The following is a 144,179-nucleotide window of genomic DNA, read 5'->3' as shown; positions in this document are numbered from 1 at the left end:
ACCAAACCCTACATCCCTCATTGTTACTCTCTCACGCACAGCCCCACCCCCAGCTTTCTATTACTCTTTCTTGTGAGATCTGTTGTTATATGTCATTAAACGGATGTGCCACATCCGTTCACGGATATGCCACATCCGTTCACGGATATGCCATATCCGTGGAGGTTCGAGACTCAGCGGACGCTGATATCCAACTCATGCGTGACCGAGCGAACTCGTTCAAAGACCTAGCGACGCCATTTGACCGCGAGCTCGAGAACTTCTTCAATTTTGCAACGCTGCTGTTCTCGGTTCTGGCCATGCGCTCTCCACCGCCGAGGGAGATCGAGTTCGTCAAGAGTCTATGCCCGAAGCTGCCGGAGATTCGACGCGCCTACTCCTCACCCGATTTCAGCAAGAGGGTTCTGGAGAAATGGAGCTCAAGGTCGCGGATTCGAATCGACCTTTCCGCGATAAAGTAGGATATTGTGTTGGCAGAGGAAGATGGGATTATGGATTTCGAGAAGAGGGGAAGGAGGTTGAGTTTCTGGGAGGAGTGGAAAAACGAAGGCGAGGGTGAATCGAAGGATTGGGAGCCAATTCGTGCATTGAAGTTCAGGCTCAAGGAGTTTGATAAGCACGATTCTTCTTTCGAGGCTTTCAAGAACAGTGAATTCTTGGAGAAAGTCAAGTCTGGCTTGGTCTGTGCTTCTTCCTCTCTTTCAACTTATTTAATTTCTACACCTTAATAAAAAAAGAAAAGACACTATTGTTCTTAGACAAAAATATAACTAAAATAAAATACTAATATTTGAACTCACACAAATTCAATCCTAGACACACATCTCTACCAACAAACCAACTTATCACATTGAAAATATAGAACATCATAAATTTAATAACCAATGATAATCTTTTTTTATTATTGGGGATCACAATCTTATACACAAGACTTCATATTTAAAGTGAAATTTATGACCAACACTATTTTGATCAAGTCAGATTTAACTACACATATATCAACAAAATCATTGTAAAAAAAATGATAAAGACTAACCTCACTAAAAAAACACAACATACAATATTAATTTTGGTCAGCATACCAAAATGTTCACTTCTCCTGTTAATTACCCTAGCTCTCCTACAAGATTGAGAATCATGCAATAGAAAAACAATAATTTCAAACGAAAATACATGTACTAATAATAGCATAAATTTAAATAAAATCTCAGGAGTGGCACACACAGGCTTTTCTCACTGTTCTTGCCTTTCTAGGACGGGCTGCATGGAAGGTGCGCCTCGCCGTTGCAAACCAAAACGACGGAGCAGTGCGACACGCGGTGAAAGAGTGGTTACAACGCCCTGTGGTGTACCAACTTGGTGTGCACTTTGATTTTCGTAGTGTGACGATGTCAAGTTCGCCCAGGTTTGACATATGTATGGGAATGAATTTGGGATGGGAAAAGCTGTTGCAGTTCTGAGCGGATATGCCAACAAATTTGATGGCAATGTGACTTCATATCCAGGATCCGAAGGAGGGGGAAGCATAGATTTGGAAGTGTCCCTTTCGCCCGATGCAATGAGCTTACTAGAATCGGATGAGGAGTTTATGGAAGCTGTTTCTGTGGCCAATTCCCTACTCTGGCGACTTTGTTGATCATGTTCAGCGGATGATCATTAAAAATTGTTAAAGTTATGTTTTTGTAACTCTGTTAATTTATTTTAGTGTTTCAATTAATTAGATAGGACTCTGCGAATAAGTTGGTTGCTGCAGTTTTTTCTATCAACGTTTTGCCGAAATCTTGATTATACGTGATTGTTTTCTATTTTATTTTAATTATTATAAATGTATTGTTGCTAGAATAAAGTAAGTTCTTTTTCTTCATTATAAAAACTACACAGAGTTCCATCTAGAGTTGAACAAAATTAACTAAATTAAAATTAACTAAATTATATTAAACTATAATTAAATATATTATCCATTCAAACATAAACATACTTTTCGTTTCAAAAAGGATGACTAAAATATATATCTAAACTAAACTTTCCATTCAAACATAACATAAGCTTACCAGCTTTCTGTGAGTTTCAAAAAGCGATAAATATATAATTATAAACTTTAAATTGTGAATTGATAAAGATATTATTTAAAATACTATTTATTTTTTATTTAAAATAATAAAGTGGTATATATAAAGATATTATTTTATATTTAAAATAATAAAATGGTATATTTAAAGATATTGTTTTATATTTAAAATAATAAAATAAATAGTATTTAAAGTAGAATATCTACTTTATTTGTCTAATCTATTCACTATCTTAATTTGGTGAATAATTAAGATTATATAAAAGAAATTAATATGAAGCACAATGGACTTTTAACATGAATTTAAACACCAACTGAGTTTGTTAAATAAATTAGCCTATAATTTAAATCCAAATTGAAATTGTAGTTTGTTGATTTTTATTAACTTGTATCCACAGGCCACATGTTTACTGATAAACTTGTATCCTCAGGTTGACAGATAACTTTGGAGACCAGGTCAGCACAGGTGATGCCGTGGGAAAAATGATGTAAATAATATCTACATTTTTAAGTTAAATGATATATATATAATTAATATAATCATTTTCAAAAATAAATAATCATAATAAATATATATATATATATATATATATATATATATATATATATATATATATATATATAAACAACTAAAAATAATTTAGAATTTTTGAAAAAGAAAACTATTACAAGTAAAAAAATGTCTATTTTGTAACATTGTTGTAAATCATGTTATACACGATAGATAAGATACAATAAATTATATTTTTACATAAACATTTGACATTAAATAAACATATCTAAATACATGCCCTTGGCATACTTGTGGTGTTTTTTAGACTTTGAGTAATTTTTTGCTCTCTCTTCTTTAAATTTTAATTGCCCATTATTATTACTGACAAAATCTCTATAACGGTGGACTACAACTTTAATACATTCATCATCCATATGAACAAATTGCTTTTATAACCTGTACATTATGGGGGTTAACAAATCTTTGAAATATTACAGTCCTACCACTACGTGAACACTCGCTTACTAACTAAACACTCACAGGGAACCACTATAGTTGATAAACAATTCAACAAACAAAATTCGGGACCATAATGTCTAAACTACAATGTAACATGCAAAATGGGGACCACAAATCATTATAAAAATTGTTACATACCAAAACAGAAACCCAATTGTCGAAGACGCACATGTTCGTAAAAGCAAAAGACATTTATGCGTTCAAACAGAAAACCAAAGACGAAACCAAATACCTTACCTTAGTTCGCGTCAACTATCGGCTGAATTCTCTTCGTCTTGTCCAAGATTGCAGTTGGTGATCGTCTTCCGCTTCGTCTCACAACAAGGAAATGAAATCCCCAATTCCAATTTCAAACCTCTAATTCTGATATCCCTAAAGTGAATAAAGAGTACTAAATAATGTCACATCAGCACTATTTATTTAATCAAAACACTCCACGTAAATCAGTAACACACATCACCACATTCTCTGTGCACCACGTAGCCTTAATTTAAGGCCGTCTGACACCACTTAACAGTTAGGGTACAATGTATTCATTTTTACAAAAGATATGATCCAATTCAAACAATTGAAAACATGAGAACTGAAACGAGATTTTCATACAAAATTTAGGACTAAGAGAGGGTTTAAGTCTAAAATGAGTTATAAAGTATAATAAAACCAAAGAAACTACCACCCTTAATTGCCGCGGGTCCCGCTCAAAATAAATGTACCAAAACCAAAATAAAAACACTTCTTCATTTTGCTATACAGAACTTGAAAACATTTTCTTTTTACAATTTAAAAACAAGATACAAAGCCACAAGGAAGGATATAACTATAAAAGTAAGGGGTTCTACTCATAAGCCACTCTCCAAGCATGAAATCATGAAACTCTCATGGCTACAACATAGCTGCTGTTATCAACCCCGACAACCCATATGCACGTAAAACAAAAAAAATTAGCATCATACAAACTTAAAAACCAACATGCAGAGTCCAGACAATAAAACAGTTATCCTAACTTCAACACAAAAGGCTCTATCTGGACCTTAAATGTTGGAACGTATAACACACTCAACACATCATAATAGGATAAAACCAGAACACAGCAAGCACCCAGAATACATATTGAAAGCAAGGAAAAATAACTAAGGTAGCTTCCCATACCTTGGCCAAAGCTACTATCTTGATCTAATTTTTCAGAGCAAAACCTACCATCTTTCACTCACGTCCTGCTACTAGCTAGAAGTTCCTCTTCTTCTTTTCAAACAGTCCATCCTCTCTCGTCTCTCAGTTCACGTAAGGTTTTTGTATTTTATGTTTTAAAAAGAAACTCACCTCTGTTGCCCTCCCTTATTCCCCTGTTCCAAAAATCTCTTTTAATCCTCTCCAACCACGAAAAATATCCTCCTATTATAATGAATCTTATTTTTTTAAAAGAAAACTGCACTTAAAACTGACTGAAAAAGAAGCCGAAAAAAATGATAAGCACGTTTCCTTTCCATTCCCTCTTATACGCTCCTTCCCAACATCCACATTGTTTTTTTTTTCTTTTTAATTCACTTAATAGTCACAACTCTCACTCATGACCAAAGCAGCAGATTAAAATAAACATCCAATATAGATACACAATCCTAAAACCTTAACCACTATGCTATTCACATTTCATTGATAAATATAAATTATACACTATACATTTTCATATACTAGTAAATTATTAAAACAATTAAACAAATAATTTACGAAGACAATATAACCCAAAAAAAGTTCTTACCAATTAGGTTATACATACTTAAACATATTGTATTTTTTTTATACAGAAAAACCACTCACTTACATCTCACCCATAAATCACAAGTATTTCTCTCGGATCTTACAATCTCGACGATAAATTTCGTTGAAAAAAAAAATATTTAATATTTCATTAATTATTCATTTTCAAACAAAAATAATATATTTTTAGAAATTATTAAAAACTAATAAAATTTAACTTACTTAATTATTTATTTTAATATTTATGTAATTATATATATATATATATATATATATATATATATATATATATATTTCTTAACATCTTGTAAAGTTTTGAATATGTTTCTAATAACTCTTAAAAATCATATCACACACAAAAATTATTTTAATTCTCGTACATTTGTTTTATTTAAGTCTAGTCTAGTCAATTTCCTGTACATTTTCTTTCTAAAAACATTTTGTTTTTATGTTAGGGTAAGTAGGTAATGGTCATAGCAAAAACAATAAAATAAACGTGGCCGAGGTATTCGCCACTGCCGTGTCCCACATTAATTGGCAACCTCTTCTATAATTTCACATCCACACATACGTTATCTTAACCTTTTATTTGAGAGAGAAAGAGTGGATCAATTTTATAAGTACATGAACTCAATTTTGACAAAAAAGAATTTATTTCAAATTTTCCAACAAATACAAGAATCATAGGAAGGTTTAAAACTTTTTTAATATATGTATTGGTGTATATTAATTTTGGGATGAGACGAAATTAATATAAATTTACCTTTACATAGTTTAATTATAAACAATAAAATATATTAAAATTGTTTTTTTAACTAAAAAGCCTGAAGCTTTAAACTCACATAAAAACAAAAAAAAATATTTTTTAGATCTTAAATTATATTGAATTTTTTTATTTCAAAAGTAGTACTCACCACCAAATTACTTAATGATTTATTGACGTAACGAATAATATTTGGTTACAAAAACTACATTTCTTAATTAATAAAATTTGAGAAAAATAAATACAATATTTCAATTTTAACAACTTACAAAACAAAACAAATTGTCTTCACATATAAATATTAACATATAAATATATAGTACTAAAACAATTATCAAAACTAAATAATCAGTAATAATAAAATATATCTAAAATAACTACAAAAACAAATAATCAAGAAGAAGACTTTGTTGTATTATCGTTTTCCAGCAAAGATGCTTCAACACTTATTTTTCTTCTTCTCACACCAATAAGAAGATCATGACAAAAGAAAAACACAAAGATACAAGAAAACACAAAAGAAAACGACAAGGTAAGCTAATGTGCAAAAATGATTTTCTAAGACAATTAAACTATATAAGATTTAAATTAAACATTTATGTAAAATAATAACTCAAACATATAGACAGTTGCCATTATACTCAATTATATAGATACATACATTTGTCATTGAGTTTGTAGTAGTATTTATACTTTACATAGTCATAAATAAATATGTTATGATCCTACTAATCACAAATTAGTCTCCTTCACGCATAAGACCAAAAGAGTCTAGTGGCTAAGACCTTTTGTCATTCTTTACCCTCAATCATTTTTCTATATATGAATTTAATTATTGGTAGTATTTCACGATACTTAATTTTTGAGCCCACATATGTTAATGCATTCACTACACATCACCACCACACATAATTTCTCCTTGAAATTCTCCCAACAACAATACCACACAGTTTTCACAAAATATCAATCACCTTAATAAATCATCATAATAACCATACACGTACATTAAATCCATTTTAAGTCTATTTCAAACTGTCAAAGAAGACAAATGAGTCACACATGCACACTAATGCTCAGAGGTGCCGCCTAGCACAGAACGTCTTGCAAAAGGTGACACTCAATGCTAGTCATGGCGTTCAACACCATTCTTTTCACAATAAATTCCGCTAACCGACACTTTCTAACATTCAATGCTCCAAAGTTAAAATGTTCTAAACTTGCAATACAAGGATGACGCTCAATGACACCCTGACACCACTAAACGCCCAACAATTTGAAAACATGGGTGCTTAGCAACAACCTCATTCCGCTAAGCACTATACCATTCAATATACCATTCTTTTTAATGAGTATTTATTACATGTGAGAATAAATTTTTCTTTATTGCTTATTAAATTAAAGGAGGACAAACATCGTGATATCCATTTAATGACTCATAAAATGTCTCAAACAAAATTGAAATTGTTAATTGAATTGAAATTATAGTGTTTCTACTTGACCTCCAAAATTACAAAAATAACCTTTAACCTTTTATTAACTTTTTTTTTTTACTTTTCTCTTCTTTCCTCACTCGCGCTGCACCTTTTTTATTCGTTAACCGGCTTTTGAACGTCAATTAAGAGTTTAATAACTTTTATTAAAGTTTTTTTTTCTTAATCGACTTTCAAAAGCCGAAAAACTCTTAACCGACTTTCGAAGATGATGAAAGAAGAAAACATTAACGTATTTCGAAATACATTCAAGAAAAAAAAATATTAAATTTAAAATAACAAAAAACAATTAAAATAAAAAATAAAAATTTTGAAAAATAAAAATAAAACAAACAAAACTAAAAAAAATTAAGAAAATTATTATTTGAAAATTCAACAAAATTTAAAATAAAAATAACAAAATAACAATTTTTTTATTGTTATTTTAAATTGTATGTTTTTGTTATTTAATTTTATGTTTTGTTTGTTTTAATAAATTTGCAATATTTAATAATTATTATTAAAATAATTTTTTTGTTTGAAATTATATTGATTTTTTTCATTTTCTTATAATTCTTTAATTAAAATTTAGTTGACTTTTTTAAATATTGCAATTATATTTGATCGTTATTTTTTATTTGAAATTTTATTAAGTTTTGTTAATTGTTTTTTTTTTCTGTTTTGTTTATTTTATTTTGATTTTTCAAAATTTATTATTTATTATTTTAAATTTAATATTTTTTTTCTTAAACATATTTCTTAAAGTCGGTTAAGAACTCACTTATTATCAAAAGGTAGTTAAGAAGAAAACATATTTTAAACCTTAACCGATTTTCTAAAGTTGTTGAAGTCATGAGCAACTTAAAGTTGAGAATAAAGAGAGAAAAGAGAAAAGTAAAAAAAGGAAATTAATTTAATAAAAAATTAAAGGTTATATTTATAATTTTGAAGGTGTAAGCAGAAGGAAAGAAGGTGCAGAAAAAAATACTTTTGAAATTGTGTTCAATCCTTAAATTAATTAATTAATTATGAGTTTAAAGTTTTATTAAATGGCATATGAAACTATTTAGATCTTATTAGAAGAATGAATGTTGTTTGTGTTTAGGTGAGTAGGTGGAATTATTGTAGACAATGAATGAGCTTTGTTTGAGTTGTTCTTTGGAGTATGGATTTTGAGTTTGATTACTAAGATGTTTTACTATTAGAGTGTTTATTTTTTTGAGTAATCTAGGAGTTTGTTTTGAGTTTCCTAAAGCATAAAGAAGGTGGAGGAAAAATAATTTAAGATTAGAAGATTAGGAAATGCAAATGAATATCACTTTCTTGAACTATGAAGAACAGAGTTAAATTTATAAGACGGAAATGGACCAACTATTAAGACAGAACTACAACTCCAAAGAGAATTTCGCAATTCGAAGCAGGAACCGTTTCTACAGAAAACCATCCTTCCCCAAAACCCACTTCAAAGTTCAAAGCAGAAATTAGACTGCATAAACAAAACTTTTAGATTGGTTCTCCAATTCAGACTTCTAAGTGTATTGGTCCTAATGTTATAAGGGTTTTGGACCTGCATATGACAAAACCAGATACATGTAGATCTGTTATATCTTCCTCTGAATTCTTAATAGCATAATTTGATACAAATGTTAAAAAGTTATTTTCATTTCATCATATTTTCTAAATTCTTTATGCAGAGTAGGAGTTGTTTCAGTCTCTCAACATGCTCTACGCCCTTCCCTTCATCCACAAGTATTGAATCTCTTGTTCTTTTCTTCCACTTGTTGAATACGTTTTATAAGCGTTCGAACATCAATTGAGAAGTAAAAGGATAGTTCTTTAGCAATCACCGTAACATTCTTTCCTCTTAATATATATAAATACAATTTAGAAGAGTCCATCAGAGTCTATCATCATTTATGTTCAACAGGATGTCCATCGAAAACCAAACCAACCAGGATCTTCACCACTGAATCAACATGTACTTTTCTATATTTACATACAATAATTGCGTGGCCAACAGATTTTGGAGCCTTTCAAGTTTGGCTAAGATGAAAATCATTTAAACATTTCCGATTCATGTGCAGAGTAAGCGAAACAGATATGATGGTGTATAAAATGTCCTGTCGAAAAACATGGATTATCTACTCTTGTACATGTTACCTTATTTTTAATGATTATCCGCTGAACATGATCAACAAAGTCGCCAGAGTAGGGAATTGGCCACTGAAACAACTTCCATAAACTCCTCATCCGATTCTAGTAAGCTCATTGCATCGGGCGAAAGGGACACTTCCAAATCTATGCTTCCCCCTCCTTCAGATCCTGGATATGAAGTCACATTCCCATCAAATTTGTTGGCATATCCGCTCAGAACTGCAACAGCTTTTCCCATCCCAAATTCATTCCCATACATGTCAAACCTGGGCGAACTTGACATCGTCACACTACGCGAATCAAAGTGCACACCAAGTTGGTACACCACAGGGCGTTGTAACCACTCTTTCACCGCGTGTCGCACTGCTCCGTCGTTTTGGTTTGCAACGGCCAGGCGCACCTTCCATGCAGCCCATCCTAGATCATTCTCCAGCAATTCCCCTACTGTTGTCCCCGCACTCACCACACTAATACAGTTTCCAAAGTATTCATGTGGCAGAGGCGGCTCCATTCTTGCTCGATTATTCATGGCCAATTTGCAGCTAGTTACCTCATCATGTGGCAGCTGACGAGCACGTGTTATGCATCTCCATACATGAGCTGATAAGGATTGGAACGAAGAGATTTTGGGGGTCTTGGACTCTGAGTTAGCCCTTGCTTTCAGTTTTGCAATTGACTCTGCTGAAAAATGGAAGATTCTCTCTCTCAGCTGGGGTGCTTCAAATCTGCTAATAAACTGGTCGTGATGTTTAAAGGGAAGATTGATTAATGGATCACAACCATCAGGAAACCACCGGTTATGAATGGGGTGGCGTGAAATGGGAACATCGTATTCATGACCTTGAGCATGAGCTTGAAAGATCTCAGACCATGTATTAAAGAAATTCCAATAAGATGTTCCATCGCCTATGGCGTGGTTCATAGAACAGCCTATGAAAACACCATCCAATAGTTCAGTGACTTTAACGGAAAACAGAGGCATCGTGTGACCATCATGGTTGACAGCTTTGTGATGATCAAAGAATGAGTGAACAACGGCTGGGACGTCAACAGGGGAGAGTATGTTAAATATTGTCAAATCCGAAGTTGCATAGATGAATCTAGCTCCATGACTGTTGTTGCAATCAACGAAAATAGTATAAGAGGAAGGGTCTTTGTTTGTGACAAGGTGGCCTGCCAATGGATAAAAATGGAAGAGGGTGAGAGAAAGAGAGTGCTTGAGCTTCTCCAACAGATTCTCTATGAAATCTTGTCGATCAACAAGTGTTGCAGGTTTCTTGAAGAGTAGACCCTTCTGGATGTAATGCATAGACAGCATGCCAATATCCCAAGGTGTTAAATTGCATATTCGATTGGACTCTTGAGCTGGGCCAAACGGCTTGATAAAACATTCTGAAACGTTTATTACGACTGTGGAATTCATCATCCAAACTCTCACCAAAATTTCGGAGTTGTTTCGCAGATATCTTAGAGATGTCTGAACTGAATCGGTGGATGTTTACGTCGTGGGAAAAAGAATGCCGGTAAAGCAGCTAGTAGTCAGTTTTCATCATCCATATTAGGAAGGGGGACCAATCAAATTCCCTTCAGCTTTATGGTCATCACGTTCATACATGATGTCTTAGACTCGTTTCTAGTAAGATCATATCACCTAACATATATTTTTTTAATAATTTTTTTTAACAACTTTTTATAAAAATATTTGTGATAGTTTGTGATGGGGGGTATAGACAAGACTTGATGTTATAAAAAATATATATATTCTTTTATTTTAAAATATATCACTTTGTTAATAATTTAATAAAATATTAAAAAGAGTATGAGCTTTATAAAACCATATAAAACATTTAAAAAATTAAATTTAAAACACGTAATAGTTATGGTGCATAACGAGTAATCCCTGAAGTAAACCAATTTAAAAAATTTAATGACTATAAGATATACTTTTAGTAAACCAATTTTAGTTGAAGTGTATAACGAGAGAGTTTTAAAGAGAGACATGACTTTGCGAGAAGACGGTGATCCCTGAAACATGAAATCCTAAATAAAAGGACATTATTTCTTTTACACAACATCGTTTGTGCTTAATAAAGAAGAGCAGAAGAGTGTAACGGTTCTGATATGGAATACATGTTATTTTAATGGCAAATCAACGAACTGGGTAGTGCAGAATATTGGGCACGGAAACAGCTTCCATGAACTCGTGATTTGATTCCAGTGCACACATTACATGAGGTGAAAGGGAGAGTTCAAAATCTATGCTTCCTCCTCCTTCACGTCCTGGATGTGCGATCACGTTTCCGTCAAATTTGTTGGCATACCCACTCAGAACTGCCACCGCTTTTCCCATTCCGAATTCATTTCCATACACATTGAACCTGGGAGAACTTGATATCATCACGCAACTGGAGTCAACGATCACACCAAGTTGGTAAATCACTGGATGCTGCAACCACTCTTTCACCATGTCTCTCACCACTCTGTCGTTATGGTTGTCAACAGCCACGAGCACCTTCCGTGCAGCCCATCCTAGATCATTCTCCAGCAATTCCCCTACCGTGCTCTCTGCGCTCACCACACCAACAGCACTTCCAAAGTACTCGGCCGGCAGAGGCGGTTCCATTCTTGACCGGTTATTTATGGCCAATTTGCAACTTGTTCTCTCACCGTGTGCCATCTGGCGTGCCCGTGTTACGCATCTCCAAACATGAGCTGATAAGGATTGGAGCGAAGAGATTTGTGTGGTTTTGGACTCTGAATTCGCCCTTGCTTTCAGTTTTGCAATAGACTCTGCTGAAAAATGGAAGATTCTCTCCCTCAGCTGGGGTGCTTCAAATCTGCTAATAAACTCGTCGTGATGTTTGAAGGGAAGGTTGATTAATGGGCCGCAACCATCTGGAAACCACCGGTTATGAATAGGATGACATGAAATCGGAACATCGTGTTCATTCCCTTCAGCTTGAGCTTGAAAGATCTCAGACCATGCATTGAAGAAATTCCAATAAGAAGTGCCATCAGCGATATTGTGGTTCATGGAACAACCTATGAAAACACCGTCCACTAGTTCAGTAACTTTAATCGACAAGAGTGGCATGGTATGACCATCATGGTTGACTGCTTTGTGGAGGTCAAAGAATGAGTGCACAATAGGAGGGACATCAACGGGGGGGAGGATGTCAGATATTGTCATATCCAAAGTTGCATGGATGAATCTAGCTCCTCTGCTGTTGCTGCAATCAACAAAAATAGTATAAGATGAAGGGTCTTCGGTTTTGTGGGTGACAAGGCGACCGGACAACGGATAGAAATGGAAGAGGGCTAGAGAAAGAGAGTGTTTGAGTTTCTCCAACAGATTCTGTATGAAATGATGCTGATCAACAAGTGTTTTTGGCTTCTGGAAGAGTAGACCCTTCTGGATGTGGTGCAAAGACAGCATAGCAATATCCCAAGGTGTTAAATTGCATATTCGATCTGATTCTTGAGCTTGGCCCGACGGCTTGACAAAACATTCTGAAACGATTCGAACGACGGGGGAATTCATCATCCAAATACACACAAAAGTTTCAGAATATTATGATTAATACAGGTAGAGCTATTCAATAATCAATAGTTTCAACATGGACCGACCAATTTCACTTGAATTTCTCAACTTGGAATTCGGTGTGAGGAAGGAGCCATCTACCCTTTAAAAAACTTGACTTTATTTTATTATTCACCTCATACTTTTTATAATTAACATTGTTCTATACAAAATGTTTATGAAATAATAAGTATTCAATCGAAAAGTTTTTGAACATTTAGAGATAAAATCAATTTATAGTATATAAGTGGATGCAAATATTATCTTACAAGCTCGATTTTGTGAGCTTGAGTTAGACTTTCATTTCTTAACATGGTGTCAGAGTCACGTTGAAACTTAATACCAACAAGACTTGTGTTGGACATATTGGTCTACCTACTATCGGATCACCAATTAATATTTAGTCTTACGTTCGAGATGTATATATCACGCATGACGAACGTGTATTGAAAGTTTCACATCAATTAGAAATAAAATCAATTTATAATACATAAGTAGGTGTAAACTTCACTTTACAAATTGATTATGTGGGATTAAATTAAATTTAAAGTATATGAGAAGAGAAAAGGAACTTGATTTTATTTTATATGTCACCTTGTACTTTTTATAATTAACATTATTCTTTCACGGGAGAATATAAAATGTTTATGAAATAATAAGTATTAAATCGAAAAGTTTTGGACACATACAGAAGTTAAAATGAATTTCCATTTATAAATGTTTCATATTGTGTATGTTATACACAAAAATAGTTGGAGATTTGCATTTTGCAGTGGTACTCGTTATGCAGATGGTCGGAGACACAACTTAGATTTGTGTTGAAGAGAGGTCGATGGGGGTAGCATTTCGTTTGTGAAGAGTGAATGAAGACACAATAACATGTATCTTTGTGTAACTAAAATGCAGTCAAACACAAGCTGCCAAAGGTTTACATTGCCGTGCACGTTCAGCCATCTTTCGTTCTCGTCAAACGAATCAAATCTAATTACTTTTCCGACATTTGGTATAAACTATTACCCATTAGAATAACGGAAAAGTCATTGAAAATAACAGGATACAAAAACAAAGCAAATATGTTTGGGTTCGGCTACTAAGCTTTGGCCCACTACACTATTGTGAAGGTCTTTGAGAATGATGACAAATAAAAAAGAAAACATTTGATTAAGCTTTTGTCTTTGTAGAAGGTCAGATTTCAAGGTTTAGTCTCTCCAAATACTGTATTTCGTGATTTTAGTGTTGCAGATCCATTAGAGTTAAAGTTAAATTTGGAGGCTCATTCCGACTTTACAAGTGGATATTATAAAGAAATCATTAGACTTAAATTTATTTTTTAGCAGGTTGTGTGAAGATGAATTAGAGTTAAATTTGGCTTCCTAAAATTTAGGTAAAGTTTAGGACTCATTGTCCTTAGTGAAGGACCAAAACCCTTAAAATACTATTTAATTACGATATTTTAAAGGTGAATTTTTAGGAGATTGTGTAATGTCAGGCCTAAAAGACAACAAACACGAACCCAGGATGAATCATTAGTTTTATTAAAAATGTTATAATAAGAAAAGTGAATAGTTGTTTAATAAAAAAAAAAGAAACATTTAAAATAGAAAGAGTAGTATTAGAGACACACAATATTGAAATGAAATAATTATAAAAAAATAATTTATTTTTAAAAAACAATACATGTAGACAAATTTATGTATGTCAAAATATTATGTTTTAAATAAAAATTAATAGGAGAGTTTTTAAAGGCGGTGGAAATCTAATAGGAAAGTGAGTGGTCTTAAATCATATTTCTCCAAAGTGAAAGACTTGCAAAATAGCAAAGTACAAATTATCTTATTTTGAGGATGACATCTTCAACACATTCAAGCACAAAACACGTAGTGAGCTGATCAAATAAAAAAAGAAAAAGAAAGAAAACAAAACATAGTGAACTAGTACAAGAGACTGGAGTGAGAAGTTGCATTGATGAACTCTTGATCCGATTCGAGCGCTCTCATATTATCTGGGGAAAGGCAAACTTCCAAATCAATGCTTCCCCCTCCTTCACGACCTGGATATGATGTCACTTTCCCATCATACTTGTTAGCATACCCACTTCTAGCGGCCACTGCTTTTCCCATTCCAAATTCATTTCCATACACGCTAAACCTGGGCGAGCTACCCATCATCACACAGTACGGGCCATAGAAACTACCAAGGTCATATATCAATGGACATTCTAACCACTTTCTCAGCAATTCCAGTACCACTCTCTCATTATGCTTTGCAACAGTCAAGTTCAACTTCCACGCTGCCCATCCTAGACCATTCTCAACCAATTCCCCTGTCGTTGTTTCTGCACTCACCACATGAATTGAGTTTCCAAAGTATTCCTCAGGCACCGCTCCCATTCTTGGTCGATTGTTTATGGCCAACTTGCAACTTGTTCTTTGCTCGTACGGTGGGGAGCGGGCTCGAGTTATGCTTCTCCAAACAAGTGCTGATAATGACTGGAATGAAGAGATTTTTGTGGTATTGCACTCTGAGTTGGCTTTTGCTTTCAGTTTCGCAATAGAGTCCGCCGAAAAGTGGAAGACTCTCTCTCTCAGAAAGGGCGCTTCAAATCTGCTGATAAACTCGTCGTGATGTTTGAAAGGAAGATTGATTGGTGGGCTGCAATCATTCGGAAACCATCTATTGTGAATGAGTTGCTGTGAAATGGAAACCTCGTATTCATGTCCTTGATCATGAGCTTGAAAGATCTGAGACCATGTCTTGAAGAAATTCCAGTAAGAAGTGCCATCACCAACAGCATGGTTCATGGAACAACCTATGAAAACACCATCCACTAGTTCAGTGACTTGGATGGACAACAATGGCATGGTGTGACCGTCATGGTTGACTGCTTTGTGGTGGTCAAAGAATGAGTGGACAATGGGTGGGACGTCAATGGGAGAGAGTATGTCAGATATGGTCATGTCCAAGGTTGCATAGATGAATTTAGCTCCGTCACTGTTTTTGCAATCAATGAAAACAGCATAAGAGGGAGGGTCTTGCGTTTTGTGGGTGACGAAACGGCCCGCTAATGGATAGAAATGGGAGAGGGTGAGAGAAAGAGAGTGTCTGAGTTTCTCCAGCAGTTTGTCTGTGAAATGATCTGGATGAACAAGTGTTGAAGGCTTCTTGAAAAGTAGACCCTTCTGGATATAGTGGCTACTCAACATTGCAATATCCCAAGGTGTTAAATGACATATTTGGTTTGACATTTGAGTGGGGCGGTGTGGCTGGACGAAGCATTCGGAAATGCGACGAAAGCCATGGGTAGCCATGATGCAGATGATAGCACTCACTCCGACTCAAACTTATATGGCATAAAGCTTAGAGATTTTTGCACATATATATTTCGTTTGCCAAATCTGACCAAGAAATAGTTGCTTCAATGAACGGTAGGGTAGTAGGTAAATGATTCATTCATACTGTGATTTTATCTACTCCAATTACATTTTTTTTATCATTATTCTTCGTATTACATCACATGATTTGTAAGTCTATCATTTTTCTTCTCTTTTTAATATATACTAAATATTAATGCACCTAATGTTCATAAATCATTACCTTTTATAATGCAGTCAACGTCAGCCTCAAATTTGTTGCCTTTGTATACAGCAATTATTCTCTGGCAAAACCTACTCAATTTATTTTCTGTAACAAGAGCTCAAGGTAAATTTAGATGCAATAGAATTAAATAAATTAAATCGATTGTTTATTTGTTTAGATGGCAAATAGTTAGTTTAGTATATTAGTTATTAAACAATAATAAATAATAATTAATTTTAATGATCAAGTTTATGACTTGGATAAAAAAACTAAATGGAAATCTTATAAGTTGTAATGTTTAGTTGACGTGTAAAATTGTAGCAAAACAACATAGGTGAGAGAAGTTTTTATTTGCTAACAAATTGATATCAAAAGCAAATAGTCTGAGTATTTGAGAAAAAAATGTTTAAAAACTAAAGAGATGACCAACCTTCTAAATAGTGTGTTCCTATCTCACCTGACAAAAAATGACAATTAGAGTTGAGTTGAGTTTGATAGTCAAAGTCGACAAGCGAAACGTTAAAATCTAAAAAGACTGAGTTGTTGAGGTCGGTCGAGGCTCGACGAGTAAGATGTTTAAGCCTAAAGAGGCTCAGTTGTTGAGACTAGACAAACAAAATGTTAAACCTGAAAGAGCTATGTTGAGACCAACGGGCGAGATGTTGAAGCCTTAAAGGGCTAAGTTGAGGTTGCACTAACAAAACGATGAAGTTGAAAGAGACTATGTTGAGATTGACGGTCGAAGCTAAACGATTAAGAGTGAACAAAGCTAATAGGTTAAGGCCAAAGGAGGTCGTGTAGTTGAGGCTGAACAAAGTCAAGAGGTTGGAGCTTGTGATTGACTCTTCCACTATACTGTTGGAAAAAGCTGACAAAATAGTATTTCCTTAGGCGTGTAGAGTCACTGTCCTTAAGGACTTATCCGCGGTGTGTTGCGCAAGTCCCCCAAGATACAACAGGAACTTCTCAGACTGTCTGAGGATCTCAGAACTAGCAAGGAACTCTAAACAGAGTATAAGAATAACCCAGAATATTTTTAGAAGAGAGAAAGAGCTAAAGAATGAAATTCAAAAAAGAGAAGAATGAGAAAGACTGAATTTGGTGTGTCTTGGAATGGAGGAGGAGCTCCCTATGATTTATATAAAACAAATTTGCACGTTGAAAGAAAATGAACGTTGCCACCCAACGTTCCAAACATTAAAGCTCACAATTTAATGTTTTTAAACCACACATTAACTTTTGCAATAATATAATATTAATATATTATAACATATACTGCTTCTCTAGTTCCTTAGGGTTACAAAGAGATGCTCGCTTGACCCCACAATGTGAATCAAAATGTTTTGGAATAGGCTGTCACAAGTCTTCACATCAATTGACCGATCTCCAACTAGTCGCTTCAAATTCCAAGTGTTGTTCATCAAAGTTCGTCGGATGGTACCTGCAAAAAGTATTTTGATGCTAGACTGAGTATAAGTGATAAAACATTAAGTTCGATAATGCATGTGTTGTGCATTGTTGGATTTATGGAGGAAGAAGTTCTACTTTCTCATTTTTATTCAACGTGAGACTTAGACTCACATTCGAAATTCTAACATGTATAGCCATGAAAGTCACACCTTAAACTTTTATTTATAGTAGCTATTGTGGACTTTTTGTTCTTTTTACTGGTCTACTTACAACTCAATCATACCTTAATTATCATTAGTAAATGAATTCGTAATTATTATTCATATTAATATGACATTCATTATTATTCAGTCAAAATGTTCGACAATCAAGAATGTCGACCAATTATTATCGATACACATATAATATACATCCATAATTGTATTACTGTTACACTAATTATTCAGCTACTATTCTTGACAATTGCTATGGTAAACTGAGTTCGAATTGCCACGCGCTAGTTTTGTTGGCTGTAGCATGTGCATGTATTTGTTTGAACGTGCCTTTTCTAAATAAACCATTAGAAGATTTTCTTTTGACTTTTGTTTCATTATTAAAATCTTAAATAACTAATACTATATATAACAATTGCCTTGTATTTATATAGTTCATCTACAAAAACATTAAAGTAATACAAATTATCCCATTTTTATTATACTAAAAAGTTTTTTTTTCAATGGAAGAGCCTATAATATATATTTTGTATTCTTCTTCCTTCTTGTTTTTTTGCTTTTAATTTTTGGTCGAAGTCATCATGCTTGTTAGAATGTTTTTCATTTTTCTTATAAAATCGTGCTTGATGGCACGTTTTTATGTTTTTTTTAGATATAAAATAGTTGTTGGAATTTTTTTAAGAACCTTGCTCTGCTCTCTCAGTGTTATTTTTCAGATGTGAAAGGTTGCATGATTCGTGGACGAAGACGAGGAGAGTGGCTGTACCTATTGGCTTTTATGATAACACAGAATTGGTAATGTTATGATGACAATGCTGAAAATGACATCACACTATCAAATTGAAACAAATGATCTTTAAATAAAAACATATATAGTTCTAATTAAAATTTTCAGTATACAAACAAATTATCTTTAAATATTATTTTGGTAGATTTTAATAACTTTCTTGGTTTTTGTACCATTGTAAGCAAAACTGAGAGATATTATGAGAATAGGAAAAAAAAATTTAATTACGAAAATAGGTAAGTCGTGGAGAGTTAAGACGACTTCTAATAAAGAAGTCGTGCCTCCTGCACGACTTTATTCTGATACAGAGTTCAGAGGTGAAGTCGTGCACCTAAAAACGACAATAGGACATGATAATCGATTACCACGAACTTGTAATAGATTACAAAGTCATTTTTCATAAAAGAATTAAAAAAAGTTGAAGTTGTATGGGGTTAACAACTTCTCTTATTGAAGTCATGCACCTCCCTGACATTTTTACTTTTTTAATATTTTTTTAATTTTTTTATTAATTAAAATCATTTATAATTTGTAAATAATATTTTTAAATGTATTTAATATAATTAAAATTATATCTAACAATTAATTAAATTTTTTAATATTATTAAATAAATAAATTTTATGATTTTAATTATTTTTGTAATTAAATTAAATTTTTTATAAAATAATTTTAATTAAATAATGGGTTAAATATGTTTTTAGTCCCTAAACTATTGGCCGTTTCTGGTTTTCGTCCCTCTTTCAAAGTAAGGTACAATTTGGTCCTCGTTCTTTTCGAAACGTTCGTTTTAGTCCTCGAAAACTAAACACTATTTAAAAATTTGGTCCTCATTTAGCAACAAATGAGGACTAAAACCAAAATTCCGAGGACTAAAACGAACGTTTCGAAAAGAATGAGGACCAAATTGTACCTTACTTTGAAAGAGGGACGAAAACCAGAAACGGCCAATAGTTTAGGGACTAAAAACATATTTAATCCTTAAATAATTTATAATTATAATTATTGTAATTATGTAATTAAAAATTGAAAAACAATTATATTTCATTATAATTTATTTTTTTGAATTTTTATTATTATAAAATATTTTTTTACAAATTATAATTAATTAATAACTTTTTTTTTCATTATAAACTATTTAATTAATAAAAATATTAAATATAAACTATTTAAATTAATGAAAAAAATAATAATTAAAATTGTAGGGTTTGACGATTTCTTGAAGTCGTGCACCCACACTTTCACTTTTTAATTTTTTTTATTATTTAAAATTATTTATAATATTTAAATAATATATTTAAATGTATATAAAATATTTCAAATTATATATTATTAATAGTTAAATTTTTTAATATTTTTAAATAAATAAATTTATGGTTTTAATTATTTTTTTAACTAAATTAATTTTTTTATAAAATAATTTTAATTAAATAATTTATAACTATAATTATTTTAATTATGTAATTAAAAATTGAAAAAAAATTATATTTCATTATAAATTTATTTTTTTAATATAATGGATTTACTTAAACAAATATTTATTGTGAAAAAAATTATTACAATTAATTTATTATAATTAATAAATTAAAATTTTTTATAATTAATAAATTTATTATAATTAATTTATTCTATTGTAATTATTTTGGATAGCTTGAAGCGAGATCCTTTTGGTAGGCAATAAACTTTTCATAAATAAAAATGCATAAATTTATTTTATTTCATTATAATAAATTTAATTTACTTAAATTTTTTACTTAAATTAAATTTATTATAATGAAATATAAGTAAATTTATTATAAGTAAATTTATTATAATGAAATATAAGTAAATTTATTTTTGTTTAATATAATAAATTTAATTAAATTAATTATAATAAAAAATAATTTATAATGAAATATATTAAGTTTATACATTTTTATTTATGTAATCACAATAATTTATGGTTAGAAATTATTTAATTGAAATACCTTTTATAAAAATTTAATTTAATTATAAAAATAATTAAAACCATAATTAAAATTTATTTATTTAATAATATTAGAAAACTTTAATTATTGATTATGTATAATTTAAAATGTTTTATATACATTTAAATATATTATTTAAAACTTATAAATTATTTTAAATAATAAAAAATTAAAAAAATAAAATTGTGAAGGGGTGCACGACTTTAAGTAAAAAAGTCGTCAACCCCCAAACTTTTTAACTTTTAAATTTTTTTATTATTTTAAATAGTTTATGATAAAAAAATTGTTATTAATTTATTATAATTCAAAAAAAAAATATAATATAATAATTAAAATTCAAAAATATAAATTATAATAAAATATAATTTTTAAATATTAATTAGATATGATTTATATTATTTTAAATATATTTAAAAATATTATTTATTAATTATAAATCATTTTAAGTAATAAAGAAATTAAAAATTAAAAAAGGTAAAAGTGTGTGGAGGTGGAGGACTTTTCATATTGAAGTGGTCAAACCCTTTACAACTTCAATAATTTTATTATTTTTTAATAAAAAAAAACGTGATAATTAATTACAGTGTTTGATAATCGATTATTACAGCATGAAGTTGTTTTTGGTGCACGACTTCAATACTAGTCAAATAAACAGTGTAAAATCGTGCAGAAAGGGTACGTCTTTCTCATTAGAAGTCGTCTGACCCTACGACTTCCCTTTGATCCAAAATCTGTCCATTTACATAATATCCAAGACAAATTTTCCTAGTTTCCTACAAAAACCAACTTTGATTTCTAATTTGTTCTTACTTTTTTTAAGATGTTTGTTAATAGATTTGTTAAAATATTAAGACCAAAATGGATAAGCAATTGGGCACAACATTCCTCGTGAAAGAGAGTTCTATCCCAAAAGGCTCCATATTTATCAGAATCCGTAATTTTCCACCCATTAAGCAGGCCCATTTTGAATATTTGTCTAAATGAACGAGATAACGACTTTTAAACATAAAGTTGTGTTTTAAAACATATCTTCTTTGTTTTAAAGTTATGTTTTTAAACAACTTATTAAAAGATATCCGTACTTTTGTTTAAATGTGTCTGTTTCTATTATTTTGTTTTGTACGTAATTACAATATTCTTCTAGATTTGTGGATCTCAATACCCTGAACTCAATTTTTGCACAATGATCTCAACTTCTCTAAAACTGCGAAGCGATGAGCTCGATTTGAATTTACTTAGAATACATTTTTACTCACTTTAAAAAATTTAATTATGTTATAGTTTAAATATTAATAAATAAATTGAGATGTATATACTTTTATAGATATAAATTTTTATATCATAATTAAACTGAAATAAATAATCTAAAACAAATATATTAAATAATATAATAAATTTTAATAATAAATAATAATTTAGAATTATATTAAATAATATAATTTAGAATTCTAAAAACTTTTAAAGAAAAAATTTAATTTTTTTATATAATTATTAGTATAAAGAAATCTTTTTATACTGTTAAAAAAAGTATTGAAAGTTTTAAAATAAAAAATCTTTCCTTTTATACTAATTATGATTATAGTGTCGATCTGTTATAAAAGGTTTGAAATAATTTATTATACTTTTAATTATAATGTTGTTCCTCAATTTTCAATAAAAAAATGGGTTAACATCTCAATAATACGAACAATACAATTTTGACATTAATTATAAAAAACAAAGATAAAGTACAAAGCATAACATGAGGAAAAAGTATCCAATAGCTGCATACATCAAAGAACCAACTTGGGCTCCTGTACACAAAATTATCAATGAAAAAGTAAGATTATAGAACATTTGGGAATGGATTATTTCAAAAAATCTTTCAGAAATTAAAAAGAAAAACAAACATTTTTCCATAATAACTTGAACATTTTCCTTCCATCTCCATCGTCCACAACTTCTTCGTTCAAATCCAAAAAGAAAAATGTCTTTCTAAAAATTTTTTTGACAATTTTTTCAGATTGGTCTGTTTCAAATATACGGACCAATAAAATAGTGACACATAATCCATTGTCAAAAAATTGTTAAAAAAGATGTTAACATATCATTATCCATCCAAAAATAAGCGTTTTCTTCCAAGACTTCTAGAAGAGGATCTACAACTTTCATTTGTTTCTTCCTTAGAGTTTAAAGAGGTTACGTTCTTTGGTGGGTCGAGTGTGGAGGAGCTGAGCTGCTATAATGCCAACGGTTCCAATGAAGTGTTGCTTTCTTGACAAGTTGTTTGGCTGGTGACATGGCAGATCTGGGCGTGGTGATTGTGGTGGCATTGCGTTTTTGCTCTCCAATGTGCTCCAGTTGATAGTTGGTGGCATTATTTACACTCATTTTTTATATTGATTATGGAAAATCACGCACTATTTACAAAATTGTTACTCCATCACATTTCACACCTCATGGTTTAAAAGCAATACATTGTCATTGTAAAAGGTGTTTTTTACGCTAATAAATTCATATGTTGTATTTTGTATTAGGAATAAATTATACAAGTCCACATTAACTTTCAACAATTAATATTTAATATTTACTTATATTGTATTTAATTCTTATTGAATGATTATTTTCTATATTTAATTAAGATAAAAATTATAATAAAATTTCAAAAAGTTTTGAAATCAAATAAGGAGTTGAGTCATCACGAGCCCATGATCATGATGAGTTGGTTAGGTTGATGAATCAAGTTAACTTTGTCTCAACTAAAGAATCAAGCCAAGTTGGTTAAGACCAAAGGTCGAGAGATGATTCAACCCAAATTAAAAATTGACACAAGTCAACCCAAGCTGAGTTGACTCAAAACCAACCAAGTTAATTCGGATTAATAGTTGAAGGTCAAACCAAGTTAGCCTAGGGTAAAGAATCAAGATGAGTTGACTCAACATGAAGGTCAAGATGAGTTCGTCCAAGTAAAAAAATCAAGATGAGTTAGCCTAGATAAAGGACAAGCCAAATTGACTTGGGATGAAACTCGAGTTGAGTCTGGCTTGGTCGAAGATTAAGCCAATTTTGGCCTTAACTAAAGGTCGAGAAGAATCTATTCCAATCGAATATCGAGGCAAGTTAGTTTGAACTAAAGATTGAGCCAAGTTACCTCGAACAAAGATCGAGTCAAATGAGTTTGGGCAAAAGAATTGAGACGAGTTGGTCTATTATGAAGGTCAATATGAGTTGGTCTAGGTCAAGGGTTGAGCTAAGCCAACCAGACTGATGGTCGAGCAATGTTGGCTGGAATTAAAGGTTAAGTCAAGTCGTCCTCAGGTGATCAAAGATTGAGCCTAGTCACATGTGGCCATAGATTGAGTCGAGTCATCCCAAATTGAAAGTCATGTCGTTGGCTTTGACCAAAAGTTGAGATGAGTCAATCCACATTGAAGATCATAACAAATTGACTCATGTCAGCTCTGATTAATTTTAAGATGGGATGCGTTAGACTTAAGTCAAACTAAGTGATCTAGACTCCAATCGGTACAAGTTGGCTTGGATTTAGGTCAACTTGAGTTGACTTAACTAATTCTAATTAACCTAATAGTCCAATATATTAAATTAATTTTATTCTATTTAATCTAATTGGATATAATCTAAATTTAATCTAATGAGAAAATTTCAAATCTATTAATTTAGATAAAATGAATTAGATTATAAATCTAATCTATTTTTTTTAATCCATATTAGATTTAGAGTGAATTTTGAATAATTTAATCCATGACCACTTTGGCGACGGTGAAAGTTAGGATGGAGATGTCACAGAAGTAAAAAGGGAGCAGAAAAACGTCTACCGAAGGAGTTCACGAGACATGATTGTTTTTTGTAAGTTGTGCTAAAAACTTCTTCTCGTGACTCTGTTGGATTCTCTGTAGAATTTGGATTTTCTTGTGTTTTGGTGCTCTTTCTCTGCTATGTCTATGTTGGTTCTGTTAATCTTTCCTATAGATATTACTTCACTACGATCTTATAGCAAGTATTGTTCTATTTACACTTTTATGTTTGGTGAAAACAAGAGATAAAGTTAACAGATGTTTCAATAATAACTTCTCTCTATTAATAAAACTGAATCGATATTACATTAATTAAAAGATGTAGCAAACTAGAACAGTAGGGGATTGAACTCAGAAACTGCATGCATGAATTCCTTGTCTGATTCCAAGGCACTCATTGTATGTGAGAAAAGGCAAACTTCCAAATCAATGCTTCCTCCTCCTTCACGCCCTGGGTATGATGACACTTTCCCATCAAATTTATTTGCATAGCCACTTCTAGCAGCCACCGCTTTCCCCATTCCAAATTCACTCCCATACATATTGAACCTCGGGGAGCTACCCATCATCACACAATATGGTTCAAAGAAACGACCCATTTGATATATCACAGGAGAATCTAACCACTCTCCGAGATACTGCAACACCACTCTATCGTCAAGGTTTTTAACAGCCACATGCAACTTCCATGCCGCCCATCCTAGATCATTCTCAAGCAATTCCCCTGTTGTCGTTTCTGCATTCACTGCATGAAGGCAGTTTCCAAAGTATTCTTCAGGCAGAGGCGGCTCCATTCTTGATCGATTGCTCGCTGCTAATCTGCAAGTTGTTTTTTGGTCAGACGGTATGGAGCGCGCACGAGTTATGGACCTCCAAACAAGTGCTGATAATGACTGGAAGGAAGATATTGTTGTGGTATTGGATTCTGAATTGGCCTTTGCTTTCAGTTTGGCAATAGACTCTGCTGAAAAGTGGAAAAATCTCTCTCTCAGGAGGAGGGGTTTTTCAGATCTCTCTATAAACTCGTCATGATGTTTGAAAGGAAGAGAGATCGGTGGTCTACAATTATTTGGAAACCAACGATTGTGAATGGGTTGGCGTGAGATGGGAACATTTTCAGATTGAGATTGTGCTAGAAAGATCTGAGACCATGAATTGAAGAAATTCCAATAAGAAGTTCCATCGCCAATAACATGGTTCATGGAACAACCTATGAAAACACCGTCCACTAGTTCAGTGACTTGGATGGACAACAGCGGCATGGAGTGACCGTCATGGTTGATTGCTTTGTGGTGGTCAAAGAATGATTGAACAATCGGTGGGACATCAAGGGGGGAGAGGATATCAGCTATGGTGATATCCAGAGTTGCATGAATGAATCTAGCTCCATCACTGTTGTTGCAATCAACAGAAACAATATAAGAGGGAGGGTTTTGGGTTTTGTGAGTGACAAGGCGACCAGACAATGGATAAAAATGGGAGAGGGTGAGAGAAAGAGAGTGCTTGAGGTTCTCCAACAGATTTTGTATGAAATCGTTTTCATGAAGCAGGGTTGCAGGCTTCTTGAAGAGTAGACCCTTCTGAATATAGTGCACAGACAACATGGCAATATCCCAAGGTGTTAAATTGCAGATTTGATCGGAGAAGTGGTTGCAGCGGTGAGGCTTCACAAAACACTCCGAAATGCGTCGTAGGGCAGGAGTACCCATTCTGCAGATACTCGCACACGGCCAAGATTGGCTTTTCAGATATCTCCAAGATCAAGTGTTTCCCACATTTTATAAAGAGAATGGGCCACATCAGAAAATAATAGGCCCAATGGCCTTTAACCCAAAACGCATCAAATAAACCCAAAACGCAGGAAGCTTTTGTTATATGCTGAAAGCTGCCTCGAGATCAGAAAGGCAGTGTGTGACAGAAGGCATCGAGTGAGGAGAGGAAGGTTCTAGGGCTTCACGGAGACTCTTCACCGGAGCAAAGCGCTACCTTCATCGGAGGCAAGGAAGAAGACCAGAAGAGTACGGGTAATCAGGTTAGTGAACTAACTCTCATCTTGATTTAGGAGAAAGGAAAAAACTGATGTTATTATTTGAAATGAGCGTGAAAAATTACAACTGTTGGTGAGAGGGAAAACTCTATTTATAGAGTTCAAGAGGGAAGGGAATACAAAACGGAAACGGAAAACAGAAAACAGAATAACTAAACCTAACAAGATTACTGTATTCAAAAACAGTAATCCACTATATCTGTAATATTTAATAGCCTCCCCTCAAGCTGGATGGTGTATAGTTGCCAGTCCAAGCTTGGGAACGATAGATCCGAACCGAACTCGGTGAGGAAACTTGGTAAAGATGTCTGCTAGTTGTTCATCTGAGCGAATGGGGAGAAGATGTAGAAGGTTAGCTTGCACCTTTTCACGAACAACATGGCAATCAAGCTCTATATGCTTGGTTCTTTCGTGAAAGCTCTGATTATGAGCTATATGTCTGGCTGATTTGTTGTCACAGTATAGAGCTGGAATTCCAGCTTCCTTAATCTGTAAGTCCTCTAATAGATAGTGAATCCATTGTAGCTCGCAAGTAGTGGCTGCCAGAGCACGATATTCAGCCTCAGTGGAGGACCTGGAGACAGTGCTCTGTTTCTTTGATTTCCAAGAGATGAGTGATGATCCAAGAAAGACACAGAAACCTGTAGTGGACCTCCTAGTATTTGGACAAGTTGCCCAATCTGAATCGCTGAAGGCCTTTAGCTGTATGGGAGAGTCAACTGGAAAGAATAATCCTTCTGAGGGTTTAGACTTTATGTACCTAAGGACATGTTGGATAGCCCTATAATGGTAGTCAGTAGGAGATTGTATAAATTGGCTTAACAAATTAATAGAAAAACATAAATCAGGTCTAGTGTTAGTGAGATAAAGCAACTTCCCTATCAATCTTCGATAAGAGGTTGGATCTTTCAAGTAGCTGTCATTTCTGTATAGAGTACTCGTGTCACTCAAAAAGGGAGTTGAACAGGGCTTGCAATTCAGCATTCCTGTCTCTTCAAGTATGTCTAAGGCATATTTTCTTTGAGACAAATGAATTCCTTTCTTGGACCTTGCCACCTCCAGCCCTAGAAAGTATTTAAGTTCTCCTAGATCCTTTACTTGGAATCTGTTATGCAAAAGGCCTTTTATGTGACTAATTTCTGTCATAGAATTTCCTGCTAATATGATATCATCAACATAAACAAGTAAGGCTGTGAAACCAGTAGGTGTGCCTTTGATAAAGAGGGAGTGATCACTTTTTGACTGTATATAGCTGACAGAGGTGAGGAAACTGGACAACTTCTCAAACCACTGCCTACTAGCCTGTTTTAGGCCATATAGTGACTTAGTTAGTCTGCAGACTTGACCTGCTTTGTGGACATTAAGACCAGGGGGTGGCTCCATGTAGACTTCCTCATTTAGGTCTCCATGAAGGAATGCATTATTCACATCTAATTGATGTAAAAACCAGTTTTTAGAGGCTGCCAGTGCAATGAGTAATCTAACGGTAGTTAGCTTGGCAACAGGAGAGAATGTGTCCAAATAATCTATCCCTTCTTGCTGGGTGTAACCCTTAGCAACTAGGCGGGCCTTGTATCTTTCTATGGTGCCATCAGCCCTGTATTTAATCTTGTAAACCCATCTGCATCCAATTGCAGTATTCCCTTGAGGAAGCTGTGTTAGAAACCATGTGTTATTGTCCTGCAAGGCTTTAATTTCCTTGCGCATTGCCTCTGCCCATTCACTCACCCCTTTGGCCTCATTATAAGAGTGGGGCTCACTGTTAGCAGTGATAGCCATGGTATATCTTGAATGTTTTTCTGTCAAAGAATCACAACATAATAAATCAGAAATGGGGTAAGGGGTTTTGAATTTATTTTTCACAGACAAGGATTGATTAACCTGATGGATATAATCATCTAGATATCCTGGAGGCTTTCTGATCCTATCAGATCTCCTGTAGCCATGATCCCCTTCACTGTTATTGACTTCATTATCAATCCTGTTCTCTTCAGCAGTATCATGCTGTATCTCTTCTTCTGCACACCTTTCATGATTATTGGAGGCAGGACTGCCTAGGGAATCATGGAAGAAAGTGATTCTGTCCGCTTCTTCATCATTCACACTTGGGTTGTTCTGCTGGTGCTTCCAAGGAAAAATGTCTTCATAGAAAACAACATTCCTGCTTATAAAAAGTTCTCTAGTGTTGATGTCAAGGACAATATAGCCCTTGACTCCACTTTTGTATCCAAGGAAAATCCCTTTCCTTGCTCTAGGGTCAAGTTTGTGCCTACCAGCTTCTAGGGTGGAAGCAAAACAGAGACATCCAAAAGTCTTTAAGTCTAAATAAGTGGGGGGAACATTATAGATACGATCATAAGGGGTTTTATTGTTAAGAATGGGAGTAGGCAATCTATTTATGAGATAGACAGCATGGCTCACAGCATAGGACCAATAGGTATTAGGTATATTTGATTGAAACATAAGACTGCGGGTTACATTTAGAATGTGTTGGTGTTTACGTTCAACAACAGAGTTTTGCTCAGGGGTCTCCACACAACTAGTTTGATGACTAATACCATGCAAGTCATATAAACTGACACAGTTGAACTCGGGTCCATTATCAGTTCTAACAGTCTTAATCATTTTACCAAACTGATTCTTAATTTTAATAATAAAATTCTGTAATAAGTCTCTAGTTTGGCCCTTGTTGTTCATCAAAAATATCCATGTGTGTCGGCTATAATCATCAACAATAGTAAGAAAATATTTATGCCCATGAACTGAAGGAACAGAAAAGGGACCCCATATATCACAGTGAATCATTTCAAAACATTCAGTAGATAAGGAATTGCTTATGGGGAAAGGCAATTTATGTTGTTTAGCATAGTGGCAAACATCACAAACAGTATCATTATTCATTTGAACATAAGGGAAATGTTCACAAATCTGTTTGACAGTCTTGTGTCCAGGATGGCCTAGTCTATAATGCCATAGATTTACATCAACATGTTTAAAAGAAAGAACAGATCCTGGAACAAGGCACTGGTTAGGATTCTGAAAAGTTTGTAGATAGTAAAGACCCTTGTATGAGTTAGCACACCCAATCATCCTCAATGTAGAGTTCTCCCTTATCTGACAAAGCTCAGAAGAAAAAATTAGGCTACAATTCAAGTCTCTTATAAGACTTTGAACAGAAATTAAATTGAAAGAAAAATCAGGGATATAGAGCACATTAAAGATAATAAAATCTTTAGAAAATTGGACAGTTCCTGCATGTTTGGCAGTAATAACAGAATTATTAGGCAATTTAACAGTAATGGGTTTAATCTTGTAGAAGGTGACAAAATTCCCTTTCTCATGGGTTACATGATCAGTGGCCCCAGTATCAATAATCCAAGAAAGAGTACTTGGTTTGTCCTCCTTGTCATTGTCATTCCTCTGCATTTGATTGATCTTATGTGTAGGCTCATCAGCTTTCTCAATCATTTTTAGAAGTTTTCCAATTTGCTCTGGGGTTAGTTTGTTAAAAACAGTGCTGGTGTCTCCCTGACGTGTATTCTCTGATCCAGAACTGCTTTGGCAGACATTAGTAGAGTTCCAGCCATTGTTTTTCTCTTGATTGCTATCATTCTTTTTATACCAAGGTGGAAAACCATGCTTGGAGTAGCACTCATCCACAGTGTGATTCATCTTGTTGCAGTAAGAACACTGTTTTCCGTAATTAGGATTCTTTCCTCTCCCTCTTCCCAGACTATGTGACTCAGCACCACGACCTTGATTTTTCCAGGTCTGGTCGGTTTTCCAACTGCTGTTCTTGTTAGTAACATTGGCTATGACTCTACTGGTTTCAGTAGAGTGATTATGGCTTGCAGTGCCAGATTCAGATCTTTCTTGTCTTTCTTGCTGCATAATGAGGGAGAAGACACGATTGATGTTTGGCAAAGGGTCCATCAACAAAATCTGGGTCCTGACAGTATTATAGGTATCATTTAACCCCTTTAAAAAACATATAACGTGCTCTACTTCTCTATATTTTAGAGAAGTTCTTGAGAGTTCACAGCTGCAAGGGATATCGCAGGTGCAGTTGGGTATGGGCCGAAGGGATTCCAGTTCTTCCCAGAGGATTTTTAAGTCAGTAAAGAATTGATTAACAGTTCTTTCCCCTTGTTTGATTGAATGAATGTCTTGGAGAAGGTCAGAGATTTTAAAATAGTCACCTTTAGAGAATCTCTCCTTTAGCTCATCCCATAATTCTTTGGCTTCTTCAACATATATTACACTTTCTGCAATTTCTGGAGAAAGTGTTTTTACAATCCATGAGAGTACCATCATGTTGCATCTTTCCCATGCATCAAACAAGGCTTCGGTTTTCTTGGGTTTCTTGATAGACCCATCAATGAATTTGATTTTATTTTTGGATAGGAGTGCTCTTCTCATGCTTCTGCTCCAAGAAGAGTAATTATTCTCACCCAGTACTTGAGAGATGAGGGTTAATCCTGGATTCTCCCCTGGGTGTAGGTAGAAAGGACTGGCAGGCTGGTCTGTAGCATCCATGGTAAAAGAAAGCAAGAAACAATGCAAGAAACTAAACAAGAATGATCAAAGAACGAAATCTGGGCAGCGGAAGTGAGTTTCTGCTCTAGATACCATAAAGAGAATGGGCCACATCAGAAAATAATAGGCCCAATGGCCTTTAACCCAAAACGCATCAAATAAACCCAAAACGCAGGAAGCTTTTGTTATATGCTGAAAGCTGCCTCGAGATCAGAAAGGCAGTGTGTGACAGAAGGCATCGAGTGAGGAGAGGAAGGTTCTAGGGCTTCACGGAGACTCTTCACCGGAGCAAAGCGCTACCTTCATCGGAGGCAAGGAAGAAGACCAGAAGAGTACGGGTAATCAGGTTAGTGAACTAACTCTCATCTTGATTTAGGAGAAAGGAAAAAACTGATGTTATTATTTGAAATGAGCGTGAAAAATTACAACTGTTGGTGAGAGGGAAAACTCTATTTATAGAGTTCAAGAGGGAAGGGAATACAAAACGGAAACGGAAAACAGAAAACAGAATAACTAAACCTAACAAGATTACTGTATTCAAAAACAGTAATCCACTATATCTGTAATATTTAATATTTTAAAATAGAAAGGGATCTTTAACACAGATAACCGTTTCACCTATTAAAAGATATTTTTGTAGTTATAAAAATGAATATAAAAACAATTTAGTAACTGTCAAAGTTTACAGGAATTTTAAAATATCATTGTCTTTCTGCATGAATGTGAAATAAATAATATATATCATGCTGCCAGCTGCCAGCTGCCTCTTGATTGTCCATCACATGCACCATTTATTTTTCTCATAAATTAACAGTTCCAGAAAAAAAATTGAGTGAGTCCTATAATATTTAGACTCTAAAAATGTTTAAGAGGATTAGATTGAGAATCATTCCCATCAATGACACGTCAGTTAGTTATTTTATTTGTAATAAGTTTTAGAAATTAAAAATGAAAAGAGAAAATATTATGTATAATTTGAATATTAATTAATTAATTGACGTTTATTGTACTTATGGCTCAAATATATTAAAATGGTGACTTTATTCGTTAGAAAATGAAGGTACAGGTACAGTTTAAATCCATAAGTTTAATTATTACTATAATTGTTATTTTTGTACTATTTATAAATGGGTTGATGTGTTAAATAAAATAATATTAAATTAAATCGATGTTTAATTAAGTGAACTTAATTTTGGATCGCTTCTGCCTTGTTTTTACTGTTCCTTTTATAGATGCTACATATATTTTTTTATTGAAGACAATTCTTTTCTTATTATATTAACTATTACAGATAATACTGACATTGATTTTAAGCCGTCGTCTAGCATAATCTTTTACTATATTCCCCCGGAAGGCATTTAAATAATTGACTTAATTTTTTTACCATAAATAATTTAAATATTAAAGTCTTGCTGTAGTCCTTAAATTTATTCTCATTATTTTAATTATTTGGATCATAATGAGTTTAAACTATTTTGATCCTTTGTAAAATAGTTTATGTGAAAAAAAAAGTCTATATTAATGAAAATGTTAAGTAAAATCAGTTGAAAATGAGTTTAAATTATTAAATAAGTAACTTTTAATAGTTGAAAAAACTAGACAAGATAGCCAACTAAAATGAAAAACTCGGTAAGACAACATAGTAGAGTGGAGAATTTGGTAAAACAGTAGTGAATAACTCGTCAACACAATCAAGTAGAGTGGATTACTCAACAATGTTACCAAGTAGCAAGAAAATCTCGGCAAAAGAGTTAAGTAGCATGGATAAATTGATTATACAACTGAGTAGCTAGAAGAAACAATGAAAGTTCTAATAATCACTATGTCGTGTTCGCTTTAAAGAGTTTACTGTTTATGAAGATGTGTGTGGATGAATTAGCGGGATTGCTTCCGTTCGCTTCCAGGTATTTGCGAAGAAATGAATGTGATGATTTGAAAATTGGTTTCTTGAATCCATTTTCACTGATAGCAAAGATTTGCAGGTATTTGTCCTCAATTATTCATTTACCCTTTTTTATAATAATAATAATAATAAATAATAATAATAATTAATTTTTATTTTTTTTCTTTATATAATAATTTTTACAATTATATATAATATTAATAATTACAATTTTATACTATTTTTACTACTAAGGGTATTTTGATAATCTTCAATTTTTATCAATTAAACAAATTTTTTATCTGTCACATCAATCAAATCTTACGCTAATTTTCACACTCTCATTTACTTCCAAATCCACTTAAATAAACAATACTTAATTCACCTCAAATTCATCCACTCATTCTTCCTCAATTCTTATCCCCTAAGTGAACACACCCTAAAACACATGGTAATCCAAAGATTTATAATACTAATATAAAATTTTAAAACTATTTACCATAATCTCAACCTAATTATAATTTTTTAAAATTGCATATAATTTTTTTAACTAATTATTTTGTAAAACTTAATCATATAATATCAATATCATTTATTATATACAGAATTAAAATTATTGTCATATTACATAGATTAAACATTTACAACAATATAACATAATTTTTAACTCTCACTAATAAAATTAAATACCAAAGATCTATCAATTACCTTATTATTTTCTACAATGTGTCATAACTTTTTTATTACACTTCATTAAATAATAATTTCACTATTTTATAACTTTTTCATATGAAAATTATGATTTTTTTCATATAACTTTTTTAAATTGAATATTTTGTAAAATCAATTAACAGCATTATACTATGATATAAATTGTAATATCAATTTCATTTATTATATTTAAAATATAAGCTATTGTCATATGACTTAAATTACCTACTTAAATATTTTATTGATAACAACTCAAACAACACAACATAATTTTTATCATATCTTTCGTTACACAATTACTTCATTACTTTATCATTTTCATATACAAAATAAAAAATTTATGAAAAAGTAAATAAAATAAAATAAATAACCCGTGGGTAGACACGGGTGGCACGGGTGGCACGGTCACATCTATAAGAGAGTAAAGTATGTCATGTTTCAGAACTCAACAAAAGAAAGAGAAACAGTGGATGATGAGTAGCCCCGCCATTCGACGCATTTCAGAATGCTTTGTGAAGCCTCGATCCTCCAACCAAATCTGCAATTTAACTCCTTGGGATATTGCTATGTTGTATACAAACTATATCAAGGAGTGTCTTCTCTTCAAGAAACCTGCGACCCTTATTGATGAACATCATTTCAAACAAAATCTGTTGGAGAAGCTCAAAAACTCTCTTTCTCTTACCCTCTCCCATTTTTATCCTTTGTCCGGTCGCCTAGTCACCCACAAAACCCAAAACCCTCCCTCTTATACTGTTTCTATTGATTGCAACAACAGTGATGGAGCTAGATTCATTCATGCAACTCTGAATATGACTATAGCTGATATCCTCTCCCCCTTTGACGTCCCACCCATTTTTCAATCGTTCTTTGACCACCCCAAAGCACTCAACCATGACCATCACACCATGCCGCTGTTGTCCATCCAAGTCACTGAACTAGTGGACGGTGTTATCATAGGTTGTTCCATGAATCACGCTGTTGCTGATGGCACTTCGTATTGGAATTTCCTCAATACGTGGTCTCAGATCTTTCAAGCACAATCTCAATCTGAAAACCATGAATACGATGTTCCCATCTCACGCCAACCCATTCACAATCGTTGGTTTCCAAATAATTGTAGACCACCGATCTCTCTTCCTTACAACCAGCATGACGAGTTTATAGAGAGATCTGAAAGACCCCTCCTGAGGTGTAGATATTTCCACTTTTCAGCAGAGTCTATTTCGAAACTGAAAGCAAAGGCCAACTCAGAATCCAATACCACAGTAATCTCTTCCCTCCAGTCATTATCAGCACTCGTTTGGAGATCCATAACTCGTGCGCGCTCCCCACCTTCTGACCAGAAAACAACTTTCAGATTAGCCGCAGACTGTCGATCAAGAATTAAGCCGCCTTTGGCAGAAGAATACTTTGGAAACTGCCTTCATGTAGCGAGTGCAGAAGCGACAACAAAGGAATTACTTGAGAATGGTATAGGATGGGCAGCATGGAAGTTGCATGTGGCTGTTACAGACCTTAACGATAGAGTGGTGCTAGAATTTCTGGAAGGGTGGTTAGATTCTCCTTTCATAATTCAAATGGGTCGTTACTTTGACCCGTACAGCTCGTTGATGGTTGGTTCGCCCAGGTTCAATATGTATGGATGTGAATTTGGAATGGGGAAAGCGGTGGCTGCTAGAAGTGGTTCTGCAAACAAACTTGATGGGAAGGTGTCGTCATACCCAGGGCGTGAAGGAGGAGGAAGCATTGATTTGGAAGTTTGCCTTTCGCCACACACAATGAGTGCTTTGGAATCAGACGAAGAGTTCATGAATGCAGTTACTGAGTTTGATTCCCTGTTGTTCTAGTTTCCTAATACGCCTATTATGTTCACCACCTTCACTTGTTGATTCAATTAGTAATCAAATAAAGACAATTGAAATAAAGTGACGGAAAATATATGTGGGATCGAGTAGGACAAATATGTTACTGGATGGGCAATTTCTTAGCTCAAACCTTATGTGACGTTCTTTTATTGTAAGAAGATGGTCTGTGTTGTCGTATTCTAAAAGTAATTGAAAATTTCTTATTTCCGTTGGATAAGATAAGAGCAATTAGAGAAGGTTTAATCCTTTACTACATTCCTATTTATGTACGAATTTTTTAATTGGGTCCTCGTTTTTTAAAGTGTATCAAAATGGTCCCTAATTTTGAAAATTGATATCAATTGAGTCCTTTCCGTTAAATTGGCTGGACGGCGTTAAAAAAATTGATGAGTGGATGCTGAGATGACAAACGAGCGCTCGTCCACCAGCGAACGAACGCTCGTCCAGCAGCGAACGAACGCTCGTCCACCAGAGAACGAACGCTCGTCGACCTCTTACTGCTGGACAACCGTTCGTTCCACACTGGACGACCGTTCGTTCGGTGGTCGACGAGCGTTCGTTCGCTGATGGACGAGCGTTCGTTCGCTGGTGGACGAGCGCTCGTTCGTCATCTCAGCATCCCACTCATCAATTTTTTTAACGCCGTCCAGCCAACTTAACGGAAAGGACTCAATTGATATCAATTTTCAAAATTAGGGACCATTTTGATACACTTTAAAAAACGAGGACCCAATTGAGAAATTCGTACATAAATAGGGATGTAGTAAAAGATTAAACCATTACAGAACAATGGCAATAAAATCTATATCAAATCTGTATTATCATCACTTGATTAAAAATAAATACAAGGTTTAAACTTTCATTTGGTCCTCGTATCAGTGTATCAATCTCAGGTGGATCATCGTTTTTTTTTCGGTCTCAATCTGTTCCATAAACTTATAAAAATGAACCAATTAAGCCTTCTCCGTTATCACTGACATCGTCTAACTGTGATGACGTGATGCACTCATATGTATACATCTTATATTACGTGGAATTTTTTATTTAATTTTCTATTAAGTCTTGTACAACTATATTATTTAATGGTTCGGATTAGGAATTTCTTCAGATTAAGATTAGGGTTCGTGTTCTGCCATGGTTGCAATGGATTGGGTCCAAACCATGGCAGAATCAAAGCCCCAATCCATTGCAATCATGGTAGAACGCGAACCCTAATCTCTTAATCTGAAGAAATTCCTAATCTGAACCATTAAATAATATAGTTGTACAAGACTTAATAACAAATTAAATAAAAAATTTCACGTAATATAAGATGTATGCATATGTATGCACCACAACATCACAGTTAGACGGTATCAGTGATAACTTAACAGAGAGGGCTTAATTGGCTCATTTTTACAAGTTTATGGATCCGATTGAGACTGAAAAATGCGATGATCCACACTTGAGATTGACATACAAATACGATGACCAAACAAGAGTTTAAACCTAAAAATAAATACAATATTCACTGTGACCAAATTTCAATCAATTAAAATGAAACACTTCTCACTACTTTTTGTTAGACCCTTAAAATTCTTATGATTAGAATGGCAAGGGGTTCAAGTATACTTTTGTCTTGTTTTTAGTGTGATAAGTAACATACATTTTTATTCTCATTTTAGGAAGAATGGATTTACTTTGGAAGAGGATCCAAATGCACAACTTCGATGCCGTTTTAAATTAAAGTGTGTTCCTTCCTTAAGAACACTATGTTTGGAATTGAACCAGGTGAAAGCAATGGAAGCAGGAAAGTTTATGAACAATAACTTGTATTGGACGTACTGTTGGAATCAAATTAAAGGAAATTTGAAAAAAGTGATGGTGGAGAAATGAGTTTAAGGGAAGTAGTTGAAGAAATGAAGTTGTTTTACTTGACAAAACAAGAAAATGCATAGTTATTGAACTTTAATTTTTGTTTGGAATTTTGTTTAGGTTATCAATATTAGTCTATATGTTTTCAATTAGTCGAGTTGTTTTTTATTATACTAGATGTTTCAGTGAATCTTGCAATATTCTTTAAATATTATGTGTATTTTTTTATATATTTACATTGTTAATGTAAATTAATGTACTTTATTTTAAATCATCAATAAAATTAATTTTAATTAATTTTTATATATTTTATTTATTTCTTATTATAAAAAAAATTAATTAAATTAAGAAATTATAAATGTAGGTGAATAATTATAAATAAAAAAGTTTTAAACTTTCACAAAATAATAATTACTAATAAAATCTCCGACATATACATCCCATACCAGATCATGAAAAACTTCCAGAAATCGATTGCAACAGCGACTCTAATTGTGAGGATTTAAAAAAAACTTCACAAAATAACAATTTTTTTATAATGACATTTAAATTATTTTTTTAATAAAAATATTTGAATAATAATATTTAAGAAATATATATAATAATAAATACTATGAATTTATATAATAAATATAAATTATTCATAAAACAATCCCACGTTAAGTTAAATAAGAGTAACAATAAAGAAAACAAACACTGAATAATTTAACTTTTTATACTCCTTAATTTTAAGACTTGTATAAAATTTAATCTTTACATTAATTATTTATATTGAACTTCCCTAATGGTATCAGAATCCATGGTTCAGATTTGGTGACCGATCTCAAACGAGTACGTCCCTCCATGATATGGTGAAGCCTTAGCAGGAGACCAGTGGCAGATAGCCAGATGTATCATGAGAGGTAGAGAGCAAAAGATGCTCAGTGTTTGACCATGGATCGTGAAAGAGAGTAGAGAGAAGTGGTGACCAAGGTGTACTCAAAGATAAGAAAAGACTTTCGCTGTAGAGGAGGTGGAGGTGAAGAACCATAGTCCTTTGTTTGAAAAGAGGATTGTTGGATACAAACAAAGTCCCACAATGAGATAAAATAAGAAATGGAGATGAGTTTATATATACATAAAATACATCCATTAATAAGAGGTCTTTTGAAGTGGTACCAAAAGCAAATATGTGAGAACATGAATCTCCCTACAAATAAAAAAACCTAAAGAAAAGTATTCCGGTGTTCCTTGATTTATCATTCATAGTTAAAATATTCTATTGCTCTTTTATAGTATTTGCTGCCAATACAGTGAAATCCTTTTATAAATATTAGGCTTAATACCCTATTTTGTCCCTAGTTTCGCCCGACAATGTCAAATTAGTCCATCCTTTAAAAAGTGCGTCAATTACGTCCTTACTTAATAAAATTTATATCAATAAAATCCCTTCCATTAAATCCGTACAAACAACGTTAATTATTTCTCTCTCTCTTCTATTAACGTTGTTTGTACGGATTTAACGGAAGATATTTTATTAATATAAATTTTATTAAGTAAGGACGTAATTGACGCACTTTTTAAAGGATGGACTAATTTGACATTATCGAACGAAATTGGAGACAAAATAGGATATTAAGCCTAAATATTAAATCTTGTTTAATTGTGCGCATAACATCAACACTTTAACTCAAATAACAACAACATAAGAATTCATAATACATATTAGGGTTAAATATGTTTTTAGTCCCTAAACTATTGGCCATTTCTGGTTTTCGTCCCTCTTCCAAAGTAAGGTACACTTTAGTCCTCATACTTTTCGAAACTTTGGTTTTAGTCCTCCAAAACTAACACCGTGAAAAATATGTTGATGTGTCTAACGTCTCTTTCCACGTGTTCTAACGTCTCTTTCCACGTGTTTAAACAGCTAAAATGCAAAGTTAATCCAACGTTCGTAAAGTTTGGTTTATTAGTTTCATTGCAAAGTGTTGTCTGAAGGATTTGGGCAAAGACAAAGTGGAAAGAAGGTTCAAGCTTGGATATCACCTTCTTGGGCGTTGGTGGAGTTGGGCACGTAAGTTCACATTTGTCTTTGTTTTGGTTTAAAATGATGGATGGATTTGGGGATGTAGGGTTTTGTTGAAGGGTTCTGGTTTCGAACTTGAGTTTCTTTGTTAATCACTTTTGAAGGGAAATGAAAGGTGATAGAGGAGGTTGCACACCAAGGAGCATAGGTTCTGGAATGTCCCAAAGTTGTGGATCATCTCACTTAGCTTCAAAAAACTGTGGTTGTGGGGAAAGATTGTTGTTGTTGAAGGCAACTACATTGAAGAACAAAGGGAGACTATTTTATAGATGTAGAAATTGGACAGTAAGTGAGAATAAAAGCTTTATTTATTGTGTTGAATATTGCATTGCTGATTTATAATTTTCATTTGCAGAGTAATTCAAGCTGTAACTTCTTTCAATGGGTTGATGAAGGAGATTTCGAAATGGAAGGAAGCTTACAAAGGAAGAGTGAAGAAGTTGAAGTGTGTATTGAAAATGTTGTGTTGGATCTAAGGAAGAAGAAGGACAAGTTGAAGAAGAAATTAGAGGAAGAGAGAAAAAATTTCAAAATGATGTTGATGTTTTTTGTATTGTCATGGGCATTAACTGCCATGTTTTGTATTCTGTTTGTGTTGAAGGTTAATTGTAATTAGATAGGTTGTGATGTGGATGTCCAAGGAAGTTTTAAATTGAATAAACTATGGAAGTTCAGTTCAATTGTGTCTTGATGGTTGTGTTATGTGCATTTGTGTTATATACTTTGGAAATATTAACAGCTGTGTTTAAAATCACCAAATTCTGCAAGTTATCAGAAAAAGTGTTTAAAATTTGGGGGTTTAAATGTCAATTTTGCAGAAACGAGTTTGGAATGTTAATGTGATGATTTTAGCAACTTTGTTTGACCAAATTTGACATGTACTAACTGCCAACAGATGTTAATATTTCTTCTCTCTTCTTCAACATACACATTGTCCATCCCAAACCCATCATCACCATTTGCCATTCTCTCCTCTTCACTGTCATCAACATTTTCCATCCCTTCGTCTTCACTCCTCAACAACATTCTCTCCTCTTCACTGTCATCAACATTGCCCTCTTCATCTTCTTCTTCATCTTGCTCTTCATCCCCCTCAACATTCCCCTCTTCCTCTTCCTCTTCCACCATTTCTCCCTCAACATTCCCCTCTTCCTCTTCGTCATCTACTACCAGGTCTTGTACTTCAACATTTCCCTCCACCCCACCAATATCTTCTTCATCCATAACAACCTCTTCCTCCATCTGCTGTACTCTTACTTCCTCTGCCTCCTCACCAAATGTAACAAAACTAATTTCCTCTGCCTGACTGGGTTGGCCATGTTGAACATAGATTTCAACTTCCTCCTTATTTGCCTCTGCATAGTTAGCCAACAAAATGGCTTCTCTGTCATCTGTTAGTGGTCTGAGGTTGTTCATTGCCTTTTGTTTGGAACCCTTCCACCAAAGTTTGAACTCTCCAGAGTACTTGAATTCTCTAACAAATCCCACTGCTTCAAAGTATGACCACATGTCGGGATCGATTCCCCTAATAACATGTATCTCTCCTCCCACGTATTGTAGACCCTTGTTCTTCATGAACTTCCCCATATGATACAAACACACATCAAAAACCATTTTTCCTACAAGGTCAAATGAAAACTTCCCACATTAGACTCACAATGCACAGCGGAATGCCCATTACACACACAATTGCTTTTTTTGTTCAACGAATCACAGAGAAAACAAGTTCAACTTAAACTAAAAAATTACCTTGCTCAACGAACCACCTCAACGAACGACAAAGAAATCCCTTTCTTTCACCAAGCAAACTCAATGAACCACGAAGATGCACGCGCAGATGAACCACGAACCAAACCCAAACAAAGAACAGCAACACCAACACCAATTGTAACTGATTTTGAGTATCAATTTCATTCCAAATTAAAGAGGAATCACTTCCATCCCCAGATGACTTAACACGTCAGCAAAAAACCAATTACACGTGCAAAGAGACGTTAGACACATCAGCATATTTTTCACGGTGTTAGTTTTGAAGGACTAAACCCAAAGTTTCGAAAAGTATGAGGACTAAAGTGTACCTTACTTTGGAAGAGGGACGAAAACCAGAAATGGCCAATAGTTTAGGAACTAAAAACATATTTAACCCTACATATTATTATATAATTGACTGACCACAATAGAGATGACAAAAACTTGGATAGACCCAACCTAAAAATTCATAATACCAATATAAAATTCCAAAATATTTTTCCATAACCTTATTATAATTTTTAAAAGAATATTCTATTACATATAATCTTTTATCTTATTATTTTTTGAAACTTAATCTGCATTTTGAATTTTATTTATTATATATAAAATTAAAATTATTATCGTACCATATAGATTCTAATTTCAAACTTCTTCTAACGAAATTAAATGCCAACAATTAATCAATTACTTTATTATTTACTATAATAACCTTTTTATTATTTTTCACTAAATAATAATTTCACTGATTTATTATTTCTTCCTAAAAAATACCATGAGTTTTGTTTTCATATAACTCTTCAACTGATTTTTTTGTTAAAATAAACTAACATATTATATTATGATATAAATTGTGATATCAATTTCATTTGTTATATTTAAAACATAACTTATTATCATATCATTTAAATTTATTACTTAATTATAGTAATAATAACAATTACAATAATACAATTTAATTTTTATCATAATTTTATTATTTTTATTACTTTTATATAAAAAATAAAAAAATTATAGAAAAAAAATACAATAACATAAATAACCCGTGGCTAGGGGCGGGTGGCACGCGTGGCGCGGGTGGCACGGGTGGCACGGGTCACTCAACTAGTATCTATAAAAGAGAACAGTATGTCATGCATCAGAACTCAACATAGGAAAGAAAAACACTGCATAATGAGTACCCCCACCGTTCGACGCATTTCAGAATGCTTTGTCAAGCCTCAATCCTCCAACCAAATCTGCAATTTAACTCCTTGGGATATTCTGTCGATTAAAAAATACATCCACCATTGTCTTCTCTTCAAGAAACCTGCAACCCTTATTGATGAACATCATTTCATACAAAATCTGTTGGAGAAGCTCAAACGCTCTCTTTCTCTTACCCTCTTCCATTTTTATCCTTTGTCTGGTCGCCTTGTCACCCACAAAACCCAAAACCCTCCCTCTTATACTGTTTCTATTGATTGCAACAACAGTGATGGAGCTAGATTCATTCATGCAACTCTGGATATGACTATAGCTGATATCCTCTCCCCCTTTGACGTCCCACCCATTGTTCAATCATTCTTTGACCACCACAAAGCAGTCAACCATGACGGTCACACCGTCCCGCTGTTGTCCATCCAAGTCACTGAGCTTGTGGACGGTGTTATCATTGGTTGTTCTATGAATCACTCTGTCGGTGATGGCACTTCGTATTGGAATTTCTTCAATACATGGTCTCAGATCTTTCAAGCACAATCTCAATCTGAAAACCATGAATACGATGTTCCCATCTCACGCCAACCCATTCACAATCGTTGGTTTCCACATAATTGTAGTCCACCAATCTCTCTTCCTTTCAAACATCATGACGAATTTATAGAGAGATCTGAAAGACCCCTCCTGAGGTTGAGATTTTTCCACTTTTCAGCTGAGTCTATTGCCAAACTGAAAGCAAAGGCCAACTCAGAATCTAATACCACAAAAATCTCTTCCTTCCAGTCATTATCAGCACTCGTTTGGAGATCCATAACTCGTGCGCGCTCCCCACCTTCTGACCAGAAAACAACTTTCAGATTTTCCGCAGACTGTAGATCAAGAATGAAGCCGCCTTTGGCAGAAGAATACTTTGGAAACTGCGTTCATGCAGCGAGTGCAGAAGCGACAACAAGGGAATTACTTGAGAATGGTATAGGATGGGCAGCATGGAAGTTGCATGTGGCTGTTACAGACCTTAACGATAGAGTGGTGGTAGAATTTCTGGAATGGTGGTTAGATTCTCCTTTCATAGTTCAAACGGGTGGTTACTTTGACCCGTACAGCTTGTTGATGGGTGGTTCGCCGAGGTTCAATATGTATGGATGTGAATTTGAAATGGGGAAAGCGGTGGCGGTTAGAAGTGGTTCTGCAAACAAATTTGATGGGAAGGTGTCGTCATACCCAGGGCGTGAAGGAGGAGGAAGCATTGATTTGGAAGTTTGCCTTTCGCCACAGACAATGAATGCTTTGGAATCAGACCAAGAGTTCATGAATGCAGTTACTGAGTTTGATCCCCTGTTGTTCTAGTTTCCCCATTATCTTCACCACCTTCACTTGTTTGTTTGAATTAGTAATCAAATAAAGGCGATTGAAATATATATATATATATATATGTGTGTTCAGTAGAAAAAATAATAAATTGTTAATTTTCTTAATTTTCCCTCTTAACTTTTCTTAATTTTCACTTTTTATTATGTTAGAAAATTTTACTGTCAACATATAAAAGAATTGTTCATGGGTGTCGGATATCATATTTAGTAGATTGTTGATCAGAGTCATTGATATCAGAACATATTTAACCTCTAAGCTCATGGATCTCATGCTCACGAACTTTTTAGTGTTAAGACTCAATTCCTATTTTATTCTCTCGTCAAACTCTACCCTATATTAGTATTTAATTACTGTGTTGTTAATATGTATTTAATGAGTGAGTCTCAACATTAAAACATTTATATTATTTTTGTTACTAAAAATATTTGAATAATAATATTAAAGAAATGTATATGATAATAAATACTGTGAATTTATATAATAAATATAAATTATTCATATAACAATCCAACGTTAAGTTAAATAAGAGTGCCAATAAAAAAAACACTAAATAATTTAACCTGAAGTTTTCATACTCCTTGATTAAAAACATGTATAAAATTTTATCTTTACACTAATTGTTTATATTTAAAGAAACTTATAATTGGGTAAAGAAAAGTATTCTAGTGTTACTCATACAATAGTATTATTTATAATTTTTAATTAAAATGATAAATAATATTATTGACAATCCGATTAGTATTGACTTAAAAGCCTCACAATGACGATTCCTTTCAATAATATTAATAATGGTTTAAAAATAAATGCTTGACAGACTGAGAATATTTTATAGGATTGGAAATGACAACTAGGAAACTGCATTCATAAACTCTATGTCTGATTCAAGAGAGGTCATTATATGTGGTAAAAGGCAGATTTCCAAATCGATGCTTCCCCCTCCTTCACGACCTGGAAATGATGTGACCTTCCCATCAAATTTGTTGGCATATCCACTTCTCACTGCCACTGCTTTCCCCATTCCAAACTCACTCCCATACATGTTGAACCTTGGTGAGCTACTTATCAACACAACGTACGGCTCCAAAGGCTGACTGGTGTGCTTGATCACTGGAGACTGTAACCACTCTTGGAGTAAATGCAACACCTCTCTGTCATTGTGCCTTGTAACAGCAAGGTGCAACTTCCCTGCAGCCCATCCTAGATCATTCTCAAGTAATTCCCCAACTGTCGTTTCCGCACTCAACTTATCAACCGAGTTTCCAAAGTATTCATGAGCCAGAGGTGGCTCCATTCTTGACCGATTGTTTGCAGTTAAGTCGAAACGTGTTTTTTGCTCATATGGTAGGGAGCATGCTCGAATTATTGATCTCCAAACAAGTGCTGATAATGACTGGAACGAAGAGATTTTCGTCGTATTACTGTTGGACTCTGAGTTTGCCTTTGCTTTCAGTTTTCCTATCGACTCTGCTGAAAAGTGGAAGATTCTCTCTCTCAGCAAGGGCGCTTCATACCTCCTGATAAACTCGTCGTGATGTTTGAAAGGAAGATTGATTGGTGGACTGCAATCATTTGGAAACCAGCGATTGTGAATGGGTTGGCGCAAAATGGGAACATCATATTCTTGGGCTTGAGGTTGTGCTTCAAAGATCTGAGACCATGTATTGAAGAAATTCCAATACGAAGTGCCATCACCGACGGAGTGATTCATGGAACAAGCTATGAAAACACCATCGATCAATTCGGTGACTTGGATGGACAACAGCGGCATGGTGTGACCGTCATGGTTGACTGCTTTGTGGTGGTCGAAGAATGAGTGAAAAATGGATGGGGTGTCAACTGGGGAGAGTAGTTCAGATATGGTGACATCAAGAGTTGCATGAATGAATCTAGCTCCATCACTGTTTTTGCAATCAACAGAAACAGTATAAGAGGGAGGGTTTTGGGTTTTGTGGGTAACAAGGCGACCAGACAATGGATAGAAATAAAAAAGGGTGAGTGAAAGAGAGTGTTTGAGCTTCTCCAACAGATTTTGCACGAAATCGTGTTCATCAACATGGGTTTCAGGCTTCTTGAAGAGAAGACCCTTTTGGATATAGTGCACAGACAACATAGAAATATCCCAAGGTGTTAAATTGCATATTTGGTTTGTAACTTGGGTTAAACCATGCGGTTTGACGAAGCATTCTGAAATGCGTCGAACGACAGGAGTAACCATGATTCAAGTTTACACACAAGTTTTGGTCTGTGTTGAAGAGAGAAATCGTAAGTGCTAATAAAATATGCATTTAAAGGTAACATAGACGGATGAGTTAAATGAAAACAAGTTTTTAAGTTTTGCCAGGAAACTTCTACCCATTAGCATATAGGAACCAAATGCGATTTTGAATTTTGCTAGAATGTGTCCCCACTAGAATATAGTTTAGAATTATTCACTCCTATATTTGAAGATTCGATATCTTAACATTCCATTCTCACACACCAACTTATTTTATTACTTTTATATTTAATAATTTAGTTTATATTTAATTAGAATAGCTTAATTAATTTAATAGTTTTTATTGTTGTTATTTGAATGTCAAAACAAAACAGTGGTGTAAGCAGAGCTTTTCCGTATTTAAACTCAACCATTTTAGGAGCTATTTTTAATACAAAAGAAATTATTTATGTTAATTAATATTTTTTATTAAACGTTAAATAATGTTAAATAATATTAAAAAATGAAATATATATCTCACAGACAAAGATTGATTGAAGTTATATAATCTCATACTAGATAATAAATTATCCAAGCCAAAATAAAGTAATAAATTTTCTAATTTTCTATATTTTATTATATTTATATTAGCTAGAGCAATCCAGGAAATGTGAGGTAAAAATTAGGGCAACGCATTTTTTTGCATTTTTCTCCTTTATAAGTCTCATCTTGTTTAGAAGTCGAGAGCTAAGAGAGTTCAAATGTTTGTTTTATATTCCAAAAAAACCTATTTCAGTTTTAAGTATAATTTTGTTTTTTAAAAGAAAAATTGAAGTATAATTCAAAATAAAAGGTTTAGTGAATATTGAATTGCATGAAATACACATAACAATTATTTTTTCTTAATTATGTTTGATAATGTCTTTTTTGTAATTGGTACCGTCAATCTCAAATCCAAGCAATGAATATTATTTTTAAACATACATCGACGTTCAAATTTATAGTTCATATAGGTTACGCTGATTCAAAATTATATTAAATACTAACAAGGGTGAAGTTTAAAAGATAATATTTGATGAACCGATTCTCAAATCCGAATAGGAGGAATGGCTAAACATAAGATTGCGTAAAGAAAAACTATAGCTGTAGGGAAAATGTGGAAAAAGTAATTTCATATTGATTAGTAGATAATGAGTTTGAGTTTTATAAAAAAAATAAAGTTTAATATATATGATATATTATTTTGGTTGAATGAGTCCGAATACGACTCAGAAGTTCAGAATATCTTATTATTCTGGTCAAAAGATGGCTAATAAGAATGGGTTTTTCTGTCACATGCAAAGAGATGAAACAAACACATCCAATTATGTAATTTATGTCATTGTTTCAGCATCAATTCGGTAAGATGGATAAGTGGAGTATGATGACTACTTGAACAAAAGTTTGCTTATGATACCATAAAGAACCCCAACTTCCATTTATGCACAATAGGAAAATATCCTTTCAGCCTCCTCAATAGACTGCTAAGAAATTGTCACCTACACCAACCTCTACACATTTGTTTTATTTATACTCTTCAATTAAAAAATTTCGCTGTAAAAGGAATCTATACGTATGATGTATATATCACAACTTTTGGACCGAATGTTATTATATTACTATACTTGTGCTTTGTCTAGATCACGCTGTAAAATAATATTAATAAATAAAACTCATACCATGGAAAGTTATGTTTCCTAGCTAAATTTTTTTATTCAATTTAATAGAAAAAAAAATAAACACAGGTAAAAGATAAATAAACTCATTATGTGAATTGGATTTATGTTCATTTACATGTTTATCCAGTGAATTTAATCTCGGAAGAGACACAAAATTATTTCAAAAATGTAGTTAATAAAACAATAAAGTAGCTATAAGATGTATGACTTCTTTAAAAAATATAAATGTAAATCTAAATCTCACATTAGATAAAAATAAAAAAGTGAAACACCGCATAAAAATAATAATATATAAATCCATTTTCTAAGATTTTGAATTAAGAGAATATTAATATTTTATTTGGTTCGACTCCAGTCTCATTAATATTGTGATTTTCAAGTGAATAAGTTCACAAAAAAGATCAAGATACAATTTCTTATTCTTCCGTGTCCTTAAGTTTTAGGATTTTTCACTAATTTATATTATAATTGTCTAACTCATTTTTACATAAGGGAGACACCGAGAGATTTGATTCCAATGAATTATGAACAAACTCATAAAAAGACCAAATCATCATTTCTAATAAAAAATTTAAAGTAATGAGTTTATGATCCTAATACTTATATATTAATCATTTTATTCATTCTTATCTAATATAAAACTTAAATTCACCTTAAATTTCTAACACTAGTTAATAGAGCTAAACTAGAAGATGGAAACATGTACAATTTTTCTATATTAGAAATTCGCATAACATTATTTTCTACATATTATATTTGTTTGTTATGAAAGGTTTGTTGTAAAAAGTTAACAAAATAAAACTTCATGAGACGTCAATTTATTGTTTTTAAAGACTTATACACGATGTGTTGTGTAAATCTTTCAAAATATAATAAGAACTTTTCTAAAAAAATTTAGGATATCAAAACTAATAAGAAAATCTAAAAAAATTAATATCCATATGCTTTAAAAATAAGAAAAGAAAGGAGAAAACAAGGATAAGTAATAAGAGAGCTTGAAAAGTGTGTTTCGTGCTTTTAGTGGAAGCACAAATTAGGGGTTTCGAAACTAGTTAAGCAAATCATGACATGAAGAAGATATCTGAAACAGTAACAAAAAACAACCCCACAATAGGAACAGAGAATGAATTAAAATAAACTCTGGAATGGATAGTTTTATTGTAATCAAAATATGACAGAGGTTTGATATGGGTATTTCAAAGTGAACAAAAGGAAACTGAACAATATAGTGAAAGGTATTCAGCCAATAACAGAAGCATCCCAATAGCCATCTCACAATGGATTAACCTGGTTCATTCATATAAAAAGAATTTCAGAAGGAGAGGTAGTACAGTAAGAAGAAGGGGAATAACAGAATTGGTCAGAGGGAACATACCACACGCATATCTCCCCTAGAGCACGTAATCCTTCATAAATATATTCTCTCTCTTACGCCTCATGCTTTTCCTGCTCCCTTTTCCTTGTGGATCACCTGCCAAATGATTTTCTGGTATGACAGACCTGTCCCCCACATCCAGCTCAGCATTTGTTAGACTTTCATTTTTTTCACCCGTTACAATACTCCTCCCATTGAAAACAACCTTGTCCTCAAGGTTGAATTCTGGAAAAGACTGTTGTATCTCAGCTACATCCTCCCAAGTGGCATCAGTGGTATCCAAAGAATCCCATTGAATTAAAATTTGAGGAATCGGTTGAGACTGTCGTATAATGGTTCTAGATTCCAAAATTTTCAAAGGATGAACAACTGGACCAATATCAGTGGTAGTCAAAGGCAAAGGCAAATAAGTTCGTGAAGGATTACCCTGAAAAGCCTTAAGCAAGGAGACATGGAACACAGGGTGAATTCTTGCAGTAGCAGGCAACCTAAGTCTATAAGCAACATTTCCAATTTTTTCCACCACTTCAAACGGACCAAAATACCGCATACTTAATTTCTGATTTTTCCTCAAGGCAACAGAATGTTGTCTATAAGGTTGTAGTTTGACTAAGACCAATTCTCCTACTGCAAAGTGTATATCCCTTCGTCTTTTATCAGCTTGTTGTTTCATATACTGCTGAGCCTTAAGTAGATTTGTTTTCAATTGCTGTAGGAGTGTATCACGAGCTTGTAGCATATCTTGTACAGAAACAGGATCTGTAGAAGCAATTTCATACCTTATAACCGTAGGAGGGTCTCTCCCATATAAAGCCTTGAAAGGGGACATACCAATACTCTGGTGCAAGGAAGAATTGTACCAAAATTGAGCCCAAGGAAGCATATAATACCATCCTTTTGGATTTTCAAAAACGAAACATCGAAGATACATTTCTAATGTTTTATTCAAAACCTCTGTCTGTCCATCTGACTGTGGATGGTATGAGGAACTCATAGCAAGTGTAGTACCTTGGGCTTTGAAAAGATGTTGCCAAAATGAACTAATGAAAACTCTGTCCCTGTCAGAGACTATGGAACGAGGGATACCATACAACTTAACTATGTTGTTAATAAAAACTTCAGCAACTGTCTTACTTGTATATTGTGCCTTAAGTGGAATGAAATGACCAAACTTGGAAAGTCGGTCAACTACTACCATAATTGTGGAAAATCCATTGTGACAAGGGCAAGCAAGTAATGAAATCCATTGCTATGTCATCCCACACATGTAATGGAATTGGCAAGGGCTGTAATAACCCCGCAGGTAAAGCTTGCTGTACTTTAGCTTGTTGGCAAATTTGGCATTCCCGCACAAATTTTCTAATCCTCTGTTGCATGGCAGGCCAAAAAAATTGGGAAGAAATTCTAGCCATTGTTTTGGCAACTCCAGCATGTCCTCCGATCTTGGAAGAATGAAATTCCAAGAGCACCTGATTGATAATATCATCATCCTCTGGCAGCATTATCCGACCCTTCCAAATCAATAATCCATCCTTGATTACATATTCTGGAGACTTCAACTTATCAGCCAAACACTGATCATATAAATCCTTCAACCGTTTATCCTGTTGAGATACTGCAGCCACCTTTTTTAGCCATTGACTAGTTGGTTCTGACCATGCCATCATAATACTTCTAGATAATGCATCGGCAGGAACATTCTCTTTTCCTGGTTTATATTGGATTGTAAAATCAAAACCCAAAAACTTTGGTAACCATTGTTGCTGTTCCGGAGTCTGCAAACGTTGTTCTACTAATTCCTTTAAGCTCTTTTGATCTGTTTGAATAATAAACTTGTGGCCCAACAAGTAGTGTCGAAATTTGGCCAAGGCCTCGGTGATCGCGTAAAATTCTCGAGTATATGCAGACTGCTTTTGCATTCTCGTAGACAATTTCTTAGAGAAATAAGCAACGGGATGATTACCTTGACTTAAAACTGCTCCTACCCCCAACCCAGAAGCATCTGTTTCCAGAACAAAAGGAACCGAAAAATTTGGTAGTGCCAAGACCGGTGCTGTAGTGAGTGCTTCCTTCAATTGGATAAAGGCCATGGTTGCTGCTTCAGTCCATTTAAAAGCATTTTTCTTCAACAATTCTGTTAGTGGAGCAGCTATTTGGGCATACCCTTTAACAAATCGCCGGTAATACCCAGTGAGACCAAGGAACCCACGCAATTGTTTCAAGTTACTGGGTCGTGGCCACAATTTGACCGCTTCTACCTTGTTATCATCCATGGCAACCCCAGATCCAGAAATGGTGTGACCAAGATAATCAATTTCTTCAACGCCAAATGAACATTTGGAAAACCGTGCATACAACTGGTGCTGCTGTAAAATCTTCAAAACCACCTCTAAATGATACACATGGTCCTTGAATGAAGAACTATATACAAGGATATCATCGAAAAAAACCAGAACAAATTTTCTCAATAATCCTTGAAAAATATGATTCATAAGACTTTGAAAAGTGGCTGGAGCATTTGTTAATCCAAAGGGCATGACCAGCCATTCGAAATGTCCATGATGTGTACGAAAAGCGGTTTTGTAACGATCCTGCGGGTTCAACAAGATTTGATGATACCCTGATCTCAAATCTAACTTAGAAAAAATCATGGCACCAAAAAGTTCATCAATCAGCTCATCCACAGTTGGTATTGGAAAACTGTCCTTTATAGTAATTGCATTCAATGCTCTATAATCAGTGCAAACTCTCCAAGAACCATCTTTCTTTTTCACAAGTATAATTGGTGAAGAAAAAGGGCTCGTACTAGGTTGTATAATCCCTTCCTGAAGCATATCAGTAACAAGCCGTTCAATCTCTTCTTTTTGACTATGAGGATAGCGATATGGTTTCACCTTCACCGGAGTTGATCCTTCCATTAGTGGAATAGAATGGTCATGTGCACGAGAAGGAGGCAAATTGGAAGGTGTATGGAACACAGAAGCATAAGTGCGCAACAGTAAAGCAATTTCAGGGTCTATATTAGATGGTAACTCTGTCAAAGGCAAAGAGTGCACATTAGTATCCACCATTTGCATGCTATAAACCTCAGCAATGGAATTTGTGTGGACCATCCTACGGATATGATGCAATTGAGCCTGCAGCGGAACATAATCAACATCTCCTTGTAATGTTACAAATTTACCTTGATACAAAAATTTTAAATTCAAGGATTCATAATCGGCTACATGGGGACCTAAGGTTTTCAACCATTTAGCTCCCAGAATCAGATCAGCCCCTGAAATTGGAAGTAAATAGACAGGTATGTGAAATAAATGCCCTTGAGCATGGAGGGCCAATTTCTGAATGAAACCCTCGGCTGCCATATAATTTCCATTGCCGACCATGACTTTGAACATTGGTGCTGGTTCCACCGGAAGCTTCAAGAATTTTGCTAGGCGAGGTTGCAAAAAATTGTCTGAACTCCCTCCATCCACCAAAACCGTAACAGGTAGCTTATCAATGTAAGCTAAAAATCTAATTGTACCCACCCCCACTCCACCTTTAAGAGCATTCAGAGATAAATGATGGTCATCAATCACAATATCTTCATTAACAACCTGCTGATCAATATCTGGTGGCGGCTCATAATCAGGATCCAACGAGTCATCCTCCAAATTCAAAAACAAGTACTGTCTATTTGGACACTTGTGGTTAAAAGTAAATTTGTCATCACAAAAATAACATAATCCCTTTTCTCTGCGAAGTTGCATTTCCGCTGTACTAATTCTTCTGACATTACTATTGATCAAAGGTGGAATTGTAGGTTTTGGTAATAACGGTGGAAGAGATGGTTTAACCCCAAATTTTAGAGGTTGCTGTGACGTCTGCAAACTCGTTGAAGACAATGGAGAATATCGTTTAACAGGCACATGATTAAATTTAACCGTGGGGAAGTATCGTTCCTCGTATAACTTTGCCAAAGCTACTGCTCGCAACAAAGAAGTAGGAGTTTGAACCACCACATCACGTCTAATCTCAGCATTTAACCCACTCAAAAAACAATTTAATAAAGCTTCATCAGATAACCCCATGGATCTATTCGCCAACGACATAAACTTCAAGTAATAATCAGAAACTGTGCTAGTTTGGCTTAATTTAAAGAGCTCTGCCATTGGACAATCAAAAGGAGAGGGTCCAAACTGAGATTCCAAAGCGCGCTTCAATTCTGTCCATGTTTGCACCGCAGATAACCTTTGCAGCATTTGAAACCAAGGCACTACATCTTTTTCGAAATGCATTGCAGCAATTTCGACTCTCTCCGCATCCGGCGTGTGGTGATAGTTAAAGAACTTTTCAGCCTTAAAAATCCACTCTAACACTGATGATTGACCATCGAAATGGGGGAATCCCAAGGATATGTCCTTAGCCGGTAGCGCAACCTGCAACGGAGTTGCTCCCGAAGTGGCACCATGAAACTGAGATTGCGATTTCACGATTAACTCTAACGATTGTTGAAATTGATCCATACGAGCTTGCGCATCAGCCTGAACTTGTTGAGTATGAGCCCGTTGTTCCCTGTCACGAATTTCAAGAAGATCCATAAGTTTGCGAAGTTCCTCGGAATGACTACGTACTTCTGCCTGTAGGTCCTTCAAACGGGTGTTCTCAGCCATGGCGTCAATGAAAGCACCAATGAAACAGTAACAAAAAACAACCCCACAATAGGAACAGAGAATGAATTAAAATAAACTCTGGAATGGATAGTTTTATTGTAATCAAAATATGACAGAGGTTTGATATGGGTATTTCAAAGTGAACAAAAGGAAACTGAACAATATAGTGAAAGGTATTCAGCCAATAACAGAAGCATCCCAATAGCCATCTCACAATGGATTAACCTGGTTCATTCATATAAAAAGAATTTCAGAAGGAGAGGTAGTACAGTAAGAAGAAGGGGAATAACAGAATTGGTCAGAGGGAACATACCACACGCATATCTCCCCTAGAGCACGTAATCCTTCATAAATATATTCTCTCTCTTACGCCTCATGCTTTTCCTGCTCCCTTTTCCTTGTGGATCACCTGCCAAATGATTTTCTGGTATGACAGACCTGTCCCCCACATCCAGCTCAGCATTTGTTAGACTTTCATTTTTTTCACCCGTTACAATATCCTGCATCTTGTGGCTGCATCTTGTGGCTACAACAATTCTTGCAATTCTTGTAGATGCAACAATTTGGGTCTTGTTGAAGAAAGATTGTTTAACAACAACTTTGCAATTCTTGTAAATGCAACTATTCGAGTCTTGTTGAAGAGAGATTGTCTAACAACAACTTTGTTATAACCATCACGGTCAACACAAATTCAACCAACACAAGTTCGATTAACTTAAACATGATCAACATGAGTTTGACCAACCTTGCCGATCATGACTTTTACAAAATTAAAATGATATATTTAAATTAAAAGATTTAAACCCTTAGTTTTTTTTAAAAAAATTTAGAGTTTATTGTTTATATATTATAAAGTATATTGCGGAGGTGAATAAATAATACAAAACATATATATATATATATATATATATATATATATATATATATATATATATATTTCCTTATAATTAAGAAACAAGCTCTCTAAAAAGGAAATACTTCAAAAAAAACAGTAATAAATTTAGCAACATTATTGAGGATGTTAATCCACCACTGGTTGCTTGGACAAGGATGTCAAAGAAGTTGAATAAATAAATTTATTCCAAACTTAACAGTATAATGTTTTGATGAGTATTATCATTTCCTAAAGTTTGTGACAATTGAAGTGATTAGTAACAATTTTAAAATGAAAAAGTTAAGTTGTAATTCGATAATTCAACTAATAATAATAATAGTATTAAAATTAATTTTTTTAAAGTATTCTAGCTTAATTAATATGCAGTATTTTAATTTTATTTTTCACACCAGACTTATTTTTTGATTAATTATCAAAATATCAATAAGGTTAGCTACTGATTCCTAGTTATCTTTTCTAGTTATTAGAGATCAAATTGTGGTAGGTGACAATGTACGGAAAATTGATTAAAAATGTTGAAAAAGGATATATAGAAGGTTAGACAAAGAACAGTGGGTTTTAATTATTATGTTGCAATTTTATTTAAATTACAAAAATGGAATTTAAAAATAAATTACAGTAGATAAATTGTGCTTTGAACATAGGACTTCATATAAAAAATATCATGTCTAACAAATTAGACTTTAAACTAATGGCTTTTTGGTCACACATGCATAGAGATGCATCCAACCCTATAATTCATAATGACATTTCTGAGTCATATCAAGAATGATGGGTAGAGCATCCATTTCCTCTATTTAATTAACCATTCAATGGCTAATTTGAACAAAACTTTGCTTGTGATACCATTAAAAATGTTTGTGACAATCCACAACTTTCGTTAACGCACTAATGTGTAAATAATCAGTTGCAGCCCCAGACCCCTTACTTAAATATATGCATGTTTAAAAAAGTACAACTCGTATAACATATAAGTATAATCACATCTCAAAATCTGATCTATCAATAATTTATTATTACATAAAAATTTATTAAAAACAAATAAAATAATACAAGTATTAGATGTTATATCAATTCTATAATAAAAGTTATATTTTATAAAATATAATTAAATTATATCTATTATAAACAATATTTAAATAAATATATACAAATAAAATATTAATCTACTTGCTTTTTATGAATAAAAATCATATTAGTTAATTTTAGTGTTGTCAAAATGGATTGTAATTCGCGAGCTAACCTGGCCCACCACGAGTTTGAGTTGGGTTGAGTTTGAAAAAAAAATGTAATATTTTTAGGATGTTGCTCCCTCCACCACCCCAAGGGCTTCTGCATCTCCTCTCTATTTTCTTTTATTTCAAAAATACTCTACACCTCCCCACTATTTTCTTTTATTCATAAATTACTCTACACCTGCCCACTATATTCAATAATCTTTCTCTTTCTCTCTCCACATTAATGGAGCATTCACATGGTTCAAATTTTTACAGTTTCCCTTAAATAAGCTTGATTCAATCTTATTTTCACTGTTCAATATATTTTTTTTCTTCAAATCACTTAATAAATGGTAAAATTTTGTTCTAAATTTCTAGAAAAATGTTTATATATGTGTGTTTTTTTTATATTTAATATCTATAATTTTTAACATTATATTATGTTTTAACTTACCGACATGTTTGACTCAAATAACTTGAATAAAGTATTTAATTTATTAGATAAATAATATAAAAATATTATTAAATACTTAAAATATAAAAGAAAAGTTATTTGTTAAAGATCTGGTATTTATTTAGTTCTTTCGTCATTATAAAGTTAGTATATAATAATAATAATAATAGTAATAATAATAATATATTATTTACTATTAATATTATTATGTTTATTATTTTGTATTTGCATCTAACCTTTAAGTTTATAAAATGGAAGTGGTAGAAACACTAATATTGAAGTTTCCTCTCAATTTTATATTTTGCAATATATCAAGTTTAAATCTAAGTCATATGAATGTTCCATTGATGTAGAGAGAGAAGAGAAAGATAATGCTCCATCATTAATGCAGAAAGAGAAAAAGAAAGATTGTTGAGGATAGTGGGGAGATGTAGGGTATTTTTGAAATAAAAGAAAATAGTAGGGAGGTGCAGAAGTACTTGGGGTGGTGGAGGGAGCAACACCCATATTTTTATGCAGGTTAGTTTTCAAACCGGCTCACTTAGAACCCAGCTCATCTGAATTGAACCCGTGGTGAGTCGGGTTGGCTCACCAACTCACCTAATTTGATTTAATTATTTATTATCTGGTGTTTCAATATTATTAGTTAGCATTTTCTTATGACATTGTAGACGAGATAAAAAAAAGATGTTTCAACGAGGGAAAAATATTATAGATTTATCTATTCAAAACTCTAATATTATAGATATACAAGTGATACAAAATTTATCAACATTAAAAACTTATTTTTTCGTCCTTTGTGTTTATTTTTAAAGATGATGACAATACTATATTTTTATTTAACCTAAACATCACAATTCCTCCAATATCACAACAATATACCTTATAAAGCAACGATAACACCTACATTAATCAATAGTTAAAATGATGAAAATAAGAAAGTCAAGTATTTCAATAGAAAAATAATCATTTTCTTACTGCAAAAACAAATAAGTTTGGAGTTGCGTAACCGCAGGAATAGGGCAACTCAAAGCAGATGAACTTGTGACAGATAAGTTCCCTGTCTCTAGGTTCAAAACATGGTGGTCGATCCCGTGGGTCGGAAATTCCGATTCAGACTTACAAATGGAAACCCAGTGGTTCCTGATAGAAATCCCTGAATCAGATTTTGGACACAAGTTTTATATAAGATAAAATAAAAGATAGACATGAGTTTACATAAACATAAGATATCTTTAGTATTAAAAACAAATTCATGAGAGCTTGACTCAAAGTCAACACTATTTTATCATTGTGAAAATCTATGTGTATGTGTGTTGTCTGTAACGTAATCCCGTTGGAGTTTGGCATGGACTTAAGGATTTCAGTGTGGGTAACGTGGCTCCGAGGTTTGTTATCATCATGACGGTTGGCAAAGTGTGAATTTTGATGATGAGGACCCCAACGAGGATGCTAAGAATCTTGTTCTTGGCGGGGAAGAAATGACTGCGAGGCTTGAAGAAGGTGACAAGTTTAGAAAATACCAAAAGGGTCTTCTTGGGTCCTAATGCTCCTTCTTTCAACCCGGATAAAGCAGTTGATTTTGAAGCTGAGCATTTGGGGAAGCAACGCTTCTGCAGCCATTTCAGTTTACTCTGAATATAAATTTGTAAACCAATTTTGATTTATCTTTAAAGAAATAACATTTTATTTTTTTACGAATAAGTTATGACAAAATTTCCAAAAATATGAAAATATAACTTGATAATATTAACTTTATTAAATTATTTACTATGATAGTAAATTTAATTCCTAGTAAAATTAACACGTTAATTCTTAGAATTTAATTATTTCTTAAAATTATTATTTTCAGAAATAACATGTGGATAAGGATATTTTTTTATTAAAACAGAAAAAACTCTTTTACAATTTTTAACGTGTTAAAACATTAAGACAAATTTTACCAAATTGATATTTTTTTAAAAGGATGGACAATTTTTATAATTAAACGAAATTGAACGACAAAATAAATAATTAAGCCTTTAATTATTTTAGTAATAAAAATTACAATAATACAATTTAATTTTTATCAGATACATAATAATTTTATTACTTTATTATTTTTATATACAAAATAAAAAAATTATAGAAAAAAAATACAATAAAATAATAACCCGTGGGTAGGAGCGGGTGGCACTTGTGGCACGGGTCACTCAACTAATATCTATAAGAGAGTAAAGTATGTCATGGTTCAGAACTCGAAAGGAAACAGAAACCCTGCATAATGAGTAACCTCGCCGTTCGACGCATTTCAGAATGCTTCGTGAAGCCTCAATCCTCCAACCAAATCTGCAATTTAACTCCTTGGGATATTATGATGTTTAAAACCTATATCTACCAGTGTCTTCTCTTCAAGAAACCTGCGACCCTTATAGATGAACATCATTTCATACAAAATCTGTTGGAGAAGCTCAAACACTCTCTTTCTCTTACCCTCTTCCATTTTTATCCTTTGTCTGGTCGCCTTGTCACTCACAAAACCCAAAACCCTCCCTCTTATACTGTTTCTATTGATTGCAACAACAGTGATGGAGCTAGATTCATTCATGCAACTCTGGATATGACTATAGCTGATATCCTCTCCCCCTTTGACGTCCCCCCCATTGTTCAATCGTTCTGTGACAACCCCAAAGCACTCAATCATGACCATCACACCATGCCGCTGTTGTCCATCCAAGTTACTGAACTAGTGGACGGTGTTATCATAGGTTGTTCCATTAATCACGCTGTTGCTGATGGCACTTCGTATTGGAATTTCTTCAATACGTGGTCTCAGATCTTTCAAGCACAATCTCAATCTGAAAACCATGAATACGATGTTCCCATCTCACGCCAACCCATTCACAATCGTTGGTTTCCAAATAATTGTAGACCACCGATCTCTCTTCCTTACAAACAGCATGACGAGTTTATAGAGAGATCTGAAAGACCCCTCCTGAGGTTGAGATTTTTCCACTTTTCAGCAGAGTCTATTGCCAAACTGAAAACAAAGGCCAACTCAGAATCTAATACCACAGTAATCTCTTCCCTCCAGTCATTATCAGCACTTGTTTGGAGATCCATAACTCGTGCGCGCTCCCCACCTTCTGACCAGAAAACAACTTTCAGATTAGCCGCAGATTGTCGATCAAGAATGAAGCCGCCTTTGGCAGAAGAATACTTTGGAAACTGCGTTCATGCAGCGAGTACAGAAGCGACAACAAGGGAATTACTTGAGAATGGTATGGGATGGGCAGCATGGAAGTTGCATCTGGCTGTTACAAACCTTAACGATAGAAGGGTGCTAGAAGTTCTGGAATACTGGTTACATTCTCCATTCATAGTTCAAATGGATCGTTTAGATGAACCATACAACTTGGTGATGAGTGGTTCGCCCAGGTTCAATATTTATGGGTGTGAATTTGGAATGGGTAAAGCCGTGGCTGTTAGAAGTGGCTATGATGAATATTTTGATGGGACGATGTGGACATACCCAGGGCGTGAAGGAGGGAGCATTGATTTGGAACTTTGCCTTTTGCCACAGACAATGAGTGCTTTGGAATCAGACGAAGAGTTCATGAATGCAGTTACTGAGTTTGATCCCCTGTTGTTCTAGTTTCCTAATACGCCCATTATGTTCACCACCTTCACTTGTTTGTTTGAATTAGTAATCAAACAAACACCTATGGTGTTGATTTCACTTTGAGATTCATCTGGTTGATTACCTGCAATTATCTTATAATTTTGGGGAAATGTTTTTCTTGATCCATTGATGCTGATAAAAACAGATGAACAGGGTAATGGAAAAATTTGTTAATAACGACATATGTGGACGAGATGCTCCTTAACATAATCCATTTTTTTTTCTGTCATAGTCAAATAACATAATCGGGTATTGAATTAAAATAGGAATCAAATTATTCCACAAAGAATAATAAAATAAATTTAAGATGGTTATATAAAAATAGTTATAAAATATATGTATGTTTGAGAAGTTGGTTGACATTGGTGGTGAGATTTTCTATTGTTATTATGAAGCAGTGATGCTGATATCGAAGGTTCGTCTGGTTCTGAGGTTACAGAGGATATCATCGGTTTCACGGTGGACATTAAAATGTTTTGGTAAGGTTGAGATCTCTTATCCAAAACATTCCAATATGTTAAGTCAGCAGAAAACACTCTAACAGTCAAGTAAGTGACTTTTCCTAATAATCTTATAATAAAGATTAGTAATTATAGTTAAATTACTTGTCTTTTTTTTCAGACAAATATTTATGAATTATTATAATGAGTTTGTCATTAAGTCTGACTAATTAATCACTAATAAATGACATTATTTGTCAGAACCAGTAAAAAATCAAAAGTAAGAAACCAGTAAAATCCATGCACGTATTTGTTTAGTGGAATTCACGTGTCAAGAGGAGAGCTCGACACCCAGATGACGAACGCCAGGTGTCAAGCTGAGAGGAGTCAGAAATCAGTTAATGGGAAACAGGTGTCGTTTGAGGAAGGGACGTTCGTTTTTTAGTGGGAAGCAAAAACTTGGATTTTCAGAAAAACACTCTACTCTCTGCATGCACCCTCTTTTCAGATTTCTGAAGAATCCCAATCTCTCCTCCTTCTCTCTACATCCTCTTCATCTTCTTTCTGAGAAAACACCCACTTTCTCTCCTCCAATCACTATTCCGGGACCGTAGGAGCACTTCCGGCGTCAAGAGCTTCCAAATAAACCGTTCGGTTTGTGAAGCTGGGCTAGTAAGTCTTTCCCCTCGCTCTGTCACTCGTTTCCCTAAACATACAAACTCAGTTTTGGGTTCGTGCGTGGATCACCATTCTTAAAATGAGTGGTTCTGATAGTGTCGGGTTATCACTTGTTGTAGTTTGAATTGTCGAGCGTTGACGGTGGGAGAACCTATGGTGGGGAAATTGTATTTCGGCATCTGGGAACGTTCGGTCACGCTCAGAGGTAAGGGAAGCTTATTTAATTTAATTTGTATGCTGTTGAAATGTTTGAACGTTCGTTTAGTTGATTGAATGATTTTGATGCATGATGACTGATGTGATTGGTTTGAATGAACGTTCGTTGAGTTACTAAAATTAAAGTGAAGTATGAGAATTGTGATATTTGACTATATGATATATGATGGTTGCCCTGTCTGATGGATGAAAAATATGAAACTTATATGATATGGATTGTATGAAGTATGAAAGTTGATTATAATATAAATGTATAAAGTTATGAAACTATATGTTAAGAAATAAGTTTAAAAATAAACAAGTCTGGTATGAAATTTATCATATAAAAGTGTACGTTCGTTACTGAACGGTCATTGACCGTTCGGTTTTCTTGGTGAACCTAGTTGAAACGGGATTCTTTCACTTGGAGAGAATCCCAGTTGAGGACGAGCGTCCTCGGGTCGTAATACTATGCCTGAGCGTTCGGCCAAGTACAGTTGTATCTGGGTATCCTGTGATAAACTCAATTTATATATATATATATATATATATATATATATATATATATATATATATATAATGGTATATTTCCGTTGTTCGTAAACACTAGTTCGATAGTATCTTATTATATTTATCAAGTCTTTTATTATAAGTTTAGTAGTGCTCGGTCTTACACCAAGCGCTCGTACTGAGTTGTGCTCGGTCTTACACCAAGCGCTCGTACTCGTTTCTTGTATAATCTATCTTGATGAAAATAGCGTTCGTTTAACTTCAATAGAATTTTATTCTCTACCGTGCTCGGTCATTTACTAGCATTCGGATTTCTTGATGTAAAATCAAATAAGTTAAATATTCATAAGCGTTCGGTTTCTTCATGAGAATTCTTCTAAGTATTATTGTTGGAATATCTTGAAGTGTCTGTATCGATTGGTTCCAGCCTAGAGTCGTAGCCTTTGGCGAGGTCTTTTCAGCGTTCGCTCAGAGTTATCAAGAGTCGGTTCATATAATTGATTCACTTTGTAATGAACGTTCGGTTCATTCGTTCCTTGCTATATTTATTACACTCGGTTCTCTCTCAAACCGACAGTAAACCTCTCGGTCTTATTTTATTCTGGAACTGGAGACCTATTTGTCTCGTCTCAAGTGTTCGTCCTCGTTCTGAGTGAGGATTTACGTTCGGTCTGGCGTCTTTATAAATTTTTGATCAAATAGGAAATTGAAATGGTTGAAAGTGAAAGATGAAACTAAAATGATTGGTAATGAAAGACAAACTTGAGATGATTGATAAAGAAGGATGAAGAAAATATGAGATGAATAGAATGTTGTGGATTTGTACAAGCGTTCCAGGGAGGAACGACTCAGGATTGAGAATTGAGATTTGTAAAGTATGACTGTGGTTATGCTAGTGCTGGCAGTTCATCCTGATGTTTCGTGAGTACTCGTCCTCACGTAGAGGAGGGTAGGTCATGTGTGGAAACGGCAGGATGTCCCGTCCTTAGGGGTACTTTGGATGAATAGGATTAACCTCGGGTGGCAGCTGATGAGAGTATTCCAGATACTACATCACCCGGGTGCACGAACGCCTGTAGCTACACAGATTTCATACAGTCCGGACAGTCAGTCTAGTACTAGGCTTCGTATGATATGTATGATGAAATGTACTTTGTTTTGTTGGATTGTTTGGAATGTATGTTTATGCATGAATTAAATTACATAAGCTTACCCTGGGTTTCCTGTCGTGTCTGGTTTTGTACGTCCGTCCTTGTCATTGCAATGATCATCCGTGTGGATGTGAGTAGAAGGAGGCGAGCTGCTGGAAGAGGCGCTGGAAGAGGCGCTGGAAGAAGAAAATTTGGAAGAAATTGATGTAAAGACCGAACAATAGGACGTTCGGTCAATAATCTAGTTAGTAAGGTGGTCGTTTGATCACCTTCCTTTTTGTTAGGTATGACCGTTCGGTATTTCTCTTTTGTAAACCGTCCGGTCATGATTTCTTTTACCTTGAGCAATTTAGTTGAAAGTCTTTTTGTAAGGCCGTTCGGCCATGAGCGTACGCTCGACTCTAGTGTAAGACTGATTTTTGGATTATTATTAATGTGATTATCCTAATATAGATTATTGCTGTATTTTTGGGATGTTACATTATTCCTATTAATTGTCAATAAATGACTATTATTCTCATTAATTGTCAATTAATGACTATTATTCTCATTAATTATCAATTAATGACTATTATTGCTTAGAATAATTTTCAGACCAGCCATTTTCTTGCTCGACGTTCAGTCGTCTGGTACTTTGGCTGACCAGGTGGTCCTACAGTACAAGGGGTACCTCAAGCTCAAACAAACTCTTTATCAAAAGAGGTGCACAAGAGTTATTGTGAACTTGAGAGAGGTCGTTTACATTGAATTAAGAAATCTTTTTTCGATGCATTTTAAGTGTTCATTCTTCTCTGTATTGAACGACGGACTCTAAAAATTTACTTGGACCGTTTCTTAAGTAGAAGAGACTCATGTGAGAGTTACAAAAATATCCAAAAAGAGTAGCTTGATTTTCATATCCGCCGTTGTTTTGCTGCTTTTTTGGTATATAATCAACAGAATTATGATTCAATCCAAAACATCGAAAACAGAATTTCTTGTATGAAAATTTAATAATATTAATATATATATATATATATATATATATATATATATATAAGTAATTGTTACGGTTAAAATTAATTAACAAAAATTATAACTTTTTCAACGGTTTAATATCACCAATAAAAATAAACCGCTAACATAAAAATAGTCTATTTGATAGTGAATTACTCAAAAAAATTTCTGTTATCCAATTTTCATCTGCAGAACCTCTGAACAATTATACTTTTTTTATTCTCTTCGTTTAAAAACTTTTAAGATTTATTTTTCTGATTGATATATGATATATCATTTTCTATAATAGAATAGAGAACTAAAAAGAAGCTATGATTTCAGACTTTCGTTCACACTTTGGACTGATTCTTATACACGACAGTTTCGTATTGCCAGAATGACATGTAAATGTATTAATGGATAGTACATTTTGAGAAACCTCCTTTTTATGTTTTAAATTTGAAGAATAATTTGACTGACTATTGTTATGATTCCAAGCCTTCAGAAACTAAATCAATGATTAAGTGTACAATAAGACGTAATTAATGAAAAAGTCTCGTCATGTTATTTTTATGCAACTTGATTCAACTGTTAATTAACTTTTCTACATTTGATAAAACAATTGTGCAAGTGTAATTAATGAGTTTTGTTTTTTCTCCTTTAAAAGGTGTGGTAGAATGGAGAGAACAATAATTAGAATTTTTACAGGAAAAGTTAATTTTATTGAGAAAACAAATATGTCACAAAATAAATAATATCTTATCAGAAAATAATTAGTACGAAAATGTGACAATAAATTGCCATCGCAATTAGGAACGTCTCTAAGCATTTTATGAGATATGCTTTTTTATTCCAAGATTCACGATAACAGTCTAATTCGTCACAACAAATTTTTTCACCATAACTTATGATAAAAATAAGCAAATATAAATTTATTTACTTTCACAAATAGTAACAAATATTTTTATTATAAAAAAATTATGTATGCATTGAAAGTCTTGCATTAAAAAAAATTGAAAATTTTGGACGGTTAGTATATAAAAAAAAAATTAGAACCATTTATTAAAGTTTTAAGATTTTATGTTGACAATGATGTCAAATTTTTTATATAATAAAAATCCTTTCGGTAATGAAAAGTTTAACATTTCTCATTGTTACAAAATCTTAACAATACAAATTTCGGAAAATTTAATCTATGATGGATTTACAATTACTAAAATTGTGAAAAAAGAATTAAAAAAATATAAAAATCTTAATTGAACAACTGCATATTATAAAAGAGATTGAGTTATTTTTAATGATACTAAAGCAATATGAATATTAATAAATTTTCAAAGTTTTTTATATTGACTTTTTCTTGTGTATTAACGTGAAATAATTTGTAAAAGTAATAATTAAAATTAATTATGTGTTTAAGTTATGTATGAAATTGTTCTACTGGTTGTAAATTGTATGGAAGCTTGAGAATGAAAAGTGTAGATAAAATTGAACTTTCTTAGTATAAAACCTTAAGGATAGGTTAAAGAATTTTGATAAAGATGAGTGAACGAATAAAGATAAAAAAAAATAACTCGTCATCATAAAAGGAAGCCAAAGAACATAATATAACAGAAGGTATTTTTGTTCAAAATATTAATCATTTTGTTTTTTATTTGTTGAACATATAATATTTAAGATTTGTCTTTTTCTTTAAATTATAATTTTTAGGCTAAGTTGTGATTGAGTCTATGAAGTCCATAAGGTATTAAAAAATGTAACCTTGGAAAAACAACTTAACAAAGCGAGGTTATCCACGCTCAATTAAAGTCCGAGAATCTCAACCAAAGAAAATATTGTTGATATGTCAAAGTGTTGATATGTTTTTTTATGAATGCCCACATGATGATTGATTATGTTCAAGTATGTAAATATGAGATGTATATTAGATTAATTAAGAATCTTATAATCAAGAAAAATCTTTGACCACTCTTAAAATTAAATTAATCAATTAAGATTAGATTTGAGGAGCTTAATCATGTTTGAAATCAAAAGTGACAACAGATATATTAATGAATTAAGATACAATCTAAAAGCATAGATCTTCTTTGTATTAATCAATTAATACGTGATATAATCAATTAATCTAAAAAGTTTCCAAAAATACGGTCAAATCCTATTAATCAATTAAGTCACGTACATAATTAATTAATATAAAACTGATTTTATTTTTTAATTTTTCCAAAAAACATTTTAATATATTAAGTTATTTATGTAATTGATTAATATTCACAGTTACTTTATTTTTTTACTTTAAATTTTACATATGTTGTTATTTCAATTAAATATTTTGATTTTCTAAAAGCATAAATAAGTAAGAGACATATATTTGAGTGTCTTAAAAAAAAAATTAAAGATTGAAGTTTCTAAAGTTATTCACGATTTGAAATAATAAGAAGATTTAATTTTACTTAATTTCTATATTTCATATGTTTTATTCTTCTCTGACTTTTATCAGGCAGATACATAACCCTAATTATGGAGGTCAATTTTTAGAAATATGGGATTCACGAATGGACCAATTGAAGGAAATTCCCTCTTATTTTTCATGTACAGCCTTGTATTTTCAAAACCTAAAGAGTCTTCTATTTTCAAAATCCCTTAATCAACTTGACCAAAGCAAAATGATATGCATAGGCTACAACAGTCAGTGTTTTTTAATCCTAGTACAAAAAGGCAGAAGCAGAAAACTGTGAATATTTGAGAGAATCTAAGCTAAGGGCGTTCGTTGAGAGAGAGATAGGCGAGTTGATCAGCGCCTGTTTGATCGCTCTTCTGCATGTCGTCTCAGTACAGCGATGGCCTCCGCAACCTTTTCCTCCAGAGCACCTGCTGACTGAATCATATGTAACACCTCAGCCTGGTCCAGCTCTAAAAGCATACCAGTAACCTTTGGTGCTGCATTATGCACCAGCCTTTGCACTAACGGGAATAAAATTTCACCAAGCACCTGCAAAACCATTCACAACAGAGTTGGCTTCACACCATTCTAGTGCCCATGAAAAAAAAAACACTATTCAATGCCAGAAACAGGTCTTACATTCCTCTGCTCTACAGGAGGAGCATTGGCAACGGCTGATGCCAAGGTCTGAGGTGGCACTGGCTGACCAAGGTTAAAGGGGACCATTTCACTATTTTGCTCGTAATTCTGTCCCCGTGGAATCATCTGAAATCCACAGTAACAAGTATCCACATCAGAAGTAGAGAATGGAAAATACAATGCAATGACCAAAGGAATACGGAATAAGACCTGCTGGTGTGACGCGAGCGGTTGCCCAAGACCTGGTGGTCGGTGTCCTCTTGGCCGCGGGGGTCCACGCTGAGGCATTAAGAATGAAAATGGAGGACCAGTTGCCATCTCTAAGCGAGGAAGATTCTGCAGGTGGTAATCAAGTTCTTCCTGTAATGGAGATCAAATGAATTCACAATCTAACATAGAAGGTGAAATTCACATCTTCTAATAATATGACATCACCAAACTGAAATCGAAAATCGGCATAATTACTTGTGATATTAAAGTTTGATGTGTTTGGCTATTTAAATTTCGTGATCCTAGCGCAGGAGCCCGTATAGGATACATTGGAAATTGAGGTTCAGGAAAAGGTGCTGGTGGAGCAGCCCTATTTTGTGAAAAATGTGCCTGCATAAAATAAGTAAATAATATTACCTGAATGGGATTTACCAAGTTTTATTCTTAAAGATGACCACAACATAATTATAAAGCAAGTAGTTGTGCCCACTCGTATATATTACCTCTAACATTGCTCTTCTCTCTGCCCTTTTCTGTGCAAAGGCAACATATAGAGATTTTCCTGCAACTACTCGACCATGCATCAACACAATCTACAAGTATCAACAGATTTTGTACGAGAATTAATAAGCTCTTCATCAGTTATTAAAGGATATTCCATAATATCTAAATACTTACAGCCTGATTTGCTGCCTCCCGACTTGAGTATGCAACAAATCCAACTCCTTTACTTCTTCCATTTGCATCTCTCATAACCTGAGCATGTCAGGGGAAAACAAACACCCTTTACGGCGACGAAGATTTGACAAATGCAGTTACGCATAAAATGAAGAAACATACTCACACACCTTGGCTGAGATTATTATACCAAACTCACAGAAAATTTTCTTAAGAGTGTCATCATCAATCCTACCGTCCAAGTTCTTTATATACAAGTTTCTACCTTGCCTACGAGAGAAAATCCCCCTATTCTGGTCATATTGCTCTGTCAGTTCACGCTCCCTTTCAGTTTTTTTCTGGGCTCTTCTAACACACCAAGTCTTACCATGATAGGTCTGTCCATCAAGACCGTCCCGAGCTCTAGCAGCATTGTCTGCATTTGCAAAATTCACAAAACCAAAACCTTTTGATCTACCATCTGTATGTCTCATCACTACAGCACTTGTAATATCACCATATTCTCCGAAAATATTCTGCAACTCAGCATCCGTTATTGTGTCTGACAGGTTTTTAACATAAACATTTGAAAAGTTTGCGTCACTATTCACTCTGTCCTGCTTTGACACGAAAGGACCCATATAGATCTTTTTATCTTTGAGCAGCGTGCCGTTTAACTTTTCAATCGCTTCTCCTGCAGATGCTTCGCTCTCAAACTGCACAAAACCATAACCTTTAGACTGGCCAGAAGCATCCGTTGCAACCGTGCAAGATAGAATATTCCCAAAAGACGAACAGAGATCGTATAGAGCCTTGTGATAGATTGACGGAGCCAAATTCTGCGTCATCAGTCAAGAAATTACGAGACACAATTCTCAATTAGCAAGCAGAAAAAAGATTCAATAATACTCATCACTGGGGAAGAAAGCAAAAGGCACCTTTACATAAAGGTTAGCTCTACCACTCTTACGAACACTGGGGTCCCGATTAGAATACGTTACCCTAATGGTTTTGCCATTCACCGGAATGAAATTTAGCTCTTTTATTGCTTTAGCGGCTGCATGGTAGTTAATATTTGCAATGAAGGTTAAAATACTCAAAGAAACAACACTCGCCATTAGTCTATCAATGCAAGAACAAAAGCTGCTACGTAAACTTTTCAATGCAAGAAAGAAAAAGATTAATCCTAAGCAAGAACAACATTTCATTATTAATGCAAGAAAAAAAACAACCATCCTATCCCTCCAAGAGCAAACGCGATGAGTCCTATCAAACCCAGAAGAACATAAATGACCAATCCTAAGAATGTTCAAGAAGAAACCAACCATTGTAACGGCTACTGTAATTCACGTAGGCGTAACCAAGGGACTTCCCAGTTGCGTAGTCGCGGCAAATTCGAACGGAAAGGACTTTTGCAACATGATCGAAGATAATAAAGAGCTGGCTCTCGTCGATGGTCTCGTCAAGATCCCCAACGTACAACGCCGTGTGGAACCTGGAATTCGTCTCTTCACTGCTATCATTGTCAGGAACTTGCGCCATTATCTTTTTTTTTTCTTTCTTGAAAACTGAAAAAACTGAATGCGGTAATAGCTTCAATTCAACTACAACTATGTACGAAATATATCACTATCGTAAAATTTAAGCCCGGAGCAAATATTTATAACGAATTTCTGTTCGGAGAAGAGTTTTTACAGAATTCTGTGACTCTATAGCTGTGAACTATAGTTAGTAATTTAATTTCCTAGTTTTTTTATTTACTATTTTATTGTAAATTTATGATATATACACACGAATTAATGTTAAATTAGATCATTATTAGAATATTTAACAGAAAATGAAATGATAAATTATAATTTTGAAAGAGAAACCAGTAATAAATAACTTTGTAAGAGAATTCTATGCTAAATTTGTGGATTTATTTATTCAGTATTACGTTAAATTTTCATTACTTTAAATAAAGCAATACGTGAACCAAGTTAAATTTTTTTTTTTTTTAATTTCGATAAGAAGTAAAATGATATTTTATATTACAAAGAAAGAAAAATTAACTTTTTTTTGGCACACTATAATTAAAGGAGGGTCATTTTTTTTAATAATATATCATTGTAATTTAAAAGATAGGGTCTTCCACTGTGTACAATTTATACATTTTATTTTCAATATTACCTCAAAGTATACACTCAAAAAAGTGTTTATAAATGTCATCTAACTGCAATTTTAAAAAGGTAAGGTAATAGTAGGTTGACATTACACTCATTTTACATGATTTTATAATAGAAAAATAAGAAATAATGCGTCAAACTTGAGAACATTTTTCTTCCAATCACATCACAGTCCTTACTATTATTATTTTAATAACTTTTTAAAACATTTTAATTGCAAATACATTTTATATTGAAATATTCCAAAATAAATAGTATACTACTCTTTCCGTACCCAAATATCGTTTCTGTTTTAAGAATATGCAAATCAATCCAATTAGAAATGATTGTATGACCCTACTATTGAATTATCTTAAATGCGTGATAATCCAAATATTACAATGTCAATTAAAATATTTATTTATATTTTAAATATGTGTTTTAATATTTTTATTTTATGAATTCGAAACTTGTTTAGGGAATTGAATTTAATAATAAGACCAGCAATTTAGCATTCTTTTCTCACTAGATATTATTTTCAAAAGATGTTTGTATTTTTAAGTTTTTTTATTATAATATTTATGCTTAGATATAAGTTATAATTGAACCAACTATTACAATTTGCATCTATAACATGAGAAGGTATCATGCATCGCAGAAAGACTATAAAATTATTTATATACATTAAAAGTATTCTAATTAGAAGATGGTCTTTCACTTTTGTCGGCTTAATTAATATATTAATTATGTTTTCTCTTTTATTGATGTCCTTTTTATTTCTTCATTGTAAACAAGGACCATTTTCTTCTCCATGGCAATAGAACTTACATCAAGTTTTTTTATCATTAAGGCCAATCATGAGGTTTTTATAAGAAAGTACTTTAATGCTAATAATCGAGGGTATGGGATGTTCACCTGACACGATTTAATAAAAAGTTATATTTTAGTACCAAAACATTCAAAATCCAAAATATTAATTTTTAATTATACTTTTGTATTATAAATGTTATTATAGAGTATACCAAGCTATTACTTTTCTATAAAATATAAAGGGTCTCGAAAGTCCTAGGTCTGTGAGGTTAATATCTGAAATTTATTCTAGAGATTGATAAAATTTTCAAATATTATTTTTAAAATATATTTCACAAACTAAATTTTAAAAATATTAATTCAAATAAATACATTGAAAACACCCATGCATTTTTACTCTCCTCAAGGTCCCTGCAATGTCATTTATTATGCTATGTTCACTTGCACAGATTTACTCTTTAAAGAGATTTGAAGAGATGGATTTGCAGGGATTTTGATTGTTCACTTGCACATATTTAAGAAGAAATAAAATGAATGATTTGAGGAATGAGCTTAAAATCATCTCCCTCTTATGAGAGAAGATTTGTGGGAGAAAAACATCACTTTCCTTTTTTATCCCTTATATACAACTAATAATAATAATAATATTTATTATTATTATTATTATTATTATTATTTCAGTTTACTAAATTATTAAAAATATGAAAATTAAAAATAAATTCATTTTACTAAAATAAAATTTTTGTACAATATTAAAATTAATTTTAATAATTAATATTAATTTTTTACTCTTTATAAACATTTTTACAATTAAATATAACATTAACCATTATCATTTTTATATTACTTTAATAACTAAAGACATTTAAGTAATCTTCAATTCCTACCCATTAAACATACCCTTAGTCAAGAAGTTACCTAATGTGAATCCCCACCAAAAAAAAATCCATCATTTTAACGGAAAAGTAACTCCTACATCACTCTTAAAAATACTTTTTACTTCATATAATATTTTTCATGTCTGCAAAGAAATAGGTGAAAATCTTTGACTACCACACAAAGACTCACTTTTGCTGACAACTATTTTATTTAATATTTTAGTAATCATCATTTGCAATTAGTGAAATGATGTACTAAAATAATTAATTAATTGCTTGGGGTCAAGTAATTCTACAAAACACGTCTTCATAGGTATCCTATTCGTTTGATCTAAATTCTCCTTCATCTACGTTCAAAACCAAACAGGGTATACCTGTCAAAAGTACTCTGATGCTTAAGTAAGTAATTAGTCCGGACGAAAGTCAGAGTAAATACTTAAATTCATAATAAATGTATTCACTTACATCTTGGGTTTGACCCCTATTTATAATTTTTAAGATGGGCCTAAAATGAGTGAAGTTCTAATCACGGCTCAATCTCAATCAATTACACTAATTGATATTTATCCTTAATTTTGATTCTTAGCGTCTTTTGAAAAGTATTTTATTACTAGGACCCACCGTTCGACTTCAACTCATGCATGGCCGGATAACATTGATCTTCGTTGTATACAAAATTAGAGGTTGAAATAAGTGAGACCGACTACTTTTCTTCGTTATGGATAATCGTCCAGTTATACGACACAATAACTTTAAACAAAAAATATAATGAGTTTCAATAAGTTACAAATATGTGTCAATTAAATGTTTAAGCTCAAACATTTAAAATATTTTCTTCAATAAAAACTTGTGAATCATGTAGGTGTATGAAAATATACAGTTGCGAACTAAACTAATTTGTTAATCTTGCGAGGGTCATATAGAGATAATCAAGTAGTGTGTGATATTTTATATAACTTCTAAGAATAAGTAATAATAGCTTGTTATAGTTTTCACTTATTGTATCTTCCTTCTGAAAATAAATCAAAATCATCACGGCTGGTACTTTAAACTTTTGATTAATAATATCGTTTATTTCAGTTCATTTTCAACAATTTTTTTAAAATTTAGAATTAAATTAGGTAAAATGAATTAGAATTTCGTTAAGTAAAGAAATTACCATATTCTAAATTGACTTTCAATATAAAGAGTAAATTTATTTATATACAAAGTAATCGATATAAAAATATGTAGTTATATATATATATATATATATATATATATACATGTGAATGTGTCTGTGTGTGTAATCTTTTTATTAAGATTTATGTAAAAATATCCATGTCATAGATAATTCATTTACGTTTAAATTTGGAGTCATAGGTTTACTAAAAGAATTTAGGGTAGAGGTAATCTACCTATATATGGATCCAAAATTGTTTATTTTTAGCTTTCCAAAAATGAACAACAAGGTTACAGTTAAATTATTTAGAAACAAGACTACTTACTAATTAAAATATCAGGTATAATAGTAAAATTTATCATAAGATAGATAATTTAATTTTTTTAACAAGTATTTTTTGTAAGTCTATGAAAAGATTTTTTGCAACTATCTCATCAGACTTTCATTTACAGCCTGTTTCAGTATTACCCCTTCTATTTTCATCTCTCGCTAAACTGTAAAAGTATAGCCTGTGAATGTGATCGAAATCCTAGAGATAAAGGATAAGGTTGTTGTTTTTCTGAATATGCAGACACAGTACACGTGGTGAAACTGGTCGGGAGTTGTAAATTCAAATTGCTGGTCTCCCTCTCCCTCCTAAGTGTGGTTCTCATGGCCCTACGAGGCACTAGGTGGTAAAAAGAAACTTGCATGTCAATGGCCAAAAAATAAATATGAATGTACCCTTTGATACTTGATGTGCCCTCTCCTTTATGAAAGTCTGATTTATGACGGGTTAGTGGAGTATCTAACATGATTATTTTATAAGATTTCAGCTTCAGGACACTAATGCTTTTTCAATTTTGAAACTAGAAGAGTAAAAGCATAGATTTAAGAAGAAGAAGAAGAAGAAGAATTAAGAAGGAGTAGGTGCGTGGACTTGTGCGTCCGTAGCTTCTCCTTTTAACCTAAAAGCTTCGTTTGATTTATTTGTTCCTGTAGTCAAAAGGATCCATCGTTTTCAAAGTCACACCGATGTAGCTGAAATCAACAAATAAAGGTAGACAAATCTCTTTGGTTTGGTTCCAAAGTCAGGAATAGCATTAAGTGGAAGAGTACAGATCAGAGACAACTTTGTCTTTCTTCTTTCCCAATACAAAGAAAAAAGAAAAGTAAAGAAAACTAAACCACATTCATTCAATCAGCTTGGTTGGATTCGGAACTAAAGCAAAGCAAAATCATGAATTAATGGTTAATTTCTCAAACCCCTTCATCTTCCTTCCGGGTGCAATGGGAAAAGCTCCAGAGTTCTATGTTCCTCCTCTTCACACACTGATGACGACGACATGCTTTGCTCTTCCAAACAATCAAATACCCATCTCCTACACTTCTTTTTGTACGGACTACCTTCCTCCTGGTCTCTATCTACTACTTCCTCCTGCAATAATTCATTAAATTAATTCAACTTTATTTTTGTCGTCAAACAAAATCTCGTATCATTACTAGGTCAGTGCATACGTACCTTTGCTGCCTCTAAAGTAACAACAGAATGAATTGTGGGAGTTCGAGGACTATGAGAAAAGGCAAGGCTGTTACGCTTCTGCTTTTGTCTCTCGCGTGCTTTGTGATTCTGAAACCAATAGAACACATTCTTCCCTTCGATCTTTCCGTACTTTCCTAACTGAACAGTGATCTGCTCTATCTGCTGAGCATTTGGAGTTCTCGTCCCTCCTTTGTACAGCATCTCCAATATACCTATCTGTTCTTGCGTCGGATTCCACCGCGTCCCTCCTGGATGCGTTTCAACCTGTGCATTAATCATGGCAAACAAACAAACAATTAACAACAAATACGCATCTTCAACCACTCTGTGATCTTCCTTTCTCAAAAAATAAACTATAATTAATAAAATGCATGCGCATCGCATATAGTAGTGTGTTTTACGTGCATACGTGTACGTGAATTACAGTCCTAATGCATGGATATGATGGGCAGAGAGGAAAATTAAACTAATTAAAGAAAAGAGGTAAAGGGATATGATGGTGATAATAGTGATAATTAGATAATAATACGAACCTGGCCTTGGGGTGAAGGTGGATCCTTGTTATTGTGGAGAGAGGAAACTTGTTTTCTGGGACAACTTTCTGGTCTGATGAAGCTCTTGAGATCGAAAGGAAGAGAAGGGGTGGTGGTGTGTAGGTTGGGAAGCTTGGGAGCAAGAGGGCGTAATCGCTTGCAGCCAAGGGTGAGGAAGGGTTCGTGCTCCCAGAATGCACGTGTGAAGTGATGCACCTTCATGCTGGTGGTCATGGTGGAGAGAAGAGAGAATGGAAGGGGATGATATAGAAGAGGATTGGATGAGACTTTAGTAAAGTGGACGAAGTGGGAAATGAGGTGTTGCCTGCAAAAACCAAGACCAAATCATGAGATGTAGTTGACTTAAGAATTTCCACCTATAAATTAAAGTAAAAGGCAATGCAACTCATCCAATCCAAAGTAAAACTAAATATATTTTAAAGGAAAAGCACAATACCACCGTACACAGTAAATTATTCCTCTAGCTAATGATCATAAAAAGTTCCAATAACATGTATTCCTGATACTTTCTTTTGAGTTCTTTAACACTCGTTAAATATGTCTGAACGTATTTAATTATTTCTACTTGATTTTACGCTTTGAATACTTCATCTGCTTCAAAACAACAATTATTAAGCAATTATTTATATTCAGTGAAGCGTTAAAATTTACATAATTGTCACGTTGTACAAATATACCTGTAAAAGGATATATGAGAGAAGGATGGGTGATTGGTTTGAATCCCTAAACTAAGGAGTATCGTGTATTGAAAATATATGTTAAAAATGTGTGTTGTTAGTTTACGACAGATTAAGAAAATCAGTTAACTACATTAAATTTTACTAGTATTAAATGCGAGGTATTTCTCAATCACATGATAGTAGAGTGATAGTAATTTATATATATAATGTGTTTTTTATTAGTAATTAAAAGATGTTAAAATGTTGAGTGTAGATTTGATTAAGTGGAATGAAATGAGCGCGTGTGGAGAAGGGTGGGATGATGAAGTATGCGTTTGTGCGTGTGGGTTGGCCCGTCAAATCGGGACTTTTTTTCTTGCTTTCATGATAAGGTATCCATGCTTTTCGGTGGCCTCTTTGGCTCATTCTCACTCTCTTTCTTTCAAAGCTTTTGGTGATGAATAAAGTGATGTGAGGAATGCAAAAAGATTCCTCCAATCCCAAAACTTGAAAATGGAAGCCCTTCGATCTGCTTTTCAGGATACGGATTTTTATATCAAAAAGGATGAATGGGACTTCCTCACCTTCGGTATCATGAATGCCGTCTTTGTCTTTTTCCAGTGCCAGAGAATGTCCAACACAACACAACACAGCACTCACTCACTCACCCCCCAAACCCATTTCCCACTCTTTCGGGAACTCTACTACAATTTCCCAACACTGCTTTATACACTCCACTTACGTTATAATATCCAAAATCGCTCTATTAAACCATTATATTTTAAAAATCGTCGGAAACCTCGTAGCAAAAAATGAATGATGACATGCGTGGTCTGAAGTGAAGGAAGAAAACCTGTGGCAATAATTCTGATTTCCCGCGTAGCATATGATTGAGTGTTGAGTGCAGCTGGCAACTGGTCGGATAACTAATCACTGTTCTTTGAGCAGCCCAGCTGGGCATCCAGGGAGGCACGTGACAAAACATTTACTCATGTAATTCCACCCTTTGCTTATGCACGTGCCATTCAAAGGGAGAGCACACGTGTCTCAGTCAAAATGCATGATGGCCAATCATCACATCACAATCATGCACCTGCAAGCTGCGCGTGAGTTTTCCTGTTTCACTCCTTTGGATATCATTATCAAACCCTTTATTCCCCATATACAGTTTTTCCAAACTCAAACTTTCCTCTTACGGCTAATTATGTTACCCATCTATATTCATTCCTAATATTGTTAACCATTAAATGTATACATTCATCATTTTATAAATTAAACCATTCTCCACCAAATGCTATATCATCTCGTTATCAAAATAAACTTTATGTCATCAAAATTCCTTATTTCTTGACTAACATATTCCTAGAAATAGTTCGTATAATAATTTAGTTTTGGCTATGATTGGAGAAAAATAAAGGTTGCTTCAAAGGAAATTCAAGTCGTGCCGCTTTCTAAATAGTGTTGGGAGCACATTCTCGAGGGTGGCAATATAAATGGTAATGTATCAATATAATCAATGGAGGAAAACATACATACATGCACTAATTATATGTGATATCTGAAATGTTATTGACCAAAAAAAATCTAACGTGTTAATGTTTTGTACAGTAATTTACACAAGACAAAATAAATAATATATGGATATAAGACTTAGACAAGTATGATTATTAATTCGAGGAAGGAAAAGAGATTGGTGTGAAAAAGATAACCACCCGCTAACTTTAAGATTTACCCATGATCTGTTTTTAAGGACCGGTAAACGTCATTGCAAACTAGCTTTCTTAGAAAGTGTGATCTATGGCTCCCTTTCAACATAGGAGTAAATCACTTTTAAATAAAAAAAATGTACAGAAAACAAAAGGGAACTTCAGAAAGCTTGATGTGAATATAATGCTGGAAGAATATAATAGATATTTAATTTTTGTTATATACAAACACTACTAATAATAATCATAATATCATAAACAAGATTAGTGTATTATATAATATATTGAAAAAAAATTCAAAAAATATATCAACAAATTAAACATATGTTACAAAATATATAATTTACCATCTACATAATATAATATAATTAAATAGTGTGTAAGTGTTAGTAGATTTATGTTTTCTGTTTTTAAGATTAGTGATTTATCTAGATTAAATAAAATCAGGCAATCTCTTGACCGGTTCTTTATGGAGAGAGAGCTAAAATATAACTCTAATCTTGTTAAGTAACTGTTCCATGAAGTTGGAAATAATGGAGTTCAATTTCTTTTATTTTTTTTTTATTTATGTTGATGTAATACATTTCAATTCAAGAACACAAAGAGATTTGCAGATTTGGTATCAAAGCTCGTTCACATGGACTTGAAATTATTGTGTGAGTGAGTGAACTATGTGAAAAGTTCTATATAAAAAAACTAATATTAACAGAGCGATACACCCCTAAGCTTTGAGCATTTAGAGCCATCATTTAGAAATGGTTGAATCAATCAAATACGTTCAACCTACCATTCTGAAATTTGATGGACATTGTGATTATTGGGTCATGCTGATGAAGAACTTATTCCAAGGAGTTTTGGCACATGGAATTTTCATATGCCAAAGAAAGTTTGCACGATAAGTTTTGGGAGTGAAATCTAGCTCTCATATTGTTAGATAATAGTCCCATGAATTTATACATAATGGAAGGTAGTTTATTTTTGCATTTTTCATTTATATTAAATTAATTGATTTCAACTCAAGAACACATATAGATTTACATAGAAGAGAAAATCTTACCTAATTGTGGTGACAGTAAGTACTTGCTAATTAACTTTTACTGCTTATATGAAGAAACCTAAGCTAATCTATAGACATTTGATTCACACCATGCAAAAATTCAGTACTGCTGGCTCCTTACCCTGATGTGACCCTCGTTATGCGAATTCCATCATCCATAAGCATAATCCAAATCCTTGGTGAGTTGTATTATGTCATGTACCAGCTCATTTTGTACTTGAAAATTTTTCAAGGTACCAGCAAATTTTCAGTATTCTTTCACTGTTTATGATTATTTCTTCCTTTTATTCAAAGACAGAGTGCACAAGAGTACTTAAAGTTTCCCACGTAAAGTTCCTCCATTAGTTGAAAGAATTGTTATCGCGAATAGTACTGAAAATTAATTTTCAATAGTTTTTCTAAAATTGTTACTGAAAACTTCGAACGAGAAAAAAATTACTTAAGCTGGGTTCACGTTAAAAGTTGTCGAAAGTTGGGCAGTTGTATTGATTCTTAATAAGCTTGGCTTATTCAAATTAAGTTGAAAAGTTTGGTTTAAAAGGTGAGTTCTTTAATCTTTAATTATCCCATCAGACAGACGTGACGAAGGTCGAAATCGTGGGATAATAATAGCAAGGTTGACAAATAATAGATTATGACCCTGAGACGATGTTTTTGGCCTCACATTAAACAGATCTCGTATCTGATTGCACCACTCTTATCTCAAATCCCTTCAATCACGACAATCCATGCCAATGAAACCAATGTTCTGTCTATTTCCACACGTATATAGCCTTTCATCATTCTCTTCCTATTTTCAAATTTTTTGTGTTGCAGATTTAGGTTTTCCAGCTAATTTGTTTCCAAAGTCTTAATTTCATTCCACGTCATCGCCTTAGATCGGATTATAAATAAACTCGTGTAACTTATTATAATCTTAATGATACATAATCAAATACTAACATTTACCTTTTTGTACCAGAATAAATATGTATATTTTCTTTCTTTTTCTCCTTATACTTACTCACCTTTACTTTAAGTATTACAACATTCTTATTTATCTTAAAATTATCTAGTTATATATTTTTTATTAGATAATGAAGAAATAGAAAATATATGTTCTTTTAACAAATTTTTTAATAATTTCACATGTCATTTCTTTTAATTTTATTTTTTTATATATTATTTTATAATTATTTGAAAGAAAATGTAATTATAGGAGACTATATATACAATAAAAAATTATCAGTAAAGATTAGAGGTTTTATTGAATAAAAATAACATTAATTTATAATATATAATTGATATAAACCTCAACTTTAATAATCAATTTTATAGAATTAAGTTAATTTAAAATTATATTTTAAGATGATCAATTTTATAAAATTAATTTAAATTTAAAGTCTTCTTGATATATAAAATATTAATTTGAAAAAGGCAGATATACATCCTTAGAAACACTTCACTTCATCTTTTCCTTATTTATCATCGACAAATCTGTCGGTCCAAAAATTACATATTGTTTTACCGAGTCAGAGTTTTCTAATTTTTCTAAATATAAACAGCAGTTTGTCAAATTGTGCACCAATTTTCGGAATCTCACTGTCATCAACAATGCTCCTATTTTTCATCAGTAATTTGTTACGATTTATTTTTGTAATGTTAACCGGAAAATTTTTAGTCAACATTTATTTGGGTTGTTTTCTTTTACCAATATCCATTGAAAAAATTTATCATTTGACATTGATAAAAAAAACAATCCAACTGTCAGCATTATAATAAAGTTAGTCTGGATTAATATGGTCTAAAGAATTGCAATTAAACTCAAAATATCAATTGAGAATTTTTTTGCACATATAGGATGAACTTTAACCAAAAATTAACATAAATAAATATTAACTTCAACATATTGCTAATATTGAATTTTTTAAGCATTATTTGATATTTAATTTTCTTTTTGAATTTGTGGTAATAAAATACTTTACACAAATAAAAGAATTTGAATTCCGTAAATTTGAATTCTTTTGTCTAAATAAAATAGGTTTAAAAAATAAAATAATTTAAAATGAGATCAATTTAAAATTAATGTATTTAAATAATTTATAATTAAGATGTAGTAAAATAATGCTCATATCATATTTGTATATTGGTATTAGTTAATAAGATGTGTATGACAAAACTACCGTTCTTTTTCTCTTTTTTTATAATTGTTTCGGTAGTGAAGTCGAGGTCAGGTCATCCCTTCGTCAAGGTATAGACATATGATACCATGTTAAGAAGTAGACTTTAAGTCTAACTCAATCCCACAAAATCGGTTTATAAAATGAGGTTTGCACTCACTTATATATCATAAATTGACCTTATTTCTAGTTGATGTGTGAGACTTCCAACACTCTCTAATAAGGATTGTCCGATTTCCAAAAACTAACTAAGGGTATGAGAAAATTAATAGTCTAATTAATCGAGCAATCATATCTGGTACAAAAATAATGATCTGATGTTTTTTAATATTTATCCTTTAAATATGAATACATGTACAAAAATATTTCTTTCTCAAATAGCATAGCATGTACATTCCTTTAAATATATCAATGTTACCCTTTTCAAAAAAACGCTAGACGAAAAATAATACGTATAAAATAATTTTATTAAAAATTCAAATAGCTAAAAATATACTGTTTATTTTAATATAAATAAGAAATTTTTTAAATAAAACATGTTTTTTATGTTTGTAGATGTAACTAAATTTGATTTTCTTTATCAATTATATTTTCTTTTTTTATAATCTTGGTTCTTACAGTTTTTAAAATGAATTCTCTCACTGTATAGTTCCGGTAGGAAAAATGTTTATACAGTATTAGCATTGACCATTAATTTAATATTTTTCACATTATCATATGACATCGGTGTGGATTATGTACCAATTTTACTTACGATCGATTAAGAAAATTTATTGATCATTTTCAATGTGAACTTTTTTTTTACACAATTTAGGACATTAAGAAATCTGAACCTTTTTCCCTCATCATAATAACTTTGGTTATATCTAAATATGTGATACACGGTATTTAAAAATAACAAGAATAATTTTCAAATATTAAAATAGATTAAAATTTCAAAAAACTTAAATGAATAACCAAAAGTAAACTCCAGCGATGGGCACGTACAAAAAACATAGTCCAGTGATGGGCTTGCGAATTTGTAGGATAAACATATGGTGGTGAGAAAAGGAAATGCTTTATGAACCCCTCAAATTTCTTTCTGCACTCATAATTTACGTGAAATTCCAAACCTAACATTATGAATTATTTAACCGAATTTTTTATATCAATAAAAATAAAACATAACAAAAATATATAAAAAATATAGTAAAGACATAGTACACACAGCTGAGGAGAAATATAATACCAAAACAGGAATGTGGAATTCATACCGAGAAAACTTTCAAGAATATGTTCGGGAAGGATCTTTCTGAATTATACATTCCGGTTTGACCCACGTCGAGGAAGAGAGAAAACGGAGCACAAGGAAACCAGGTGCAAAAAATGACTACATGATTATCTTTCTCGGTTTCTTCCTTCAAATGTTTTTTATCCATAAAGTTACTAGTTACTTTACTATTTTACCCTTCTCCGTATTCGTCTTGATTGCGTATGAATTAATTTAGGTCTTTAATTTCCCTCTTCTCATCCCTGCAGTAAATTCCGGAATTATATATTAAGCATCTAGAAACAACACTGCGCAAATCAATTAACTTCCACCCTTATTCTGCATCATATTTTCCAGAATCCTATCCCGGATTTCAATTTCCGGAGACCTTAGCTTTACCATTTCACTATCTACTACGCACACCACAAAAATACAACCCATACCTCATTATACTTACCACAACTTGTCTTGAGTTTCACAATTCACCACCACATTCCAAGACCTCAGCAGCACATCCACCAAGCTTCTGAAGAAACCATGGAAATCTGATCAAGGCACTGATTGTCTCCAAGAAGGAGACAGCTTGAAATAAAACAAACAAGGGTAGAAATGGAATTAAAAAACTATGAAGTGCAGGATGAAATTGGTTAGGTGCAGAAAGCAATTTATGTTAAAAGAAATTTTGCCCAGCCGATCTGCATAGCTATCGGCTTCAAATAGAAGGTTTTGGGAAAGATAAAGCCCAAAATACTCAATCAAATTAAAGAGTGTTCACCTCTAAGGATTTCATCCTACACCTCCAAATATTTCTAAAATCCTTATTATATCACTAATTAAAATGTTATTAATTTATAAATAATTGAAAAGAATCTTTTGACCATTTGACCAAATTCTTAACAGCTTTCTCATTCTTCCACCCTCATTTCTCTTTCTCTCTCATATCCCACTTTCTCATTTATATTTTATGTATATTATTAATAAAATTTTAGTATTTACATTTATATTTATTTTAGTTAATTATATTTTGATTAAATTATTTTATTTTAAATTATTTAATGTTTTATTTGTTTTATAGTTTTTAATTTTTTTATAACTTTAAGATATTTAGTTATTTTTTTAATGAAATATTAAAATTTTATAATTACATAAATATTTGAATTAATTAAATTTATTTTGAATTAAATAATTTTTGTAATTATATAATATTTATTTTTATTAATGAATTAATTAATTTTATTAAACTTTTTTGAATTATTTAATGTTTTATTTGTTTTATAGTTTTTTAAATTTTTATAATTTTAAGATATTTTATTATTTTTTTAATAAAATTAAGATTTTATAATTATATAAATATTTTAATTATTTAACTTTATTATGAATTAAAATTATTTAATATTTATTTTAATAATATTTATAAATACTATAATAATACTTTGCAAAAAAAATGAGACTAAAATAATGAATTAAAGTAAAGTAAAGGAAACATAACTTGCAAATGAGTTCAATGTATCGGATATCAAGCTATATACATATCTCGGATATGGAAATCTGATATGCGGTTTTTGACTTAGATTTATTATTAATCGAAATTTGATTTTTTTTTATTGGATATCGAAATTTGATAAAGTATAAATCAAATTTCGATATCTGATTAAGTTTTTGTGGAATTTCGAAATCAATTAAGGTTTGAGATTTTTGTAATGGATTCATGCATATGCGAAAAGCTAAAATAAACTCACTTTCTAACTCCAATGATGAACACCAACACAGCAGTATCTTCAACCCACATCTCAATGAACAATCTTTCTCAAAAAGACCACCAAAAAAAGAGAAAATGAAAAGGGTGTAAAGAGATTCGAGAGAAATGACAAAGGACTGCATGAGAAGAAAATATATGCTCAACTCATGGTCAACCACTTAATTCAATAAAAACCATTTACTTCTTACCAATCTCATTAATCATGAGGGTAATTTTGAAAATTAGAGGTGAGGATGAAACTCTTGGAGGTGTAGGATGAAACACAACAAATTAAATTGGACTAACAATCCACTATCGCATAATAAGACTGTGAGGGTTTCTCACTGCACCTTTCCAATTTCTCCCTACACCTTCCCAAATTTTTCTATTTTACTAAAATGGCCTTTGGTAAAAATGATTTCACTTTTACCTTTTAACTTTTACTTCTTTTTCTTAAAAAAAAGGTTTAATATCCAATTTTGTCTCCAGTTTGTTTCGGAAATCTCAATTTAGTCCCTCTTTAGAAAAGTAATTGTAATGTATCCTTACTTGTAATTATGTGAGTCAAGTTAGTCCCTTCCGTTAAATATAAGCAAACGGAGTTAATGAGTTGATGATGTGTCAGTAGTTAGTGATTAGGTGTCAACATGCAATTTTGTACGTGCTTACGTGGTGTTAGGGCAGCTGATTTTAAAATTGGGTTTTAATTAGAAATTGGGTTTATTTAATTGGGGATAAATTGGCAGCAGTTAGGGTTTGTAATTAATTTTGTGCAATTGAATAGAAAGAAAGTTAGGGCAGCTGGAGTTCTTCACGTACATTGCCAACACGGAACAGTTGTGGGTGTTCTTGTTGTTCATGATCTTCACATTTGTGTTGTTGTTGTTTACGGGTTGTGCTTAAGTTAGTGGTTGCTGGTGGTTCGTGGTTGGCGAGTTGTTCTTCCTTCTTAGTGGTTGTCTCGCTTTGGGCTTCGCAATGTCTTTGAATCACGGTTGTTCGTCTTGCTCATGGGGGAGCTCTCGTGGTGGTTCATCCAGAGGATTGGTTGGAAGCCAAATATGCCATTGTGGGGAGGTTGCTGTGTTGAGAGTGGCAAAAACAGTTAAGAACGAGGGGAAACAATTCTGGGGCTGCTCTAACTACAAGGTTTGTAGTTTAATGTTTGTGATAAATTATTTTTATTTATTAATGAAATTTTTGTGGTTGTATACTTTGAACAGCGGACAAGAAATGAAGAACTTCAAGGATGCAATTTCTTTAAATGGCTTAATGAAGATTATGTAGATGATGCTGCTAGTACTATTGGTAGGCAAAGGATGAAGATTAATAGCCTGGAGAAATGTGTTAGGGATTGTCAGAAAAGGGAGAAGATGTTAATATCAATGATATGTTTTCTGGGATTCATTAACATCATTGTTGTATGTATTTTGTTTAAAAGTTCATGATGTGTTCTATTAGATAGTTTATGTGAAGAGCACTTTGGGCAAATTGTAATATGATGTTTTGAAATGAAGGTGAAATTTGAATTCAAGCATCTGAAATTATGGTTTCAATTTACATTTTGTTTGATATATACAACATAAAATGAGGAAGTGGTGTGTAACTGCCAATAAAATGAGGAAGTGGCTTCTGTAATCCAAAAAGAGAGTTCTGTATAAGAAGGGACTTTTTAGACAAGAAGAAGTATATGTGCATTCTTTTAATCCAAAAAGAGAGTTGTGTAACAGAGGTATTACACACTGTCAATGTTTGTAATATAATTGAAGAACAAATCCACTGTCAGTGTTTGTAATATACAGGACTCTGATGAACTTCATAATGCACATCCATTCATAATGACATCATAATCAAAAGAGAAGTTGTGATGACAATATAATGAGAAATTGGACTTGTGAAATGCACATCCAAAAGAAAATCTGTCATTGAAATTCATATTATAATCATCCAAACATCATTCATAATTACATCATAATGAAAAGAAAATCTTTCATTGAAATTACAAAGTGGACTTCAAATGCACGTCTGACAGTTTACAAAATACATGTCAAGGTTTACAAAATAACCATCACTTGAGCTAAACATACTTAACCTAAACATACTGTCAGTCCTAAATCACTTTTAAACTTGTGTTGTAGATGGCTGAGTTTGTTCCAAAACGCATTGAGTAAGCTGACTTGGTCCAATAGTTGGCTGACTTTGTTCAGCTTGGGTTTCAGGTTGCTTAGTTGATTGATATTGACTTTGGTTTGCTGGAGGAGCTTGTGGACAACTATTTCTTTTATGACCAAGCTGTCTACATATGGAACATCTCTTACGAGTTCCATTTTGCTTGAGTTGTGTGTCATCCTTCTTTAGCTCCCAAGCCTCTAGCCTTCTCCTCTTTTTTGGTCTACCAGGCAAGACTCTTTTAGTTGGAGGCAAAACATCAGGCTGAGAAGTCTTTTCCCATAGTTGAGGACCATTGACAGGGTAGATGATTGGAATGTATGTTTCTTGGTAGGTTGACTTTGTAAACCAATGTGGGACGTAGTCTTCTCCATTGATGTTGATAAATGTCATGGCAGCTAGTGCATGACAGCATGGGATGGCTGTTAAAGTCCACTTTCTGCAACTGCATTCCAGTTTATCTATGTCAACCACATACTTGTCACTCATCATTGAAATGTGTCTGACCTCAAAAATTTTTTGTCCTGACCAACTGCAATGATTAAAAGACAAATCAGAGTTTATAGTACCAAATTGAATACATAAAGAAGTCAAATGGTAATGTAGTGATGTCAACATACCTAGGTATCCAGTATTTAGTCAAGTGCAATTCCTTGTCAAATCTTTTTTTAATCTTTGGACAAAGACTACCTTCATATGTACTTATTTTGTTTCTATTTGTTGCCCATCTCTTCATGAGGTACACACGAATGTCTTCCATCATTGTGATGATGGGCTTACCTCTTGCATGTAATATTACACTATTAAATGCTTCGGACATATTATTCACTAAGGTGTCACAAATAGCATTACTTGTAAACCTTGACCGTGACCAAAATCTACTTACACAAATAAGAAGTGCAAAATATCAGCTATGAAAACAAAGAAAAAATTAGGTTTAAACCCTCCCTTGGTCCTCAAGTTTGTATGGAAATCTCATTTGGGTCCTCAAGTTTTTTTCTGTCTCAATTGGATCATATTTTTTGTAAAAGTGAGCACATTATACCATAACTGTTAAGTGGTGTGAGACGGCGTTAAATTGATGTGAGCTGGATTTTTTCATTTACTGATGTGGCATTGTGCACTAAAATTGACTGTTTGTTGTGTTTATCCACGTAGGCTACGAAGCCCTAACATTTAAACCTTATTTTAATGTTTTTCAAAATGTGATTGTTTGATTTTGTAAAATTCAAACTGAAGTTAGAGTATATCCATAGCCAGAGGAATGGAAAAGTAACAGAGATCTCAGAGTAAAATAATATGCAAGGGAAAACCAAATAAATTTGAAGACTCAATCCGTGTTGATGTAATTTTAGTGGCAGAAGAAAAATGGGATTGAGTTGAAAAAGGTGAAAAGTTGTGCTTCTGCGTCATCTACCTGCGGGCGGCTATGGAGGTACCAAGCGTGGAAGCCAAACGTATTACAGTTCCAACATTATTTTATTTTGGTTCAAGCACACCAACAGTCAAATCAAAAAACACAACTCATTATCTATTGGATAAAACATTATCTATATTTCCTATTGACAAACATGAACTGTGGCTTCCCAATCTCATTCTCTATATATAAATATAAACCCACCTTTCTATTCTTTCCCAGTAAACCAGTTTCGTGCTTTTCCATTTTTCATCAAACATTTCGACACACATTTTTCGCATTGGTTTATTGGGTTGAAGTTTAACTAAGATGAGGCCTGGTGCGGAGTTGTATTTCTTTAAAGAACAGCCAAGGAAGGTCATCAATGGTCCTCGTCCTTCTCCGCAATCCCCAATTCCAATTTCAAATCCCTAATTCTGATATACCTAATATGAATAAAGGGTACTTATGCCACATCAGCACTATTTTTTTAAACAAAACAGTCCACGTAAGAAACCCTAAACACATCACCACATTCTCTGTGCACCAGCTCACACCAATTTAACGCCGTCTCACACCACTTAACGGTTATGGTACAATGTGCTCACTTTTACAAAAAATATGACCCAATTGAGACAGAAAAAAACTTGAGGACCCAAATGAGATTTTCATACAAACTTGAGGACCAAGGGAGGGTTTAAACCAAAAAATTAAATGGAACAATGAATTTTAAAGGCATGTGGATTGACATACCTTGGTGGAATGGCTAATAAGTATTTAAAGGCATCTGGATTCACCTCTTTAACTTCTCTCATCACTACTTCCCATGTTTGAGGGTGTGTTGATACTGCTGCCTTCCATAGTAGACGTTTTAGAATCTGGCCAGGAAACCTCTTCCTGAAATTAGCATAGATGTGGCGCACACAAGACCTTTGCTCCACTCCAGGGAGAAGTTCTTGTAATGCTGGTAAAAGTCCCTATTGAAGTAAATACATAAGGGTATACAAGTTAAAATAAAAGACATGAAGGTTTAAAAGAAAAAAAAAGATGCCAATGGTAGTAAGTTACTCACTTTTTGTTGATCTGACATAAACGTGATGGTTGAAGAAATCTCCACACCACCAAGATCATCAATGAGCAAATGTAGAAACCAACTTCAACTGTCCTTATTCTCCACCTCCACAACAGCATATGCCAAAGGACACATTTGGTCATTCCCATCCCTTGCTACTGTAGTTAACAACTCACCTCCAAATTTTCCTTTTAAGAAACAGCCATCCAAACCTATAATAGGCCTACATGACACGAAGTTGTCCTTACAGGCCTTCAAACACACATATAGTCTCTTGAAAATTGGAGTGTCCTCATTAGGTTCAACATGAACTTTTACAGTTGAACCAGGATTTGACCGAAGCAACTCATTGGCATAGTCATACACTCTTCCATATTGTTCTTTAAAATCACCTTCTATTTGTTTAAAAGCCATTGCTTTTGCCCTACAGGTTGTGGACCGAGAAACACCAACGTTCCACTTCTTAGAGACTTTGTTATGGAGGTTATACAGATTAATATTCGGATTCTCTTTTATAGTCTTCTCTAACCTCCCACTCAACCATTTTGAAGTCATTAAACGGATGTTAATTTCTCTACTGCAAGTGTGGTTGTCTACAATTTTCCTTAGCTGCCATGTATTTTCAGCTGCCTTATATGCACAATATGCATTCCAAGGACATTTCCCTTTTGCCCCACAACATCTGACACGCACTCTTCTTTTGTCATTTTTATAAACTTTTAATTTTCTACCATTCTCTACTCCATACGATCTTATAGCTTCTGTAAAATATTTTTTGTCACTAAAGTACGTGCCCACTTCCCATTTATATTGTTCCATAGTTTTGGGCATTGAAAAAACACCAAAATCCCCATACTCATCCCTGTCATCATCTGTGTTATCACTTTCCACAACACTGTTCAAACTCTCGGATTCCCAATCACTATCAGATAAACCCCTAGGTCCACCAAATTCAACTTCATTAGTAGCTTCAAATATATCAAATCCCACTTCATCTCCATGGTCAATCAATACATCCTCTTCGGACCCATTCCAACTTCTAACATCATACTCATCAGCTTCTACTCCATTACCCTCTACCTCACCCTCTAGTTCTGCCTGCCCCTCCACATCAGCATTTGAATCACTCTCTGCCTCAACCTGTGCCTCCACACCATCATCCTGTACCTCAACCTGTGCCTCCACACCAACATCCTCCACTGGCTCTGATTGTAATTCTACGACATCCTCTACATCAGCCACTACATCAACCTCAACTTCAATCATTTCTGGGGCTACTTCTGATTCAGGTTCTACCTCAGGTTGTACATCAATCACTGCCTCTGTCTGAACTTCTACCATAGCCTCTACATCAGCCACTACATTGATAATGCTAAATTTTACCATTATTTAAGCATCATTTTAGTAGCAAAATCAACTCATTTCTAACTTATAACTTGTTAAATTCTCTTCTTTTGTCTTGTTTTCTAAATAATTGTGTTTTTGGCTACTTTGATGTACTTTCATGAATAATCCCTTATTTTGTAGCTAATAATGAGCTTGGAAGAGTCTCCAACAATGTATACAACTGAACCAAGAATTTAGCACGCAGAAACGCTCGTCGACCAGCGAAAGAACGCTCGCCTTGTGGACAATAGAGAAACGCTCGCACAGAGCTAAGAGGACGCTCGTCCAGGAGCTCATGGAGGACGTTCGTCCAGAGAGCTAAGAGGACGCTCGCCAGCGAGAAGAGGACGCTCGTCAAGCGAAGATGTCCAGCGAGACACGCAGTGCACGCTCGTCCAGCCAGGCAGAAGTGGACGCTCGTCCAGCCAGGCAAAAGAGGACGCTCGTCCAGCCAGGCAGAGGACGCTCGTTCGGCAAGGCAGAAGAGGACGCTCGTCCAGAGAGGACGATCAGTTGACGCTGGTCCAACGAGCTAAGAGGACGCTCGTCCAGGGAGGCGCTCAGTGGACGCTCGGCATCGAAAAGTGGACGCTCGTCCATTTTCAGAGGATGCTCGCCCATATCCAGATTGTCCGCGCCTGGGCGCGACAGAGAGGCGTCGGGCGCGATTTTCCAGAGAGTTTCACGCCCGGGCGCGAGACAGAGAGGGCGCTGGGCACGACTTTTGCTGATGTGTCTGACAGAGCTTATTTAACCCTAAAACGTGAAGGGGTTTGGGTCTTTGGTTTTTTTGGAGGTGCGATTTCACGGCTGGAGCTCATGGAGGGCGCGACGAGCTTGTGGGAACATCTCCTCCTCTTCCTTTGGGTCTCCTTCTTCTTCCATCTTCCATGGCCATTTTGTAAGCTTTAGGGTTCTCCATGGAAATGGAGAACCTGACCCATCTTGTTAGGGATTAGTTGTAGCCTTTGAATCTTGTGTAATTGTTGAATGATTTGAATATATATATGCATTTTCTATCAATTGCTAGTATTCTTGTTTCCGATCTTAAAGCTTGCATGTAATGGGGACGTTCATGACTTGATTTTGGGGTTTCATGGATTTTGGGGACGTAAGATGAAATCTTGAACTGAAATAGGAGTCCTTGTGGTCATTGATTCTAGGGATGGAAGATGATTCACATGTTGTCTTAAGATCCTAGCTCTTTAATGCGGGTTTGCTTGTTAGATTGTCCAAGGGATTGAAGTTTGATAAGGAAAACCTAGGCTCTTTCACCTAAGGGATTAGGGCTAGAGTGTTTTAGTGGATTGACTTTAGTAAATTGATAGAGAGGAGATGAAATTGGTCATACACAAGAGTGCATTGGTGAAAACTAACCTTAACAATGTCATTTCATACCATTTCTAGTCTTTTCCATTTCCAAGTGCCTTCAATACCAAAGTCCAACCTTGTAATTACTTGTCAATTTATATTTCTGCACTTGTTTGTAAATTGATGTTATGTTCTTTAGTCTATATGAGTTGTTAATCACACAATTCTTTAGTATTACGAGTCTCTTGGGAAAACGATACCCGGTCTTACCGGTTTATTACTTGAACGATTCGGTACGCTTGCCGAAATCGAGCCCAACAAGTTTTTGGCTAACAAGTTTTTGGCGCCGTTGCCGGGGATTTGGGGATTGAACCCGAGTCCTAGCAACGGCTAACAAGTTTTGGGTCAACATCAACCTCAACTTCCATCATTTCTGGCTCAACTTCTGATTCAGGTTCTACCTCAGGTGCTACTGTCTCAACCTCTGCTTCACCCACTGCCTCAACATCTGCTTCACCAACCTCTATCTCAACTTGCTTTTCAGCACACTCTCTCTCAACTTGTGTGTCACCATTAGGTCTATCAACTTGCAAATCACCACTCTCTCTCTCAACTTGTCCTTCACCACTAGGTCTATCAATTTGGGGTTCAGAAAAGTATTCCAATTGCAAAAGATACTCAGGTTCACACACCCTATGTATAACATAAAGGTGAGCTTCACCATTCAACATAGCAATATTGATCAGATGACAAGCACCCTTGTCATCTAATAAAGGTTCCAAACAATCTTCTAATACAGGACCACGACCCAATGAATACCATAAGTCCTTTACATTCCTATAACACATCTCCTTTAGAATGCTTAATATTTCAAAATAACTCCATCGATCAGGGTCTATTTTTAAAGTTGTGGTTTCACCATAGTGATATCCAAATGTCCCATTATTCTCAAATTTCCCTCCATGGTGAAACACGACTTCAATGTCTGAGTTGGCCATATTATCTAATATAAAAATTGCTCACAGTTAATCTATGCTTAACCCTTAACCCAAATGATATCTAAGCAAAAAACAAAGCATAAACATACCACTGTACAGACCATAAATAACTCAAACAAAGCAAAACCACATTTACCACAGTAAACAAAGCAAATGCCACAACACAGTACCACACACTATCAAGGGGGACCACAACCACAATGTCGCAACAGAAACAAAACAAATGCACTGACAATGGGGCACACAACACAGACAAACCATACAAAAATCAAAAGTTCTGGGGGGACCACACCGAAAGCAACCAAACACAAAACAAAACCTACCATAAACGCACCTTCGAATGTCGCTTTTCGTTATTTACCCCACCAACACGATCTCCACGAATGCTCGTCCACTGATAAATGCTTTGTCTTAAAGTTAATGGTTCCCGCAATCACTGCCTCTGTCTTCTTTCGCACAAACCAAAATGCCCTGATCTGCAACAAATCACCCCCAAATCAATTTATCCCCAATTTTTAATAAAACCCAATTTTAAAATCAATTGCCCTAACACCACGTAAGCACGCACACAATTGCGTTTTGACACCTAATCACTAACTACTGCCACATCATCAACCCATTAACTCCGTTTGCTTATATTTAACGGAAGGGACTAACTTGACTCACATAATTACAAGTAAGGATCCATTACAATTACTTTTCTAAAGAGGGACTAAATTGAGATTTCCGAACCAACCTGGGGACAAAATTGGGTATTAAACCTAAAAAAAAAAAAAACCTAATCCCATTTCCTTTTGTTGCAGCTGCAACACCCCACCCCCTACTCCTAGCTTCACATATTTCTTCTCATTCTCTCTTTCCCTTGTTCCATCTTTCACCCCCACACTTTTTAAAACTTTAATCCCCTTTCCTTCTTACTACAGTGCCACAGGACTCCACTCCCCCCACCCCCTAATTCCATATTAATTTCTTCTCCTTCTCTCTTTCTCTTTCCCCTTCTTCCACTCTCACACTTTTGAATTTTCTCTCCTCCTCTTTCTCTTGTATCTTTTCATCTCTTCTTCAAGTTCAAAGGCTCCCTTTCGGTGCTTTTATTTTTTAGTTTGGTTCTTCGTTGAATCTTCAATGAAAATGGAGAACCGTTGGATCTTCAACGGAAATGGAGATCCGTTGGATCTTCAACGCATGTCAATATCCGTCAACGGATCTTCCATTTCCGTTTAGGTCTTCAACATTTTTATTTTATTGTTTTTAACCTTTTACTGAGGGGCAAACATGGAATGAGGTGGTGGAGGAAAAAGCATGTGGTGGTGTAAGGAGAAACCCTCTAAGATTGTTGACTTCTAATTTTCTGTGGACAAACATTAACCCAAAGTCCATTATAACTGGTAAAGTGAAGGACAATGTTTCTTTATGCAACCCATAAAATTCTTGTACACCTCCTATTCATTTCCTTACCTTTCTCGAATATAGACGTACCCACTTGTTAATTGTTGTGATCCGACTAATTTTTCACAATACTCAACATTGTACACATCATTTCCATTTCCAATTTGAAAGTGTTCTATGCACAATTCTATAATACATACCAATTTGTGCTGGATTTATTCGATGTATCCCGAATCATAAGTCACTCATATATGAGAGATTTGATATTACATGTAACACAAAACAATAAAAATATAATTTTTTTACATATTGTTTATCTCACCATCTCCATCTAATATAGGACTTCTATCTTTACATTTAATGGTCAAATATATAGTTTTAGGATATAAAGCACATACATTGATGCACCATCATTTAATAGTTTAAATTTATCATCTTTATCTTATTGGGACTCCTTTCTTATTATACAAGTATAAGAAATTAAGGTCGACTACAAATTTATTAGGAAAGAAAATTGTACAAAAAAAAGCAATAAAAACATAATCAATCTTGACAATAAACAGTTTTGACATAAGGTCGTTGCTCCCTCCACTACTACCAAATGTTCTCTGCACCACCACATACCTAATTTGCCCTTCCAATCAAACGAATGTCAACATCCGTTTCACCTTCAACGATGTTAATATTTGTAAACGGATGTTGACATCTGTTACATATTTTAACTTCTTTTTTTTATATTTTAGTTTACTCTTTTTATTTTAGATTTTATTTTAATAATATTATTATTTACGTAATATATTATAAAAAAAATTAAATACTTTATAAATTAATTTAAAATATAACATTGTAGTAAACTAAAATAAAAACTTAATAGATGTGCCCACATCCGTTAACGGAGGTGGCATATCCGTTTAACTAATTAAATAAAAAATACTTAAATAATTAATTAAATAATAATCATAAATTAAATTAATAATAATTATTTTATTAAATAAAATAAAATTAATTTATATATAATTATGTAATAAATTTTAAAAAAATTTAAATAATATTTATATATTAGTTTAAAATACAATAAGTTAATAAATTAAAACTAAAAATAACAACATCCACGTCCGTTTAACTAATTATATAAAAAATATTTAAATAATTAATTAAATCATAATAATATATCAAATTAATAATAATAATTTTATTAAATAAAATAAAATTAATTTATATATAATTACGTAATAAATTTTAAAAAAAATTAAATAATATTTATATATTAATTTAAAATATAATAAATTAATAAACTAAAAACTAAAAACTATAAAAAGAAAGAAAAAAACCTTAACGAATGTGATCGCATCCGTTAACGGGCACATCCATTTAACTAATTATATAAAAGTTATTTAAATAATTAATTAAATAATAATACATACACTAAATTAATAATAATAATTTTATTAAATAAATAAAATTAATTTATATATAATATATTCACCACTACAATTCCTTTTACCCTTCACACTCAATAATTTTCCAAACTAAACCAAGTAAAACCAAGACACTATCAGAACCTCTCATTTTAGAGGAGTGATTAACACATGAAACCAGAACTTGGTTTGCATGTCCAAGAAAACGCACGACTAAATAAAGAGAAGAACTTACCAGTTCAGAACCCAAAACCGATCGGCTCAAACTGAAGCTCTTTGACACCGGAGAAGTAGAAACGGTGCCTAAATAGTGATCGGAGGCAGCAAATGTGAGAATTTCTTAGAGAGAAGCTGAAGGGAATGTAAAGAGAAGGAGGAGATTTTAGAATTATGGGGAAGAAGGATGCATGCAAAGAGTGGCGTGAAGTTTGAAAACTTAGAGTTTTTCTTCCAACGTCCAAATCGAACGGTCACTCAGCTGCTCACATCTGTCTTCCACCATCTGAGTGTCGGACCCCTTCTTCACACTTGTAATCCACTAAGACGAACCTTGAGTTGATTTTAATGATTCTGACACATGTGGATAAAGATATTTTTTTATTAAAGCATAAAAAAACCCTTTTACAATTTTTAACGTGTTAAAACATTAAGACAAATTTTACCAAATTGATATTTTTTTAAAAGGATAAACAACTTTTGTAATTAAACGAAATTAGAGACAAAATAAATAATTAAACATTTAGTTATTTTAGTAATAACAATTACAATAACACAATTTAATTTTTATCAGGATACATAATAATTTTATTACTTTATTATTTTTATATACAAAATAAAAAAATTATAGAAAAAAAATACAATAAAATAAATAACCCGTGGGTAGGAGCGGGTGGCACGGGCTGCACGGGTCACTCAACTAGTATCTATAAGAGAGTAAAGTATGTCATGGTTCAGAACTCGAAAGGAAACAGAAACCCTGCATAATGAGTAACCTCGCCGTTCGACGCATTTCAGAATGCTTCGTGAAGCCTCAATCCTCCAACCAAATCTGCAATTTAACTCCTTGGGATATTATGCTGTTTAAAACCTATATCTACCAGTGTCTTCTCTTCAAGAAACCTGCGACCCTTATAGATGAACATCATTTCATACAAAATCTGTTGGAGAAGCTCAAACACTCTCTTTCTCTTACCCTCTTCCATTTTTATCCTTTGTCTGGTCGCCTTGTCACTCACAAAACCCAAAACCCTCCCTCTTATACTGTTTCTATTGATTGCAACAACAGTGATGGAGCTAGATTCATTCATGCAACTCTGGATATGACTATAGCTGATATCCTCTCCCCCTTTGACGTCCCCCCCATTGTTCAATCGTTCTGTGACAACCCCAAAGCACTCAATCATGACCATCACACCATGCCGCTGTTGTCCATCCAAGTTACTGAACTAGTGGACGGTGTTATCATAGGTTGTTCCATTAGTCACGCTGTTGCTGATGGCACTTCGTATTGGAATTTCTTCAATACGTGGTCTCAGATCTTTCAAGCACAATCTCAATCTGAAAACCATGAATACGATGTTCTCATCTCACGCCAACCCATTCACAATCGTTGGTTTCCAAATAATTGTAGACCACCGATCTCTCTTCCTTACAAACAGCATGACGAGTTTATAGAGAGATCTGAAAGACCCCTCCTGAGGTTGAGATTTTTCCACTTTTCAGCAGAGTCTATTGCCAAACTGAAAACAAAGGCCAACTCAGAATCTAATACCACAGTAATCTCTTCCCTCCAGTCATTATCAGCACTTGTTTGGAGATCCATAACTCGTGCGCGCTCCCCACCTTCTGACCAGAAAACAACTTTCAGATTAGCCGCAGATTGTCGATCAAGAATGAAGCCGCCTTTGGCAGAAGAATACTTTGGAAACTGCGTTCATGCAGCGAGTGCAGAAGCGACAACAAGGGAATTACTTGAGAATGGTATGGGATGGGCAGCATGGAAGTTGCATCTGGCTGTTACAAACCTTAACGATAGAAGGGTGCTAGAATTTCTGGAATACTGGTTACATTCTCCATTCATAGTTCAAAGGGCTCGTTTACATGAACCATACAACTTGGTGCTGAGTGGTTCGCCCAGGTTCAATATTTATGGGTGTGAATTTGGAATGGGTAAAGCCGTGGCTGTTAGAAGTGGCTATGATGAATATTTTGATGGGACGATGTGGACATACCCAGGGCGTGAAGGAGGGAGCATTGATTTGGAACTTTGCCTTTTGCCACAGACAATGAGTGCTTTGGAATCAGACGAAGAGTTCATGAATGCAGTTACTGAGTTTGATCCCCTGTTGTTCTAGTTTCCTAATACGCCCATTATGTTCACCACCTTCACTTGTTTGTTTGAATTAGTAATCAAACAAACACCTATGGTGTTGATTTCACTTTGAGATTCATCTGGTTGATTACCTGCAATTATCTTATAATTGGGGAAATGTTTTTCTTGATCCCATTGATGCTGATAAAAACAGATGAACAGGGTAATTGAAAAAATTTGTTAATAACAACGTATGTGGACGAGATGCTCCTTAACATAATCCATTTTTTTTTCTGTCATAATCAAATAACATAATCGGGTATTGAATTAAAATAGGAATTAAATTATTTCACAAAGAATAATAAAATAAATTTAAGATGGTTATATAAAAATAGTTATAAAATATATGTATGTTTGAGAAGTTGGTTGACATTGGTGGTGAGATTTTCTATTGTTACTGTGAAGCAGTGATGCTGAGATCAAAGGCTCGTCTGACTCTGAGGTTACAGAGGATATTGTCGGCTCCAGGTGGACATCAAAATAATTTGGTAAAGTTGAGATCTCTTATTCAAAACATTCCAAGTTGTTAAATTGGCAGAAAACACTCTAACGGTCAATGTGACTTATCTTGTAATAAAGATTAGTAATTAGAGTTAAATTACTTGTTTTTTTATGAATTATTATAATGAGTTTGTCATTAACTCTGACTAATTAATCACTAATAAATGACATTATTTCTATTAATTGTCAATAAATGACTATTATTCTCATTAATTATCAATTAATGATTATTATTCTCATTAATTATCAATTAATGACTATTATTGTTTAGAATAATTTCCAGAGCAGTCATTTTCTTTCTCGACTCAGTCGTCTGGTATTTTGGCTGACCAGGTGGTCCTACAGTACAAGGGGTCCCTCAAGCCCAAACAAACTCTTTATCAGAAGAGGTGCACAAGAGTTATTGTGAGCTTGAGAGAGGTCGTTTACGTTATATTAAGAAGTCTTTTTTTGATGCATTTTAAGTGTTCATTTTTCTCTGTACCAAACGACGAACTCTAAAAATTCACTTAGAACGTTCCTTAAGTAGAGGAGACTCAGGTGAGAGTTACAAAAATATCCAAAAGATTAGCTTGATTTTGATATCCGCAGTTGTTTTGCTGCTATTTTGGTATATAATCAACAGAATTATGATTCAATGCAAAAACATCCAAAACAGAATTTCTTGTGTTAAAATTAATTAACAAAAATTATAACTTTTTCAACGATTTAATATCACCAATAAAAATAAACCGCTAACATAAAAATAGTCTATTTGATAGTGAATTACTCAAAAAAAATTCTGTTATCCAATTTTCATGTGCAGAACCTCTGAACAATTATACTTTTTTTATTCTCTTCGTTTAAAAACTTTTAAGATTTCTTTTTCTGATTGATATATCATTTTCTATAATAGAATAGAAAACTAAAAAGAAGCTATGATTTCAGACTTTCGTTCACACTTTGGACTGATTCTTATACACGACAGTTTCGTATTGCCAGAATGACATGTAAATGTATTAATGGATAGTACATTTTGAGAAACCTCCTTTTTATGTTATAAATTTGAAGAATAATTTGACTGACTATTGTTATGATTCCAAGCCTTCAGAAACTAAATCAATGATTAAGTGTACAATAAGACGTAATTAATGAAAAAGTCTCGTCATGTTATTTTTATGCAACTTGATTCAACTGTTAATTAACTTTTCTACATTTGATAAAACAATTGTGCAAGTGTAATTAATGAGTTTTGTTTTTTCTCCTTTAAAAAGGTGTGGTAGAATGGAGAGAACAATAATTAGAATTTTTACAGGAAAAGTTAATTTTATTGAGAAAACAAATATGTCACAAAATAAATAATATCTTATCAGAAAATAATTAGTAAGAAAATGTGACAATAAATTGCCATCGCAATTAGGAACGTCTCTAAGCATTTTATGAGATATGCTTTTTTATTCCAAGATTCACGATAACAGTCTAATTCGTCACAACAAATTTTTTCACCATAACTTATGATAAAAATAAGCAAATATAAATTTATTTCCTTTCACAAATAGTAACAAATATTTTTCTTATAAAAAATTTATGTATGCATTGAAAGTCTTGCATTAAATAAAATTGAAAATTTTGGACGGTTAGTATATAAAAAAAAATTAGAACCATATATTAAAGTTTTAAGATTTTATGTTGACAATGATGTCAAATTTTTTATATAATAAAAATCCTTTCGGTAATAAAAAGTTTAACATTTCGTTACAAAATCTTAACAATACATATTTCGGAAAATTTAATCTATGATGGATTTACAATTACTAAAATTGTGAAAAAAGAATTAAAAAATATAAAAATCTTAATTGAACAACTGCATATTATAAAAGAGATTGAGTTATTTTTAATGATACTAAAGCAATATGAATATTAATAAATTTTCAAAGTTTTTTATATTGACTTTTTCTTGTGTGTTAACGTGAAATAATTTGTAAAAGTAATAATTAAACTTAATTATGTGTTTAAGTTATGTATGAAATTGTTCTACTGGTTGTAAATTGTATGGAAGTTTGAGAATGAAAAGTGTAGATAAAATTGAACTTTCTTAGTATAAAACCTTAAGGATAGGTTAAAGAATGTGAATATCCGTTGAAGAATTTTTTTCTTTAACGGATGTAGCCACATTTGTAAGACCCATAAAAAAAAATAAATATATATATATATATATATATATATATATTTATAATAGTAAATTTTAGTATTTTATTAGTAATAATAATTTTAATGGATATAAAATTGTAAATTTTGGATATAAAATTATAGTAATTTTAGAAGGAGAGGTTCAAATTTTTGGTAACTTATTTAGTAAAATTTTTTTAATGGAATAGTAAAAAGTAAATAGTAAATAGTAAAAAGTAGATAGTAAAAATAAATTTTCAGCATTAAGATTCCTTAGCATGGAAGAAAGTAGTAGGTAGAAATTAGGATCAGATTTGGTGAGAAAATGATTGAAATATTATTTTTAAATAATATTAAAATAATAAATAATATTAAAATATTAATGAATAGTAAATTTTTTTTTACTATAAATAGCCATGGGAGGGAAGGGTATTTTGCACTAAGAAAAGAGGAATCAAGTGAGAGCTTGAGAAATAGAGAAGAAAGAGTTAGGGAGAAATTTTTAGTTGCAAGAAGAGTAGAGGTTCTGAAGGGTTTCGGGGAAACAAATTCGGAGCAGGAGATTAAGTCTGGAATAGAGGTAAGGGGAGCTAATCTTTCTTGTATATGATTTTTATCCATGTTATGATAATGAATATGAGTTATGAGTATGTTAAAATTTTGGTAATGGTAGTTATCTATTCACTTATATAAATTTAGTTTTCATGATTATAATTTTCTTATTTTCAAGTTAGTATGGTAAAAATTTTCTTTTAATTATTTTGACCGTTGGATTTAGCTAAAATTTTAATATATGAATCTTAAGACCTATTTCTTCACTTTGACCGTTGGGATTTGTAATTAGAAGTCTGTACTTAGAGAAATAAATCCTGCATGTTTGAGTAAATTAATTACCCCTGTAGATCTATTACTGAGTCATCTCGGTAAAATATATATTACGACTTATTTGACCGTTAGATCAACTTGAAAATTTTATATATGATTCCTAAGATATATTAATACACTTTGACCGATCGGATTATAAATTGAAAGTCTATGTTTGGAGAAAATAATTTTTAAGTTTTGAAAAATCTGATGAACACTATATTTCTGTTCTTAAGTTATTATGGTAAACATTTCATATATATTTTATTTACCGTTAGATTGAGCCCAAAATTTAGTATGTAATTCATAAGACATATTAAGTCATTTTGACCGTTCAGATTTGAAATTAAATGTCTGTGATTAGGGAAATTAGTTCCGCATTTTGAGTATAACCAAAAACCACTTAAAATTCTGCACCTGAATTACCTCGGTAAAACCTCAATATCTATCTAGTTAACCGTTGGATCAACCTGAAATTTTAATATGTAATTTATAACAAATAGTGAATTATTGTGACCATTCAGATTTGAAATCGGAGTTACAGATTTATAGATATTAATTTCGTATCTTCTCAGGGATCTCAATATTGCTTAATTTCTATTTTTTGATATCTATATTAACTTTCGGTGTTAATATTATATGCTATTGTTTTAAATCTGTAAATAAGAAATTTGTTAAAAACTAGTTGAGGAACGCTTTGGCTAAGGAAAGATTTGGTACTTAAGTTGTCCATTGTGACGCACCTCTCTTTCCTGGAAGTATACTCGACGAGTTTTTAACTTAAATCCTATTGAACAGATTATGTACTGTTAAATTATTGTGTAATATATCTTGTTGGAATATATTCAGTTTGTATGATTTCTGAAATAATTGGACTTTATTAGATTTGAATTTATGCATCTGAATATGATTGTGAATTATAATGATGTGATTTATGTGGAGAGTATGTGAATGTATGCGATATAGTCAATTTGTATGACTTTTGGGATGGATGGACGTGATGCATATTGGTGTATGCATTCTGATTTGGTGTTTGATGCATATTGGTGTATGCATGATGCATATTGGTGTATGCATGATGCATATTGGTGTATGCATGATGCATATTGGTGTATGCATTCTGATTTGGTGTTTGATATATATTGATGCATGCAATGTGGTTTAGTGTATAACTCATATTTGTTTATGTAATTTGATCTGGTAAAGTAAGCATAGTATGGTTTGGTATCGAGGTACGTTTATTGTATTGAATTGTTAGCTCACCCTTACATGTGTGTGCATGTGAATGCGATGATCGTATAATGCGTGATATTATACGGGAGCAGATGAAGGAATGTCGTCTGAAGCAATACCAATGAAGAAAGAGATCGAAGATAAGTTAGAAGGATTCAAGTTATACTTAGGAGATTATAGTTGAAATCTGAGTTTAAAATATGTATATCAACTGTGAATTTTTAAGTGTGAGATTACGGGATGTTACCGTAAATGTAATAATATGAATTATCCAATGTGAGATATTGGGATGTTACATTAATGGTATCAGAGCAGTTCGTCCTTAGGATGACCTCTGTGTTGTGGGTCTTCCGTGTCTTCTCTGTGAAGAATTGAGTCTAAATGGTATAATTTACCATTTCCTCCAAATCTAGGTAGTAGAGTATTGTGTCTAACTACTCATGACTTTTACCATAGATGATTTTCCTTTCTTAATTCTGAGGGTTTGAGGAAAGATATTAGAATTAGTTAAAGCCTTGATAGGGAAATATAATACTAGAGTTTAAGTTTCAAAGGATGAGTGAAGATGTTGGTGTTTAGAAGTAAAATTTTTAGAAGTTTCTAGAACAAAAATTAATAGATCAGATATCTTACGTTTCACAAAAAGGAGTTGAGTTCAAAGGCTAGATTTAGAGAAGCTTTGGATAAGCATGAATGTAGCAAGGTTTGAGAAATCAGTTTGGTTTAGTATATCAATAACGTTAAAAGTCAGAAGAGAAGGAAGTGTTGATGAGAAACGGAATGACATTGTGTGAGATTGGTAACATGGATTGATGTATCAGTGATGATTGGAATCTGAAGAAAGAAAATGGTGGAAGATTTGAAGAGAAAGTTTAAAAAAAAAAAAAAAAAAAAAGGATAGGAATACTGAAGTAGATTAAGAATAAATCAAATATTAGACGAAGAAGAGTAGATGAGAAGTTATATAAGGAATAAAGAGGATTGAGAGAAAGTTTAATAGGAGGAGAAATTTATAAGTTAAGAGGACACGAGATCTTTTATTGGAAGGATTTTAAGCTAAATGGATGATTAAAAGGAGATGGTTAGATTTTTTTAGTAAATGTATTAGAGATAAGATTTGAGAGTATGTGATTGTGGTATGAGGAGTAGTGGAGAAAATCCAGGTACGAAAATTTTGGCTTTCGACTTATGCAAATATTTGGTATTTTTATGATAGGATTAAAATGTCATGATTTATGGTTGTAAATTTTATTGATTTTGGAATATTAAAGTTAGTAGAGGTAGTGTAGGTTGAATTGATATTATTATGAACATGACAAGATAAGGAAGAAGAAGAGTTTGGAAATAGATAAAAAGGAGGGTTGCAATGTGATTAGGGAATTTGGAATAATTAAGAAGTTGTAGGTTGTGATTGGAGAAATTTCATCAGGTATAGTTATATGGTAGTATTCAAACCTCAATAGTGATGTAAAGGATGGGTAAAGATTTATATGTCGCACCTTGATCTCTATCCAGTGATGTGTATGAGTGAACTTGTTTATACTTACTTTTAGTTCGCATAAGATAAAAATTTGAGATTTGGTTAACACTAAATATCCTTGGGATATGGTTTTGATCTCGGGGAGCACATTATAATTGAGGTTGCGTTGTGGTTGATTGCCTGATAATCTCTATAGACGAGTGGTAGGAAGTAACATGGTGGTTAAATGGTTGGGAAGGTGTACTTGCCTGAAAAAGTTCTTGAATAGAGTGGTAGGAAGGGATACTTGGCACAATGGTTTTGTGCTATGACATCTTTTGATGACCCATTAATTCTTTATATCTATGGGAGTTATTTCAAGTATTAGAGGATTAATTAGTGTAACCATTAAGCTATATTTTAATGTTATAGGATGGATTTAACTTATATGGCATACGTAGTTTATTTAAATGGGTAGGTGCAGTACTGATAAGGAAGCTAGTTAGTTTTAAATTCGGCCTTATTGATATAAGTGGTTTCATAAATTATAACATTGTTGATTGAGTGATCTGTTGAGTCTTATCAAAGATACGCAGTTGTTAGGTACTGGGTTACGGATAACATTAAGTTTGTGGATTCATATTAGGTTAGGATGTGGGAAGGTATTTTGAGGACACAATTTATATTCCTAAGATTTAGAGTTTATAAGTTAATTCTTGAAGAATGTTTTAACTTAGGCTAGTAATGGTTGCTAGGAAAATAATTAAATAAAGGTTGAGGTAATTTGGAGTATAATCTTGAAAGAAGCTTGATTATTCTAGTTTTGTTAAGTATTTCAGAAGTGTTTATCAGGTGAAGAAAATAGTGGTTCAACATTTAGTGTGAGTTAAATAAAGGATGAGGACAAGTATTTTAGGGATGTCTGACCAATGCAAGTGAAGGATAGATATTGCAGTCTAGGGTATGATCGAAAGGATAGTTTGGTCATGTTACAATATGTTTTTAGAAGTTTATGGTCTTCAAGAATTGTGAGTTGATTGTTGAACATTAAGTGTAGTTAAGGGTGAATGCAATATTACCGAGAATCAGATAAGTTCATCAAGGACGAGTGAAGGAAATGATGCATAATCTTAAGTGTGGAAGAGTTTCTATGGATGTTATAAAGCATACTCAATATAAGTATTATTTTTGGACAAGTCCTTGTTAAATGGGTATAGAAAAGAAAACATAAGGATGAATTGTTTAGTAATAGTGTTTTGGACTCCGTGTAATCATCAGAGTAATTAGAAATTTTACGGAAAATAGAAGTATAGGGTAAGGTGGAGCAATCTAGTATAAAATTTTGGTAATCATAAGTGGCTTTTGGAGGCGTACGATTTCTAGGAGTAGAAACTGTATTAAATAATGGAAAGTTGTTACGGAAAAAGAATGATTCTTAGAGTTTAACAGGGTCATGGAAGTCTTAAATAGGGATCTATAAGGAGAATCACTTTCTTGTTATAGTAGGAATGAAAAGTTTTATGGAATCTTGTGATTAATAGTTTATGAGTGATGAGTTCTTTTAAAACATTAATGAATTATTTTGAGACTAGTGAGGTATGTTTAATGGTGGTTCTCATGGGGCTAAAAGAGTCAAGTAAAAGTGTTTTGAAGGTTTATGATTTTAATTTTTTTCGTGAATACATTTCAAATTTGACATGCTAGAAATTTGATGCACAAAATAAGTAGAGTAAATGAATTTACAAGGAAACTAGGAGATAAGGTGAAATAATCATAACTTTATTTCGAATTTTTGAATTTTCGAGGACGAAAATTTTTTTTGTGTTGGGGAGAATGTAAGACCCATAAAAAAAAATAAATAAATATATATATATATATATATATATATATATATATATATATATTTATAGTAGTAAATTTTAGTATTTTATTAGTAATAATAATTTTAATGGATATAAAATTGTAAATTTTGGATATAAAATTATAGTAATTTTAGAAGGAGAGGTTCAAATTTTTGGTAACTTATTTAGTAAAATTTTTTTAATGGAATAGTAAAAAGTAAATAGTAAATAGTAAAAAGTAGATAGTAAAAATAAATTTTCAGCATTAAGATTCCTTAGCATGGAAGAAAGTAGTAGGTAGAAATTAGGATCAGATTTGGTGAGAAAATGATTGAAATATTATTTTTAAATAATATTAAAATAATAAATAATATTAAAATATTAATGAATAGTAAATTTTTTTTTACTATAAATAGCCATGGGAGGGAAGGGTATTTTGCACTAAGAAAAGAGGAATCAAGTGAGAGCTTGAGAAATAGAGAAGAAAGAGTTAGGGAGAAATTTTTAGTTGCAAGAAGAGTAGAGGTTCTGAAGGGTTTCGGGGAAACAAATTCGGAGCAGGAGATTAAGTCTGGAATAGAGGTAAGGGGAGCTAATCTTTCTTGTATATGATTTTTATCCATGTTATGATAATGAATATGAGTTATGAGTATGTTAAAATTTTGGTAATGGTAGTTATCTATTCACTTATATAAATTTAGTTTTCATGATTATAATTTTCTTATTTTCAAGTTAGTATGGTAAAAATTTTCTTTTAATTATTTTGACCGTTGGATTTAGCTAAAATTTTAATATATGAATCTTAAGACCTATTTCTTCACTTTGACCGTTGGGATTTGTAATTAGAAGTCTGTACTTAGAGAAATAAATCCTGCATGTTTGAGTAAATTAATTACCCCTGTAGATCTATTACTGAGTCATCTCGGTAAAATATATATTACGACTTATTTGACCGTTAGATCAACTTGAAAATTTTATATATGATTCCTAAGATATATTAATACACTTTGACCGATCGGATTATAAATTGAAAGTCTATGTTTGGAGAAAATAATTTTTAAGTTTTGAAAAATCTGATGAACACTATATTTCTGTTCTTAAGTTATTATGGTAAACATTTCATATATATTTTATTTACCGTTAGATTGAGCCCAAAATTTAGTATGTAATTCATAAGACATATTAAGTCATTTTGACCGTTCAGATTTGAAATTAAATGTCTGTGATTAGGGAAATTAGTTCCGCATTTTGAGTATAACCAAAAACCACTTAAAATTCTGCACCTGAATTACCTCGGTAAAACCTCAATATCTATCTAGTTAACCGTTGGATCAACCTGAAATTTTAATATGTAATTTATAACAAATAGTGAATTATTGTGACCATTCAGATTTGAAATCGGAGTTACAGATTTATAGATATTAATTTCGTATCTTCTCAGGGATCTCAATATTGCTTAATTTCTATTTTTTGATATCTATATTAACTTTCGGTGTTAATATTATATGCTATTGTTTTAAATCTGTAAATAAGAAATTTGTTAAAAACTAGTTGAGGAACGCTTTGGCTAAGGAAAGATTTGGTACTTAAGTTGTCCATTGTGACGCACCTCTCTTTCCTGGAAGTATACTCGACGAGTTTTTAACTTAAATCCTATTGAACAGATTATGTACTGTTAAATTATTGTGTAATATATCTTGTTGGAATATATTCAGTTTGTATGATTTCTGAAATAATTGGACTTTATTAGATTTGAATTTATGCATCTGAATATGATTGTGAATTATAATGATGTGATTTATGTGGAGAGTATGTGAATGTATGCGATATAGTCAATTTGTATGACTTTTGGGATGGATGGACGTGATGCATATTGGTGTATGCATTCTGATTTGGTGTTTGATGCATATTGGTGTATGCATGATGCATATTGGTGTATGCATGATGCATATTGGTGTATGCATGATGCATATTGGTGTATGCATTCTGATTTGGTGTTTGATATATATTGATGCATGCAATGTGGTTTAGTGTATAACTCATATTTGTTTATGTAATTTGATCTGGTAAAGTAAGCATAGTATGGTTTGGTATCGAGGTACGTTTATTGTATTGAATTGTTAGCTCACCCTTACATGTGTGTGCATGTGAATGCGATGATCGTATAATGCGTGATATTATACGGGAGCAGATGAAGGAATGTCGTCTGAAGCAATACCAATGAAGAAAGAGATCGAAGATAAGTTAGAAGGATTCAAGTTATACTTAGGAGATTATAGTTGAAATCTGAGTTTAAAATATGTATATCAACTGTGAATTTTTAAGTGTGAGATTACGGGATGTTACCGTAAATGTAATAATATGAATTATCCAATGTGAGATATTGGGATGTTACAACATTCGTTAACGAATGTAGCATATCCGTTGAAGAAAAGAAATATGGTGGTGCAGGGAGTAACGTGGAGTGGTCTAGAAAGTAATCCTCTTGACATAAAGAGTGTGTAGTTTATTTTTCTCTTTTGACCGAAATCCAATGAATGAATTTTTAGAACTTATATTTAAGAGGTCGGATGAATAATAACTTATCATTGACAGGGGTCAAAGAAACAATTCGAATATAATATGGTGGGATATGAAATATAAGATTGGTTTAAAAGATTTAAAAGGAAAGGATGTGAATTTAATTCCTTCGATAATAAAAATTAACCATTAATATTTATTGATAAATAAATAAATAAATATTAGGGTCTTTTTGAATGTGAGATAATGGGTTTTTCACAAAAGGATTCCACCATCAAAGTAAAGCTTTAGGGATTGATGATGGTTCTTTCATAAGGATTCTAAGATAAAGCTAAGCTTTAGAGACTGCTTTATGGCCTGAAATCTGGTAGTTCCCTTTGCATGTGGAAAGTTGATGTTTCTGATGGATTATCAAATAGCATTGCATGTCATTGTCCCATGTCTCAGCATTGTTTCAACTTGGTAAGAGAAATGAATGTTGAATCTCTTGAAGCAGCATGAAGGGCTGGTGGTGTTGACACATGTTTGTGCGAGGCAAATTGACGTGCTGATCATTTTGCTAACTTTGAACACGCATGGAGGTTGCTTTTTTTCAAATGCTTCTTCATTCTCACCAACCCTTTCTACAAAGGAAAATCCATAGGGCCATTATCTTGTTTTTCTATTCTTTTGACCCTATTATCGATAGGGGTTAGCATCAATCAAGTTCTTATAACTTTTTTCACTTGACATTTAATATTTAGTATTACTACATTTACTCCATTAATTATAATTTTTGTATTGCATTGAGTTTTAGCAATACTTTATATAGTATTGGATTAATGGTTCACATTATAAAATTTAATGTATTGACTAAATATCTTTATTTTGACATCTATTTCTTTTATTCTTTTTCCTTATAAAATAAGTTTAGTTTTAGAGTATTTCATTCTACACCTCCAAGATCTCATCATGTACTTCCAAAAATTCCACTTTTAACCTTCTGACATCTCATCCTACACCTCCAACTTTTTCAAAACTTTATTTTTAACTTTAATAAATATTTTTCCATTTTCTTTTCTTTTTTATTAAAAACAATCTTCACTACCTTAATAATAATTTTTATTATTTTTATTTTTAATTATTTTATTTTTATATTTTTAATATAATTATTATTATAACATAAATCATATTTTTAATAATTATTAAAATATAAAATTATATTAAATAATATTTGAATTTTAAATTTAGTTATTATTAAGGTGGTATAGAGTCTTTTTAACAAGAAAAAGAAGAAAATAAAAATATATTTATTAAAATTAAAAATAAAATTTTCTATAAAGTTAAAGGTGTAGGATAATGATGAGATGTCAGAAGGTTAAAAGTGAAATTTTTTGAAGGTGCAGGATGAGATCTCTGAGGTGTAGAATGAAACACTCTTAGTTTTATATGATTTATGGACATGTTTTACGTGACTATATTTTCCTTTCAGTACCCAATGTTTTTTTATTCACGTAAAACATGTCCATAAATCACAAGACCAGTTACAAATACAAACTTCCGAGGGATTAAAAAGAAAAAAATATTAAAAAATAAAAAATTTATTGGGAAAACAATGATAAAAAATAAATCATATTCAGGCATTTATTCTCAATTAATAAATAGATAATCACTTCACGACTATCATTAAATAATAGATTTTTATTATTATTATTAAGGACCAAACAAGAAAAAAGACTATTAAAGACCACATACAGAATTCACTAATTTATGCAAATCAAAAAGTTATTGAAACCTTAAATTTTATTAGTTATATTACCTTATAGTGAATATTGCATATTTTTAAATTTGTTTGGCTGGCTTTTTAGTATAGGAAGGTATATATAAAATTATTTCCAATAAGCTAGAGAAGAAATTGAGTAGTAAGAAGGGGGTAATCTAAACTTATTTGTGAACTAGGATGTTATAGTATTTTTGGATTATAATATATATATATATATATATATATATATATATATATATATTATTTGTGTATTAGGATTATTATTTATTTAGTTAAAATTTTAAAGTGACACATGATTAAGGACATAATTATCATAATAGGTTATTATGTAGATACCATAAAATGATATTCTAACTTGATGAGAGATGAAATTGAAATTATTAAAATCGGAAAAGTAATTGACAAAAGTTACCAAATGGATTATGGTCTCATTTGGAAGGAAGGTAATATTACAAATTTTATTCTATATCTCTCTTCATCGCCGCTAAGAGAGAAAAATAAAAACTATTATAAGAATGAAGAATTGATTTGAAATATTATTATCACAATTCAATAAATGTACTTGACGTATGAGGATTTGGATATGTAATTTTGTTTTTCGCATATATGAATATTTACTGGACATTTGTGGATGTAAGTTAAAAAACTAAAAGCTTATATGTAGTGGTTTTATTTATTTTACTCTTGTACACGAGTGGGTTTAAGCCATGGAGTAGAAGTATATGTGATCTTTTATAGGAGTGTAGAAAAGTATATGGCATTGGTTCTTTGAAGTCCGACCAAGGGAAATCAATGATTGGAGAGGGACACTCCCGCACACTGCCATAGTTTATCCTACACGTCAAAGGTGCAGATCAGACCTAGAAATCACAAACTTTTTATTCAACAAAACACTGCTACTTGGTTACTTTTTAAAGAGGAAGGTAAACAACAAAATTTTTACTAATTTCCAAATTTAAGACCAAATAAGAAATTTCTCAGGCGTCAAAACAAATAACAGTTGTGTATTGGTGGTTAAATGATGAGTTATGAAATGGAAAAACTGATTAGAAAAAAAAATGATTGGACCACGTAATATAAGTTATTGATAGAAACATTTTGACAGTATGTGGAGCTTTGTTTTTTAAGGAAACGTGATGTGGAAGAGTGCGAAGGGAAAACAAAAGAAAGACGAAAGTATATTATTTAAAAAAACTAAAGAGAGATGAGAGGTGGGTGAGGCCCTACGCTTTGAATGTGTATCAAACGCAACTATCCTAAACTCAAACTTTCCCACCACTCTGACAACTGACTGCCTCACTTTCGGATAGACCCACACTGTTCTCCGCCTATCTCGCATATTCTTTTAACAAAATTCAAATATCAATTTTCTGTGGGCTGCTTTTCTGCTCGATTCTTCCTTATCTCCAGATCCACTTGTTACCACTCTTCTCTTCTGCTACTCCTCAACTCAAACATTACTCTTTCTTTCTTGGGCCACTGCTGTTCTCATCATTTCCTCTTTTTTTCACTTCTCATCCAGATAACACACGCAGGGTTCCAAACACTACATATGAATATCAAATTACCCAATTTATCACTACATACATATATGCATAAAGAAAATCTGCAACGACAATAATTTCATTTCGATTGTGACTAGTCCAACCATCAGATACATATCTCGTTACATATTACATGTTTACAACACACCACCGACCTAGAAAAGACCACATCCTATGCTACCAGTCTACGACTTCGGCATACACAATTGAAAAAAAAAAGAAAAAATCTGTTACACGATCTCATTCGATTGGTTAAGAGCTAAACTTTGTTCTTCTAGAAGTGAGCGATACGTGTATGAGTTACTCACTCACCTCATGAATAAGTTAGCCTCGTCTCCGGTGTGTGTGTGTGTGTGTATTTCTTCCTAGGTTCTAATTTAAAGTAAAGTGGAAGAAAATATGAAATATATACCCAGATATATGATATGAGAATAATTCTATATAAAGGTTTTGAAACATAAAGGATCGCTGGAAACTAATCTTCGGGTTTTGGATACTCGTTCAAGTCTGGTTTGGCATAGCTGACGTGGCTGGAATTAGCGGAGTGGGACGACGATGATTGAAGCGCGGTTTGGAGCGCGTCGACTCTCGCGCCGACTTGGGTCGCTTTCTTGCGTATACAATCAGCGGACATGTTGCCCTCTTGGGTTGAGACGTCGTCGTCTTGGAACAACAGTTCGGGGAAATTGAGGCGGGCGGAAGGGCCTCTGAGGTAGAAGACGGCGGTGTCGTAGGCGCGTGCGGCAGCGACAGGGGTGGCGTAAGAACCCAGCCAGATCCTGGACCTCTTGTTGGGTTCTCTAATCTCCGCCACCCACTTCCCCCACTTCCTCATCCTTATTCCTCTGTATGGTTTGTCTTGGTGTTGTTGCTGCTTCCGTTTCTGGGTTTTCCTGGTGGTGGTGGAGTTGGAGGAACAGCAGTCTCCTAAACCTTCTTCCATATCTGCTACGGAAATCCCCTTGACAGCTACCACACCTACCGGCTACCTATCGAAAACCATGTTTCTGAATATGATAATTTTTGTGTGCAGCTGGGAAGTGGAAGGAAACGGTTTTGATAGGGTCCGTGAAGAGAGTGAAACGATGTTGCTGTTCTATTGGTTCGTATTTATATGGAGGTTGGAAAATGGGAAATAGTTTGTGTGGAAAGGAATATTAATATTATATTATTGAAGGAATGATGAATGAATGGGGGAGAAGAGGGTGAAGAGAAGGGAATGAGTTTCCCACTTGGCTTCTAGTCTGTCGTCTGGTACGGCCGCCACGTTGAGCTTTCTTTAAGATAAATCCAAAGATGGCCGACACAATCCATCACACCTATCTCTCTCTCATTTCAAAGCCCCATTTTTTTGCTCCTATTTCATACATTCCACGTACCCTCTTCTGCCCAATGTCATCCGTTGCCGACGTGGACGGGTCACGCCTCTCTATACTCTCTACTCTCTCACTCTATCTCATCACTCATCTCTTTTCATATTTTACTTTACTTTTCTCTATACATTTTTTTCATATTCGATACTTAATATATTCTTTAACTATTTACTATTATCAAATTAACAACAGGTGTTACTTCACCACATCAATTTTAAGTTTTAATATTTTAATATAAATACTTAAATATTGTTTTTAGAAAATAAATTGTATTAATAAAATGTACTAAAAATTTAAAAGTGTTTATTTCATAAAAAAAATACAAATTTAATATGGTATTCTCGTTCTATTGTTTTTATTCACGTTATCTATCGGATGTGAGGTCAAGCAACTTCAATACCTACACAATTTTTTCTAGGAAGCGGTTGGTCTGTGTTTCTCATCTTCGTCTTGACTCCGTTATCCAGGGGTCTACTTGTCCAAGGTTCTTCGATGCTTAAGTCAGTTGGCTATCCAGACCGAAGTTCAATGTAGCAGTAGTAAATGTGAACACTTATCTCTTACGTTTGACCTGTATTTATAGTTTTCAACATTGACTTAAAATTAGTGAAATCTTAATCACGGTCCAATCTTAGCATATCCCAATATCTATAGTCATTTATTACCTTAATCTGTGTGGGAACCTGATCATTGATTCAGACTGACCGTTCAACCTAAGACTGGGTAGTCATATCTGCTGATTCTGTTGCACTCAGTTACTCTAGCACATTCATGTAGTGTAAAATCATCCTGACCAACTTAGTATTGTGGGGTCTTTGTGACCGTCCGGACCACACAATACACATATTTTATCATATAATAAAATTATTATGTTTAAAAAAATCGTAAAAAAAATCTATACATATTTTAATAATAAAAAATCATATAATAATAAAAGTAATAAAATATATTTTTAAATGACAAATATAAAATCTGGTAATATTTTAAAGACTGCATGTCAGAAAATTATTAAAAACAGAATGCAAAATTAAAAAAAAACATATTTTAGCTTTATTTCATTATATGTTTCTTTTCATTTGTCGCCAGAGTTCATCTTCTTTCTTGGTTTTTAAAAATATTACGGATATCTTTTCAAGAAGATTCATTTCTTTAATTGTCAAATAATTTTTAGGATGTCTTCACAAAGAAATATTGTGAATAATGTTCAAATTGCTTGGAAAGGGGTGGTAGCGTTGCTAAACAGTTGACTACGCAAAGAATTGAGAATTCACGAATACATCGTTCCCTAGAAGTTTTTTTTTTAATTGGTTACAATTTGAAAATATATATATTAAAAAGTATTGGAGCATTAAAATTTAGGTCAAATGCGAAATTTTAAAATTAAATCAAGAGTAAAACAAGAAAATTACTTTTGGTTCAAAGCGTTGTAATTATCATTTGGATAATCTTATACATTTTTAATTGATAGAAAAGAATAAATGCATATTATGTTTTAAAATCAAATATATCTTAAATATATGATGAAGATATAACATTTGTCTAGAGGTAAAAGTAGATGGAGGATGGATAAGTCTACGGGTTTGAATCCATCTTTTAGAAAAACTAATATATTAATTTGTTGATAAAAAAAATACTAAATATATAAATTTAATTTAAAATACACTTACAATATAAAAAGTAATCTTTCAATAAATTATAAACTATAAAGTGTTGTGTATGTTAAAACTGCTATTTTTGTATGATAATTAATTACTTCAAATTTTCATATATCTTTAACAATACTTAAGTAATTAATTACAGAGAAAGAAAACATATTTATTCAGTATTAGGAGCATCATCTATCAGTAAGATATTTAGAAGAATAGAATATTAGTGAATGATTAAATAAGGGATTAGTTAAGCGTTTGTTTGTCGGAATGATACAATATGATGTTGGTGGATGGGTTGACGCTTAACTTAATGGAGAATCGAACGGATGAAATGAAAAGTACGACAATAGTCGGTGGCAATGGACGGACGGATGGGTGCCAATAGAGGAAGACTTTCCGTCCACGCAATATTAAAAACACTCTGTTGCATAATTGCATTTCTTCAAATTTCTTGGTTGACAGCTATAATATGAGTTTTTCTTAGTTCAACAATTTAATTAATTAGCAAGAAATCGCATGCAATGATCACTCCAGGTTCAAGCTAACATAAAAATATTTAGTATCTGAAATTCTTAACATGCATCACAATATTTACTAATTTTTAATTATAATTTAATAATAACGTAAATTGTTTCTTACTTAATAACGATGGAAACAATATAAAAAGCAGCAATCAACAATCTTGAACTCTTTAATTTATTATCATTAGTCTCAGTTCTTCAATAATCCTTTCATGTTCTAATATTTTCAAATTAATGTTTCCAAAGCCAACTTGACTTTCCTTTTTTCTTATAATTAGTTATTTATAATTAGTTATTTATAATTTAATTTTTAGGTATATGACTGTTAAAATTTTTCAAACAATATTATTTTTTGCATTAAGATCCTTGTATTAATGAGTTTTGTTTTCTAAATTTGCATAGTAATTCCTCCAAACTTAAACGTTGTGAAATTCCAAAATTATTTTGGTGATCAAAGTCTACATTTTCTACTAGGAGTGTAAGTTACTTTATTGCCATACCAAATTTTTTAGCCATATTTAATTACACTAAAGTTTTGGTCGACCTTAGAAAAAAATAAAACACGCATCATCAGCCATCCAATACAAATACATCTTAACTAATCCTGTTATCAAGTTTTCGTTTCAAATTTTACTTTCTATGTTTTAAAAAATAGATTTCCATATTTTCAATTTGCTCCTGTTTTGGTTAATTGTGTACATAATTTAAATTGTTTTTTAACATATGTTTATAAATATATTTTACAGCTATAGAGAAAAGACAACCTAGAAGATGTTTACAAACTTTTAAAGGAGAAATGAAATACATATACAAGGCTTGAATGTTTGTTTCTGTAGATTTGGTCTCAAAAGATAGACAGCTTCTTAACTGATTAACGGCTTGTTGACATCAGCGCCATTAAATTTGGTAAGCATGGATTGCCGATGAACCACAATTTTCTCACCGACATACTGCTAAATATGTTGACTTCTGCATTTTATAAGCACTAAAACAGCCGCCACCTTAAAAGACTAAACTAAACACTGCATATACTTTGCGGCAAGGAACCACAAAAACCAGCGAAAAGAGCTTTAACTAAACTATTAAAAGACACGAAGATGGAACATGATAATTCCATTTAATAATTGGAATACATAATGATTTTAGGGACCTTAAATAATTTTAAGGGGATAACTTACATATTCTCATTTTTTTTTCTTTTTGCAATCCTTTTAATACTCGATTAATTTTGTTCATGTCTGTCATTAAATGAGGAAGAGTCAAGGAACTTATAACACAAAACAGGTTATTAATCAATTTTCTAAAAACCAATTAATCTTTCAATAAGGATTTTGTTTAAACGAACCAATGCATCATTTATTAGCCGTCTTAATTAGTTAAAAATATAAATAATGTATAGCTTTAATTTTTTTTAAATTAAATATTTAGTTTTTGTTTACAGTTTACTATGCGTTGTAAAGACCTGTGTTACTAAGAAATTTAAAACAGTTAATAAGTTTGATAAATAATTTTTTTTTTCTGAAAGACGTAGGATTGAAGCACATATTATCATTAAATAAAAATTTAATATATGTGTATAGTATTTTTGCAGTACAAATATATTATATATTTTTTAAGTAGATATTTAGGAGTAATATTATAATGGTTTCGTAAGAAATTTTTTCACAACTTATAAGGGTGTTTAGAAAGCAATTTTGGATAGTCTATGACTTTTCAAAATGTTTTTAATAATATAAACCCTAAACCGACCATAGACTTGGGGCTTTTTAATGCCGTGCAAATAATTAATCATCAAAACTGTGACTAAAATTACGCTGGTATTTTAAAACAAATCATAAAATCGAATATTGTAAAAATGATAATAATTGGGTGAAGAAACTTCCTTAAGAGTGATTGATCAGGTTTTAATTACCAATAATCAAAGATTAATAAATTCAGTAAACATTTTTCATTAGTATAATAATAAAATAGTCTATTTATGAATTTGAACATGTTCAATTCCACTGTTTGTTTTAAAAAAATTGGTTTGCAAGAAAAGATATTTACGGAGAAAATGTACTTCTAGAATATTATGCTATTTTATTAAGAATATAAACCATATTTAAATTTTTTTAAATCCTTCGTAAACTTGACAATTTTGTTAATAGTCATTAATAAAAAAATCATTTTGATCTTGAGATTGTATTTAACATCTGTCTTTAGTAGTATTTATTAAGTCATAAGCTTTTTATTAAGTGACTTGACATCAACTGAGTAGGACTACCGCTTGTAATTAATTTGATTGCCTTTGTTTCCTAGAAACTTTTTAGATTTTGTTTCTAGTCTTCAATAATTTTTTTACCTTTTTAGTTCTATAAAATTTTTGTTTTTGTTATTATTTATTGGCATCTTTTAAGTGGTAATTTGCTTGTTAAGTGAATATATATATATATATATATATATATATATATATATATATCAATCAGTGACTAATACGATTGATGCCTCTATTATTTATTTATTTTTTGTGTAAAGGAAGAGAATAAATAAATATGTGATGCAAAATATGTTATTTTTCTTCCACTAGAGTTTGCATCTCTTTTTCTTCCAAATTTTCCGATCTGACTATGAAATGGAAGATGAAAATTAAGAGGCATAAGACTTTATTCAAGATTTTCTATTTTTGTTACCGTCAATTGGGGAAACTATATAATAAGATACCCAAACTCTAAAAGAATGGAAACAAGACAGATTACATTATATTCGATATTTAAATACAATTTTATTTTACAAAAAATACAGGTATCAGTCTTATTTGATCACTAAGCAACTCATAATTTAAAAGATGTCAATAAATAACATAGATCAAAACAAAATAAAAATTCATCGATAATCAGAAAGAGAAGAAAAAATCAGAGGAGAAAAAATATAAAAATTATTGGAAATTAAAAGGAAAAAAATTGTGCTAGTCCTACTTTAGCTAGTGACATTGTCACTCAATAGATAATGGTACACAATTCATTACTTAATTAAATTATGTGAATAATGACTAAAACAGAAATAAATAAAAAATTATAGGATGACGAAAATGAAAAAAAAAATTATTGAGTGTTATAAGATGAAAGATTTACAAGTTTATTTGGACCGAAAATAAAAAAACATGCGTTAATATTAAAAAAATCAAGAATTAAATAGGATTAATCCTATTTAATTCTTGATTTTTTTTATCATCCCAGTTTAATTCTTGATGTGTTACTTAATTAGCAGATAACTCGTTACTTAATAGAACCATTAGAAATAATTTTACACTAAAACCCAAAACGAATTTCATTTTATTGAGAATCATAACCAAAATCTGCAAATAAACGGGATATCAGAAAATTATTTGGACCATTTTAAAATAATGTGATAAAAATTGAAACATGTTTTTTACATACGTGACATTGGATTAAATATGGATTTTTATTGGGTAAAAAAGGAAAAGTAAATTGAGTCAAGGTGATTATGTTAAGAAGAATGTTACTCTTTCGTGTAAAAGAATAAAAAAATATCAACAAGAAAGATTTTCAGCGCTACAGATAGATACATCAGTACGAGGATGAACTATCTTTATAAAATTCTATCTCAACTACATAGTCACAAACAACTATACTGTGCATATACTCAATGATTTTCTTGTACAAATACCAATAAAAGAATTCATCGTTCATTAAACCGACGACAATCCAAATACTATGGTTTGGAAAGGATATTTCTTTTCTCTCAAAGATGGTGGTTACTTTTCCTCCGACGGCATGCAATGATTAATGACCTCAAATTGATCCAACAGGATAAGGACGAGGAGATGATCGATTTAGAATTCAACGTTCCACTAACGACAATATCAAAATCCTGCAACTACATATCCATCAAGAGTTAGGTTAGGATCATACACAAATTTTCGGCTTGGTTAGAACAATTTCTGTAACAGTTAAAATAAATAACTTCATTAATAAAATGTATTTTGTTCTGATCCAAGAAGGAGAATCAGAATAGGACCTTGTAGACGTGAGTTCTGATGAATAATTAGAAGATTAATGTGGGGATAAATATCATAAATCGGCTGAATTGCTAGTGTGTAAGATGTTGTGTCCTTATCATGGAGATAAAGATTCACCAAAACGATCACTCCCAACAGCTGACATCCTTTTCTTGAACTCCATTTAGAAACAAGTGAATATATTATCTAGTTTGATTTTTTAATCTTTCTTTTTCTTTAGATTTTTAGCTTGTTCTATCGTTTAGAACCTGACAAAATACTTTGGAAGAAAAAGAAAAAGAAAAAGAAAAAGAAAAAGAATCAGAAACAACTTTTACGCTATGTTTGTCGAGCCTCACGAAAGAACTGAGGCCTTATGGAAAAATTGATAAAACCCTAGCGAGCTAGTTTGTATTTTTCCCTTGTAAGGATATTGACAGATTGAATTCAATGTATGATGTAATAGTAAGAAGAAGGAACGGTGGAAAATGAGCTGAAGCAGAAAAGGTGGGGTCCACCTAACTGTCGAAGATGGAGGAAGTTAACTAGTCGGCAGTCCAAGTTGTCCACTAATTAATGACATTATTATATTAAAATTCTGAAATTATTTAACCTAGAAAATGATGACGAATTTGACATTATCATCCAGTGTCTTTGTCCTTGGCTAAACACATCCAATCCAATAAAGGAAAACCAAACTTGGCTTCTTCCTAATTTGATACTCAGGATTTGCAGCAGCAGTATTAAAGAGAGATGCATGAATTGGAAATAATGTTCAAGTGTGCAAGTTGATGCAGTTGCTTCAGAAACTGAACATATTAACCACAATGGAACACTCCAACAGTCATAAATACATGAAAACGCATGTTTCGCGGCGACGAGACAATCAGAAAAATCCCATATTGCTATCAGGACAGAATTTGAACATGGCTAGTCCCCACCCAACTTCTTCATCAATTAATGTATAGTTAATACAGGGTGCATGTGAATACATACTTCCTTTGTTTTTACACTACTTTTAGAGTTAATTTCAGTGCCTATTTATTTCACTAATTTCCTTTTAAATGTAATTTATAAGATTATTTCTCAATAAAAAAAGATAAATATAAGAAAAATAAAAAGGGGTATTCTTTTAATTCACAAATTAATTTACCCAGGTTGTTTCCTGAATGTCGGTAAAATCAACTGAAAAATCAATTGTATCATTTTTTTTGTTTCATGTGTATGGAAGCAATTAAAAGAAGAACGAGATTAGATAAAACTGATAAAGTCAGCATTCGATTAATGGAAATTCAACTACAAGAGCAATGTTGTTGTAACATTGAAGGAAAAGAAACAAACACTATAGCCGATCAAATAATATAGGTTTGTAACTAAATTTATGAGATTTAAAAGTGAGCTTATGTTACACTTCACTCGAACTGCACGTGTACTATAATTTACTTGAATTAATCGGCATATGCAAGCCTAAAAAATACACTTAGAAATTGGAAAAGAAAACATTTTATTGTCCAAAATGAAAAAAACAATAATAATAATTAAAGTGGTATTGTTTTCTATTTCTAAAGTCACAGGAAGAATTGTCCAAAACATTTTCTCAAAGCCTAACTTGTCTATTCTTTTTAAAGTCACACAGGAAGAGTTATCAATAACATTTTCCTTTTCTTCCATCGATTTTTGCACCTGGTGTTTTTCCTTATTATTTTTCCTTTTATATAATATTTAAAGAAAATAAAGTAAATTATGATACTTATATATTGAATTAAAAATACATTTTTTGTTGAAGAAGTAACTAAATGTAATAATACATTATTGTTCTTATCGAAAAGCAGTGTGTGACATGATGGAAAAAGATTGACCATCGAAGGAACACCAAATCAATTTTTTTTATTAACTAAGACACCTTAAGAGATAAAAATAAAATAAAATAAAAATAAAATAAACTCACACATCTATTATGAAGCAATTCAGAAGGCTAACATTGATCAAACAATTTAATATTTAAAAAAGGAACTCTAAAGAACGACATATTAAGATTATATGTGGTCTAAAAACTCATAAATAAATAAATAGATAATATAATTACTAGTACTATAAAAGCACATATATTAGACAATTGAATATTAACAATATTTATAACAAATTAACTTTAGATATGTTATATATAATTGTTTATTAAATCTCACCAACTGTCCTCCCAAGAATGCACATCTTTCTACTATACTAATAAAGAGGCCTTTACAAATAGTACTACTAACACTTCTATGTTTTCAGTGGTTACCGAACAAAAACTATCATAAAAATCAAATGAAAATATAACTGTGGTTAAAAGACAGTTGTCTAGTTTTTTTATTAATATCTTAAAATTACTATAACTAACGGGTTAAAAAAAATTAAACATATGGATATGTTGTGTTTTAAAATTGAGATTGAATTATGCTTTCAATTTTTTAAATATTTTTTCTCATAACCTTTAAAAAAAACTAACCTTAATTATCATTTTTATTATAATAAAAGATAGATATGTATTTTCAGTAGTTGTTTATGATGAGTTTAATGTTCTTCTGGATTTCTTTTCTTAAAAGTAGTGGGCTAGTGGGATAGGCCCGAAGGGCTGCATTCGACTAGCGTAGTGTTTGTTTGGACATAAATTTATGCAATCTTTGTCCCTTGTGGGCCAATCTAAATAGTAATAACTACCCCAAAAGTGACAATTCATAATTTTTTTTTATACAAATCTCTAATTATTTTTAATTTTTATTTAATCAAATGTTATTTTTTTAAATGAAAACCTAAAGTTACGGATTTGGTAAAATGGTAGAATGAAAATTATACATTTTTTTTCTTTTATATTGAAGAAGTTAGTGTCTGAAATGAGAATTGGATAGAGTTGTTTGTAGACGCTCTCACTCGTTAACCTGTTTAAAATGTCGGGCCACCATTACCTTTCTATGGGCAGTTATTTTTTGCACCTCCATATCTTTCTTTCTTCACCTCATAAATTTTCGTATATTATATAACTAACCAGTGAAGGTTGGTCAAGTTTCGTATATTATATAAATGTAAGTTCAAAACTTCACGCTAATATAAGAACTTTATTGGCGGACTTGTAAGAGATTCTGAATTTGAAGACATATTTAATTTTAATTAATTTATCAAAATTTCAAAAACAAAACATATCTATGATATTTAAACAAAATAAAAGAAATAGTGGATAAGATAATGATCTAATAACACTTTTTGTGTGCACTCATTACAGATTGTTGGATGAAGTAGCTCAGATACACTGGTAGCCTGTACTGTATATAGTGCTGTTTGGTGTTCAAAACTCGCACTCTCGTTATACATATTTTATGCAGACAGAGAGTGCATCAGGTACTCATGCTCGTTAATTAACCCTTGTGCTGACGCATACGTGACATTGATTACCATGTCATATTCTTTTATTTTGTTGATTAATGTTTTTGAATCGAAAACCCATCCTTTCTGCAACCAACTTCAGCATTTTTGGTCTGCAAAAGAGGAAGACAAGGAGATTATGAGCTCTTAAAATGCTGTAACAAAAAGAAATTATCTATCTGCATTGCAAATTATGAACTTGTGCATTCTTACTACATCATCTCATAATTTAAGCAATCAGTTTATGAGTTACACCTACTACAGATGATATCTAACATTTTAATTCTGCTAGGAATAGCCCTTTTTCCATATGCTGCTCTGATCATTATTATCAGTTTCCCTTTTGCTTTATTCGAAAAAGAAGAGCCTTTTGTTTCATACTTTCATTTTCTTCCTTTGCATGTGACTGCGATTCATCTTTCTTTATACTTTTATTAGTCAGAATCTGGTCTTCAAATATTTGGGAGACTGCACCCTCTTATGATGTTCATTTCTTTTGGCAGTTATCCATAAGTTTGTAAAAAGAGTCTTTACATTTATATAACTAGATATTGTATCTTCCAATAAATAAAGATGCAAAAAGAACATTAAAAAGTGGGTAATAGTTATATTAGTATTTTTCTTTTTTTAGATTCGGCAATATGATGTATTGAAATAAGCAATTACGTTTCAGTCAAATGAAAAGCACGCTACAAATTAGTTAATATTTAACTTTGAGACCACCGATTAAACTAAAATAGTTATGTGCTAAACTATAGACTCCAAAATTAATACTTATTTCTAGAAAATCGTTGTAAACATACATAAATAAATCAAATGGAAGATACAATAAGTCAAAGGTAAAATAAGTATAAAATTAATGAATGAAAGATACAAAAATTTATGTAAGAAGTTACTTTAAGTATAATTCAATTAAAGTGAAATAATAAACTCAATAAATATTAAGTTTTTGTTAAAATATACTATAATTCATATTCTGATATCGAATTTTAAATTTAATTTTTACAAAATTAATTTATTAGATAATATTATTCACTTCTATATTGTGAATTAGTTTTATACGAAATTTTCAACATGTTTATGATTCATATCTACTAAAATTAATATTATATATATATATATATATATATATATATATATATATATATATATATAATTTGGATATACAATTTGAACTTTAAAATTAACCGATAGTTTTTATATTTTAAATTAAATCCCTTTATAAATAACAATACCCTAAAGAACGAATGTAACTACTCAAGGATTAAAATCCTATGTTTAACTGATATAAAGATGTTACCATAGTACATTTGAATGTTCTACTTGGGTATTTTCGAACCCTAAGAAATCTATACGTAAATCATTACCAAAAGATCATCTTTAATTATTTTTTCTAAAACTAATAAAAGTACGATATAATAGCACATACATGTAGAAAAATTAAACGTGAATGATATTATAAATTTATAAGTTAAAATACATGTGTGCATATATAAGTATAGTTTATAGATTATATTGAAGATTTTTCATACGGATTGGTACTTTATATTGAGTTTGATGTACTATAAGGTGGTGCGTTTTCATTGAATATTGAACACTATTTCTCAAAGTATTTCGTTCCACCAAATTTCAAAATTAAATACGAAATCTAATTCAGTTCAATAGTATTACATTCCACCAAATTTCAAAATTAAATATGAAATCTAATTCAGTTCAATAGTATTACATTCCACCAAATTTCAAAATTAAATATGAAATCTAATTCAGTTCAATAGTATTACATTCCACCAAATTTCAAAATTAAATATGAAATCTAATTCAGTTCAATAGGATTTTTTTTAATATTTAAATTATTTATTTTAATATTTTATCAAATTGAAAAGGATCATAAACAAATGTCAGGGTGATTGGCTTAAAGTATTCATAATGTAATTGCTCTCTTTAAACTTGACTAATTTATCAAAAGGGAAAGTAGGATATAAATATCTGCAACTACTATTTTTTTATTCAGAGTAATAAAAAGGAAAAAAATATTAAATATTGAATTAATAATAATTATTATTCTTAACCAGTATTTACTTATACTCTCATTAGGTTAACGCAGCATTCATTGACAGTGCACAATAAATAATTAACAATAGGTTGGTAGAATGTAGCGTTTTTCTTCCGGGAATGGGATAGTCCGAAGAAATTCTCATGCAAAAATTCTCACTTATATGCATAATGTTTCTATATGATTTTATTGGTGAAAAATACTAGTAATAACAACCATACTATAGATAATTTTTTTTTCTATTATTAAAAGATTGGGTGTTAAAAAAATTAAATTTTAGAAAAGTATTTAAACTAAACTAGTAAAATAAGTCCGTTGGTATAAAAGTGTTTTTATATTGATTATAAGTTAAAGTTATTGATCCTATGTATTTTAATTTTTTTATATGCTCCCATAACACGTGTGTATATGTATATCATGTGTTTTTAAATATTATACGAAAATTCAATAATTAAATATATTATTCATATTGCACTGAAGTTATGCTATATTAAAAAAATTAATTATATAAAATCATACATTATAAACTTTTACAATTCAATAGTTACTTTCTTTTTAATCTGAATTTATCCTTGTTAACAAATAGGTTTTTCTTTTCTGTTCCACTATATTTTAATGTTATTACATATTGTAATATTATTAAAAATTAAAATAGAAAAACAAGTAGTGTATATTAAATTGGAAAATCTCTTATACATATTGTTATAAATTTATTTTCTGAATTTATATATTGTAAGATAGTGAATACAAAATTAAGATTCATTAAATGCAATAATTAATTATAATAATGTTATTAAAGAATTTGCTGTCAGAATACTGATATCAGTTTAGGGAAGAAGAAAAAAAGGTTTAGTCACTTAAACTCTTGCGTTCCTTAGTAAGAATTTTTTTTATACACTTAATAGTATCTTATCCTTTAAGAATTAAGATAAAAATAATTTATAAACTTGGCTATGTCTTTGAATGACAATTTTACGATGAATTTTTAATGTGTGTAAGGTGAAAAGTTTACTTTTTTTTTTCTATTTGATACATAATTGTTTTTTATTTTGTGAAATCAACTTGTTTAAAGACAAAATGATATTATAATGATGATTTTACTTTTTAATAAAAAAATAAAATCTCAACTTTTAAATCTAATTGAGAAATTCCAACACCTAACCATTTATGACAACTACTTTTGGCTTAATGACTAGCCATTGGCATCTCAAAAGTTTACAAAGGCACAGTACCTGTATCTGCTGCCTCATAAAAGTTCTTCTTATCTTCACCTTCTTCATTTCATTCTTACTTTTCCTCTTTTCTCAAATGATTGCAACCCTACCTCCATTTGTCAATTCTTTCAGTTTTAGTTATAATTCTCGAATTTGTGAAAGGAAAATAAAATATATTATAGTATTTTTCATTTCAAATTTTAAAGTTTGATATAATATTAATTATTAATCACAGTTTTATCAATCATCATACCATCTACAAAATAGTTAAAAGTAAAAGTGAATTTTCGAAGATGAACTTGAATATTTATTATTAAAATAAAAGTTTATAAATAGAAAAACTGATTGCTCAATTTTCATTTTATAAAAAATTTCATTTATTTAAGACTTTTTTTTTCTTTTTTAAATTTATTTCTAGATGTCTAATATATTACTTCATTTATTTGAATATTAGAGATTACCATCAAGATTTTGGTGTAAAGTAGAATGATTTTGTTTTTATTAAATTTTCACCAAAGTAAGTCAATCTTTACCCTTTCTCTTGAGTAATTTAAAAAGTTTTGGATGTGTATGTTATAGAATGGTTGTATGTGGCTTAAAATGGTTAAGATGAGCCTTTGTTTGTTTGTGAATACTAAATCATGTTCGGATTGTTAGATTTAAGTTTTTATTATGTGTAATTATGGACTTTTAAAACTCAAATAAGACCAAAAGACTTAATTCAAATAAGGAAACTAATTTTTTTTTAATAGTACTTTATGTTTTTCTCAGCATTTATCACTTATGATACATTATCTTAGTCAACTAATTCTATCTTAAGTGGCTTTTTAACTAATTATAGAAATTTTAACATGAGAAAATATTATATTTTCTTAGACCAATTGAGTGATTACATATATTTGTTAAGTTTCTAAAATTATGCAAATTTTGTTAAGTGAATTAGTCATTTTCTAAGCAAAATTCTTCAATTTATGGAAATTCAAAGAGCTAAACTTACTTTACTTGCTAAACGAGCATTTGAGAAAAGTTCCAAAATGTTTGGCTTGCTAAGTGAATAAATCATCTGTTGAGAAAAAAATATTTTATATAAATTCAGAGAGCTTAGAGTGGTTGTTTGGTTGTTAAGCGAGCTAAGTGTTTGTTAGGTGTGTATACCTCTAGAAGTGTCTTACTAAGTAAGTAAGGATGTTCAATATGAGTGAGCCTTAGTTTTAAAATTCCAAACTCTATGTTGTTGGGCAATTTTATATGCTTGTTGAGTGAGAGGGAAAGATTTTGGACATAAAAATAATATTTTTGTAGTCTATTTAAAATAAAAATGTGTAGATGTCAAGGTATTATCCATAATCTACTATTTCGTGTGGGTGTGTGTGACCGAGTGGAGTCAAAGTGTTGACCATAATCTACTGTTGCCATTTGTTTGAGACTGAGTACTGCTAGCACATATGTTATAAGATATTGTAGATGTTGATGTGATGTAAATATAGTTATTTTTCAAGAAGAAAATTATACATTGTTGTAGTTTGTGTATTGAATGAAGATTCCAAGCATAAGGTTATCTTGACTTTACTAATATCTAACTCACAAAAAAAAATTAAATGATGAGATTTAACTTGCATTGTAAAAAATTGTGTCTAATAGATCATAAAGAATTTACTTTGTCATATGAGGAGAACATACTCTATGTGAGTGAATGTAATATGATGGGTACAAAACTTTTGAATCTAATTCAATACACTGATTTTTTAAAAGAATAGTCAAGTGTTTATAATGATGCATGAGTAAGTTAATTGCACTAATAGATAGACAAATTATTTTGATTATTTGTGATTGATAGTCTATAATACGTGAAATAATTAAATTAAATTGTATAATATTTTAAAAATAATTACGATGCCTTGTCTTATAATCTAATAACCTATGTTGATTTCCAGTGCAAAGATAATGTGAAATGAAGTAAATGATGTTTTATGTCGGAGTGTTATGTAGTAATTAACTGAGAAGAAGTAATATATATATATATATATATATATATATATATATATATATATATATATATATATATATATATATATATATATATATATATATATATATATATATATATATATATATATATATATATATATATATATATATATATATATAGGAGTTTGCTAACGCGCGTACGCCTGTTTTTCAGTTGGTACATTTTAGCAATGTGTACCGGATTTTAGTGGACAAAAATACCTTTATATATCATTCTCAAAACTTAAAAAAAAAAAAAAAGAAACCCCCCAAACCCTTACTCACCTCTCTCATTCCTCTCAATCCTTTCTCTTTCATCTCTCTCACTCCAACCTTTTCTCTGTCATCCCAATTGAAAAAATCAAAAATAGTTGCCTTTAAAAAATTTGCCTTTGTAAAGAGTTGAGTCATTGACATATTCACCTTCAGGCAAAGGTTCATTCAAGATCTCTTCAATTTCACCATCTTCACTAACCTCTCTAATTTCATCATCTGCATATCTGCATAGGTTGAATCATCATCTCTAAAAAAACCCTTCAGGCCAATTACCAATTCTTTCGGATGTCATTATGCTTGTGAAAATTAGATAAAATTATATACGACAAAAATTATAAAATGAAAACTCATTATAAAGTCATTTTTTTGTAAGAAATTGTTTAACAACGAGTTTTCTGATTTTTTTTTCAGGCCAATTACCAATTCCTTTGATGTCATTATGCTTGTGAAAATTAGATAAAATTAGATAAGACAAAAGTTATAAAATAAAAACTCATTATAAAATCATTTTTTGTAAGAAATTGTTTAACCGCGAGTATTTCTGATTTTTTCCAGGTCAATTACCAATTCCTTTATGCTTGTGAAAATTGGATAAAATTAGATAAGACAAAAATTATAAGATGAAAACTCATTATAAAATCACTTTTTTATAAGAGGACTACAGTAGGGATGACAGAGAAAAGATTGGAGTGAGAAAGAGGAAAGAGAAAGGGTTGAGAGGAATGAGAGAGGTAAGTAAGGGTTTGGGGGTTTCTTTTTTTTTTTTTTTAGTTTTGAGAATGAAAATTATTAAAATACCCTTAACCTTAAAACTTAGAATCCATGATAAATAAGGATATTCCCGGTACACATTGCTAAAATGTACCAACTGAAAAACAGGTGTACGCGCATTAGCAAACTCCATATATATATATATATATATATATATATATATATATATATATATATATATATATATATATATATATATATATATATTATTCTCATGAATGAATAATGAATTTTTATTTTAAAAATTTGTGCGTGTACATGTTTCGGAGATAAATAATGTAAGACGTTATAGTTATTTTTTTGTATTTCATATTTATGTAATTTACACATATTATTATGGTGTAAAAATGAAAAAAACATAAAATAAAAAATTCCGTATACGTATTTTTCAATTGAAAAATATATTACATTTTTTATTTTTATATAAAAACTTAAAAAAAAGAACGGTAGGAGTATGTATCACAAAAATTCTTCTATATCTGTAACAACGTGTAAAATTTTCTTTTAAACAACAATCACATGTAACGTGATTAATAGGAGAAGACAGAAAGTATTTTTCTTAAACTTATCTATGCATTGAAAAGTAAACATATTAACATGCAAATAACTCTTATTGGCCAAGCCTTTAAGATAGATCACTGTCTTAAGAAATATATAACACCATAAAGTTGTTAGCTATAATTTAAATAATACTTAAATGGGATTTTACTCTCAATAAATTAAAAAATGTATATTCATTTAGGTATTTACAATTCAATAATTAAAAATAAAAAATGGTTAATTTTAAGTTTTCTAAAATATATGAATTTTATTTTTACCTTCTCTATAATATTTTTTTCTTTTTTCTAAACCTAAATAATTGATTTCATGCCTGATGTCTATTCTAGAGTAACATATATATTTTATAAACTTTAATTCTTTTAGAAAAAGTATTATTTACCTAAGTTATATATTAGTTAAAACGATATTTTGACTCTTCATTCAATACACAAAAAAATTACCTAATATTAAAATTAAAACAATACTTTTTAATTTTAAAAAGATTAAAAGCATAAAAGTATTTAGCAAAAATTAAAATAAAAGAAATAAGAAAACGCTCAGGACTAACATATTTACGCCTATAATGATGCGCACTTTTCACGGCTGCATCAATCTGAAAAAAGAAATTAAATTATGTATCATCATCAGATTAATTGGCCATAGAATGATTATCAATTATTTGGTTCATTCCTCCTTCATGCTTTATATATATAGGAAAATCACACTTGAACAACCATTTTTGACAACATTTAGACACGCACACACGTGTCAAAATCTGAGTGGTCCAGTTGGAAAAATTAAATGAAAATGGACCACTCAGATTTTGACACGTGTGCGCGTGTCTAAATGTTGTCAAAAATGGTTGTTCAAGTATCATTTTCCATATATATATATATATATCTATATATATATATATATATATATATATATATATATATATATATATATATATATATATATATATATATATGAATAAAACCAATATAAAGCTATATTTTGAAAGTCAAATTCATTAAAATTGGAACACAGAATATGATTTATCAAACATAAATTACCGTTACCAGGATAATCCCTGTTACTGTTATACAGTGTCATAAAAGTATATGAAAAAAATAAGGCAACAAAAACCCTCCGGCAGGCACCCCATATTTCACATTCCAAAATTTTCAATAATCCCTTATTTGTTAGAGATTGGGGAAATGGAAATAAAAAATAATATCAGTAATTTGATTTAGAAAAATTAGAAGAAAAAAATATGTAATTCGGTTTATTATTTATCACCTGGTTTAAGAACATATTTTACTTTTTCTTTATTTAATAGCAAATTAATTAAATTATATGCTTTTATTTAAAAAAAAAATCTGTATTTTTCACCGACCACAGTAACCATACCTATCTGTCCAACCTTCGTAATACAGAAGTCGTATCTCTCTGTCGATCCTCCAGATAAATAGTTCATGTAAGACGACTGATATATTGACATAAAAAATGACTTTATAACAACCTTTTTTAATCGAGAAAAGTAATAGTGATAATTTTTCTTTACTCACAACCATAATTATATAATTTTATTATTAAAAAATTATCTGGATCAAAAAATGATTTTCCTTCATTAATAAAGTCTGTGTTATATTTATTCGGCTGCTTCAAATTTGGGCCCACCACGGTCCATGCATGGCCATAATTTAAGGACAGTCCCTCGCAATGAGTTTGCCATCTGGAAGAGAGAACCATTATTCATGGAATGAGACAAATTCTACATGTGAAAGTGTTTTTCTCTCAAACCTTAATTAGTTAGTATTAAACATATAACAATGAATTATGATGTCAGGTGCATCAGTGGCAGAGTGCATTCACTCGAAGAAAAAACCTCCACTGTATTCAAATGGAATGTTGTAAGTCTATTCCTTCTCGAATCATTACAGTTCAATTTTTTTCATAACTAAATTTTATATTCGATATTTATGTTGACTATATCTTTTAAATCAATTATCGTATTCAATAAGAGATTGATTAAACTACATGTTATCCTTCTTAATGACAATATACAAAACTATAATAATTGTTTTTTAATAATTAATGAGAAAAAACAGTTTTTTTAATACATATACATACACGTCTCCCTTGATTTTTGTTGCAAATTTTATTTAATAATAATAATATCTTAATACATATATATATATATATATATATATATATATATATATATATATATATATATAATTAAGCTAAAACACATGTTTATTTGATGAAGACAGAAAAGGAAAAAAAAAAAGAGAGAAAAAAAAAGTGTGTTGGATAAGTGTTTGCAATATGTGAATCATTGTCCTTTCATGTTATGGTGTCTTTCATGTACGTTCTTGTATTTTTTTTTTTTTCAGTTTCTATTAGCCTCGTTTTTCTGGCATCCTAGTGGACCACGAGTTCTATGTGAAAATCTGTTTTTTTTTTTCTTTTTATTCAAATTATTTTGGTAGTAGAAGACTATTGGACCAGTAGACCCAGAGAACAGAAGTATTTGATCAAAAATGGTAATACAAGATGGAGAGAACCCAACCAAAATGTCTCTGCCAGATGAATAAGAACTCAGAAAAAACAATCATTAACATTTCCAACTTTTTCTCTCTGAAAAGCCTACGTTCTCTTGCCATCCACAAGATAACAAGAAAATCGACATTTTCTTTCATAGATTTCGTTTTCTTTTTTAACAGGTAAAAACTGCTATCTCTGCTAATAATTATAATTATTTTCTTACATTCTATAGTTATACTCTTTTACTTCTTCATTATTAGACCTTTCTTCTTTAATCATCGCGTTTATTATTATGAAACTATTTTCCTATATCTCTCTTCTCTTCACATTAGTAATTTTATTCCTCAATTCTATTAGGATAGTCCTGCTGCTTATTTTAGTTCTTCCTCACATTCTAATTTTTACATTTATTTATTATATCTTTTATGTTTCCATTTTCATTTTTTCTTCTTCTTCTCTTTTTACTTGATTGGCCTTTTATTATTCAAGTCATATCAATCAATTTTTTAAATATTTAATAAAATATTAAATTATTAAAAGATATTTATAGAGAAACAAGATAAGGTGAATTTTTAATATGAATATAAATTTTATTTTATAAATTGATTTTATAAAATTAAGTTAAATTTAGACTCTGGATATAAGAATTTTTTTTGGTAAGAATTATATACAAGAAATGTATAGAACTCAGTTTACTGATTACTGAACCAAATGACCTCACTTTACAAACAATTTGTTAAATTTGTAATCTCTGTAGATCCTTAACTTCTTTAATTTAAATACGGGATTCGATCTCCAATTAGAGATAGAGTGGCAGCTGAAGATACGTGTATGTTAAATTTTTATTCTGTTTATGTTTTCAAGAAGAATAATGTATTAAATAAGGTTAAAAAAAAAACTTTTTATTTTACTGCCTGAGGTCATAATTTGAGTTTCTGGAAGTGCTTGCTAATGGAAAGCAGAAGCAACTCAACCACAGTTCTTATTAGTCTTCTTGCTTTGCTCTCTCTCCTTTGAAATGAGAAGACACAATAAATCGTCAAACGCGTTGTTTGCTTAACGAGGAGAGGTTGTCGGTTCCCACAGTATTAAATTATAGGGAACTGCCAAACAATTCTTAATCAAACAAAAACGCTACCTTACCCTTACCTCGTCGTGTGTCCTTCTAGTAGTAATGCTACATCTCTTCTATTCTCCCCTCTTCTCTTCTCCTCCTGCATGCTTTCTTTGATTGAACCGGTCTTAGTCCACGCCCGCCTCCACGCCACCCAACCCGTTTCATAATTTCAATTTCCCCTCTCTCACTCATTCCTTTCTCCCTTACCCATCACTCCACCTATTCTTTTATTTTTTATTTTTTATTTTCTCATCACACCAACAAACTATCTATGCATACAACCCCGCAAACCAAACAAACCCAATTCAAATCCAACACTAGAAGAAACAGATGAGCCAGTGGATACACGTCGCGGTGGCCGCAGCCGCCGTCGGATGCGTCTCCACCCTTACGTTGGTCTTTCTCTTCCGTTGGTGTCGCAAAAGAAATGGCACGAATTTCGTTGAACCGACTAGTTTGACCAGGGTGGAGAGTGTGCAGGGAGGGATTTCAGTTTCCAGGATCCATCAGCAACCTTTTCAGCTGGATCAGGGGAGCAAGAACGGCAACAAGGGTAATTACAATTACTATGTTTTTCGCGGCGGTGGGGTGTCGGGGAAAAGAAGCGTCTTCAATTGGGGTGATCATCCATCCATGGCTTCTGATGCTGTTGAAAATGGATGGTCACGATTTGCCTTCACGGGGTACAAGAGTTACACGCCGTCTCCTTCGAAAAGATCGGCACTTTTGGGAGCGTGTGCCGCACCGGGAGGGAGTGATTTTGGGAGAGAATCAGAGGCTGAGATAAGCTGGGAAGTGGCACGTGGATCTGCTGAGTTTATGCAGAAGGTCAGGTTGAATCCTGGTATAAAAAAGTTTCATCAAGGCAACAACAATAATGGTTCTCTGGGCGTTGCTTCTATCATTAGAGGGGCTTTGCCTTTGCCTGGCCCTCCCCTGGGGAATTGTGCGTTCCCACAAGAAGCATATTTTGAGATTACCATTTTGTATTCACGTGGCGATGAGTGTGAATCTGTTGGAAAGAGTGGGGAAGGTGAGAAGACCAAGCTTTTGGTTCAAGGGAACTCCAATGGCAAAGGGAATTCCGAAGCTTTGGTTCATGTTACCAGTGGGAATGGAAGTAATAAAATCAACAATGTTGAAGGAGAGAGTGGGAAAGGTGAATCTGTGATGTTCTCGTTGGGTTTAACAGCAGGGGGTTCTGTTCCTTTGAGAGTCCCCGGTAGCTATCCCGGTAGCATTGGCTTCAACTCCAACGGTTCTCTCTATCTTGATGGTAACCATTAACTCATAAATCATTAACCTGCTATTAGATTACTGATTCACCTTCGTTTGTTTGCTACCATTTGACCAAATTAGGTACAGTTTTGTAGACCAGATTAGGTGAAGTTGTAGTAGTTTGTAACAACCATGTCTTTTTTTTTTCGTTTCGTTATTTTGTTTTGTCTATTGGGGGTTAAAACAGCGAGTAGAAAACGATACATATACTCAGGGTGTCTTTCAAAAGCTGTCTGTGGTTTTCGGAATGCAATGATTAAAGAAGGCTGTTTACACAACTGATGGAGGGTGGTGTGAGCGATGGAGATGCAAGAACAAAACGGGCTGCTTTTGCTTTTTAGTTTTGAAAACTTATTTTAAATACAATTAAAAAATTAAGAACTTTTGGATGAGAAACTGGTTGTTAAATGGTGGCAGATTGTTTAGAAAATGGCTTTCAGAACAAAAAATCTGTGAAGGGAATCAAAGACGGTGTTACTTTTACTTACAACACGCAATTTATATTTCCAGTATGTATGTTTTGAGACATCTAAGTATGAAAATTGGTTACAGGAATGAAACTTGTACGTGAATCGGAGAAGGCAGAGTGGGTGGGAACTGATAAAGTGATCGGTTGTGGATTTGATCCAAGGCAGAAGAAGGTTTTCTTCACAATAGACTCTGATCTGATGCATGTAATCCACTGCCAGACAGAGGAGTTTGGCACACCACTTTTTCCGATCATGGCTGCAAATATAGACATTATGGTGTTAGTTAATTTTGGACAAAGTGCATTCAAATATGCACCTGCGAATGCCCAGAGAACACCAAATCCATGCTTCATAGCCCCACTCGTAAATTCCCCTGCAGCTACCTTGGGCTACGATGACAGCAAGGAGCTATTCTCAATGGGAAGGATCGATTCTCAATGGCTCAATCGCTCCACAACCAAAGGAAGCCACAATAATAATAATAACCATAACCATAATCGAACATTGGATTTTGACGAGGAGTCTGAGGCTGATCTGTTTGAAATCGTCATAGATGGTTCTGGAAAATATCCGAACACGACATCATAGATTACAGCAAAGAGTGCACATTGGTAACATCATCGTTCCTTGCTGATCCAAATGGAACATGGCTTTGCTGCACATGCATTGTGTAGAAGAATGTTTGATGTACCACATCTGAATGGGATCTTCGGCATGGGTTAGTTCTATACAAATATAGAGAACACACAAAGAGATATTGATACACATGAAACAGTACTTTATCTATCATCAGCAACGGTGGAGGCTTAACATTGACTAACTAGTCAGATACAGTTTCTTTCGTTTTCTTCTTCTTTCTGAGTTCCCAGGCATTTCATTTTTTACATTTGGAAGAGAACATCACATAAGCACTCCCCTGTAAATATTGTATTCTCATATAATAAAAAAAAATGTCCAGACTTCTACTGTCTGTGAAATTTAATATTATTTTGCCTTGTCCAGTGAATGGTTAATAAAATCAGTATCTAGAAATAAAAAGGAAGGGAATGGTTATAACTAAATTCAACAACTTTTTTAGCTTCTAGAAAGGACATGGTTCAATATTCGTTTTTGAGAAACATGTTTGACTTAATCCTGTCTTTAAAAAAATGTTCCATAATTAGAGATGGAAAAACTAGTTAGGATCTGTGGATTAGTCTTTTAAATTAGTGAGCCGTCAGCCTATTTTTTTAAAATAAAAATAATTTTTATATATTATTATTTAAAAGATATAAGTATAGAATAACATTATAATTTAAATGATTAATACTTAACAATGTTTAATTTTAATAGAATAATTTAATTTAATATATAAAGATAATAATTATTTTATTTTATTTTATTTAAGATATTAATTAATAATTAAAAATTAAAATTATATTTTTAGTATATATATATATATATATATATATATATATATATAGAAAGGGATTTTCTTCATGTTAATCTTTACTTTTAACTTTTACCATTTAAATAGTTTTTTAAATTAAAACAATTATTTTCTCAATTTTGTTTTTTAAGTAATTATTTCTTTAAGTTTAATCGATTTTTATAATTTTATTGTCTTTTGAACTTAACCATTTTTTAATTATACCTACAAATAAAAATAAAATACCATTTACAATAAACTATAAAAATTATTTATATTCAATTTTATAATTATAATAATAATACATTTATATTTTTTTATTATTTATCTATTATCTATTATTTTATAATATAAGAAAATAATATAATAAGAAAAATATACTTTAGAGCATACTTTAGATGATTCTGCTCATATATATATATATATATATATATATATATATATATATATATATATATATTAGATGAATTTATTAATATATATTAAACAACTTGATTTAAATTATTTTTGCAATATACATAATATTAATTAGACCAGTCTAACAATTTAGATTAGACGAGTCTAATAAAACACATTAGATAAATGTGTTCATATATTGATTAGATAAATTTAACAATATATATTAGACGAGTTTAACAATATATATTAGACAAGTTTGTGAGTACACTAATCAGATAAGTCTAACAATATATATTAGATCAGTCTTTTCATACATCGATTTGTATTTTTAGCGAGTTTTCTCTACATATTTATGTATATCTTTTATATTTTTAGAAGAGTTTTCTCTACATATTTATGTATATCTTTTATATTTTTAGAAGATATACTCTATTTTTGTGCATGTTTTATCCTTTATAGTTTTACTAAATCTACTATTTATATTTCTTAAAATATATTAACTTTTAAAATATATAAATTAACTTTTATGTTAATTCTATTCAAAATTTATTTATAAACTTAAAAATATTTATTATTTATTTTCTCAATCTCTAATTTTTTTTAATAAGCACTGAAACAAACACCAAACACCCACGTATGCATAGACAAAGTTTAAAACTAGTTATAAAAGAAAGTCATGCAGTAACTTTTATATTTTCACTAGTATATGTAACTACTTTCGAAATTAAAAAAGGTTCACAAGTCAATTCATCAACTTAATAGTTTATACTTTAACACATATTATCTCACTTCATTTTTAAGGATCAATAACAACTAAACCAAAATGTGATGGACTGACTATTTTTTTTATCTTTATCTAAAAACCGGTTAAAAAACTGACTTATAAGAATTATTAAAAGAAGATGTAAAAAGAAAGATGATAATATATAACTACTTTCAAAAATTTTTAAAAATAAAAATTAACAAATCAATCCCACATACTAGTTTATGTTTTGATATCGACTTGTCTCACTTTATTTTTAGTGAAACAATAGCAAGTAAAATAAAGGCTTAAATGTTTATTTGTCTTCATAAGATGAATTTATCTTTAGTATTCGGTTTTAAAAATGAAGCCAATATACTTGTTATTTAATTTAAAGCTTAAATGTTTACTTCGGCGTTAAGTCCATGGTGATGTGACCGTACTTTTTCTTTTCTCTCTTCTGCTGTCCAGTTTTTTTTTTCTCTTCTTCAGTGATTTGTTTAATTTGTTCTTTCTTTGTGAACCTTATTCATATATTTTTCATAACATAGGCACCCAATGTATTCATTTTTAAAACCGGATACTAAACAGAAAGACGAAGTAACTATTTAAGTTTAAAATAAATGAGATGAATTTACTACTATTTTTATCCCTATCAAAAACTGACTTATAATTAAAAAATTAATTAAAAGCTCAAAACTCCTAATTAAAATTATTAAAGAAGACGTGAAAAGGAAGATGATTTGAGGATGATATTTAGTTAATATTTTAATATACTAAATATTTTTTAAGAGTGATTAAATTATATCTTTTGTTATTTTTAACAAATTTTATACCATATATAATTTTATATTTAAAAATAATCGATCAGACTCTTAAGTTATATTTGTACCTTATTCGAACTATCTATGTTATTTTTTATTAAAATTAAAATTGACGATCAAATATATTTTAAATTTTTAAAAAAGTATATTAAGTCAATTTTGATATAAAGTTTAGTCTAATATAATTTAACGGTAAATTTTTATAAAACACAATTCAATAAAAAAAAGTATTAACATTTATTTAAAAAAAATGTCTGATGTAATTTATTTTCTCTCCAATTTTCTTCAGAGTTACCGTAAGTTACTAATAAAAAAATTGATTTAATTATATTTGTTGAGTTTCTGTGTCCTTAAAACACTGATTAACATTTGCTATTTTGTATTCTAAGAAACAGATAAACGGATTAAAACTGATAGGTGAGTCTTAATAATCGAACTTTTCAAAACAGTCATTTCAAACAAACAAAAACTGAAGAGAAACTTTAAATTAATACAGAACATTAAATTAGTAGTTTTCCAAAAAGAAGGATTTATGATTCTTTTCCTCTTTCTTCTTTTTCTCATTCTTCTTCAGCTGATAGAAATGTGGTGGTCGTGGATATTTGTGGCTATGACTTTCAATTGGTAGAACATTGAAGGAGAAGCTGAGGAAGCATGAGCACAGAAAAAGGCAAAGATATTCATAATTATAGCAAAAGGTATTGTTACTCAAATATATATTCTTTCTTTAGTGCCATTGTAATTAGGGCTGGGCAAAAATAACTTATCTGTACTGTACTATAGTTAACTGTACTATATTATACTTAAAAAAACTGATCCACTTTTACTAAAAGTTCAGTATACTATTTTATGGTTTAGTTTTTAAAAACTGAACTTATAACAGTTTCGGTTCAGTTAACTGTGAAAACTGTATCTACTCTTTTCTCTTCTCTAGTTTCTATTCAATTGGTCCGTCTTGCTAAGAAAACGTTATTTAATAATAAAATATTAATAAAAGAAACCGTTCAAATAAAAAACTTATAATGAATTTTTAAAGACAAAATTTTTTTATCACAAATTTTTATATTTTTTCATCAATAAACATATATTATTTTTTAAATAATATTATTTTAAGTAATAAAAGTAAAATATATTTTTTTAAATTTAATTTTATTAAATGATTAAGTAATATAAATCATAAAAAAAAAGACTATATAAAAAAAATTACTTTAAATATATTATATTCTTTAACATATTATTAAATATGTAAAAATATGTTAAAAAAACTTTTAATGATATTAAAATGTGTGTAAGCGCACACACTAAAATAACTATTTATTTTAAAAATCAACTTACTTTAAAATAAATATCAATATTATTATTTTTAAATGATAGTATTTTACATACTAAAACTAAAATATATTTTTTAACGTTAAATTTTATTAAATGAATATATAATGAAATATCATAAAAAAATAGTAATGTAGCAAAAATAATTAAGATTATAGAAATATCAAATGACAAAAAAATTAACAAACGTTTATTAAGAGTAATTTTTCTAGTATCATCTTTTATTATATTATAATAATTAATAAATATTAGTTTAATTTTTACATAATAAAATATAAATAATAAATAATTGATTAATAAAACAATTTTACAAGGGAACAAAAGAAATATAAATAAAAAATTATTTTAAAATAAAATAAGTAGATAAAAAGATAAAATAAATTATATACAAATATAAAACAAAAAGAATATAAATAAAAAATTAAAAAAATATATAAAAGTAAAATAATATTCATGAAAAAATAAATATAAATAAAAAAATAAAAAAATAAATATAAATAAAAAAATAAAAAAATAAAATAAATAAATAAATAATAAAATAATTTCCATACACATATAATAATAAAAGAAATATAAATAAAATAGAAAATAATAATATCAAATAATTAAAAAGTTAATTTGTAAGACACTTATGAATAAAATAAAATAAATATAAAAATAAATTTCAATTAAAAAGAACATGTATTGTTATACTATTCAGTTTAAAAACTAGTACAATTCAGTTTAAAATTAGTATAATTCAGTTTAAAATTAGTATAGTTAGTAGTTCAGTTTAGTTTATATTGTAGTTTAGTATAATTTAGTATAGTTCAGTTCAGTCCAGTTTGATAAAACAAAAAACAGTTCAGTTCAGTTTGTCTGAACTGTTTTACAGCTCAGTTCAGTTTATACAAATTAGTTTTTAGTTCAGTACAGATTTTAGCAGTACAGTGCAGTTCAGTTCAATTTGCCCACCCCTAATTGTAATGATTCATATGTTTGGTAAAAATCGTGTAACTTTGAATCCAAAACTAATAATTACAGTCTGAGTTAATGAAATTAAACTATATAAAATAGAGTTTTAAAATACTCAAAAAAATAAAACAAAAGTAGCGTAGCTGTAATATTTTGCGTGAGAAAACCTATCATGGAGAATTGATTCTTTCACGATTGATTATTCAATCGTTGAAATTTCTATTTTATTCGAATATTAGTATTTTCAAATTGGAGAAGTATTTTCAAGAAAGATAATTTCTTTTTTTTTTAAAGATTTTACCTTCCACAACACAATTAAAGGACAAATTTTAAAGTGAATTAACGAGATCTATTTTGATAAGCCAACCCAATTAATTTTAATTAATCTCTTCATTTAAACATATGTTCCATTTTCCTAAGGATGTTTGTAAGGGCTTGTTGGAATGAAAATTCTTCTTGAGTTTTGATGTTAGATTTAGGGTTTGACTTTGATGGCCACATAAGAAGAATTTCATAAATTCTACACCTGTGCCTTTCATGTTTGGCAACTGGGCATCTATTAACCTACACATTAAACAGGATCATATACCAAAGAAAAAAAAATAAATATAATTATAAAATTATCATAAGAGAAATCACGTGTCAAACTATCCATCCTTAGTTAAAATTCGTCAAAGGTCAGAATAAAGTTTTTCCTTTCTCAGTGGTCAAAAACAGAATAATAAAATAAAACCACTTTCTAATATTTTATTTTTACTATCAAAACCACTAACCTAATTGTTCTACTCTCTTGTCAATTTTTTCTCCAAAAAGTAAATAAAAAAATAAAGCAGTGATATATATATATATATATATATATATATATGTTTAATTTGGACCTTTATATATAAAAAGTTGTTGCATATTTATAGGTTTTTTTCAACGATGGAGGTATAAACTCCTGTTAAAGATGTTCTTAAGGTCTGCGTGTGCAGTGTAATGCACATTAGAGGGTTCAAAACTTCTGTTGCCTTATTAATGTGGTGTGTGGTTAAATTCTATAATTAAATAAATATGAAAGTAAAATATGGTTAAAAGTATATAAATAATATAAATATTATCACATCGTGTAAATAAAACAAGTAGTTAAAATAATAATAATAATAAATTCAAAATATCAAATATATGATCTATATGTAAGGAATACGCTGTTCTTTTTGCACCTTCCTTTAGTACTTTATATAGTGCGTAAAATAAATTTACACAGCTTGACAAATACATTGACATGACTTATCTATATGATTGCTAGAATTGTATTTAACTAAATATATTTTCATAATTTTCTTACAAACTCCAAATATTTTTTATTGAAGATAATTCAATTTAAGTTGAGTAGGACCATTATAGATGATAGAACTCTCACTGTCTCCCTCATAATTTTTAACTCATCTTCTTTCTCATGATCCAAAGACAATACTCTTAAATTAGAACAATCTGCCAGTTGGTTATAAGAAAAGGAAATCATTAAATAGAATGTGGGACTCACAAATGTTTATAATATTTAATAAATTCCAATAAATTATGTTCAAAAGAGTAAGTGATGAATTTCTAGTATTTTCCTTTTCATTAATAAGTACTTATTAATTTATAAATGTGTAAACATGTGACATGAGATGGATTATTAGTAATCTATATCTATCTATCTAAATATGTAAATTTCATGATTAGATTGAATTAAATGTTTTTTAAAATCATATTCAATGTTAATTATAATTGGATAAAAAAATGATTTTTGGTTTGTCCATTTTTTAATTTATGTGATTTAAAATTTTGTAAACATGGTAGAGTCGTTGGATAGTGTCATTTATGAGAAATATCAACCAAAAGAACATTTAAGGTCCTTTCATTTTGCTAGATGTGACATGGAGGCCTTTTTTGTTTTTAGCAATAATAGAGTTTTTCCTAATATATTTTGTAGATGGAATAGTTTGTATTGTTGGACTCTTGAGTACAAACAAAATCTCACATCGGATAAAATAAGAGATGGACATGGATTTATATACATATAAGATACCTCCATTGATAAAAGGCCTTTTTGAGTGGTACCAAAAGTAAATCCGTGAGGGCTTGGTCCAAAGCGGACAATATCTTACTAGCATGGAGATCTATGTGTATGTGTGTGTTATCCCTCCCTACATGGGCCACTAAAATACCCCAAAGCCTTGATAGATACAAAGTAGAAACCCACGATAGTTTGTTGAAGCAAGATTGATAACTTCTTTGCCTTTAATTATGGGCCACTAAAATACCCTAAAGCCTTGATAGATACAAAGTAGAAAAAAAGATATATGTTTCTTAAAAATCTATCACTGATATGAGTTTGAAGTCCCTCAACCCACGATAGTTTGCTGAAGCAAGATTGATGCCTTTAATTATGGTATGTGGTTTCGGGAGCGCGGTAGAAAACCTCTTATGACATTTATATGTTAACCACTTCTTAATATAGATGATCTTATTGTTTAATTTATGTGACATTTACATGTCCGGACTAAACATTTTTAAAATTAATATTATTTGTTTTGGATTGTGGAAAACTTATTTTTTCTATTTCAATATACTTGATTTTTTCTTTCATTTTAAAAACTTTGTCTAATTTTTATTTGGAAATGAAAAAAAAGTGTGAGGATAATTATAAATGACAAAAATATATTGGGAATATAATTTTAGAAAAAACGATGTAAGTTGAAGTTCATTTTGACCATGTACTAGAAAATGGAATTCTAACATGTTACCTTATATATCTTTGAAACATAAAGAGATTCATATTAGAAATCTTATTATAATTGTTTGGTTTTTTTCATAATATTGTGATTTAGTTTTTTATGCAATAAAAATAAATTTGCACTTAAGGTATTCATATTACAAATCTTATTAGAACTGCTCGGTTTTTATCAGAATCTTGTGATTTAGTTTTTGATGCAGCAAGTGGGGGAAAACAATTCTTAATTGTTGGCTAAAAAAAGTACCGTAATAAGAGTTCATTAGGAAGTAGGAATGCAATAAGAGTTCATTACAAAGTAGTAAGACCATGTATGTAGGTTAACGCATGTCTAGTGCTGCAAGGTCAAGGAAGTTAGTGACTTGATGACACTGACAATTTAGACACTGGAAAGAAACTCGATGACATAAAGCGCCTTGTAGGGTAGATGGAGGAATGAGTATTATTGAGTGTGGTAGGATGAATGTTTCATTATCAGTCCCACAGTGGGCATTGATGTTCTTATTCCAAGTTCACCCTACACTAGAGCTCCATCACGGTTTTGTTCTTAAAAGAAATGAGAGAGAGACTCTCTAAAATAGACATGTCTCTAAACAATTTTTCTTAGGATTGACTTTGGACTTTTCTTATGAAGAAATATTTAAATTGCCCTAAACCTCTATTTTTAGGCGATGTGAAACTATTGGTAAGAACACATAAGTTTCATTGAAAGACTTAAGAGATCGAATGTTTTATTAACGGTCTCACATTAGGTCAACTTTCCAATCCCAAGTCTACTATACATTTGAGATATTATCCTCTGGAACTCTCAAATGATCTATTATCGGTCTCACAATAAGGTCAATATTTCAATACTAAGTCTAGCATACATTCGAGATATTAAAACTCCATTCTAATTTTGTTTAAAAGACACCTCAAAATGAAAGGAGAAATAAATATTAAAATTGCCTTAAGCCTCAATTTTTAAACTATATAAAACTATTGGATGTGAAAGGAGTAATAACTAATTTTGAAAAACTAAATTTAAGAATAAAGAAACCTCTCTCTCTAACACGAGTGATTCATACTGCATTTCTTTTATCAGAGGTGGAATCAGGGTACTGGAACCCATTCACAGCATAGCTCATCTATTTCCTGAAAACTGAAGGCACAACTTTCTAAACACAAACACACCAGCTCGACGGATTTCAAATCGGTGGTGCAAGAACTACAACAAATAATAACAGTATATTCTGGGATTCAAGTTACAAGCATTAATATAATAGTACATGGTAAGTTATCAATTCACAGATGAAACGGCAATGAAAATAAATTTGAGAGGATGAAAAAGATGCGGCTAATGTGCAGGAAGAGCTTGGAATGCTAACGTAGGGTTCGTGAAATTGTAGAATGCAAAAGCCTTAAACCTGATAACCTTGAACTTAGAGTAAGTTCTTTTTACCACAAGAAAGACATGACAAAGGTATTTGTGTTGTTGAAGGTTGGTGCTTCTTATCCTTCCTATTTTTTTAATTTTAAATTATATATCTATAAAATTCATTGTTTTCGCTTTGGATTATATGATAAGACTAAAAATCGATTTTATTTATTTGCAGAGACTAATATATTAAACAAATTAGAAGTGAAAAACAAAATCTAAAATTCAGGAACTAGAGAAAT

The 144,179-nt window shown here is 31.6% G+C and overlaps 14 protein-coding genes, 1 long non-coding RNA gene and 1 pseudogene across 15 annotated transcripts; 5 read left to right on the top strand and 11 right to left on the bottom strand.

The window, feature by feature from the left end:
• Positions 1-2,994: 2,994 nt before the first annotated feature.
• Positions 2,995-4,564, bottom strand: LOC148204198 (uncharacterized). The gene is made up of 2 exons (XR_015784453.1): positions 4,230-4,564; positions 2,995-3,452 (listed from the first exon to the last, which is right to left on the bottom strand). It is a non-coding gene; the product is annotated as an uncharacterized LOC148204198 (long non-coding RNA).
• A 4,335-nt stretch (positions 4,565-8,899) lies between these two features.
• On the bottom strand, positions 8,900-10,813 carry LOC148204197 (putative acetyltransferase At3g50280). Its single transcript, XM_088107292.1, has one exon. The coding sequence runs from the start codon at positions 10,645-10,647 to the stop codon at positions 9,259-9,261; it is 1,389 nt and encodes a 462-aa protein (XP_087963418.1). The 5' UTR covers positions 10,648-10,813; the 3' UTR covers positions 8,900-9,258.
• A 427-nt stretch (positions 10,814-11,240) lies between these two features.
• Positions 11,241-12,925, bottom strand: LOC124831289 (putative acetyltransferase At3g50280). Its single transcript, XM_047305225.2, has one exon. The coding sequence runs from the start codon at positions 12,763-12,765 to the stop codon at positions 11,371-11,373; it is 1,395 nt and encodes a 464-aa protein (XP_047161181.1). The 5' UTR covers positions 12,766-12,925; the 3' UTR covers positions 11,241-11,370.
• Positions 12,926-14,578: 1,653 nt separating this feature from the next.
• Positions 14,579-16,193, bottom strand: LOC124831304 (putative acetyltransferase At3g50280). Its single transcript, XM_047305250.2, has one exon. The coding sequence runs from the start codon at positions 16,107-16,109 to the stop codon at positions 14,733-14,735; it is 1,377 nt and encodes a 458-aa protein (XP_047161206.2). The 5' UTR covers positions 16,110-16,193; the 3' UTR covers positions 14,579-14,732.
• An 8,613-nt stretch (positions 16,194-24,806) lies between these two features.
• LOC124831288 (putative acetyltransferase At3g50280) lies at positions 24,807-26,332 on the bottom strand. The gene has a single exon (XM_047305224.2). It carries the CDS (start codon positions 26,252-26,254, stop codon positions 24,875-24,877), a length of 1,380 nt encoding a protein of 459 aa, XP_047161180.1. The 5' UTR covers positions 26,255-26,332; the 3' UTR covers positions 24,807-24,874.
• A 7,711-nt stretch (positions 26,333-34,043) lies between these two features.
• On the top strand, positions 34,044-35,839 carry LOC148204196 (putative acetyltransferase At3g50280). The gene has a single exon (XM_088107291.1). It carries the CDS (start codon positions 34,150-34,152, stop codon positions 35,569-35,571), a length of 1,422 nt encoding a protein of 473 aa, XP_087963417.1. The 5' UTR covers positions 34,044-34,149; the 3' UTR covers positions 35,572-35,839.
• A 6,560-nt stretch (positions 35,840-42,399) lies between these two features.
• Positions 42,400-43,877, top strand: LOC124827993 (putative acetyltransferase At3g50280). The gene has a single exon (XM_047301184.2). The coding sequence runs from the start codon at positions 42,431-42,433 to the stop codon at positions 43,802-43,804; it is 1,374 nt and encodes a 457-aa protein (XP_047157140.2). The 5' UTR covers positions 42,400-42,430; the 3' UTR covers positions 43,805-43,877.
• A 675-nt stretch (positions 43,878-44,552) lies between these two features.
• Positions 44,553-46,113, bottom strand: LOC124822049 (putative acetyltransferase At3g50280). The gene has a single exon (XM_047294011.2). The coding sequence runs from the start codon at positions 46,041-46,043 to the stop codon at positions 44,676-44,678; it is 1,368 nt and encodes a 455-aa protein (XP_047149967.2). The 5' UTR covers positions 46,044-46,113; the 3' UTR covers positions 44,553-44,675.
• Positions 46,114-58,416: 12,303 nt separating this feature from the next.
• Positions 58,417-60,119, top strand: LOC148204195 (putative acetyltransferase At3g50280). Its single transcript, XM_088107290.1, has one exon. It carries the CDS (start codon positions 58,600-58,602, stop codon positions 59,968-59,970), a length of 1,371 nt encoding a protein of 456 aa, XP_087963416.1. The 5' UTR covers positions 58,417-58,599; the 3' UTR covers positions 59,971-60,119.
• A 6,615-nt stretch (positions 60,120-66,734) lies between these two features.
• Positions 66,735-69,431, bottom strand: LOC124845151 (polyadenylate-binding protein 2-like). The gene is made up of 9 exons (XM_088107862.1): positions 69,215-69,431; positions 68,828-68,946; positions 68,081-68,728; positions 67,911-67,988; positions 67,736-67,825; positions 67,488-67,622; positions 67,233-67,382; positions 67,023-67,148; positions 66,735-66,932 (listed from the first exon to the last, which is right to left on the bottom strand). The coding sequence occupies exons 1-9, from the start codon at positions 69,429-69,431 to the stop codon at positions 66,735-66,737; spliced, it is 1,761 nt and encodes a 586-aa protein (XP_087963988.1).
• A 4,492-nt stretch (positions 69,432-73,923) lies between these two features.
• LOC124845149 (WUSCHEL-related homeobox 4-like) lies at positions 73,924-75,249 on the bottom strand. The gene is made up of 3 exons (XM_047322210.2): positions 74,939-75,249; positions 74,385-74,669; positions 73,924-74,300 (listed from the first exon to the last, which is right to left on the bottom strand). Exons 1-3 carry the CDS (start codon positions 75,170-75,172, stop codon positions 74,133-74,135), a joined length of 687 nt encoding a protein of 228 aa, XP_047178166.2. The 5' UTR covers positions 75,173-75,249; the 3' UTR covers positions 73,924-74,132.
• A 10,399-nt stretch (positions 75,250-85,648) lies between these two features.
• LOC148204194 (uncharacterized) lies at positions 85,649-86,459 on the bottom strand. Its single transcript, XM_088107861.1, has 2 exons — positions 86,317-86,459; positions 85,649-86,228 (listed from the first exon to the last, which is right to left on the bottom strand). Exons 1-2 carry the CDS (start codon positions 86,457-86,459, stop codon positions 85,649-85,651), a joined length of 723 nt encoding a protein of 240 aa, XP_087963987.1.
• A 1,015-nt stretch (positions 86,460-87,474) lies between these two features.
• LOC148204193 (uncharacterized) lies at positions 87,475-91,709 on the bottom strand. Its single transcript, XM_088107860.1, has 5 exons — positions 91,272-91,709; positions 90,924-90,927; positions 88,270-89,522; positions 87,846-88,069; positions 87,475-87,538 (listed from the first exon to the last, which is right to left on the bottom strand). The coding sequence occupies exons 1-5, from the start codon at positions 91,707-91,709 to the stop codon at positions 87,475-87,477; spliced, it is 1,983 nt and encodes a 660-aa protein (XP_087963986.1).
• A 3,847-nt stretch (positions 91,710-95,556) lies between these two features.
• LOC148204192 (putative acetyltransferase At3g50280) lies at positions 95,557-97,167 on the top strand. The gene has a single exon (XM_088107289.1). The coding sequence runs from the start codon at positions 95,650-95,652 to the stop codon at positions 97,018-97,020; it is 1,371 nt and encodes a 456-aa protein (XP_087963415.1). The 5' UTR covers positions 95,557-95,649; the 3' UTR covers positions 97,021-97,167.
• Positions 97,168-110,961: 13,794 nt separating this feature from the next.
• On the bottom strand, positions 110,962-112,089 carry LOC124821933 (ethylene-responsive transcription factor RAP2-1 pseudogene; annotated as a pseudogene).
• Positions 112,090-132,234: 20,145 nt separating this feature from the next.
• LOC124821923 (uncharacterized) lies at positions 132,235-135,093 on the top strand. Its single transcript, XM_047293867.2, has 2 exons — positions 132,235-133,634; positions 134,189-135,093. The coding sequence occupies exons 1-2, from the start codon at positions 132,689-132,691 to the stop codon at positions 134,692-134,694; spliced, it is 1,452 nt and encodes a 483-aa protein (XP_047149823.1). The 5' UTR covers positions 132,235-132,688; the 3' UTR covers positions 134,695-135,093.
• Positions 135,094-144,179: the final 9,086 nt, after the last annotated feature.

Source organism: Vigna umbellata, chromosome 2, assembly GCF_029865625.1.
Source record: "Vigna umbellata cultivar VRB3 chromosome 2, Vumbellata_1.0, whole genome shotgun sequence".
NCBI classification, from domain to species: Eukaryota; Viridiplantae; Streptophyta; class Magnoliopsida; order Fabales; family Fabaceae; genus Vigna; species Vigna umbellata.
This window is presented reverse-complemented; position numbering and strand designations above follow the sequence as displayed.

What these genes read in the sequence shown, in the direction of transcription:
- LOC148204197 (XM_088107292.1), bottom strand. Translation starts at nt 10,647, where the DNA reads ATGATGAATTCCACAGTCGTAATAAACGTTTCAGAATGTTTTATCAAG.
- LOC124831289 (XM_047305225.2), bottom strand. Translation starts at nt 12,765, where the DNA reads ATGATGAATTCCCCCGTCGTTCGAATCGTTTCAGAATGTTTTGTCAAG.
- LOC124831304 (XM_047305250.2), bottom strand. Translation starts at nt 16,109, where the DNA reads ATGGCTACCCATGGCTTTCGTCGCATTTCCGAATGCTTCGTCCAGCCA.
- LOC124831288 (XM_047305224.2), bottom strand. Translation starts at nt 26,254, where the DNA reads ATGGGTACTCCTGCCCTACGACGCATTTCGGAGTGTTTTGTGAAGCCT.
- LOC148204196 (XM_088107291.1), top strand. Translation starts at nt 34,150, where the DNA reads ATGTCATGTTTCAGAACTCAACAAAAGAAAGAGAAACAGTGGATGATG.
- LOC124827993 (XM_047301184.2), top strand. Translation starts at nt 42,431, where the DNA reads ATGAGTACCCCCACCGTTCGACGCATTTCAGAATGCTTTGTCAAGCCT.
- LOC124822049 (XM_047294011.2), bottom strand. Translation starts at nt 46,043, where the DNA reads ATGGTTACTCCTGTCGTTCGACGCATTTCAGAATGCTTCGTCAAACCG.
- LOC148204195 (XM_088107290.1), top strand. Translation starts at nt 58,600, where the DNA reads ATGAGTAACCTCGCCGTTCGACGCATTTCAGAATGCTTCGTGAAGCCT.
- LOC124845151 (XM_088107862.1), bottom strand. Translation starts at nt 69,431, where the DNA reads ATGGCGCAAGTTCCTGACAATGATAGCAGTGAAGAGACGAATTCCAGG. An exon ending in GAGCTAACCTTTATGTAAAG is followed by an intron (nt 68,729 to 68,827) that starts GTGCCTTTTGCT and finishes CTGATGACGCAG; the next exon opens with AATTTGGCTCCGTCAATCTA. An exon ending in CGCTCGCGTCACACCAGCAG is followed by an intron (nt 67,149 to 67,232) that starts GTCTTATTCCGT and finishes TGTGGATTTCAG; the next exon opens with ATGATTCCACGGGGACAGAA.
- LOC124845149 (XM_047322210.2), bottom strand. Translation starts at nt 75,172, where the DNA reads ATGACCACCAGCATGAAGGTGCATCACTTCACACGTGCATTCTGGGAG. An exon ending in CACCTTCACCCCAAGGCCAG is followed by an intron (nt 74,670 to 74,938) that starts GTTCGTATTATT and finishes ATTAATGCACAG; the next exon opens with GTTGAAACGCATCCAGGAGG. An exon ending in TTACTTTAGAGGCAGCAAAG is followed by an intron (nt 74,301 to 74,384) that starts GTACGTATGCAC and finishes GAATTATTGCAG; the next exon opens with GAGGAAGTAGTAGATAGAGA.
- LOC148204194 (XM_088107861.1), bottom strand. Translation starts at nt 86,459, where the DNA reads ATGATGGAAGACATTCGTGTGTACCTCATGAAGAGATGGGCAACAAAT. An exon ending in ACTAAATACTGGATACCTAG is followed by an intron (nt 86,229 to 86,316) that starts GTATGTTGACAT and finishes TAATCATTGCAG; the next exon opens with TTGGTCAGGACAAAAAATTT.
- LOC148204193 (XM_088107860.1), bottom strand. Translation starts at nt 91,709, where the DNA reads ATGTGTTATAGGAATGTAAAGGACTTATGGTATTCATTGGGTCGTGGT. An exon ending in TGGCATATGCTGTTGTGGAG is followed by an intron (nt 88,070 to 88,269) that starts GTGGAGAATAAG and finishes TTACTTCAATAG; the next exon opens with GGACTTTTACCAGCATTACA. An exon ending in TTATTAGCCATTCCACCAAG is followed by an intron (nt 87,539 to 87,845) that starts GTATGTCAATCC and finishes TATTCATATTAG; the next exon opens with GTATATCAGAATTAGGGATT.
- LOC148204192 (XM_088107289.1), top strand. Translation starts at nt 95,650, where the DNA reads ATGAGTAACCTCGCCGTTCGACGCATTTCAGAATGCTTCGTGAAGCCT.
- LOC124821923 (XM_047293867.2), top strand. Translation starts at nt 132,689, where the DNA reads ATGAGCCAGTGGATACACGTCGCGGTGGCCGCAGCCGCCGTCGGATGC. An exon ending in CGGTTCTCTCTATCTTGATG is followed by an intron (nt 133,635 to 134,188) that starts GTAACCATTAAC and finishes AATTGGTTACAG; the next exon opens with GAATGAAACTTGTACGTGAA.